Source organism: Leptopilina heterotoma, unplaced genomic scaffold (genome assembly GCF_015476425.1).
Source record: "Leptopilina heterotoma isolate Lh14 unplaced genomic scaffold, ASM1547642v1 Lhet_11, whole genome shotgun sequence".
In the NCBI taxonomy this organism is placed as follows: domain Eukaryota; kingdom Metazoa; phylum Arthropoda; class Insecta; order Hymenoptera; family Figitidae; genus Leptopilina; species Leptopilina heterotoma.
The window spans coordinates 434,622-565,812 of NW_025110829.1; the positions used below are offsets into that span (position 1 = coordinate 434,622).

The 131,191-nt window shown below is 24.6% G+C and overlaps 1 protein-coding gene across 1 annotated transcript; it reads left to right on the forward strand.

Moving 5' to 3' along the window:
• Nucleotides 1-7,366: 7,366 nt before the first annotated feature.
• LOC122503965 (homeobox protein dve-1) lies at nucleotides 7,367-115,035 on the forward strand. The gene is made up of 7 exons (XM_043614771.1): nucleotides 7,367-7,873; nucleotides 30,716-30,986; nucleotides 98,735-98,874; nucleotides 99,404-99,700; nucleotides 109,105-109,647; nucleotides 111,576-111,947; nucleotides 114,407-115,035. The coding sequence occupies exons 1-7, from the start codon at nucleotides 7,802-7,804 to the stop codon at nucleotides 114,581-114,583; spliced, it is 1,872 nt and encodes a 623-aa protein (XP_043470706.1). The 5' UTR covers nucleotides 7,367-7,801; the 3' UTR covers nucleotides 114,584-115,035.
• Nucleotides 115,036-131,191: the final 16,156 nt, after the last annotated feature.

A 131,191-nucleotide genomic window follows, 5' to 3' on the forward strand; every position in this document is an offset into this window, starting at 1 on the left:
TTTTTAGGCTACATAGAGAACTAAAATTTGAAATTCGATTGATTTTAATCTAATGAACAAAAAACTACAAATACAGTACCTAAAAAATATTTGCTTTCGAGAAAAATTAAAAAGTCCGTTATATGAAGTATATAAATATTTATACATACTGTCAATATTCTGATCGCGTACAATGTTGCATCATTTTTTACTGTCTCGATCGTGTTGGGCTTTTATATACGTATAAAGTATATACCATACTCGAAGATCCGTAACGCAACCCTCCAACCCTCGTAAACCTGAATTTATTAACACTTTCGAACGACACGGGGAGATTTGCCGAATGGTTTTCAATTTGTACCTTAACGCTTCGAACACACATGTCGCGCAGATAGAGTACAAGAACATAAAATTCACGATTTACAAATGTACAAGCTTTAAAAGAGCAATCTTTTTGACATAAGATAACAATTTTTCTCTCTCTTTAAAATATTCAACTCGCAGTTACTTTCTTTTTCCCCCTTGATACAAATTTTCTTAAATAAATTAAACAAAAAGGATTCTCTAAAATTAATCGCAAAATTTTTTTCGTTTTGCAACTTTATTAAAAAATAAGTTGCTGTCCTTAGGTATCTATTGACTTCAATGTCTCAAATTGCAACGAATTGATACCAAAAATGATAAAATAAAAAATTGATCCAGATTTGTTTGAGATAAAATTAATAAGACCGAATGATGGTATCTTTTAAATTATAAAAGACGTTCCTTATCTTCATCAGGTAATAACGTATAGTTTAAGGCTACGAATAGCTGTTTCTTCCTTCCGTACAGCCAAGTAGATTGTGTAACAGTTTGTTAGGAGTTAAGAAAGCGAGAAGCAGTAAAATTATTGTCAAATCTTTGCTACTTTAGTCTTTAAGAATAAAAAATTAGGATACATTTCTCAATGTTATGTTCTATAATTTCCAATAGTTCCCAAAAAGCTCATATATAGCATACGTTAACCCAATTAAGTATTAAATAACTTTTTGTCACTTTTTGTGAAAAAAAGAATTTTTCCATCCTCCATGAGGATTTTTCCATCTACAGGTATGGATATCTCTAGGCAAGGATGCTACAGCTCTATATATATAGAGGAAACGTGGTGGTTGAACGATAATGCGTGATTAGAAAAAGAGCCACGGGGAAAAATGTCTCTCTATATATATATAAAAAAAAGAGGGAAAAAGTGTGCGGGGGAAAAAATAAAACTACGACAAAAGTCGTTCTCGAGGTGGTGGAGATTTTTTTGTAATCTACCTTTACAATTTCTGGAAAGCTCAAGCGAAGGCGTTGCTTTAAAGCTCCGCCTGCAAGCTCAACGTGGAACGCCTAGATGACACGCCCCACAGTTCGTCTTTCCCTAAAACGCATACATGCAACAAATACATTCAACTTTCATCTATATACACAGAGATGCATTCATCTATTTACGAATACTTGGGAAAAATATTTGTACTCTATATACAGAAATGTTGCACAACCAATCTGGTAAACTTCCCTCCCTCACTCATCGTTTTCTCCCCCCTTTTATATTCCATGCACGAGAAATCTTCTGCATTTACTTAGCTCAACATTTATAGAGATGGGGGGGTGGGGTGTGGAAATTTATAGAAGCCAAACATATATTCGAAATGTTCAAGATATACCCCATCGATGATGCATCTTTGAAAATCTCGGGCACTATCAACTTGATGCTTTTCACTTTACAGTTCGCGTAGCATCCGATCCGTAAGTCAGATGAAATAGTTACTTGTGTCTGTTGTATTAATACCGTACTCTTGTATGCTGTACTATCTAATCAATAAAATTTGTTTATCAATGACTGATCTTGATGATGAATATAACAGACTATAGGGATTACCCATTTTCAAAAAAAGTTTCTGGATGTAGAAAAATTGTTCTATAATATCATCATTTATGTATCAAAATCAAGATCATCCGTATATAGATATATGCTATACGGATGATATTGATTTTTATACATTTTCGAATTTCTTCTATTAAATAAATGTTCTGCTATTTACATGAGGATCATTAAAAAAAGAACTTTGAAAACGATCTTTTAAATTCAGTGGCAGAATTTTTGAGTTTTACGGAAACGGAATAATTTTCAATTACAGAAGAATTATCAGTGGAGCAGATTTTGTTTTGATTTGGCAACATTAACGCAACATTTCCACTGCAGGGAAAATCTGCAACTTAGGTAACTGATCATGATGATGAACATAAAAGACTAAAGGCATTAAAAAAAATTTTTTTTTCAAAAAAAGTTGCTAGTCACTCCTTAGAGTCACTCCTTAGTAGTAATCACCAAATAATGATTAACCCAGTAATCAGTCATTCGGTTAATCATCCAGTCCAATCACAATTTTTTCTGAACATAGTAAATTGAAACGAAAAATGTACCAAAATAGTTGCGAAGCAACATTTTTCTAAGCATATCAAATTGAAGCAAAAAATGCACCAAAAATAGTTGCGAAGGAACATTTTTTTCGAAAACAAATTGAGACACAAAAATGTGGGATCAAAATAGTTGGGAAGTAAAGTTTTTCTAAGTATATCAAATTGAGACAAAAAATGGATCAAAATAGTTGCATGGCAACTATTTTGATCCATTTTTTGTCTCAATTTGATATTCTAAGAAAAACTGTGATAAGAAAATAAACAATCAAAATTAGGAAATAAGAAAATAAAGATTTAGAATTAGGAACGAAAATTTTGTGCCAATAAATCATTATTGTTTCGTAAGAAAGGAAATTCCTTACGAAACAATAATAAGAATCAAAACACATTTTTTTATAGATAAAAGTAGAAAAATTTTAATTTTCGGATTTTTAATACGCAAGCACTGAAAAAATTAAAGTTGCTAAAGAAAAAGAAGATACAATCGTTTAAATATAGGAAAAAATTGTAAAATGCATTGTATGTGGTTGCATATAGAAGGTAAATGCAAGTATATCATTCGAGAATTTGTGAGAATTGTGTACAGGTGCTGGTGCGCCTTATCTCGAAACTTGAGACACACCCTCAGTTATTTTGTACACGATCTAGACTTGCGCAAAATCATGGGAAGCTGCTAGTAGTAAAGGATGAAGTGAGCCGCGTGGGAGGAGATGGGAGAACTGAATCATGAGCACACTAGTAGGAGAAATCAAGTGTGTTAGAGAGAGGGAAAAGAGTATATGATAAACTGGTTCTCGGCTATATAGAGTAAAAAGGGGAAAAATATTAATGATTTACAAACGTAAATTTTGAACAATTATTTCTGTACTTGAAGGTCATGGAAATTTTCGCCTCTTTAATGAAAGACACCTAAAAGTGATTGAAATTTGTCTTTCTTAATTTTTTCAACATTTGGAATTCTCTCCTAATTTTAAAGGTTCGAAATGTTAAAAAGTTTGGTTGCATCAAAAAGTCTATTAATAAAAACAGATACTTTTGTATTTGTTATTACTTCTTTTACTTTTGTTATTTGCTTCTTTTACTTTTATTATTTACTTCTTTTACTTTTGTTTTTAGAAAACAATATTTAATTCCATATCAATCATCTATTTTCTGAACCAATGTTTTTTGTTTTAGGAATCAAAAACTTTGGGCCAGCCGTGAATGTTTGATTTACACAAATATTTGAATTCCATACTAATATAGGTACCACCGGAATGTTTAATTTTTTTAACCAAACACTTTGGTTCTTTGTGGTCTGGTTATCCTATAACTTTTATTAGTTGACCGAAAGAACTTTATTAGTCATCCCAAAAAAGTTTATTGTTCATTCAAAAGAAGTTTATTTTTTATCCCAAAGAAAATTATTGATTATCCAAAAGAAATTTATTGGTTATCACAAAGAAGAAATTTTATGTCTATCCCAAAGATTAAGCCGGTTATCGCAAAAAAGTGTAATAGCTGTCCCAAAAAAGTTTATTGATTATCACAAAGAAGTTTACTAGTCATTTCAAAGACGTTTATTTTTATCCCAAAAAATTTTACTAGTTGTCCCAAAAAAATTTATTACTCACCCCAAAAAAGTCGATTGTCTAAAAAATTTTTACTAGTTGTCCCTAGAAAGTTTATTGATTACCCCAAAGAAGTTTACTGTTTATCACAAAGACTAGTTTATTGATTATCCCGAAAAAGTGTAACAGATATGTCCCAAAAAAGATTATCGATTATTCCAAAAAACTTATGTTTATTCCAAAGAAGTTTAATGATTATTCCCAAGAAGTTTATTGATTACACCAAAAAATTTTATTGATTATCCCAAAGAAGTCTATTAGCTGTCCCAAAGAAATTTAATGATTATCCCAAAGAAGTTTATTAATTACCCCAAAGAAGTCAGTCGATTATCTCAAAAAACTTTACTAGTTGTCCCAAAAAAGTTTAGTGATTACCCCAAAGAAGTTTATTGTTTATCACAAAAAATGTTAATTGTTTATCTAAAAGAAATTTATTGATTATCACAAAGACGTTTATTAGTTGTCCCAAAAAAGTTTATTGATTATCCCAAAGAAATTTTATGTCTGTCTCAAAAAAGTAAGTCGGTTATTTCAAAAAGTTTAGTACAGTTGTCCTAAAGAAGTTTATTAGTTATATCCGAAAGAAGAAAGTTAGTTATTCCAAAGAAGTTTAAAGTCTATCCCGAAGAAGTGGATCGGCTATTCCAAAAAAGTTTATTAGATATCCAAATGAATGTTTATTGATTATTTCAAAGAAGATTATTAAATGTCCCAAAAAAGTATATTTCATTATTATTCTTGGTTATCGAAAATAAGTTTACTGGTTATTACAAAGACGTTTATTGTTCATCCCAATAAAGAAAGTTGATTAACCCAAAGAAATTTTATGTCTGTCCTAAAAAATAAGTCGGTTATTGCAAAAAAGTTTAATAGTTGTCCCAAAGAACTTTATTAGCCATCCCAGAGAAGAAAGTTGGTTTTCTAGAAGAAATTTTATGTCTATCCCAAAAAAAGTAACTAAGTTATAACAAAAAATTTTAATAGTTGTCCCAAAGCTGTAAGTTGGTTATCAAAAAGAACTTCATTATTTGTCCTAAGGGAGTTTATTTTTTATCCCAAAGAAATTTTATGTCTATCCCAAAGAAGTAAGTCGATTATGTCAAAAAAGTGAAATAGTTGTCCCAAAGAAGTTTATGGATTATCTCATAGAAGTTTATTAGTTGTCCCAAAGAAGTAAGTTGTTTATCAAAAAGAACTTCATTATTTTTCCTAAAGAAATTTATTGTTTATCCCAAAGATATTTATTGTCTATCCCAAAGAAGTAAGTCGGTTATGTCAAAGAAGTGTAATAGTTGTCCCAAAGAAGTTTATTGATTATCTCATGGAAGTTTATTAGTTGTCCCAAATAAGTAAGTTGGTTATCAAAAAGAAGTTTATTATTTGACCTAAAGAAGTTTATTGTTTATCCCAAACATATTTAATGTATATTCCAAAAAAGTAAGTCGGTTGTCACAAAAAATTCCAATAGTTGTCCCAAAGAAGTTTATTGATTATCTCAAAGAAGTTTATTTTTTACCCCAATAGAGTTTATTGGTTATCTCACAGAAGAATGTTGTTTATCCCAAAGAAATTTTATGTCTATCCAAAAGAAGTAAGTTATCACAAAAAACTGTAATAGTTGTCCCAAAAAAGTAAGTCGGTTGTCACAAAAAATTCCAATAGTTGTCCCAAAGAAGTTTATTGATTATCTCATAGAAGTTTATTAGTTGTCCCAAATAAGTAAGTTGGCTATCAAGAGAAGTTTATTATTTGTTCTAAAACAGTTTTTTTGTTTATCGCAAAGAAATTGAATATCTATTTTAAAGAAGTAAGTCGGTTATCCCAAAGAAGTAAATTGATTTTCTCAAAGAAGTAAATTGGTTTTCCCAAAAAAGTTTATTAGTTGTCCCAATAAAGTTTATTGGTTATCGAAAAGAAGTTTATTGGTTATTCCAAAGACGCGTAATACATTCTTCATTCCAATAAAGTAGTTTATTGATTGTCCCAAAGAAGGAAGTCGGTTATCCCATAAAAGTGTAATTTTGTCCCAAAGAAGTTTATTTAAAATTTTAAAGAAGTTTAATAGTTGTCCCAAAAAAAATGTAATGTCCATTCCAAAGAAGCAGTAAATCGATTGTCCCAAAAAAGTTTATTAATTGTCCCAATGAAGTTTATTGCTTATTCCAAAGTAATTTATTGATTGTCCCAAAAAAGTAAGTCGGTTATAGCAAAAAAGTTTCATAGTTGTTCCAATAAAGTTTATTGATTATCTCAAAGATGGTTAATGTCTGTCCCAAAATATTAAATCGGTTATCCCAAAAAAGTTTATTGGTTATCCCAAAAGCGTTTTTTTGGTTATCCAAAAAAAGTTTACTGCTTTCTCCAAAGACTTTTATTTTCTATTAAAAAGAAGTTTATTGGTTACGACCATAATTGCAGTTTTTTGCTGTCCCAAACAATTTTTTCTGCTATCCCAGCCAAAATTCAAATACCACTGGTTAAGTTAACCTTTTTAATTTCTAAAAACTTTCTGTACTATTTTAAATCATACTATGCAATGAAATTAAAAAAAAAAAAAATTCCACAACAATATCCCCTCTTCTGCCTTGAGAGAGCACATTCCCCTCTCCTGATGTTTGAAAGGATCTCGCGGAACCGCCCCAGCGAGGAAGTGAGACGGAACTGGAGATCTGGGGATGATGAGGATACCTCCTTAAGACTGAGGGTGAGCCATCCGTGGACCAGGATGCTGGAACGATGGTGAGGGAATCGCGTATGAAGCAGGAATAAAGGAGAGGGGTAGTCGAGAATGTGAACGTGGGTAGGGTATCGGTGGGGCAAAACGTGCGCCGCGACGCTTCAACATACTAAACACGCACAGTCGCGGTTCGGATGCCGTTCTCAACGAATCTGTTTTCTATCATTCCGCTTTTTTTTTAATCACACCACGTGGTACACGACGAAGAAAAAAAAATTCTTTTTTTTCTCCAAAAAAAATCAGTGATTTTTATAATTAAAAAAAAAAGTGTTTCTTTTAACTCAAAAATTTTTATTGTGACATTTTGTTTTTTTTAAACAAAAAAAAAATGTTTTAATGTGATTAAAAAAAATTGTTAATTCCCGAACGATTCTGTAATGAAAAAAAAACATTTTTAAAAAATGTTACAGAAGAAAATAATTTACCAAAGTCTGGAATTTTAATAATTCCCTCTCTTGTGCTAACTCATGGGCAAACAACAACAACAAAATATTGTAAATAATACAATTTGTAATTTACAAAAAAAAATTAACTGTCGAAATAATTGAAATTAAGGAAAAATAATTAATAATAATTGATTAACAATAATTAACAATTATTAACAATTATTAACAATTATTAACAATTATTAACAATAATTAACAATAATTTAACAATAATTTATTGTTAAACAAGAATAGGAACAAAAAAATAAAATCGTAGTGAAACAAGTGTACAAAATTAATACAATGAAAGTGAAGTGATAATTTCGAGGATAAAAAAATGGCTATAAACTTGGAGATGATTTTTAAAATTCATCGATTTCCCGCTAATTTGGGAGGTCGTCGATTGAAATTGAGACGGTTTATAGGATTGCATTTAAATAAGTGACGCAAGTTGTTTTGCGTTTAATTTAAATTGAAGAAAATAAAATTCTTAAATTTTTGTCAAGCAAATTAAAAATTGAAAAAAGAAGGAAAATAATCTCACTTACACGAATGGCGTCTTCATTCGACACGGGGGATTATTGAGAGGTTTTTGTTTGAAGGGAATGGATTTTCAAAGCGTGATGGAAACGATGGCAGAGGCATGGGTGGCTGCTAACACCAAAAATGAAGTGCAGGTACTAATTATCGAAAATTAATAATAATTTATAATTAATAATTAATTTTTAATTTCTTTTTCTTATAATTATATTCAGGCTGATAACTGAATTATTTATACAAGTATAAAACTCTTTCTTAGGTTCTTATTTTTAATTTATGAAAAGAAAAAAATTGCATTTGAAGCCCATTTGCACTATAATTAATAATATTAAATTATTATCACTAATTTTATTATTATAATTGTAATTATTGTTACTATTTTTGGTAAATAATAATAATAATAATCTTTAATGTCCGAGATTTTTTTTTATAAAACATGGTAAATAAAACGAAAACATTCGGACAATGATTACTATTTTTATTATTAACATTATTATTCTTATTGTTAATATTATTATAAATATTATAATTATTGTCATTATTAATATTATAATTATAATTATTATTATAATTATAATTAATATTATAATTAGTATTATAATTAATACCGAATGATAAATTCCTTTCCTATAATTATAATTATTATAAATAACAATAATTATAATATTAAATTTGAAAGAAGTTAAAATAATAATAATAATAATAATAATAATAATAATAATAATAATAATAATAATAATTATCTTTATTATTATTACCTATTATTATTATTATTGTTATTGTTATATTACAATCTTTTATTTATTTATTTAATTATAACAATTTACTTATTCTAATCACCATAATTTATAATTTAAAATTTAAAATTTCACCTTCGATGAGGAGAATCGAACCCTGATCGTTAGGTTAGCAATCGCGTAACTATTCCCCTAGACCAACGCAAACTATAAATTTCTATAAAAAATTATTTTCTTTTTACCATTAGATTTTTATTATTATTATTAAATATTTTTTTTATTTATATTCACCTGTTAATAATGTATTAAAAATGACGTTAATTTAGTCATAAAACAAAATATTTAAATGATATTTAAATATAAGTGATAATAATTTTCGACAGAAATAATTTTGCTGGCGAAAAAAAAGAAGAAATATAAAATCTGACCTACGAGAAGAATGGGTCGAAATTAAATCCAATTTTATTGTTTTTCACATTGTATTATATATATTAATTGGATTATGAATTTGCAAATCCTCTTATAATTTTCGTTTTCATTTTCATTAAAGTATATTAATTGGATTATGAATTTGCAAATCCTCTTATAATTTTCGTTTTCATTTTCATAAAAGTATAAAATAGTTTTTAGAAATTTATTTTAAAAATTGGTATTACATTTTTTTAATGTGAGTGATGAAAAAGGTGGTAATTCGATAAAATCTCTCCCTTTTAGTCGATTGAAAAAAAAGGTTTTTTTTATTAATATTTATTATAATTATAAAATTTCTGTAATTTTCTCCGCAGGGACATAAAAAATTCAAATTATAGAATGTTTCATTTATCGAATATTTTTGGTGGAAAAATTTTTTCCATGGGCCAAAAATCATCTCCAATTTAGAGAAAAATTTAATATTTTATTTATTTATTTAGTTATTAGTTATTTTATTATTTATTTCATTATTTATTTTATTATTTATTTAGTTAATAGTTATTTTATTATTTATTTCATTATTTATTTATTATTTATTTTAACCTTCTATTTTTATTATTTATTTAATTTTTTTTATTATTTATCTAAATGAACGAAATATTTTTCATCAAGTGTATTTTAATTAAATTATATTTTTGGACTTAGGAAGAGCAGAATTTTTCTAATATCAAATAGAGACAAAAAACGAATCAAAAGTGTTGCGAAGCAACATTTTGATTCTTTTTTTGTCTCAATTTGAAATCCTTAGAAAAAAACTGTGAGAGAATAAATACAAAAAAATAGAAATAGTAGTTAAAAACAATTTAAGAAGATAACGAATTCCAATGAAAGGGAAGATTATTGAATTTTGTTTTTGGAACTTTGTGTTATTGTGTTTGATTTTGTAAGGAATTAGTGGATTAGTAAATCGTTGGGTAACAGTGAATGGGAGAATCATAAGGATGGTGTGTAATGCCCATTCAAGTGTCTTTGGCGATGAATGCACGTATATATATATGCTTTTGAATCGCAGGTCTACAGAGAGCGATAGCCATGAATATGATTGCAATATACATATATATAGATATATATATAAATACGTATTGCTATAAGCGACTCGAGGGGTGCCTCGAGGTCGAGAGGCACAACCCCTTCTAACATTACACAGCCAATTGGACACCCTTCTGATTTCTGCGCTCCCTTAAACATTTCATACAAAACCGTTGCCGTCTCTAATTCACTGCAATTCACTTCCTGGACACCTTTTTTTCCCCCAACTTTTGTTTATACATTCACACTGATGACCCAGAAAATTCCACGAAAAAAATTTAATTTTTCGCCATAAAATTATGAACTTTATTTATCATTAAGACTACCGAGTGATAAAGTCAGAAAATTACATTTTTTTTTGTTAATTTTTATAGTAAAGAAGAATAAAACGAAAACATTCGGACAAATAGTTTTTAAAAATTTAATTTAATTAATTAATTAATTAATTTAATTTAATTTTTATTATTAAGAATAAATTATTAAATTATTTTTTATTAGAGAAAATTAGTCGACTGAAAATATTATTTTTAAAACGAAGTCGCGCTCCCAAGAATTAATATGGTACCTAAGAATCAAACAATAATTATGTTTGTATTAGAATTGTCCTTTTTTGTCCAATACAAACGATTTTTAATAAAATATGTTTTATAAAAAAACTTTTTCTAAGAAATTTTGATTTCTAAAAAAAGTTTTTCTAAAAAGTTATGATTTCTAATATTTATTTCATTTATTTTCATGAAATTTGTAAAATTCCATAATTTTGATAAAAGTTAGAAAATTTTTTAAAAATTAAGATTAGGAAATAGAAACTATTTTGCATATTTTCAGCTTTTCAATCACAATTCTGTTAACAAAATTATGTTTCTTTTTGAAACAGAAGAAAAAATTTTATGAAATTCCTTTCTTCTTATTACAATTTTTTAACAAAATTTTGTTCTTCTTTGAAAAAAAAGAAATAATAATTTGCAGCATTTTTATACCAAAATTTCAAAAATGAATATTTTTTTAGAGAATTTTAAATATCTTTAGGAAAAAAAATCTCTATAATTTCTATTTATTAATTACAATTTTTAACTAGATTATTTAATATTTTTTATACGAAGTTGAAGTCTACAACGTTTATCAACGAAAAAAATTTATTTAATACTTTCAAGTATTATTTTTAATTTAATATTTAATTGTAAAATAATTATTATCAAAATATAAGCATCAATATTTTTTTCTAAATATTTTTGTGTCAATATTGCTGCGCATTTTTAATTAATTTACAAACTAAACAATTTTTTTCGTTGATCAACGTTGTGGACTTCAACTTGGTTTTTTATTAAAACTTTTTAACGAAATCTTAATTATCTTTTTAAAGAATTAAGAATTTTTCATAAATTTTATTTTTTAATCATATACCTATTGCTCGTCAATAGAAAAATTGTATATTGTTAAAAAAAGAAATTTGAAAATTATCTTTATTAGAAAAAGAAATTTTTGGAAAATTACAGTGAAACCTGTCGGAATGCAACTTTAATTAAAACAAATTTTTTCTATTCAAAAATGTTCAACAAGAACTATTTTCATTTAATTGCAGAATATTGTAAAAATAAAACAAAAATTAAATTATAAAACAATTTTGCATGCATTATAAAATTGATTTACTGTAATAAAATTTAAAAAATCGATTTGCACTCTGACAGGTTTCACTGTACTGTAAAAAAATTAAAAATTGTTCAAAATTATTTTCATATATATCATATAAAATCAATTATTATTCTTCTCTAGAATTTTTAACTACAATTCTCCATTAAATCATTTATTTTTTAATAATATTCCTCAAAAATAAATTATTTTTCAATAATTAAATAATTAATAATTAAATTTATTTTTAAAAATTTCAACTACTTAATTTTTCAAAGAATTGAAATTAAAAATTTTCAAAAAAAATTGTTCTGTAGAATTCTTAATTAAAAGTATATATTGAAAATTCAGATTTTCAAAGATTTTAATTTGAAACTTTTTCAAAATTCAATTATTTTCTGAAATTTTGAACTAAAATTCTTCTCTAAATCAATTGAATCGTGAATTTCGAAAATTATTTTCGACAATTATTCTATTATTTTTTCATATATCATAGCATCTAGTTCTTACAAAAAAGCTGGCCTCTTGTAAAATTTCAAAAAATTCAATTGAGCCTTTTCGAAATTCACGATATAATTATTTTTTATAATTAAATTCAATCTTTTGAAAATTTCAAATTGAAACCTTTTGAAATTCAATTATTTTTCATCGAAATTTTTTACTACAATTGTTTTATGTTGCCTAGTAGTCTAATTTATTCATGTTACGATAAATTTTTCATTTGTTTAAACAATTTATTATTGATTATTTATATAACATTTTCAAATAAAACTAGAAATCAACAAATTTGTGTAAAGCAATTAATTTGTTTCGTACTGCATAGTAATAAATTAATATTTTAAATAAGGCATTTAAACTACTTACAAATATTGCATAAAATTGTTTAAATAAACAATTGTTGTTATTTATTAACTTTTCACCCATTGCGCCTAGAAAGACGCAGTTTTTTTCTAATTTTACAATTTATGGAGCTACTTATCATAACCGATAAATATTAAATGTCAAATCGATATTTTAGAGATTGTTTAAACAAATAATTGATTGTTATTTATTAACTTTTTTCCTGTTGCCCCTAAAAAGATGCAGTTTTTTTCTAATTTTGCAATTTTCGGACCTATTTATAAAAACTGATGAATGTTAAATGTCAAATCGCTATTTTAGAAATTGTTTAAACAAATAATTGTTATTTATTAACTTTTTTTCTAATGCACTAAAAAAGGTGCAGTTATTTTCGAAATTTTGCAATATAATATTTATCAGTTATTATAAAAAGGTCCAAAAATTTGCAAAATTATAAAAAAAAATTGCGTCTTTCTAGGTGCAATAGAAAAAAAGTTACTAAATAACAATTATTTGTTTAAACAATTGCTAAAATAGCGATTTGACATTTAACATTTATCGGTTATTATTAGGTTCAAAAATTGCAATATTAGAAAAAAACTGCATCTTTCTATGTGCGTGGGTATAAAGTTAACATATATCAACAATTAATTGTTTAAACAATGCTAAATAATAACTAATCGCAAATTTAATATAGCATTTTATTTAGTTTATTGATTTAACATTAAATAATATCAATAAAAGCTGACAAATTTTTAGAATTTTGCATTTCTCTATTTTTTTATGGAATTGTTATAAATAAACAATAATAAATTGTTTAAACAAATGAAAAGTTCATTGTAATAATAGTAAAAAATGATATTTATTCTTAGTAACCAAGTGAAGTACATTCATGATTCCAACTTTTTTTTACATTATACTAATTTTTTAATAGATCTTCAAGAATTATATTATTTGAAATAAATTATTGTCAAAAATAGAAAAGTTAAAAAATTTTTTTTATTAAAATTATTGATAATTTCCAAGTTTCAAGGCAAAATGAAAATATTTAAATCTTAAGAATAAAAAATATTCAAAAATATTCAAAACAAAATTTAGAATTTTGTTATATGAATTCTGAGAGAAATTTAATTTTTGTTCAGTACTTTTAATAACATTCCCTGCGGCATTTCCCCAAATTCCCTGACCTGTAGCAACCATTAAAATTTGAATTTTTTTTCTGCCCCTTGAATAAAATTAATAAAATTATTATTAAATAAATAAAATTGAATCGAAAATATTTTAATTCATGATCAATTTCTTTTCTCTGTAAAAGTAATAAATATATGAAGAAATAATTGAAATATGGAATAGTATGGAAAAAAATGACATTTGCAAATTCACTGTGGAGGGGAAAATATGAGATTATATTCATCCTTTATTCTTCTTTTTTTTTTTTTTTTTGTTTTAGTCGTAAAGACGAGAGATTTCCGTTTCGACAGTAGAGAGTGGCTTTATAACGACATGAAAATAGGCGGATAACCACTGGGTGGACTGAAATATCATGTTGAAAAGACTAGAGGAGGGTTTTGAAGGGAAGGGGGGAGGGGGATAATCCTCGGTAAAACCACGGGCAGCTTTATATACGTTTTGTATCATATTGTGAGTGTGTGTGTGTGTATGTGCGGGGGGTCACGGGTTTCTGACCACGATACGGATGTGCCCCTGCCTTCTTCCTGTGCCACGACCACGTTTATGGCTTGGCATTTGGTGCAATAAGACCACATCATCATCATCATCATCATCGTCATCGTCATTCGACAAAAATACCAAATCTTGAAATAATTGACGAAATTTTTTTTTCTATCTTCCATCTACTAAAAAAAATTTGATAATGGATGGAAATTTATTATCAATTTTTTTTTTTCATTATTGTGAATTGAAAACTGACGAAAATTATTTAGTTTGTGATGAATATTGTTCAGGAAAATGAGATTAGGTATTTTTACTTTTATGGTCAAATTATTAATCAACTATTAAAAAATAGTTGATGAAACATATTGCCAAGAAAAGTTGACACAGTATTAATATATGATAATTAAAAAAGTATTTTCCAAAAATTTTTTTTTTTTTGATGTATTGCCGGGAAAATTTGAGACAGACTTAAAATTTATACGCAGTGAGTCGAAAAATTGAAAATAATAGGTAAATTTCTGAGCATATTGCCAGGAAAATTTGCAGCAGTGACTTAAAATATATATTTAAGAGACGAAAAATTGATAATAATATATTAACAGCTGAATTTTTAAGCATATTGCCAGGAAAATTTGAGGCATTAATGTAAAATTTATATATTTATATAAAGGAAATTGAAAAAAATGAAAATAATATTTATTAGCTGCTAAATTTTGAAGCATATTGCCAGGAAAATTTGAGGCATTTACTTGGGAATTATACACTACGTCGAAAAATAGAAAATAATAGGTGAATTTTGATGCATATTGCCAGGAAAACTTGAGGCATTAATTTAAAATTTATACAGAAAGTCGAAAAATTGTGAATAGAAACATTGTCAGGTGAATTTATAATCGTATTGCCAGGAAAATTTGCAGCAGTGACTTAAAAATTTATATAGTGAGTTGAAGAACTGAAAATATTCATTTGAATTTCAAGGTATTTTGCCTGGAAAATTAGTTAAATTTTATTTATAAATTTATAATATTTATAATTAATAAAAAAAATAAAATAGTAACGAATCAATTTCTTTTAATCTTGAAATAACAATGAAAGATAATTCTGCCATAGATAATCAAACATTTTCAACAATATTGCCAGGAAAACTTAGAATGAGAAGATATTGAAGTTTTTTCCTGGAAAACTATACTGAAATTTGTACTGTGAGTGGAAAAATAGTAAATAAGTGAATTTCTAAGCATATTGCCGGGAAAATTTGAGGCATTGACTTAAAATTTATACAATGAAATCGAAAAATTGAGCAAAAAATTTCCAAGTATATTGCCAGGAAAACTTGGGATGAGGAGATATTAAAGTATTTTTCTAAAAAAAGGAAAAATCAGGAAGGAAAATTTTCTTTGAAAAAGAAGGAGGCAATTCTTAGGAAAACTGTCAAGTATTTTGCCATGAAAATTTGAGACACTAGTGACTTTTTCTTTCATGGAAAAATTATAGATAATTATAAGATTTTTTATTACCAGGGAAAATTAAACTATATTACCAGGGGAATCATAGAAAATTGATCTTTTTTTCAGACAGATAATTTTTTAATAATATTGCCAGGGAAAATTAAACTATATTACCAGGGAAATCATAGAAAATTTATCTCTTTTTTCAGACAGATAATTTTTTAATAATATTGCCAGGAAAACTATTGAAACAATATCGATTCAAGATAAATATTGAAAGTTAATTTCATATTGCCGCGGAAAATTTCGAAAAATATTACCCAGAAAAACCAGTGATGCAGTATTAGCTGAACTTTCAGATATGTATTTGATAAATAATTTTAAGAAATAGCTAGGAAAATATTTTCAGGAAGAAAAATTAATTTTTTTCGCAGTATTAATAGGAAGTTTTCAAATTAGTTGCAGAGAAATATTTAAGTATTTTTACACAGTAATTTGTAGTTTATTTCTGGGGAAAATTGAAGCAAATTCCTATAGGAAATATTAATGGACATTGTCAGGAAAAATTGATGTAAATTGACAGAAAATATTGAAGGGTATTGGCCAAAAATATTATGTGGAGTATTTCAGTTTATTTCTTGGTAAAATAGAAGTAAATTGCCAAAGAATATTTATTTAAAATTCCCCCCAATATTCAAATTTTTTTGCCAGGAAAAATTGATGCAAATTTACAGAAAATATTTACTTGTATTGCTAAGAAATATTGTAGAATTTTTTCTGGGAATATTTCAATTTATTTACTGGGAAAACTGAAGTAAATTACCAAAGAATATTTATTTAAAATTTCCCCAATTTTCAAATTTTTTTGACAGGAAAAATTTATTCAAATTTCCAGAAAATATTCAATTGCATATTGCCAAGAAATAGTGTAACATTTTTTCAGGGGATATTTCAATTTATTTACTGGGAAAACTGATGTGATTTGCCAAAGAATATTTATTTATTTATTTACTTATATATTTCTCTCAATATTAAAATTTTTGCCAGGAAAATTGATGTAAATTCTCAGAGAATATTAAAGTACAAAAATAAAAATGTTGAAATATGTTTCTATTTAAAATTGTAATTTCTTTGTTGAAAAAATTAAAGTAAAATCCTGGGTAACATTGCAGTGTATTGCCAGGAAAAATTTATTTAAAATTGCCATAGGAATTATTTAAGTGTATCGCCAAGTCTATTTTTCCAAGGAATATTTCAGTTTATTTTGTTAGTAAAATTAAATTGAATTGCCAGGGAATATTAAAGTGTATTGCCAGGAAAAATTTATTTAAATTTGTCATGGAAATTATTTAAATATTTTGCCAAGTCTATTTTTCCAAGGGATATTTCCGTTTATTTTGATAATAAAATTGAATTTAATTACCAGGAAATATTAAAGTGTATTGCCAGGAAAAATTAAATTGAATTTCCAGGAATAGCAATATTCCAAGGAATATTGAAGAGTATTGACAAGAAATATTCAAATATTTTCTAATTGCTTCTTGCTTATTTCAAAATTGCTAAATTGAAGTAAACTGCAAGGGAATGCTGACGTATATTGCTAGGAAAATTGAAATAATTTTCCGGGAAATATTGAAATGTAATATCAAGAAAAATTAATTTCAATAGATAGGAAATTTTAAAGAGCACTGACAGGAAAAATTATTTGTATAGATTGACAGGAAAAATTAAAATGTATTGACAGGAAAAAATAAAGTGTATTGCAATAAAAAATTAAAATATATTTCCAGAAAAAATTGAAGAGAATTGCCAAGAAAAATTAAAGTGAATTGCCAGAGAATATTGTAGTGTATTGATAAAAAAAATTTTGAAGTACAATAAGATAGAAATTTGTTAAAATTTCTGTTTTATTGTACTTTAAAATTTTTTACATCTTATAATAATTTTTCCCAAACAAGTTTCTAAGCATTTTGCCAGGAAAATTTCCGGCAATATTGACTACTAACATAATTAAATACTTAGATATCGGGAGAAAATTTTGACATATCGCAAAAAAAATGGAAAATAATTCTATCCTCATTTTTCAGGACAACTTTTTTACTTATTGTCTGATATCAACAGAAAATGTTTTCTCTGAATAAAAAAATAATTTTGTCAAGAAAAACTGAAGACAAATTATTGTCCGAAAAAAAAAATTTGTTCCCTTTTATCCACCATCTGAAAAATTGTAAGTAACTTTTTTTTCAAAACATAAATTCGAGAATAAAAAAAATAACTATCGTTTGAATTCGTTTACATGAAGCATTGCACATTTTGTGATACAAACACCAGTACGTTGTTATTTGTCTACTGCTGGGATTAAGCTTCCATAGTCTGACGCATCGGTACATGCTTAATTTCAGTTTCCTGCGGAAAAGAGTGAGTGAGAGAGAATAGGACCCGTGAAGAGTGAGGGACGTAAACAACCGGAAAGAGAGAGATAATCCTCCCTGGTATCGGTGACATATCATTTTTAATGAGAAAATTCATTTACAACACTGTTGATGACTATATAAAAAATTAATGAGAAGAAAAAGAAAAATAAAAGTACAAAAGTTCGTAATATACAAAAACAGTGAAAGAAATGCGCCTGAAATAACAAAATAAAATTAAAACTTCGTCAAAATTGACAGAAAAAATAAATTAGGAATAAATAAATAAATTTTTTGTTGAGAAAATTTATTTATTTTTTAATAAATTTATACATTTTTTTTTTATTGGTAATTTAAGTATTAGGAAAGTTTGACGAGAGAGACTGTTGATGGCTATTCGTAGAATTGCTACCCACGTGCGTATTTACAATATTCACGTAGTGTACAATCAGGTACTCTTGAAACTATATCTGTGTGTATATGGTCACGGTATTTGACCACCCCTTTTGCCCGGAATGATTGTAATCCATCTATCCGGCCTGATGCCGATACATCAAAACCCAGGAACTCGCGTCTCTCTTCGCGTTGATTTCATTTCGCTCCAGTTCCTCTATTTCTCTTTCTCTCTCATTCTCCACCAATTCAAAATCATTTTTCATTCTTCTCTATGTATGTTTATTTACCAGATTTCTCAATTAATCTTGTTGAATTCAAGAAATTTTTTTACACAATTTTTATTTCATCAATAAAATATAAAAAAATATAAACTTTTCACTGTTTGCAAATTTTTATTTTATTCTATATATACATTTTGCGAAATTTGTTTTCAAAACGTTTTTTTCTACTCCAAAAGGTAGAAAAATAACCTAAAATTTTTTGCTTCTTATGTACCTTATTCTTGGGAGCGGGTAACAAATGTTAATTTAAATTAATAACACTGTCCGACAAAAACAAAGTTGCCACAAAAATTTAATTCTGACTTTTGCCTGACTTCCAGACAGAATTTTTATTATTTTCCTGACCCTAAAAAATTTAAAATTGAAACCTTTTGAAATTTAGTAACTTTCAGGAATAATATTACAGTGAAACCTGACGGAATGCAACTCTATTTAAAAAAAAAATTTTCTATTCGAAAATGTTCAACAAGAACTATTTTCACTTAGCTGCAGAATATTGTAAAAATATAACAAAAATTAAATTATAAAACAATTTTTTAAGCATTGTAAAATTGATTTACTGTGATAAAATTTAAACAATCGAGTGTTGCATTCCGACAGGTTTCACTGTAGTACTGTAAAAAAAATTTTAAATTGTTCAAAATTATTTTCATATATCATTTAAAATTAATTATTATTTTTCTAGAATTTTTAACTAAAATTCTCCAAAAATCAATTATTTTTAATAATGTTCCTCGAAATTAATTATTTTTCAATAATTAAATAATTATTTTATATTCAAACTTAAACGCAGGTCAAAAATATAAACTTTTATTTTTCGTTTGCAAATTTTTATTTTATTTTATATATTTCGCGAAATTTGTTTCCAAACCATTTTTTTTATAGATATGGTTGATAATAATAATAATAATAATAATAATTTATTAAAGTAATAAAAAATAATTAAAATAATGATTATAAGTAATAATGATAACAATTAATATTAGGCCTCGGATATTATGACTTTTTCTACTTTTTTCTACTATTTTCAAAAAATGATATTTTTTTTTACTTATTTTAAAAAATTGAGACTTTCTCACCTTTTCTTCCGAATATTGCAACAAAATACCACATTTTTAGTATAAATTGCAAATTATTTCGATTTTTCTAGTGTGAAAAATAACTGCAATCAAATCTTTCAAAAATTATTTTTGAATAATTTTTCTAATTAAATTTTCGAAATATACAATTATAAAAAGGTTTGAAACAATTGAAATTTTGTAAAATTTAATTGAAAAGAATTAATTTTTTTCAAGAATCATTAAAATTTTTGAAAATCAACTTTTGAAGAAATTTAATTGCAAAGTAAAAATAATTAAATTCTTAAAAAAATTTAATGATAAACCTTCAAGTGTAAATTTACGAAAATGGAAATTCATGAAAATTAGCTTCTAAAAAATTATATTAAATTTTTTTTTTTAAAAGTAAAGCTTAAAATTTTTTTTATTCGAAATTTTTAAAATTTTATTATTTTCAATATTTTCAAATAACATATATTTCCGAAAATTTAAAATGCATAGGTACAAAAAATAATTCAAACATTGGAATTTTTAAGAATTATTTTTAACATACTGGAGAACGGAGAAGACAATCATGTTGAAAATTTTTAATTAAAATTCTTCAAAAAATGACTTAGTTTTTTTTAAATTATACAAAAATTCTTTAAAGAAATTCAATGATTTTAGAAAAATTACATTAGAATATTTTTAAAAAACTAATTTTTAGAATTATTTTATAATAATTTTTCAAGATTTACTTATTTTCGAACAAAGTAAATTAACTTTTTTTTAAATTTACTTTTTTAGATTCTTATTAAATTTTCGGAGAAATCGTGTTTAAATATTTATAATTAAAATTCTTTAAAAATTTGATTAGTATTTATTTTACATTTTTTAAATTTCAATTAATTTTAAAAGGTTTTATCAAATTTCAATTATTTTAAAAAGATTTTACCAAAATTCAATTGTTTTAAAAAGATTTTTTATAATTTCCATTGTTTTAAAAAGATTCTTTAAAATTTTAATTATTTTAAAAAAATTTTACCAAAATTCAATTATTTTAAAAAGATTTTACCAAAATCCAATTGTTTTAAAAAGATTTTATCAAATTTCAATTATTCTAAAAAGATTTTACCAAAATCCAATTGTTTTAAAAAGATTTTATCAAATTTCAATTATTATTCTAAAAAGATTTTACCAAAATTCAATAGTTTGCTAATTTTTTAATTGTAGATATAATTGAAAAATTATTTATTATTTAAAAAAAATTAATTTTAATAATTTCTTGATTATAATTTTTTAAAAATATTATACCTTAATAACTTTAAAGAAAACATGGACAATAATTAATTACAGTTACAATTATTGTAAAAAATTGAATTTTTCTTTTTAAATAATTGAATTCTAGAAGAACTTTTGGAAAATTGTTAGACATAATAAATTGATTTAGAGGTAAAGTTTAGTTAAAAATTGTAGAAAAAAATTGGATTTTGGCATAATTGTATAATTTTTAGAAATTATTGAATTTCAGGCGGTTTTATTAAATACAAATTTTTTCGACTTTTTGTATTTTTAATCGCCCAAAACGACTTATTTTTGTGTCTTGAAGCCGATTGACAATTGAATAGAGCGCATGCGCGCGCATCCATTCCAAGAAAAATGTTCACAACGCATGCGTGCGCATGAGTTCCGAGAAAATCGCCTAGCGACGTGTGGCGTAACTAAATCACAACTAAAGATTAGAGAATACATTAAAATAAAAATAATAGTGGTAATAACAAAAACTGTTTTACTAAAAATTGTAATAATAATAATAATAATAAGAATAATAACAGCATTAAACCAAGTAACCGGTTTGTTACAAATTATTTGCTTATTATTAATTATTATTATCTTTTTAAATTAGTATCAGTCAATAAAATTTTAGACAGTAATTTAAAATAAATAAAAGAGAAAATAATAAAAATTATTAGAGGATTTTCAGATAAAATATATATTATAATAAAAGAGAAACAAATGTTGTTTCATTAAATTGATAATTTAAAATTGATAAATAGAATATCGCTTATTATAATAAGCCGAAAATCGTGGGGATAAACCTTTGAAGTGAAACGTGATTTTTGTGGAGCGTAATCGTACGTACTGTATGTATACAGAATATGCATTATCCGCATACAGAGGATTATCTTCAACGAGAATTTTGAATTATCTATAAATTTCGACAATTTTTTTTATTTTGATCACAATTTGAGATATATATATATATGTATAGACGAGAGATTAGAATATTTGCCTTCTAAACAATTATTTTGTTATTTATTTTAAGTATTTTCTTACTCTACTTTTATTTGCTTATTATTTCCTATAAATTGAAAATAATCAACTCGAATGTAAAAACAAAGCACGCAATTTTCTTGAAAGTATGAAATTGATACTGAAAGTGTATCAATTTGATACGAAAATGTGAATCAAATAAAAAATTTATCTAAATTTTGGTATCAAATTGATACTCTGAATTTAGTGAATTTTACAGTATTTATGTAGATCAAAACTGTTTTTGCTTAATTAATTAAATAAATAAATTAATTAAAAAAAATTTAATTTAATTTAATTTTATTTTATTTAATTTTTAAATTAAAATTAATTAAATTTAATTAATTTTTGGACTTTAAAGAAAAACAAGATAATTTTAAGTCTTAAAATAAGTTTTCTAATTAGAAATTTAATCAAATATTTCGATTACTGTAAATTGTTTTAATCAAAATCAGGCTTAAAAAAAAGATTTATTTCGTATTTCGCATACTTTTTCGAAAGAAGCAAAAAAATTGGTTTCATACATTATTTATTAGTCTAAATGGCGATATAGGAATTAATTACTATAATAATCGTTTTATTCATTCTTTCATTCTGTCCACACCTGAAGTTAGTTTTTGTGTATTCTTTTGTTTTTTTTCTGTAAAAAAAATTTATTTTGACAAATCGAAAAAAGCAGGTATTTTTTCATAATTTATAATAAAATAATATTAGAAATTAGAAATTATGATTAAGAAATAGTAAATAAATACCCATTTTATGCATAATTTTTATTTCTCAATAACAATATTGTTCACAAACTCATTCTTTTATTTTGGGAAAAAAAACATTACATATTCCCGTTTCTTTTTTTTTCAATTTTTCAAATTTTCAATTTTCATAAGGGAATAATTTACATTATTTCAATTTTTTAATTACAATTGTTTTAAGAAAATTCAGTTTTCTCAAAAATAAGCGAAACAAATGTTTATAAATTCTATTTGTCAATTATTACAAATTTAAAATTTTCCTTGAAAATGAAAATTTTTGAATTTTTAGAAAATAAAGGAAAAAATTTTACTCAAAAAAAAATGTTCCGTTACATTTTTAAAAATTTCTTTAATTGTAAAATTATTCAAAAACATCAATAATTTCTTTTTTAAATAAACATTTAATTATTATTATTTTTCCACAGGAATTAAGACATTCAAAAATACCAAATTCAAACCTTTTTGAAATTAAACAACTTATAAAAGTATTTTGCTATAAAACATGAAGATATTGATTGCTCTGAGTCGAAGACTCGGAGTGATCGATTTCTTTATGTTTTATAAATAATTTATAATAATTAACAATTTATGAAAATAATTGAATTATTGCGAAGAAATTTATAAAAAAAAATTGTAAATAATTGAATTCCTGGTGGAATTTTTAATATTTTTGACAATAATTAAATGTTTGTGTACGATTTTATTAAATTTTTTTTAAATAATTGAATTTTTCTCCCAAAATTTTATTAAAATATGTAGATATTGAAAATAATTGAAATTAGGACAAGAATTTTATTGTCATTTTTTAAAATAATTGAACTTTGGGGAAAATTTTGTTATTTACAAAGATAATTGTGATTTTGACGCGAGAATTTTTTTTTAATTTTAAACATAATTGAATTTTGTGAAAAGAATTTTATTACTTTTGAAAATAATTGAATTTCTGCAATAAATTATTTGTAATTTCTCAAAAATTGAATTTTCGTAGTTTTTTCAACAAAAATTTGAATTTAAAAATTTTAAATTCTATTATTTTTAAAATTGGTTATTTTATTTAAGAAATGAAGTAAAAAGTTAGCCGAATTATTGCTAGTAATTATAATAATTAACAACAGTGTTACGAGAAACGAATAAAGTAATAATTACCATACTTTCAAAAAAGCTAAACTTCATATTTTTGAAGAAAAAAGTGATAATAAAAAATCTCCATTTTTATTAAAGAGTAAAAAAAAAAGTAAACGAAAAAAGTGTGAAAGTGAGAATATCATGAAACGTGATTTCATTTGGCTTCTTCATCCCTTTTGGTGGCAGCGTTAACAACGGTATCACTTTGGGCGTTAGCTGGATAAGCCTCCTAACCCCATCCACCTGTTGCCCCTTCTTACGTCCCTCTCCTGTTCGTTTCTCGTCTCTTTCACGTCTGATGCTTATATATCTCCTTTCGATTTCTCTTCTCTCTGAAAACGGGACGAATAAACTTGCATCTAAAACCAGTAACCAAAAATTCTTTTCTTATATTAATTTGAAAAAAACAAATAAACAATTCGACGTATTATCGCAGACAAGAATTCACTTTAATTTTTCTCACTCCTTAAAGATTTTTTTTTTTTCATCATAATATATTTATTTCTTATTCTCATTTCTATATAAAGTTTGATCCTTATTTTACCTTCTCCTTTTAATCTCCTGTATAAATTTCATCATCTTTGTTTTTTTCTCTCTTGCTCTCTCTCTCTCTCTTCCTTCGGGGCGATTCTCTTCTCTCTTCTTCTTCTTCTTTCGCTCGTACGTCATTTCTATGTGTTTCTCTCTTTATTTTACTACACAGGACCTGGTCTCTTTGGTTGTTGGACGTGTTTTTTTGCGTGTGCATACCACAGAGGAGTAGCTCCCGAAACAGTAGCTCGTATACCGGTACAGTCCTTGCAAGAGAAAAAATTTGACTCTCAAAAATTTCGCTCTTACTGCATTCAATTTTTATATTATCTTCTCACTAAAAGAAGTGAATTTTTCATTTTGTTAATTATTATTTCGTATTTTTTTGCTCTTTCGTAAAATCTTCGAAATTTGGATTTATTTTTTCAGGTTAACACGTAATATTACTGCAATGTTGCTGTAATATTATTATTATTAGTATTATTATAGTATAATTAGTATAACTAATAATACTAATATTATTAGTATTATTTAGTAATAATAATAATAATAATTTAGTAATAATAATATTAATAATAATTACTAGTAATACTAATATTATTAGTAATATTTAGTAATACTAGTAATATTAGTATTATAGTAAAATTAGTGCTACTAGTAATACTAATATTATTAGTAACATTTAGTATTACTAGTACTATTATAATTATTAATAAAATTAGTATTTCTAGTAATACTAATATTTTTAGTAATATTTAGTATAACTAGTAATATTAGTACTATTAGTAAAATTAGTATCACTAGTAATATTAGTACTATTAGTAAAATTAGTATTACTAGTATTACAAATATTATTAGTAAAATTAGTATTACTAGTAATACTAATATTATAAGTAACATTTAGTAATACTAGTAATATTAGTATCATTAGTAAAATTAGTATTACTCGTAAAACTAATATTACTAGTAACATTTAGTATTACTAGTATTACTAATTTTGCTAATAGTACTAATATTACTAGTAATACTAAATATTACTAAAAATATTAGTATTACTAGAAATACTAATTTTATTAATAATTCTAATGGTACTAGTAATACTAAATGTTACTAATAATATTAGTATTACTAGTAGTATTACTAGTAGTATTACTAGTAGTATTACTAGTAGTATTACTAGTAGTATTACTAGTAGTATTACTAGTAGTATTACTAGTAGACTGAAATGTTATTCAAACATTTTTGAAATTAAACAACTTATTATAAAAAATTGTTATAAAACAAAAAGATATCGATCACTTCGAATTCAACTCGGAGCAATCACTATCTTCCTGTTTTATAATAATTAAAGATGATAGAAAAAAAAATTTTTAATATTATTTTCTTACTGTAACTTCTTCAAAATTATATTTAACATTTTAATATTCAATTATTATTTTCCAAAATTTTTAACTAAAAATCTTCCCTAAATCAACTATTTTTAATAATTTTTTAAAAAGTTCTTTTTTAGAATTTTCAAATCCATTTGTCTACAATTGAGTTTTACTAAATTTCGATAAAGTTCATTCAAACTTTTTAAAGAAATTAGAATTAGAATTAGAATTAGAAAAGAAATACAGAATTGTTATATAGTTAAATGTATGAAAAATTTAAGTTTTCAAATATTTAAATTTGAAAACTTTTTAAAATTCAATTATTTCTTCAAATTCACGCTGTAATGCTTTTAATATTAAATTATTTTCTAAAATTTAAACTAAAATTCATTTTTAAAACAATTTTTATTAAAAAATTCTGCGAAAATTCCAATATTTAAATACAAAAATAAATAATTGAATGGAGAAAAATTTTTGAAAATAATTGAAATTTTGCCAAGAATTTTATTAAAATTCTTGAAAATAATTGAATTTCAGCAATTATTTGTAACTTCTCCAAAATTAAAATTTCTTTTCGTGTTTTTAACTAAAATTCTTCTATAAATAACATTATTTTTAATTATTAATTAAATATTATTACAAAATTTAACTAATTTTAGAAGAATTTGAATTATTAAAATTTTTTTTTATATTTAAGATTTTTAAAATTTGTAACTAAACTAATTCAAAATTGAAATTTTAGAAAATTTTAAATTAGAACCTGTTGAAGTTAATCTATTATATTTATAACATAACTTTTTTAAAATTCAAATAATTTTAAATAATTTATAGGTTATGTATAACAATTTTATGACAGTTCTTTAAGAATTAAGTTATTGAAAAATAAATTATTGTCAGAAATATAAAATAAGAGAAAGGTTTTGTATTAGAATTCGTGGTGATTTCATAGTTTATGAGGCAAACAAATAATACAAGAAAATTGAGAATTTTCTTATGAATTCTAAAAATAAAATTTTTTCCATTACATTTAGTAAAAATCCCCGACTTTTCCCTTAATTCCCTGTGTCAGAATATATGATTACTATAATTATAATAATATTAAAACTATATTCCAATTCATATTTTATTTTTATAAAAAAAATTTAAATTTAAAATTTGCACATTCTATTATTTTTCAAATTGCTAATATTATTTTTAAAAGTGAGTAAGAAGTAAGCCGCGTGAACTGTTGCTAGTTTAATTAATAGGTATTTAGTAATTAGTAGTATTAAAAATAATATTAGTAATATTTAATAATATTTATAATATTAGTAATATTTATAATATTAGTAATATTTATAATATTAGTAATATTTAGTAATATTTATAATATTTAGTAATATTTATAATATTAGTAATTTTACATCAACATTACCTTTGATATTACGGCAATATTACCCAAACTTGAATGCAACGCATGCTACTCAATAAATGCGGTATTGAGATTTTAACTCTTGCATTCAATTTATTATTGCGGTAGATGATAATCCTTTTGCGAATGGAGTGAGAAAATTAATAAATTTGATGGGAGGAAAAATAAAACTTTTCGAACACAATGAAAAACGATAATGAAGCGAGAAAAAAAGGAACATTTATCATTCGATACAAAATTAATTAAATATAATTTTACTTTTTAAAAATAATAAAAATAATAATAATAAATACATGTAAAAGAGAATATAATATTTTTTGTCTTTTTTTTCAAAAATTGTATCCATCCAGATTCGTGATGATGCATATTGGTAACTTCGGGAGTGGGTATAAGAGAGGATTGTCGCATTCTGGGTCTAGTTAACCTTCATTGACACCGTGGATGGCTTAGCCGTTAGTGTTAAATTCACTCATACATAAATCTAAGTCCGCTTATGCCTTTAGCAGCTTGTGCGGAATTGTGAGCACGTGCTCAGATTTCATCGTTCATAGGCACGACGACGTCGACGGTTAGATCATCCGGTTTTATTCGGTCAAACCGGCAGTCACTGTCTCTCTATAATACAATATTACTCAAATGTTCGAGGTCGTTTCTTTTTATTGATTTATGATTTTATATTAATCAAATTCTATTATCGATATTGCAAATTCATTCCTTTGTTAATAATTTGATTACTTGATTTGTTGAAATTAGAAATTAGAGAAAATTAGTCACTAGAATCTAGGCCTGCATGCGCGCGCATCTATTCTGAGAAAAATGGCAAGAAATCATGCGCGCGCATGATTTCTAGCCATTTTTCTCGGAATAGAATGCGAACAGTTGTCTACAACGCATGCGTGCGCATCAGTTCCGAGAACAACGCCTAGTGGCGTGTGGCGCAACTATATCAAAATTACAGATTCCTAGAATACTTTAACAGACTTCGCACTCGATAATTAATTTTAAAAAAGTAGCAAAAAGTAGCTTTTAAACTAAAAAAAAAAAATAGTAAAAAAGTATCCATCGAAAAATTAAACTTGACGATCAAAAAAATTCGTTTTAGACACTTCACAAAACTGACAAGAATTCCATTCTATATTTTATTTCCTGACTTTTTCCTAATTTTCATCAAAAAATATTTACTTCTTTCTTATCCTGCTAATAAATTCAATTCCTGCAACGAATTTTATTGGTCATGAAAGAATTTAAATATTTATAAAAATAATTTAATTCTTGCGAAGAATTTTATAAAAATTTTCAAATAATTCTTTTCTTTTGACTAATTTTATGAAAATTCTAATTTAAAGAATTGAATTCCTGAGAAATTTGAATTATTCATGAAAAGAATTGAATTCTTATGAAGATTTGTACAAACCATTTTTTAAATAATTGAACTTTGCAAAGAATTTTATTAAAATGCCTCAAAATAATTGAATTTTCGCAAATAATTTTGTTATTTTCGACATAATTGAATTCTTTCGTATAGCATTATTAATCTAAATAACTTAATTCTTGGGAAGAATTTTATTAAAATCTAAAAGAATAATTGAATTATTTAAAAAAAAAAAAAAATTAATTAAAATTGCGTTTAAAAAAATTGATATCTTTTAAACAATTTCATTGAAATATTTGAAAATAATTGAATTCCTGTAAAAAATTTTAATATTTTTGTAAATAATTAAATTTTTCCAAAGAATTTGAAAAGCATATTTTTTTAAATAATTAATTTTTATCGAAGCATCGGAATTTAATTTTTATTAATAATTACAATTTTTGAGCTATTCCTGTGAAATTATGTATTAAAAATAATTGAAATCCTGTTTTGAATTTTATTATTTATGAAAATAATTGAATAATTGAAATGAATTTTATTAAGTTTTCAAAAATAATTGAATTCTTTCTAGGAATTATTTATGTAAATAATTAATTTCATGGGAAAATTTTTTTTAAAATCTAAAAAAATAATTGAATTATTTCAAAAAAATTTAATTAAAATTGTATTTAAAACAATTGATTTCTTTCGAACAAGTTTATTAAAATATTTCAAAATAATTGAATTCCTGTTAAAAATTCTAATATTTTTGTAAATAATTGAATTCTTCCAAAGAATTTTAAACAAACATTTTTTCAAATAATTGATTTTTTCGAGGAATCGAAATTAAGTTTTTAAGAATAATCACATTTTTTTGAACAATTCCGGTAAAATTTTATTAAAATTAAAAATAATTGAAATCCTGTTATGAATTTTATTATTTATGAAAGTAATTGAATACTTGCAAAGAATTTTATTAAAATTTTCCAGAATAATTGAATTCCTGAAAAGAATTTTATCATTTATGAAAATAATTGAATTATTGCGAAAAATTTTATTGAAATGTTTAAAAATAATTGAATTCCTTTGAAAAATTTTGTTATTTTTCAAAATAATTGAATTTCGTTGAAAAATTTTGTTACTTTTCAAAATAATTGAATTTCTTTGAAAAATTTTGTTATTTTTGGAAAAAATTGATTTCTTTATAAGGATTTTATAAACATTGTTTTAAATAATTAATTTTTTCGAATTTTAATAAATATTATGAAAATTTTATTTTAAATAATTGAATTCTTGTGGAAAACTTTATTTGTGAAATTGAAAATAATTGAATTTTTAAAATTAATTAATTAAAAATAGTATTAAAAATAATTGAAATTTTTCGATGAGTTTTATTATTTATGAAAATAATTGAATTCTCGTTTGGAATTTTATCAAAAATGTTTTTAAATAATTGAATTTCCATGAAATATGTTATTATTTCTGAAAGTAATTGAATTATTGTAAAGAATTGTATAAAAATTTTATAATTGACTTTTTCGAAATTTTTTGTTAAATGCTATTCTAAATTAACTGAATTCGTTTGGAAATTTTATTATTAATGAAATTAATTGAATTTTGAATTAATTTTATCAATTTTTTTTTCAATAATTGAATTCTTTCGCGAAATTTTATGAAAATGCTGGATATTTAAAATAATTGAATTTTAAATATTTTCATAAACAAATTGAATCGTTTTAAAGAATTTGATTATAATTTTTGAGAAAAGTTTTTTGATTTCTAGTATTAGCGAATTTTTATTATTTTTATTATTATTACTTCATTTATTTATTTTATTATTTATGAAAATAATTGAATTCTTGCAAAAGATTTTAATAACAAATTTTTAAAATAATTAAATTCTTGTGATGAATATTGTTATTTATGAAAATAATTGAATTTTAATTTTGGTTTTAGTGGCTGAAATCTAAAAATGTATCCAAATAGTAGCATAGCGTGAAAAAAGTAGTAAATAGTAGGTTTTAGTAGATGAGTGCGAAGCCTGCTTTAATTCAGTATTTTTTATAGAATGACGAATGTAAGGAATTGTTTAATAGGAATAAATATAGTTACGAAATAAACTTGAAGACTAAATTAAAAAGTTAGTAATTATTTTTTTGCAATTCTGTTTCAGAGTCAGGCTTTGGCACTGACGTACAAGGCTTCATCACCTACGAGACCAAATAGTGTACCCTCCTTAACAAGAAGTCCGCAATCCCAACAATCTCATCAGTCACAAACTCAGACTGCCCCTCAACCTTCGACTGTTCAGTCACATCAGCAACAAACACCAGTGAGTTCAACCCAACCAACATTTTCAACTCACAATGATCACCCTAAGCAGGAGGTCACCAGTAGTCCAAAACAGGAAGGTTTTGATCTCAGCAAATCCACTTCCGGAACCGGTAAGTGAAATCAAATTTTTTTTTTCCTCTAAATTAATTCAATTCAAAGCATAACTAAAGTGATAATATGAAATAGTGCGATTGAAAAATTGAATCAAAAAAAGAGGATTTTTTTGAAGTATGAAAAAAATGGGGAGTTTTTTTTCTTTATAATATCATGAGAGGAGAAGAAAATTGTCTATTCGGATAAAAAGAGGAGAGAAACAAAAGATTTAGAATTCACATCCCATTACGTATCACCCTTCTTATATCTCATAGGGTGCCTTCTCATGCTCGTAAATCTTGGGTGCAAACGAATTAAGTCACCTTTATATGGCGAGAGAAAGAGAGAGGGACGTGTGTGAAAACGACTTTAGCCCATTTAGACGCATTAAGGATTACTTTTCTGGGAAACGAAAAATCTCAGATGACATACCAACACACGCGTCTCTTTTGCTTCTTTCTTCTTTCTTTCACAATTTCTCGCAGGTATATTTAATATTGACTTTTAACACCGTAAAAAAAAGTTTATAATTTAGGGGCAAAGAATTTTTACATTTCTTCGATATTAGGACAAAATTATTTTTTTTAATGCAGGAAAACAAACATTTACTTGGAATAGCGATAAATTTCTCTAAACTAGCGAATGTTCCGACTCAATTTTTTTTGCATGTCAATGAAAAGCTGAGGAAGTAAATTATTTTCTCAAAATTATTCGACACTCACTAAATTTGAATTAGTAAAAATGTCTACTAATTTTAATTAGTGACTGACTTTTTGCTAAGAATTTTAATTATTACTAATAAATTGCTCACAAAATTACTAATAAATACTCAAAAAAAAATGTTCTGTTACTCTCTAAATTTGAATTAGTAAAAATGTTTACTAATTTTAATTAGTGACTGACTTTTTGCTTTTTATTTAGTAAATTTAACTAATAAATACATAAATAGATTCTACTAAATTATTAGTAAAATTTACTAAATAAAAAGCAAAAACTCAGTCACTAATTCAAATTAGTAAACATTTTTACTAATTCAAATTTAGAGAGTACATTTATTTATGAATTTCTTTAATTGTAAAATTATTAAAAAAAACATCAAGAACTCCTTTTTAAAATAAATATTTAATATCTATTAATTCTATTGATACTCTAACTTCTTCAAAAATATTATTTTTAATTATTATATTATTTTTCATCATTTCAATTCAATTTTTATTTTCTAAAATTTTTAACTAAAATTCTTCTTTAAACCAATTACTTTTACTACCTAATTTTCGAAAAAGTTTTTTAAGAATTTTCAAATCCATTTGTTTACAATTCAATTTTACAAAAATTTAGATTCTTCGGAAGTTCATCAATGAAATATAAAATAGAAAATAAAAATTTCAAATTATTTAAAAAAAAGTCAATTAAAATTGTTTAAATTTATTCTACAGAATTGTCAGTTAAAAGTATGAAAAATTCAAATTTTCAAAGATTTTAATTTGAAATCTCTACAAAATTCAAATATTTCATAAAAATTTATGCTATGATGCTTTTAATATTTAGGTAATGTAAAATTTTAATTGAAATTTATTTTTAAATCAACTTTTATTAAAAAATTCTACGAGAATTTAATTATTTAAATAAGAAAATAAATAATTTTTTTGAAATAATTGAATTTTTCTTAAAATTGAATTATTATAAAGAGCTTTATTTAAATTTTTGAGAATAATTAAATTTATTCAAGAAATTTAATTAAAAATGTATTGAAAATTTATTGCTTCTAATATTCAATTATTATAAAAAAAATTTTAACTAAAATTCAATTTTAAATTAATTATTCTTATTAGAAAGTTCCCTGAGAATTCAATGATTAAGAAGAAGTAAATAATTTTTTGAAATATTTGAATATTTCTTAAAATTGAATTTTCATAAAGAATTTTATAAATAAATTTTTAAATAATTAAATTCTTTTGAAGAATTTTAACAACATTTTTAAGAATAGTTACATTTTTCGAGGAATTCGATTAAAATTCTACGATGAGTTTTATTATTTATGAAAAGAATTGAATTCCTAAGAAGAATTTTATTATTTACGAAAATAATTGAATTCCTGTTAAAAATTTTATTATTTATGAAAATAATTGAATCCCTGTAAAAAATTTTATTATTTAAGAAAATAATTGAATTATGGCCAAGAAATTTTTAAAAAATTTGTTATTTGAATTCCTGTGGAAATTTTTTTTATTTTTGAAAATAATTGAATTTTTGCGAAGAATTTTATCAAAATATTTTTTTTTTTAATAATTAAATTCTTTTGAAAAATTTTATTCAAATACAGATATTGAAAATCATTGAACTACGAAAAATTTTTGTAAATAATTGAATTTTGCCTGGAATTTTATTAAAATTTTTGAAAATAATTGAATTTTGCCTATAATTTTATTATTTATAAAGATAATTGAAATTTTGACGAGAAGTTCCTTTAATTTTTGTACATAATTGAATTTCTGCGAAAAATTTTTTACTTTTGAAAATAATTGAATTTCTGCAATCATTTGGAACTTTTCCAAAATTCAATTTTTTTTTAGTGTTTTTGATTAAAAACTCTTCTATAAATCCATTATTTTCAATAATTAGTTAAATATATATTAAAAAATGTAATTCATTTCAGAAGAATTTAAATTATTAAAATTTTTCAAAAATGTAAGTTGTTTAAAATTTCTAATGAATTTCATTCAAAAATTGAAATTTAACAAAATTTCTAATTAAAACCTTTTGAAATTCATCTATTTATGAAAATTGAAAACGCAACTTTTTTAAAATTGAATTAATTTTGAAATGTTTAAGTAAAATTATTCATTAAATAATTCCCAAGTAATAATTTTAGGATAATTCTTCAGGAATGAAGTTATTTGAAATTTTGAAAAGAAATTATTGTGAGAAATACTTTCTCTGACTTCCCTGACCTGTGGTAACCCAGAAAAACTTAAAATTAATTATTTATTAATTATTATTATTACTTATTCAATATTTATTTTTCAATAAATGTAAATAAATAATAAATTTATTTCGTAAATAGTAATACACATTTTTACCTCTGGAGTTTAATATTAATTTATTTAGCAAACAAATTAATTCCAAAATAATAATAAACCTAAAAATTTGGAGATCTTATAAATTTAGCAAATTGAAGTGTATTTAAAATTCATATCCAATTAATTAACAAATTCTCTAAATTCAATGTCTATGACATTATTCTATTCTATTATCATATGAACAATTACAGAATTACTAACATTGACGAACATATTAAAATTCAATATGGAGTTACTACTCTCCACCTGCGAACGTCAAGGTCACCGCTAGATGGCGGTTCAGTTGATAGTAATCCTTTAGAGAGTTGGTAAAAAAATCTATTCAGAAATAAAAAAAGGAATAACCAAATTTAAATTTCAAGGGCCAAAAAATTATTTCCAATTCAAGCAAATACACAAATTTCAAAATTCAATGAATCAAAAAGGAAATGATCCAAGAAATAAATTACAGGGAATTTTTCGAACACTGATTAAAGAAAAAGAAATATGGGAAGGGGGCAGAAAATCTAAACAAAGCAAGTCACCCGTTACATTTGAGGTCTTCTTTCACGAAAATTTTCTCTGCAAAAAGGGAAGGGAGAGAATGGAGATTATACGATTACGACGACTTATCGTTAGAAGAAGATAGTGTGCGTGTGTATCATGGTATCGTTCGGATTTAGTTTATCGTCATAGGTTCTGGATTCATGCCGGTTGAATTTGTATATATATGTGTGTGAGTGTGTATTCGCTCGCGCGCGCTTAATCGCGCATAATGTATACATACACGCACGTGGGATTGACATTGAGTTTGTGTGCATGGGATTTGAGAAAGGGAGAAAGAGAGAGTGAGAGAGAGAGAGAGAGGAGAAACCTACATACGTATCTCGCAAAACGAAGGGGAGGATATTGTGACCCTTACGAACTAATCCGGATTAAATCCCAATCCCCGGCTATGCGGCTAGGCGACCTGTGAACATGTAGTATTCTCTCTACATACTATAACCTTCCGTTGTGTACCATACCATACCATATACGCATACAATATCGACCTCGACTTTAATGCTTAAAAACTTAAATCCACTAATCATTCATCGACCAAAAAAATCTAATTCGATTTTTCATTTTTTGAATGAATGAAATTTGAATTAGTCTTAATATAATCTTGCTATAAAGAGAATTATCCGCTATTTAGTTTCTTTTATTTATTATATTTTATTTATTAGCCATTACTTATTATTTTTTATATTTTATTTATAAGTCTCTACTTATTATTTATTACATATTCCATTTTATTTATTTATTTATTTATTCATTCATTCAGTATAAACGGGTTTATTAGCGATTACTTATATATTTATTATATTTTATTTACTACAAGTTATACCTATAAATTCTAATTGCTTGGATATAAAATTTAGGATTATAAAATTGATGTCAAAATTGATACCGAATTTTGAGGAATTGAAGCAAAATTGAAATTAATTGATAGCAAATTGCAAAGCAACGATTCTAAAGTAAATCCAATTGATAGCAAATTGCAAAAAGTAGTACATAACAAATTACAACGATTTGATTCCAATTTAGATGAAATAGACAATTTTGGAACGAAATGATATCTAATTAGATTTAATTGATACTAAATTACGAAAAATTAGTAAACAATTGCAACGAATTAATATCTAATTAAAAATTGGTAAGAAAAATGGCAACGAATTGGTACCAAATGGCAACGAATTGATAGAAATTAGATAAAACTGATATCAGATAGGATCAAATTGACACCATATTTCAACAAATTATTAAAAAATTCAATCAAATTGCAACGAATTGACACCAAATAACAACGAATTTATAATAAATAGGAACCAAATATTCAATACAATACTTATTCAACGTATCAATACCAAATTGCAATGAATTAGTATCAAATGAAAACGTATTGGTACCAAATTTGGTCAAATTGATACCGAATTGAAACGAATTGATATCTAATTAGATCAAATAGATATTGAATTGCAAAGAATTAGTACCAAATGGTAACGTTTTGATACCAAATTAATGCAAATTACATAAAATTGATATCAAATTGACACTACATTTCAACGAATTGTAACGAATTAGTACCAAATGGTAACGTCTTGATACGAAATTGATGCAAATTATATAAAATTAATTTCAAATTTTGTCAAATTTACACTAAATTTCAACGAATTGCAACGAATTGTAACGAATTAGTACCAAATGGTAACGTTTTGATATCAAATTGATGCAAATTAGATAAAATTGAAATCAAATTTTCTCAAATTGACACTGCATTTCAACGAATTGCAACGAATTGTAACGAATTGTAACGAATTAGTACCAAATGGTAACGTTTTGATACCAAATTGATGCAAATTAGATAAAATTGAAATCAAATTTCATCAAATTGACACTACATTTCAACGAATTGCAACGAATTGTAACGAATTAGTACCAAATGGTAACGTTTTGATACCAAATTGATGCAAATTAGATAAAATTGAAATCAAATTTCATCAAATTGACACAACATTTCAACGAATTGCAACGAATTGTAACGAATTGTAACGAATTAGTACCAAATGGTAACGTTTTGATACCAAATTGATGCAAATTATATATAAAATTGATTTTAAATTTTATTAAATTTACACTACATTTCATCAAATTAATAAAAAAATGGATAACATTGATAACAAATTTTAACTATAGTAGATGTCAAATTACAACGAACTGATATTTAATGACAAAGAGTTGAGAACAAATGGCAACGAATTTATAATAAATAGGAAACAAATTAAGACAAAATTTGAACGTATTAACATCAAATTGAAATTAATTGATACAAAATTGCAACAAATTAATACTGAATTATTACGAGTTTATTAACAAATTTCAAGGAAGTACTTCTAATTTGCAACGAATTGATATCTAATTAAATCAATTCAATATTTAATTGCAGTGAATTAGTACCAAGTGCAAAAGTTATAATACCAAATTTGATCAAATTGATACCGAATGGCAAAACTTTGATACTAAACTGGTACAAATTGATACCGAATTGCAAAGAATTGATAACTTATTAGATGAAATAGATATTCAATTTTCATCACCAATTTGCTCCAAATTGTGACGTATTTAAAATCCAATTGATAGTTAATTGCAAAAAGTACATAACAAATTGCAATTGATTCCAAATTAGATGAAATTGAAAGCTTTTGGAACAAAATGATATCTAATTAAATCTAACTGGTACCAAATTTGGAACAATTGGTAACAAATTGCAATGAATTAATATCTAATTAAATCAAACAAATATCGAATTATAAAGTATTACACTGGAGCTTCATACTTATTTTCACTAAGTCCAAACAAACTGAAAGGAAAAGTCGCACTTATTTTCACTCTGAAACGTAACATTCGAGTTGATTTGATTGGTGGATTCTTTAACATCAACCAATGAGAACGCACGGAGAACCTTTTAACTGAAAATAAGTGAGACTGGAAATGGTGAAAATAAGTGCGACTACAAATAAGTGAGACTGAAAATAAGTGAAGCTCCAGTGTAATAACAAATGGCAATAAACTGATATTAGAATGAAAATGATTTTGTAACAAATTCCAACGAATTGATACCAAATTGCAACGTATTGATACCAAATTGATGCAAATTACATAACATTGATATAAGATTTTATCAAATTGACACTACATAATGAATTAAAAAAATTTGAATCAAATGGATACTAAATTGCAACCACTAGATGTCAAATTGCAACGAATTGATACCTAATTGCAACGAATTTATAATAAATAGGAACCAAATTCATACTAAATTTCAACGTATTTTCATTTCATTTCATTTATTTGACGGGACGTATTTTAAAATAACCAAATTGAAATGAATTTATATCAAATTGGTCCAAGTTAATTCTGAATTATTATGAGTTAATTTCAAATTACAACGAATTGATACCGATTTTCAACGAAATAATTTCGAATTAGATGAAATAGATATTAAATTGCAACGAATTGTCAACAAATAGCAACTAATTGGTACCAAATGGAAACGTAATGATACGAAATTTACTGAACTTGATACCGAATTGGAAAACTTTGATACCAAATTGGAGCAAATTGATATCGAATTACAACGAATTGGTACCAAATGGAAAAGTATTGATAGCAAATTGAAATAATGAACTGATTCCAAATAAGATGAAATTCATACCCCATTGGAACGAAATGATTTTTAATTAGATGTAATTGATACCGAATTGCAACTAATTGATATCTAATTAGATCTAATAGATATTGAATTGCAATGGATTAGTACCAAACGGAAACATATTGATACCAAATTTGGTCAAATTGATACTGAATTTTTTCAAAGTAATTGATATATAATTAAATTAAATAAATATTTAATTGCAACGAATTGGTACCAAATGGAAACGTAATGATACCAAAATTACTCAAATTGATATCGAATGGCAAAACTTTGATAACAAATCGGAACAAATTGATACCAAATTACAACGAATTGGTACCAAATGGACAAAATTGATATAAAATTGATAGGGAATTGAAATAATGAACTGATTCCAAATTAGATGAAATTAATACCGAATTGGAACGAAATGATTTTTAATTAGATCTTATTATTTATATTCCAAATTGCGACGAATTGATATCAAAGTACAATGAATTAATTGTAATGATGTAATTATAATAATAATAATAATAATAATGTATAATGAATTGTAATGATTTGTAATGATTTGATACCAAATTAGATTATATTTATACTGAATTGTAATGATTTGATACCAAATCACAGTGAATTGAAACCGATTTAGAAAGACTTGATAATCGATTGCAATGTATTAATACAAGAGGGAAAACCATTGATACATAATTTGATTGAATGGATATTGAATTATATCGTGTTGAAAACAATTTGCAATAAAATTTTACTGAATTTCAATTAATTAATATCTTGTTGGATCAAAATATAGTCATCGAATTGCAAAGAATTGCTAATAAATTCCAACCAATTGGCAACCAATTTCAAGGAGTTGATACCAAATTGTATCAAATTTATTATGAAGTGCAACACATTGATAGCAAATTGCATCTTATTGATACCAAATGCAGTCATATTGGTAACAAATTGCACAGAGTTGATACCAAATTGGATCAAATTATTTTTAATTTGGATCAAATTGGAAAAGTTGATTTTATATCGGATCAAGTGGACACCAAATTGCTACCAATTGCAATTCGAAATTGTTACCAAATTGGAACAAATTGACTCTTAATTTCCACGATTTGATGCTGAATTGAGTTTTTTTAACACTTTGTTAGTTTTGTTAATTGCATAGCCAAGAACATCATAAGCAACAACAGATACAATATTTTGTAACTTTAGGAACCTATAAAATTAAATATTACAGTACTTTCAATACATTTTTGCTCTTAATATTGCTCCAATTTTTCCAGTATTGTGCAAATTGTTTCAATATTGTGCCATTTGCTTCAAAACTTAATTTGCTTTATAATATTCTTCCTTTTCAAAATAGCGAAACAAAAAGAAGAAAATAGAACCAAACAAATAAAAAAAAAATGGTTACGAATAATTAAAAATCCCCCCCCCCTCAAGGAAAATAGAGATAAAAAAAATATCTGAAATAAAAATAACGACAGAGTCACCAGCCATATTTATAAGAACTTAAGAAGATTTACTTTTGTTACACCCGATGGATGAATACGCGAGAGAGAATAACCATGTTTGATAAATCATAAAGAGGAAGAGAGAAAGCGAAAAGAGAAGGGGGATTTCACGTATATCGGCTGGTGGGGTTTAGGATTATCTGAATTGTGTGCGTTGGATTTCGGATTTGGACGTAGCGCGGGTAACTCGAAGCGCACATGTACAAACACATACGAACGTTCACATATAAATACACATCTACGAATGCTCACACACACATATATGCAAAATACATCCAAATATACAGGACACACATACACAGGTTCAATAATACTGGATTATTCCTGAAACACACAGAATCCTTTCTACACACACACACATGTGTGTACATGTGCCATACATTTCCAACACATCTTGACAAACATTCCTACTACCAACCATCGCGCGTTAGCTATAAAGGGCCTTGGTCAAATCCAGAGCACACAGAACTTCACACATACAACAAAATTTTCTTCACGTACAAACATCCTTGCGCACAAATACATTTGCAACTTATATACAAAACATTGTTGCACACACTCTCATGTGTATATTTACACATACACAAATGTTCTGTATACTTTATAGCGTGAGCTACTAAAGGATTTGGCAACTACACACTCACAGACACAGATTCCATTTGCTCTCAAAGATAATCCCGGTGAATAGAGAGTTTTGGATAATCCTCGTATAGGGCTTCGCGTACACATACATATATATAGCTGCGTTAAAATATATGAGTTTGAGCTTAAATAGTGAGTGTGTGTGCATTATTTACGATTTGTTATGTATGCATTAATGTATATGCGGTGTGGAGGTAAAGAGGAGGTGAAGAAGAAAGAAAAAGATGCATAAGTATGGACCAATGAGGTTTTTTTTAATACTAAGCGGATCATCGCTTTTCAAAAGTTTATATAGATTCATTGCCAAAGTCATCAAAATATTGCAAAGGCCTTTTGAAAAATGTATTTACCGACGTTTGCGTCATTTTTGTTGTATAGGGATACTGTGGAAAAAAAACCAGTCGACCAAGATTTTTATACCAGGCGCAAGGGATCGTTAGAACTAGGATACTACAAAGCTTCATTGGTAAAATCTACCTAGAAATTTTAAGTTGTTGACAATTAAAAAAATAAATATATTTTGACTATTTCTTTTGGTTATTCTTACCATGAAGGAAACTGATATACAAAACCAATAAAAATTATTTAGTTCCAAATAATATAGTTAATGTTATTGGGCTAATTTCACAAACCTCAATTAAAAGTTAATGATTAAAAGCCAGGTTTAACGGCTCATGATTGGTTGATAGAGGATTTTTAATCATTGATTAACTTTTAATTGGTATTAGTGAAACTGGTCCTTAATCTTACTACCCACACGACATCAAAACTTTTCTAAAAGTTGAAATTAACTTGACTGCAATCTTTGGAATATTTAGTTGCGAAGCTCATTAAAGTTGAAGTAATTCTTTAAATTTCGACTGTTATTATTTGACGCGAAATTTGACTGAGCAATTGCATGGAAGTTTAAAATTTCTTGAACTAATTGCAAATTGCACTCGGGAACTGAAAGCCGATTGAAATTTGCGCTTAGCAACTGTAAGACAATTGCAAATTGTTCTTACCAACTAAAACCTATAATTAAAAATTGTTCTGAACCACTTGAAGCTTATTGATAACAACAATTTGCAATTGGATTTCAATTTGTAAGATGCTAAGAACAATTTGCAACTGTGTTTCAGTTCCTAAGAACAATTTGTTCATGTTGTTTAAAAAAAAGTTCCTATTAAGTTGTTTATTAAGTTTCCTATTAACTTTTTTAATGTGCAATACGGTCTTAACAATTTGTTGTAAATTGTAGTCAATATGATTCAGTTTTGTAACCATTTGTTCCAATTTCGTATCAATTTCATTGAATTTAGTTTGAATTTGTTGCAATTTGGTGTAAACTCGTTACAATTTGGTATTAATATTTATTCTAATTTATTAACACTAATGACTAAATGCATTGCATTTTAGTATTAATCTTATTTAATTTTTGTATCAATTCATTGCAAATTGGTTTCAATTTGTTAAAATTCAATATAAATCTGATATGAATTGGTATTAATTTGTTGCAATCTGGTAACAACTCTTTGTAATTTGGTATCAATTAATTGTAATTCAGTATTAATTCATTGCTATTCGGTATCAATTTATTGCAATTTCGTACCAATTCCTTATTCAATTCGGTACCAATTCGTTCTAATTGTTTTAAAAATGGTCAACTAGTGTTTATTTGTTCATAATAATTCTACTATTAGCTTTTAGTTGTTTACAACAATTTGAAATTAGATGGCAGTTAAAAAGAAAATATGCAATTGGGTTTCATTTCAGAACTTTTAGGTGTTTAGAACAATTTTCAATTAGATTGTAATTTGCTAAAAACAATTTACAAATTTATATTATTTGTTTAGAACAATTTTACCAAATATTTATTTTTAGTTTTGCAAGCACAATTTGCAATAAAATTGTAATTGATAAGAACAATTTGCAAGTAGGTTTCAATTCATTGCAATTGGGTATCAATTCATTGCAGTTTGCTATCAATTAATCAAAATTCGGTATAAATTCATTATAATTTGCTATCAATTCGTTGCAATTTAGTACCAATTCATCCTAATTATTATAAAAAAATTTCAAATACTGTTTAGTTTATAATAATTTTTTTATCTGCTTTAAGATGTTTATAATAATTTGCAATTAGGTGGTAGTTGATTTGAAAAATTTGCAATTTGATTTCATTTAGAACAATTTGCTATTAGCTTTTAAGTATTTAGAACAATTTTGAATTAGATTTTTTAGTTGCTAAAAACAATTTGCCACTGGATTTTATTTGTTTAGAATAATTGCCACATATTTATTATTATAGTTTTTCGAGAACAATTTGCAATAAAATTCTAATTAATAAGAACAATTTGCAATTAGGTTTCAGTTTCTAAAAATAATTATCTTAAATTAGGCTTGTCTTATGCTATGAACAATCCTGCAATAATATAGGTTCAGGTTGTTGTAAATTACAACTTTCTTTTAGTTGATGATTTTACTTTTACTCTGATTTGGAAAATATGTAATTAGGTGTCATTTGATTAGAAAAATTTGCAAGTAGCTTTTATTTGTTTAGAACAATTTGCAATTAGATTTTGCTAAAAACATAATCTGCAACTAGATCTAGTTTGCAAAAAACAATTTGCAGCTAGCAGAGGTTGTGCAGAAGAATTTTCAATTAAGTTCACATTAATTTGAACAATTTGCAAAAAGTTTTTAATTGTTAAGAACAATTTCCAACTAGTTTTAATCTTTTACAACACTTTCTTATAATCTTTCTCTTGTTTAGGACAATTTTTAAGCATACTTTAGTTGTTTACAACAATTTTCAAATACGTTTCAATTGCTAAGACTAATTGTGCAACTATAGATTTCTGTTGGTGAAACAATTTTCTATTAGTTTTTAGTTGGTTTAGAAGAATTTGTAATAAGAGATTCAGCTTGATTTAAGCTGCAGTTTGCAATTAAATTTCAGTTTCTAAGATCAATTTGCAACTAGGTTACGGTTCTTTTTTTGGTTTATTATAGTTCTTAGCAACAAAAACTAAATTGCAAAGTGATCTAAACAACTGAAAGCTAATTGCAAATTATTCTTAGTAACTAGAACCCAATTGCAAATTGTTTTTGAAACTATGACCTTGTTGCAAATTGTGTTTAGTGATTTTAACATGCAGTTGCAAATGTTTCTTATCAATTTGAACCTAATTGCCAATTGTTCAAATCAAGTGAATCCTATTTGCAAATTGTTTTAAACTAACAGAAAATCGTCTTAAATAATTAAAACCTAGTTGAAAATTTCTCCCGGCAACTAAAACCTAATTGCAAATTGTTCTCGAAAACTAAAATCTCCCTAAAAATGATTCTAAATAATTCAAAGCTAATAAGAAATTGTTTTCAATTCAAACAATTAAAAGTTAATAAAATGTTGTTTAAAAACAACTAAGAGCTATTTGAAAATTGTTTATAATAACTGAAACTTAATTAAAAATTATTTAGAACAACTGAAAACTGACTGAAAAAGATATTATTGTGTCAATAATCAATTTGCTGGGAAATATTCTGTTCGAAAACGCTGAAGGATCAAGAGCTTAATTTTGGAAATCCATGAGAACACTGCTGTGTCTAGGAAGACTTTCGTCTCCTTCTGAAATCCTGATTGTACCATCCGCTCCTTATCCCAAGTCTCGTAAGGATAACGTCGGAATTATCTCTATCTACCCCGAGGGATATACACTCCTCCTCTAAAGTAGCAAACTGTCTAAGCTTTTAGTTTGTTTTTCCTATTTTTTTTTATTATCAACTTTTCCACTTGTTCCTTTTCCCTCTCATAGGGCACCAAATGCAACAGGCGACTATACTCCGGAATACACTCCGTCTGCACACACCGAACTTGAATTTACAGAAAATTATTAAAACAGCATTTTTTTCAAGTTTATTTTTCAGAATAAATTCAACAAATCTTGACATATTTTTATGTTTTGTAAATATTTGTTACAATTATTCGTTGTTTATTTAATACTTATTTATTATTTGCACAAACGGGTCAAGAGAGAAAAGAAAATTTATTGTTTGAAACCCGTTCCCAATTTGAAATTGAATTTTAGTTGTAGGGCACAAAAATATTATGATTATATTGTAATTTAGTAATTATTTTAAGCAACAAATCTTGCTCTTTCTGGAATATTTTAGAATATTTCTAAAAGTAAATTTTTAAATTTTTTTAAATTTCTTGAAATTTTAACTCCAATTTGCCTTTATAGCTAAGCGGATCTGAATCAAAGCTTTTAACTATATCGGTAATCCATTGAGAACAATGGTTTAAATCCATAAGCACATGTTTCGACCTGAAGGTTAGAGAGAACATCTGATCGTCTCAAAATCTTTATTGCGTATAATCTATATGTCGAGGGGTATAATGTTAATGTTACATAATAATTTCGATTACTTGCACTTACGGTATAGTTAATAAAAATCGTACAGTCGCCAAAATTTCAGCAATTAGCAATATCAACTATTTTACCAATTGAAATATTTTTGCTAAATATTTTCAATTTAATGCAATTTTCAAGCTAATTTTTTTTTACTGAATATTTTTAAAATTAAAATATTTTTGCTAAATAGTTTCTTAATCAAAATAATCATGCTAAATAATTTTCTGGTCACAATCTGTTCGCTAAATATTTTCCAAATAATTAACATACGTTTTGCTAAACACTTTCCGAAAAAATTAAAATATTTACTAAATATTTTTTTTAATAAAAAAATGTTTGCTGAATATTTTTTCATACTCAAATTATGTTTGCTAAATACTTTTCGAATCAAAATAATTTTTCGAATTAATTTCCTAATCAAAATAAGTTTGCTAGTCATTCCCTTAGTCACAATATATTTGCTAAATAATTCCCTAATCAAAATAATTTTGCTAATTACTTTCCTAATAAAAATAAGTTTTGACAAACATTCTCTTTGTGAAAATTTTTTTGCTAAATATTTCCCTAATGGGAATAATTTTGCTAAATATTATCCTGATTAAAATAGTTTTTTTCTAAAATAGTTTGCTAAATACTATCCTAATAAAAATAATTTTGCTAATTACTTTGTTAATATAAATAAGTTTTGCCAAATATTTTACTAATAACAATGTTTTTTCTAAATATTTTCCTAATATTATCAAAATCAATGAATTCTTGCTTAATAATTTTCTAATCAAAATCTGATTGCTAAATACTTTTTTAGTAAGTAAAATATGTTTGTTAAAATTTTTTTTGATACAAAAAAAATTATTAGTGAATATTTCTCCAATAAAATTTTTTTTGTATAAAAAAATTTTTAGTGAATATTTCTCCAATAAAATTATTTTTGCTAAATACTTGTCTAATCGAAATAATTTTGCTAATTACTCTGTTAATAAAAATAAGTTTTGCTACATATTCTCCTATAGTGATAATAATTTTGTTAAACACTTTTCCTAATCAAAATAAATTTGTTAAATATTTTTCTAATTAAAATAGTTATGCTAAATATTTTCCAGTTTAAAATAATTTTTCTAAAAACTCACTAAAACAACAAATTTTTGCTTAATATTTTTTTAATCAAAATCTGTTTGCTAAATGCCAAGTATTTTCCTAGTGATTATTTTTGCTAAATATTTCCCCAGTAAGAATATTTTTGCTAAATATTTTCTGAGTGAAAATATTTCTGCTAAATATACTTTCATCATCAAAATAATTTTGCAAATTAGTAATTCTTTATTTGTCAATAAAAATAAACTTTGCTAAATATTTTTCTAGTGAGATTATTTTTTCTAAATATATTCCTAGTGAAAATATTTTTGCTAAATATTTTCCTGGTTAAAATATTTTTGCTAAATTTTTTCCTATTGAAAATATTTTTACTTAATATTTTCCTAGTAAAACTATTTTTACCAATAAATTTTCTAGTGAAAATATTTTTCTAACTAATTTCATAGTGTAAATATCTAAATAAAATAATTCTTGCTGAATAATTTTCTAATCAAAATCGGTTTACTAAATACTTTCCTAATCAAAATAAATTTGTTAAATATTTTTCTAATTAAAATAGTTATGCTAAATTTTTTCCGTATTACAATAATTTTGCTAATTACTTTGTTAATATAAATAAGTATTGACAAATATTTTACTAATAAGAATGTTTTTGTTAAATATTTTTCTGATCAAAATAATGTTGCTATATGCTTTTATCATCAAAATAATTTTGCAATTTAGTAATTATTTTTTTTATAAAAATAAACTTTGCAAAATATTTTGCTAGGGAGATTATTTTTGCTAAATATTTTCCTAGTCAGAATATTTTTGTTAATAATTTTCCTGGTTAAAATATTTTTGCTAATAATTTTCCTAGTTAAAATATTTTTGATAAATATTTGCCTAGTGAAAATATTTTTGCTAAATAATTTGAGAGTGTAAATATGTTTTTTTACTCTCTAAATAAAATAATTTTTGATAAATAATTTTCTAATAAAAATAAGTTTTGCTAAATATTCTCCTAGTGAAATTATTTTTGCTAAATATTTCTCTAATAAAATAAAAATAAATTTTGCTAAATATTCTCGCAGTGAAAATATTTTTGGTATAAATATTTCTCTAATAAAAATAGTTTTGCTAATTATTGTCCTAATGAGAATATTTTTGCTAAATATTTTTCTAATCAAAATATGCTTGCTAAATACTTTTATAATAATTAAACTATGTTTGCTAAATTTTTTTTCTAATCAAAAAATTTTAGCTGAGCATTGCTTAGCTATTTATTCTTTAGAGTCTGCTTTAGAGTTGAGTTCAAAAAACAGTTTCGCAAAAATCTCCTCCAAATTTCACGATTGAGACTAATTAAAGCGAGAATGTGAAAGCAAAAGTTAAATGTCCATAAAGGAAGTGGCTCGTGCTGTGAGCGAGAGGAAGGGTGAGAGATCGATCGTTACTTGATAATTTGTAGGCCTACCAGACGTCTCCTGTATCAGGAGACCATACCCTCCTATAGCAGTAGCTTCCTGTGTGAATACATGTACATACCTTCTCCACCCAGACTGACATTCGTCGTCAAGAGAGAATTATGCAAATAAGATCTTTTGTTCAATACCTGCCGGCTTATTTTTACGAACCGGACACTAGAATGATAGTGAAGGTTAAAATGTTATTCCACTCGATTGGTGAGGGGGAAAAAAGAACCTTGAGACAAATGTCTCGTGTCCCAAATAAGGGCTTTTTGTAGGACTCCAACGATTAGGATAGCAGAATATTTTTGGTCCTTATACACGCATCCCCTTTCAAGGAACGCAACACCCGCACTGTGAGTTTGCTCCTGAGGAATGTTTCCTTGTATTTTGCTTCTAACTGTGAGATGAGTATTCCTGCGGGATGCGTATGCTTTCCTGCTAGTTGTTTACGCATGATCTTGTGAAAAAAACGCGTCCACTGAAATTCTGCTGGATAAGTGGGGGATGATGAGTGGATAAACAGTTGAGAATCCTCTGGTGTGGGTGAATCTGCGTTCCGAATACGAATGGGATGCGGGGGAAAGATGCAAATGGAGCTGTGGAAATATTTTTCGTTGCAGGAAAAAAAAATATTTTTTTTTTAAAGTAAATTTATGGAAATGTTTTTTGTGTTGGTGCGTAAAATTTTGTTAACATAACTAAAAACTTATTTTGTATTTATACAATTAGTCTTTAGCTATGTTCAAATCAACTGAAAGCTAATTGCAAATTGACCCAAACAACTGACATTTTATTGCAAACTGTTCCAATCATACAGAATCTTATTACAAATTCTTCTTAACAATACTTAAAAGCAAATAAAAAATTGTTTTTACCAACTGAAATAGGTGCAATTTAGTCTTACAAATTGAAACCTATTTGGAAATTGTTCTAAACTAAAAATCTGCTTAAAAATTGTTCTAAACAAGTAAAAGATTAAAAGAAATTATTGTAAAAGATTAAAACTACTTGGAAATTGTTCTTAACAATTAAAAACTATTTGCAAATTTTTTAAATCCATGTGAACCGAATTGAAAATTCTTCTGTAGTTGCAAATTGTTTTTTTCGAACTAAACCAAGTTGCAGATTGTTTTTAGCTTTTAATTGTTTAAATATAATTTCTTTTTAGCTTTGAATTCTTTGGAATAATTTTGAGGTAGATTTTTGTTTTCGATAACAATTTGCAATTAGGTTTTAGTTGCAAGAAGAAATTTTCAACTATATAGGTGTTAATTATTTAAGACAATTTTCTGTAAGTTTAGAACAATTTGCAAATAGGATTCATTTGATTTGAATAATTAGCAATTAGGTTCAAATTGATAAGAAAAATTTGCATCTGCATGTTCAAATCACTAAACACAATTTGCAACTAGGTTATAGTATCAAAAACCAATTTGTAATTAGGTTCTAGTTACTAAGAATAATTTGCAATTAGCTTTCAGTTGTTTAGATCACTTTGCAATTTAGTTTTTGTTGCTAAGAACTATAATAAACCAAAAAAAACAACCGAAACGTAGTTGCAAATTGATTTTAGAAACTGAAGTTTAATTGCAAACTGCAGCTCAAATCAAGCTGAATCTCTTATTACAAATTCTTCTAAACCAACTAAAAACTAATAGAAAATTGTTTCACCAAATAAAACCTATATAGTTGCACAATTAGTCTTAGCAATTGTAACGTATTTGAAAATTATTGTAAACAACTAAAGTCTGATTAAAAATTGTCGTAAAGAAGTAAAAGATTATTAGAAATTGTTGTAAAGGATTAAAACTAGTTGGAAATTGTTCTTAACAATTAAAAACTATTTGCAAATTGTTCAAATTAGTGTGAACCTGATTGAAAATTCTTCTAAATAACTACTGCTAGTTGCAAATTGTTTTCTGCAAACGAAATCTAGTCGCAGATTATGTTTTTAGCAAAACCTAATTGTAAATTGTTCTAAACAAATAAAAGCTACTTGCAAATTTTTCTAATCAAATGAAACACAATTACATATTTTCCAAATCAGAGTAAACCTAATTGCAAATTCTTTTAAACGCAACTAAAAGCAACTAAAAGCAAATAGAAAATTGATTTTAAAAAATAAAAACCATTTGAAAATCGTTAACTAGTTGCAAGTTTTTGTATCATTTGAAACCTAATTGCAAATTGTTTAAATAAAATTGGATCCAATTGAAAATTCTTCGAAAGTACGAAAAAAAGTTGCAATTTATTCTCAACAACCTAAACCTATATATATATTATTGCAGGATTGTTCATATTTAGCATAAGACAAGCCTTTAAGATAATTATTTTTAGAAATTGAAATCTAATTGCAAATTGTTCTTATTAATTGGAATTTTATTGCAAATTGTTCTTGAAAAAATAGTAATAAATATGTGGCAATTATTCTAAGCAAATAAAATCCAGTTGCAAATTGCTTGTAGCAACTAAAATCTAATTGAAAATTGTTCTAAAGACCTAAAAGCGATTTGCAAATTGTTTTAAAATGAAATCGAATTGCAAATTTTTCAAATCAACTACCACCCTAATTGTAAATTATTATGAACAACTTAAAACTATAATAGCAGAATTATTATAAACTAAACACTATTTAAAATTTTTTTTATAATAATTAGGACGAATTGGTATCAAATTGCAACGTATTGATAGCAAATTTATAATGAATTTTTACCGAATTTTGATTAATTGATAACAAATTGCAATGAATTGATACCCATAGTTGCAATGAATTGAAACCAAATTACAAAGATTTGATACCAGATTGAAATGAATTAATACAAATTCGGATCAAATTGATACTGAATTTAAACGAATTGAAACCAAATTGCAATGAATTTGTACCTAATACAATCCAATTGAAATTCAATTGCAACGAATTATTACCTAATTTCAACAAATTGGTAATAAATTGAAACGAATTGGCACTAAAATCGATTAAATTGATATACAAAATTGCAAGAAATTGATAGCAAATTGCAAGAAATTGGTGGTAAATTACAACGAATTAGTTTATTAAATCGATCAAATTGATATTGTGAATTGCAACAAATTAGTAACAAATTGATTAAATTGATAAGAAATTGTTTGAAATTGATATCACATTGGAACAGATTGATACCGCAAATTAGATCAAATTGAAACTAAAATGCAACAAAGTTGTACCAATTTACAACGAATTGAAACCGTATTACAGTAAATTGATAGTAAATTTTAAACAATTCGTACTAAATTTTATCAAATTGGTACCCAATTGCATCAAATTGGTAGTAAATTACAATGAATTGGTGCTAATTTCGAAAAAATTGATACTTAATTGTAAAGAATTGGTAACAAATTAATTAAATTATTGATACGAAATTGTATCGAATTGACACAACGTTGAAACACAATGTTACCAAATTGGATCAAATTGAAACAAAGTTGGAACCAAGTGGTACCAAATTCGAACAAATTGATATCAAATTGCATCGAATTAATAGCAAGTTCGATCAAATTGTGTCAAATTATAATAATTATATCGATATAAAATATGACCCAAAAATTATGAATAGATACCAATTTGTTCAAATGATGATACCAAATTGTATCAAATTGATACCAAAGATTGAATTAAATTATTTTTCATTCAAATTTACGTATCATTCTGTATAAATATTTTTATAATTGAAGTAATTAGTAATTATTACATATAATTTATAATTCAAATATGGAAATTATTGGAATAATTTATATACACTTGCGATCGAGAATTAAATATTTTATTAAAAATTATTATATTAGCTCAAAAATGAAAAAATTTGGGGAAAACTTTCCAAAATTTTGATTTTCAGATATATTTCTAAAACTCTTCCACATTAGAAGTGGTATCGGGTCATGTGGGGCAGTTATAGAAATAAACTAAAATTCGAGGGAGGGAACTAGAATTATTATTCAATTATTTACTTAATTTAATTTTACTATTTATTTAATTAATTTAATTTATGAGTTACTTAATTTAGTTTATTTTAATTTCTATTATATTTATTTTATGTTTATATTATTTTAATTAAAATTGATTTATTTTTTTTTTTATTTATAATTTTATTTATTTATTTTATTTTATAAGGGACCATTTAAATATAACGAAAGCTTTTAAGGGGGAGGGGGGGTCTAGCTATTGCTTTCTTTCATTAGAAAAAATGGCGCTAATGCATGTAAAAAATTTTACGATAGGAGAGGGGGGGGGTCTAAAAACCTCAAAAATATTATACGTAATACTTGAATGACCCCTAATTATAAATTATAGGTAATTAATTGGAAAATATACAAATTCCTTGAAAGTGAAACAAAATTTAGTACCCTAGTGATCATCAGAAAGTGATGGAAGAGAAAATTAAAAATTTTCGAAGAAAATTGTTTCTAATTGTAATATTACATCAATAAGGGGTTGTGGTGAATTTCCGTAAACAGGACAAGAAGGACTAGACTCGAAAAGAACTTTTTTCCTTGGCTACTATCCTGTTATTTTGTAGCACGCATATCCCCTCTAAATCGCCTAAGGCATTATTCTGTATACGTATATTTATCTGGAAATGGTGTTTCCTTGCCGGATAATCGAAGGTGGATTTTGTTAAGTCGCAGATGTATAATAGTTTTTCTCGCATACAAGCTCGAACATTGTATTTGTGGTGAATAAGGCGCGCGCGGCCGTGTAAGGCAATATTGATGGGGGTTAGTAGACACCCCATGGGAATGTGGGTAAGGTTACTGTGTGACCTCTCCATCCCAGGAGAACAGGATAATCGCAGAAGACGTGGAGAGCTAGTAAAAGAGATGCTTTAAGGGGGAACGAGAGAGTATAAACAGAAAGAAGGATAGAAATATAATCAAATATTTTCTTATAAACAATAAAAAAGAAATTTTTTTTCTTTTCTTTTTTTTTATAAATAATCGTCTCTCCAAAAATTCGAAAATTATCGAAAAATGGTTTGGAATACTTTTCAAACAAGGACAATTTTCAATTCCTGGATTATATTTTGATAATGAAGATTTTTTTTAATAATGCAACTCAGAGATTACAAAACTTCAAAGTTATTTTTTTTTGGTTCAAATAAGTTTTATTTGCTTAAAAATAAATTTTAAAAATAAATCTGGTTCAAATAAATTTAATTTATGGTTCAAATAAAAATTTCGTTTGTGTCGAATAAAATTTTTATTTTAAATAAATAATTTAGTCGAATCTGTGGCAAATATAATTTTATTTATATCTTAAATAAATTATACTTGGTCCAAATAAAATTTTTTTCTGTGTGTAATTTTCTTGAAAAATGATGAAAAAATATCTCAAGGATATTTCCCGAAAAGAAGAAAAAATTTGATTCCCTGTGTCATAATTTGACTCCTCAAAATTAATTGAATAAAAAAGAAACTAAAAACTATTCAATTTTATTTAAAACGAAAATTTGCTTAGGAAAGAAATTTAAATTGAAAGGCAGTAAAAAAATTATTTATTTCAAATAAAGAATTATACTTGTCTGTCAGTAAATCAATATTTACTTGAATCAAAGAATTTTCATTTAAATGAAATAATAATCTATATTTGAATCAACAATAGTTGTATTTGAAAATAAATTTTATTTAATCAAATAAATTTCATTTAATCAAATAAATTGCATATTTGAACCAATATAATTTTAGTCTTTAAAACGAATACCATTTAATTGACTTAAATAAAAATTATCGAATACAAAAAAATAGTCAAATATATAAATATTTACTTAAAATTTTTATTTAAGTTAAATAAATATTTACTTGAATCGTTGAATCAAATAATTTTTATTTAAAATAAATAAATATTTACTTGAATCAAACAATTTTTATTTAAGTCAATTAAATTACCTTTGAATCAATAATTTTAGTATTTAAAGGAAATATGAATTGAAACAACTAATCGACCCAAATAAAAATTATTTAATTCAAATAAATATTTAATTTATAATAGTCAAATAATTTTTGATTAAAATAATTTTTTTTCATAGTACGAAACTATCAATATTTTAAAAAACTAAGAATGAATTTTTCAATAATTAAAAAAAGATAAACACCGAAAACTATACAATACGAACGTTAAAAAAATTAGGACAATGGGGAAAGCACGAAACATTTTTAGATCCTAAATATCCTTGAAGAGAAATTTCATGTTCTCCTGATAGGAGAACCTCTTGAACTCTAGAGAAATCAAGGATCAAAGGATACAAAATAATTTGGTATTCTTCGTTAAAATTTTCAAACGGTTGAAATCAGTGTAAGCGAGTTCTGCAATGTGATGTGAATAATGAATAAAATAAAAATTTAAATTCTCGCAAATAATGGAACGAAAATAGTTACGTAAAATTCTCTAAAAAATGGTCAAGGATCAAATACCCTGTCGATTTTGCTAATCGTGAGAATATCGTCACATGCGACCATACTTTTATACTTTCCTGTTCGCTTAAGGATTCGCGTATCCTTAGAAATTAGGCAAAATCGATCCTAACATTTTTTTTCACCTGAGTAGAGCCTAATTTTTTTTACTACAGTCAAAATAATTTTTTTCTCTCTTATAGTTGAAATATTTGAAAATATATTAAATTTCTTCGGAATAGGAGAAAGAAATTGTCTCATAACTGAGAATTATTACAATTTTTCTATATAAATGAAATTAGAAAGTAAAAGTGTACCTATAGAAATGTAGAAAATTTGGAACTAGAAATATATAGAAATATAGTAAAAGTAGAAAAGTAGAAATAGGAAAAAGAAAATATTGAACACAAAAAAAATCCAAAAATAGAAAAATGAAAAGTAAAACATAAAATTGTAATGAAAAATATTAATAATTAAAATTGGAGAAGCAAAAATAGAAAAATGGAAAATAGAAACAATCAGAAAATGGAAAAATAAAAATAGAAGATTTTTAAAATCAAAAAATATAAAATTGAAACAAATATTAAAATTAAACAAAAAGAAAAGTAAAATTATAAAACATTTATAATAAAAAAAAAGGAAAAGTGAAAGAAGTAAAAATTGAAAAATAGAAAATATTAATTTCTATTTTTCAATTTTCATTTCTTTCACTTTTCATTCAAAAAATGGAAAAGTGAAAATAGAAATTTGCCTTAATTTGAAAATAGAAAATATTAACAATCAAAAAATGGAAAAATAATAATAGAAAATATGTAAAATAAAAAAATATAAAAGTAAAAAAATAAAATTAAAAAAAGAGAGAGTAAATTTAGAAAATATTCACATTCAAAAAATGGAAAAATAAAAATAGAAAATATTAACAATCAAAAAATGGAAAAATAAATATAGAAAATAATTAAAATCAAAGAGTATAGAAATAAAAAAATAAAATTTAAAAAAAGAGAAAAGTAAATTTAGAAAATGTTAATAATCAAGAAATAAATAAAGTAAAAACGGAAAAATAAAAGTAGAAAATATTAAAATTAAAGAAATATGAAATATTAATCATAAAAATGGAAACAAAAATTAAAAAGACAAAAATATAAAAGTGAAAATATTAAAATTTTAAATTAAAAAATATTACCTAATATTCAAAAAATGGAAAAGTTAAAAAAGTAAAAATAGATAATATTCTTATTCAAAAAATGGAAAAGTAAAATTAGAAAATATTAACAATTAAAAAATAGAAAATATTTAAAATCAAAAATTATAAAAGTCAAAATAATATTAAAATTAAAAAGAAAGAAAAGTAAAACTAGAAATTATTAATAATTAAGAAACAGAAAAATGAAAGTAAAAAATATTTAAAAAAATTTTAAAAAGTAAAAATAGAAAATATTAATAATAAAAAATGGAAAAGTAAGAATAGAAAATTTTAATATTCAAAAAATCGAAAAGTAAAAATAAGAAATAAAATTTTAAAAAAAGTATTAAAAACACAAAAATAAAAAAGTAAAAATAGAAAATATAAAAAACAAAAAAATAGAAAATTGAAAAATAGAGTAAAGAATAAAAAAATTAAAATTAAAAAAGATTAAAAAAATGTTTGCCCATGAAACAAAATTCTCCAACGTCGTATAAAAATTGTTGGCCCTGAAAAGGGCCGATTTTTTGTTTGTTTTGGTTTAACGATAAATGTTAAAACCGTATTCAGCAGTGATTGCCCTCTCGAGTGATGATTTTAATAAAACACTTCGCCTGAAGTCACTGTTTTCAGCCTTGGAACTTTTCTTTCTCTTCTTTAAAATTGCGTGGATCCACTGGGTATTAGTTTGAATATTTTGATTTTCCTGTTGCTCCATTTCTATATACTCCTTTTTGCACTGTCGATTCTCACTAGATTTTTCTTTGTCTCCAGTAAAACTACCTTAGACGAACTGGCAGAAAAAATTTGCCAACATTTCTTAAATACTAAATAGTTTTTTGATGGTCATTCCCATTTTTGTCATTTTGACCAATGCAGAAATTGAAAACCCTTCCATTGTAGCAGATGGTAAGGTTTATTAGCCAATCAGGGCCAAGTGGATAATTTTAGGTGCATAACATAGGGGTAAAATTTTCAAAAAGCTAATTAGTAATTCTTAAGAATTCTATGCTCCAAGACGCCAGAGTGTCGCGTCAAGTTTAATTGCTTTTCTCTATACAGGTATGTATGTATATTAGGTGTATGTCTGATGTATAGACACTTCATTGTTGTAGCAAGCAAACTAATTCACTTTCAAAACAAGAAAAATTTTTAATACGCAACCAAAATTACGTTTTTCCTTTAAATTTTCTTTCTTTTTTGAAATTTGATATTAAAAATTGCTTCTATTTTTAAATTCAAATTTATTTATTATTCAGATCAATTATTTAAATTCATTGTAATTTGAAAATATACGAATTTAAATTTCTTCTATTTTTATGAGGAAATATCTTAATTTAAATTTCTTTTGTTTTTTAAAGGAAAAACTAATTATCTTTCAAACCAAGAAAAATTTTTAATACGCAACCAAAATTACTTTTTTTCTTTAAATTTTCTTTCTTTTTTGAAATTTGATATTAAAAATTGCTTCTATTTTTAAATTCAGATTTATTTATTCAGTTAAATTATTTAAATTCCTTGTAATTAAAAAATTTAAAAATATTAAAATTTTTCCTTCTATTTTTATGAAGAAATATCTTAATTTAAATTCCTTTTATTTTTAAAGGAACAATTTAAATTTACATTACTAGAGTAATTTTCAATTATTTTCAAAAATGTTTACTGAAATTCAATTTTATATCAATTCTTATTAGAAAGTTCTACGAGAATTTAATTCTTTACATAGAAAAATAAATAATTTATTGCATACAATAATTGAATATTTCTTAAAATGGAACTTTTATCAAGAGCTTTATCAAAATTTTTAAAAATAATTGAATTATTAAGAAAAATGTCATTAAATTTTTTTGAAAATAATTAAATTCTTTCAAAAAATTTAATTAAAAATGTATTTAGAAAATAATTGAAATACCTATTAAATTTTAATAAATAAATTATAATTTTGAAAATAATTGAATTCCTGTTAAAAATTTTATTATTTATGAAAATAATTGAATTCCTGTAAAAATTTTTATTATTTATGACAATAATTACATTTTTCCGTAGGATTTCATTAAGGGGATTTGAACCTTGATGACGTCACAGTTTGTGCAAAGCATTAGTTTTAAATCTGTGACGTCATCATGGTTCAAATGCCCTTAAAATTTTTTAAATAATTCAATTTTTTTGGAAAATTTTATTAAAATAGTAGATATTGAAAATCATTGAATTTAGGAAAATTGAGAACGTAATTGAAATTTTACAAAGATTTTTATTAAAATTTTTGAAAATAATTGAAAATAATTTAACTTTGATTTTAGATTTTAATTTATTTAGAAAACAAATAATTCCGAAACAAAAATAAACCTAAAAATTTGAAAATCATACAAACATAGCAAATTGAATAATTGAATAATTCTTAAAATATTGAACTCTTATATAAAGAGCTTTATTAGAATTTTTAAAAATAATTTAATTGTTACGAAAAGTTTCATTAAAATTTTTGAAAATCATTAAATTCTTTTAATAAATTGAATTAAAAATTTATTAAGAAATAATTGAATTATTAAATTTTAATAAACAAATTATATTAAAATTTTTTTTAATAATTTAATTCATCTTTTCAAGAATTTTAATAAAATTTTAAAGAATAATTGCATTTTTTGAGGAATTTATTTAAAATTGCATTTAGAAATAATAATTGCAATTCAGCGATTAGTTTTATCATTTATAAAATCAATTAAATTCTTGCAACGAATTCGGAATTTTATTAACAATTTTTAAAATCTATAAATTACTGAGAAGAATTTTATTAAATATTTTTTTAAATATTTGAATTCTTAAGAAGAATTTTATAAAAATATTTTTATAATATAATTGATTTTTTTCGACAATTTTTTTGAAAATTCTGTTTAAAAATGATTATTTATGAAAGTAATTAAATGCTTGAAAATAATTTTATAAACATTTTTTTAAGTAATTGAATTTTCTTCGGAAATTTTTGAATTAAAATAGTAGATATTGAAAATAATTGAATTTGTAAAATATTTTGCAAATAATTGAATCGTTTGAAAGAATTTTATGCGATTTTTACTATAATAATTGAGGTTAATATAAATTTTTACTAAATTCTTAATAGAATTTGTGTTGCTTTTTACTAATTCAAATAAGTAGCAATTTGTACTTAAAAAAAATTTAATTACTAAAACTTTTAAAAATTATTTTTGAATATAATCGTATTTTTGAAGAATTTTAAATTTAAATTTAGAAAATAAAATTGAATTTCGCAAAATGATATAAGATGAAAAAAAATAAAGTAAATATTTTTACTGAAAATTAGGAAATTGTTAGGAAAATAAAATGTAGAATCAAGTTAGTAGAAATTGTTATTAATTCAAATTAGTAAAAATTCTTAATAATTCAAATGAGTAAAAATTGTTAACAATTTAAATTAGTAAAAATTGTCACTAATTCTAATTAGTAGAAATTTTCTAAAACTTTTAATAGAACTTCAATTTTGTAAGAACTTCAAATTAGTAAAAATTCTTAATAATTCAAATTAGTAAAAATGGTTAACAATTTAAATTAGTAAAAATTGTCACTAATTCTAATTAGTAGAAATTTTCTAAAACTTTTAATAGAACTTCAATTTTGTAAGAACTTCAAATTAGTAAAAATTCTTAATAATTCAAATTAGTAAAAATGGTTAACAATTTAAATTAGTAAAAATTGTCACTAATTCTAATTAGTAGAAATTTTCTAAAACTTTTAGTAAAACTTCAATTTTGTAAGAACTTCAAATTAGTAAAAATTCTTAATAATTCAAATTAGTAAAAATTGTTAACAATTTAAATTAGTAAAAATTGTCACTAATTCTAATTAGTAGAAATTTTCTAAAACTTTTAATAGAACTTTTTTAAATTTTTAAACCTTTTACCGAGAGTTTTACAGTGAAAAATTTTTGTGATTTAAAACAAATTGTCACTTATATTTGAATTTTCCCCTAATTAATGAGGACCAGTTTTTACAAATTCACTTCTTCCAAAAAGAAATCGATTTCTGCCTATATTGAAAGCTTCTTATATCTATTTAAAAAAAAAAGAATAAAGAAAATTCGTATGTTTTAAAACTTTCTATTAAAATCTAAAAAAAAGTCACTGAATTGAATTCTCTCAATAAACCGGATACAGGCGTGCCACTACTAAGTATATATCGAGTTGCGCAAAAGAAATCGCGATCTTAATCCTAATCCCCTCGACGTTTCTACTTCACAAGCGAATATATAATCTCAGATTAAAATGCTCTCGGTAAATGGGATTTTTGATGAGGAAGAGGTTATAGGGCTAAGAAAAAAAAATCCCCGAGAAAGAAAGAGTGAGAGGGGGTGAAATAAATAAAGAACAGGAACATGATCTTAATTCTCAAAGTCCCCAGTCAGCTTAAATAATCTCTATCTTTCTACTTATAATACTCTCCTCTTAAGGTATTGCCGAAAATTTTCCACTTTGACAAAAAAAAAAAGTAGAGAAAAAAACGAGGAATCTGGCGATAAAGTTAAGATTCATAATTTACGATCTTGAAAATAATCCCAAATGCAAGTTTGTCCTCCCCCTTTTTTTTAACGAGGTGCGCCTTGGAAAGGAGAAAAAAATAATAAATAAATAATATAAAAAAAAGTCCTTATCCTTTGATCCAGGATTTATTTAACTATGTCCCGGACCGGCTTATCCCGAGGGAGGCTTTAGGCTTTTCTGTACAGGAAGGGGGAAGAGTATTGATTTTTAGTCATTGGGATTAGTGCATAGTTGAAGCGAATGTGCTTTGTGTCGTTTATATATTTTTTTTATAACAAGCGAGAATGGAATAAAAATAAATTTTTTTCTTAAAAAATTCAGGAGAGGAAATAAAAAATTAACTATAATATTAACTATAATAATAATCTTCGTAGTCTTTCATTCTTTCATTTTAATCTCTATCAATGTCTGCGAACTTTGAAAGTTAGTCTTTTTTGTATTCTTTTGATTTTTTTTCTTTAAAAAATATTGTTTAACAAATCGAAAATATGTAGCAATTTTTTTATGATTTATAATAAAATAATAGGTATTAGAAATTAGAAAATTAAAAAAAAATTATTAGCAAATAAAAATTATACCCATTTTGTTTATTATATGCTTTTTTCTACCACAAACTTCAACTGATCTTAATTATGCAAATTTTTCTCCATTCTATTTATAAAAAAAAAAAATTGTTAATTGTTAAAAAATTATGATTAAGAAATAGGAAATATACCCATTTTATGCATAATTTTTATTTCTCAATAACAAAATTGTTCACAAACTCATTCTTTTCTTTTGCAAAAAAAAAACATAATACATATTCCCGTTTCTTAATGTTTTTGTAGAAAATTCTCAATTTTCATAAGGAAATACATAATTTTCATCATTTCTATTTCTTAATTACAATTTTCTTTAAATAAAATTCAAAGTTTTTTAAAAATAAAGGAAGAAAAATTGTTTATAAATTCAATTTGTCAATAATTACAAATTTTAATTGAAAATGAAATTAAAAATTGTTGAATTTCTAGAAAACAGAGTAAAAAATTTTACTCAAAAAATATTCTGTTTTTATTGACGAATTTTTTCAAATTATTCGAAAACATCAATAACTTTTTTTTAAAATAAATTTTTAATTATTATTATTTTTCCATGGGAATTAAGATTTTCAAAAATTTTAAATTTTCAAAATCTAATTATTAATAAAATTTCTCAGAAGAATTCAATTTAACAAAAATGTAATATAATTCATTGCAAGAATTCAATTATTTTCATAAATAATAAAATTCTTCACAGGAATTTCAATTATTTAAAAGAAATGAATAGGTAATATTCGTTGCGAGAATTCAATTATTTTCATAAATAATAATATTCTTTACAGGATTTCAATTATTTAAAAAAAAATGTAATAAAAATTCGTTGCAAGAATTCAATTATTTTGACAAATAATAAAATTCTTCAGAGAATTACAATTATTTTTAATCCAATTTTAAGTAAATTGCTATCGGAAAATGTAATTGTTTTCAAAAATTTTATTAAAATTCTTCAAAAGAAATCAATTATCAATTTATTTATCAATTATATTTAATAATTTTTGCATAAGTTCCTTGAGAATTTTCAAATCCATTTGTTTATAAAACTTTTTTTTTAGTAAATTTCGATTATTTGGAAATTCTTCAATTAATTATTTAGAAAATAAAAACATGAAATAATTTTTAAAAAAATCCAATTAAACTTTTTTAAAAAAATTAATTCTACTGAATTGTCAGTTAAAAGTGTGAAAAATTCAGATTTTCAAAGATTTTAATATGAAACCTTTTCAAAATTCAATTATTTCTTAAAATTCACGCTGTAATGCTTTTAATATTCAATTATTATCTAAAATTTTGAATAAAATTAATTTTTAAATGAATTTTTATTAGAAAATTCTACGAGAATTCAATTATTTATATACAGAAATAAATAATTTATTGAAGAATTGAATGTTTTTTTAAAATTTATTTTTCATAAAGAATTTTGTCAACGCATTTTTAAATAATTGACTTCTTTTGACGAGTTTTAATAAAATTTTTAAGAATGACTACATTTTTCAAGGAATTGTATTAAAATTGTATTAAAAATAATTGAAATTCTGCGATGAGTTTTAATTATTTTTTAAAATAATTAAAGTCCTAAAAAAAATGTTATTATTTAATAAAGCAATTGAATCCCTGTAAAAAATGTTACCTATGATTTATGAAGATAATTAAATCCCGCAGTAAAATATTTTATTACTTATGAAAATAATTGAATTATTGCGAAGAAATTGTTAAAAATTTTGTTAATTGCATTCATGTGAAATTTTTCTTATTTTTGAAAATAATTAAATGTTTGCGTAGAATTTTATCAAAAATTTTTTTTTAAATAATATTAGATTCATTTAGAAAAATTGATTAAAATAGTAGATATTGAAAATCATTGAATTCAGGAAATTCTTTGGAAAATAATTGAAATTTTGACAAGAATTTTATTAAAATTTTTGAAAATAATTTAATTCCAGGGAAGAATTTTATTTTTTTTTTAAATAATTGAAAATTTGACAAGTATTTAAAAAAAAAATTTGAACATAATTCAATTTCTGCAAGGAATTTTATTACTTTTGTAAATAATTACCTAAATTTCTGCAATCATTTGTAACTTTCTCAAAAATTCAATTTTTTGGGGGTTTTTGACTAAAATTCTTCTATAAATATATTATTTTTAATAATTAATAAAATATATATTAAAAAATTTAACTAATTTTAGAAGAATTTGAATTGTTAAAATTTTTCAAAAATTTATAATTAAATTCATTAAAAATTGAAATTTTATAAAATTTCAAATTAAAACCCTTTGAAGTTGATCGCTATTTATGAAAATTGTAAACGCAACTCTTTTAAAATTTAATTAATTTTAAAATATTTAAGTAAAATTTTTCATTAAATAATTTCTAAGTAAATAATTTTATGACAGTTCTTCAAGAATTAAATTATTTGAAAAGAAATTTTTGTCAGAAATAGAAAAATTTGAAAGTTTTGTATTGGTTTTGTATTGCATATATAAATTCAATTATGTTCAAAATATTTTTTTAAATTGGCGTCAAAATTTTAATTAAATTAAATATTATACAATAATTTAAGGATTTTCAATATCTACTATTTTAAAAAATATAAAATATTATTATTAATTAATTATGAAATTACTATGAATTTTTTTATTAAAAAAAATTAATTATGAATTACCATAATTTTCTTTATGAATTCTAAAAATTAAATTTTTTCCATAAACTTTTAACAAAAATCCCTGGCTTTTCCCTGAATTGTCTCAGAATATATGATTATTATTTTTATAATACCTATAGCATTAAAATTATATTTTAATTCATATTTTATTGTTTTGAAAAAAAATTGAATTAAAAATGTTTGAATTCTATAATTTTTAAAATTCCTTTTTTTATAAAAAAGTAATTAAGAAGTTTCTTACTAGTTCATAATTAAATTTTAAATTTTATATTTAAATTTATCTTATATAAATTTTTTTAAGTATAACTTAATCCTAATTTTTCTAATTATACAAAAATTATGCAAAAAGTCCAAATTGATACCTAACGGTTGGAGAAATTTTAAAAAAGACAATTAAAGAAAAAGATATTTTCAAACAATTTGAGTTGGCTTTTTGAGATTTTTTGAGGTTACTCAGTTTTGGATGTGCACTTAGTGTGTATCGACTTTTATGAGCTAAGTAGCTTGACGGTTGGTAGACTGCAGATAAAGATAACGAGAGGGACCCTTCTTATTCTTTTCGATCTTTCTTTTTCTCTCCTTTTTTTGTTCTTTTTTCCTCTTCTTCTTATGCAGCTGAAGATTAAGCTCCGCGAGATCACTGACCCGCGTACAGATAGCCGTCATCCGAAAGCTTTTCATATTCACGCATTTAATACATATTAGCGAATGGCAAAAAGGTTTTTATCAACCCTTGTTTCGGAATTGACTCACACACAATGTTCATTGCACTTTGAACTGATGAACATTTATAAATGTATTTCAATCATTGGCCTGGTCACCGATAACGTGAACGCAATTCATTTATATTTCCAGAGAAAGAGAGAGAGAGAAAAAGATTTTCAAGAGCATTCACAATGAAAGAGCTAAATAAAAGAATATTATAATATCATTCACAAAGACAATCTGTCTGGTGTGTAATAATTATTTATTCTTTTGTTTCCCCCCCCCAAAAAAAGAAGATAACGAATTTTTTAATTGAAGATTGGAACACATATTTAAAAAAAAAAATATTTTCTCTATAATTTTTCTATGAAATAAACAATAAATAAATAATAAACAATTTCCCTATGGAAATTAAAAATTTTTGTTGACGCCTCAGCTGAAAAAATTTTATAGAATTTTACTAGAATCATTCTATAGAATTATTCTATATGAATTCTAGTGAATATTCTATAGAATTTCACTAGATCGATTCTATAGAATTTCTACATAAATTCTACTAAATTTTAATGATTTTTAATTAAAAGGAATATAAATTTCGTTAAATAATTTTTTTAACATTATATTATTATATGGTTACTACAGGACTCGAACTAGGTCCGTAAATCCCGTAAAGGTCCGTAAATTTGATTCAAGTCTGTAAAAGTCAGTCTTTTTGAAAAAAGGTCCGTAAAGTTTGTAATTTGATTAAAAAAGAGGACAAAAAGTTCGTAAATTTTACGATATAATTTGAAAAATTTTAGAGAAATTACAAATGATTGCAAAATTCAGTTATTTTCAAAAGTAATATAATTCTTCTCCGAAATTCAATTATGTTCAAAAAGTTTTAAAAATTCTCGCGGCAAAATTTCAATTATCTTTAGAAATAATAAAATTCTTCTCCGAAATTCAATTTTTTTCGAAAATTTTAATAAAATTCTTGGCAAAATTTCAATTATTTTCAAAAAATTCTCCTCAATTTAATGATTTTCAATATATCTATTATTTTCATAAAATAATAAAAATTTCACAGAAATTCAATTATTTACAAATTTTTTATAAATTTCTTCGCAATGTAATTCAATTATTTTTATAAATAACAAAATTTTTTTTAAATTCTCGTTGAAATTTAAATTATTTTTAAAAATAATAAAATTCTTGGCAAAATTTCAATTATACATTCAAAACTTTTTCTGTATTCAATGATTTTCAATACCCTACTATTTTAATCAAATTTTCCAAAAAAATTTAATTATTTAAAAAAAATTTTATTCTACGCAAACATATAATTATTTTCAAAAATAAGAAAAATTTCACAGGAATCGAATTGGTAACAAATTTTTTATCAATTTCTTTGCAATAATTCAATTATTCTCAAAAATAATAGAATTTTTTTACAGGAATTCAATTATTTTTCATAAATAATATAAATTTTTTAGAAATATTTAATTATTTTTATAAATAGTAAAACTCATCGCAGAATTTCAATTATTTCTAATAAAATTTTAATCAAATTCATGGAAAAATGAAATTATTCTTAAAAAATTTTATTAAAATTCGTCAAAAGAATTCAATTATTTAAACATTTGTTGATAAAATTCTTTATGAGAAATAAATTTTAAGAAACATTTAATTATTCAATAGATTATTTTTTGTGTTATTTAAATAATTGAATTCTAGTAGAATTTTATAATAAAAATTGATTTAAAAATGAATTTCAGTTAAAAACAAGAATTTAAAAATTCTTAAAAAACTTTTTCAAAAATTAATAAAAATAATGGATTTATGAAAAAATTTTAGTTAACACTAGAAAAATTTAATTTTGGAGAAGTTACAAATTATTGCAGAAATTCAATTATTTTCAAGAATAATAAAATCCTTCGCAGATTTGATTATGTTAAAAAATAATAAAATTCTTTTTAAGAATTTAATTATTTTCATTAATAGTAAAAACTCATCGTAGAATTTCAATTATTTTTAATAAAATTTTAATTTAATTTCTCGATAAATGGAATTATTATTAGAAATTTTATTAAAATTCGTCAAACAAATTCAATTATTTAAAAATTTGTTGATAAAATTCTTTATGAAAATTCAATTTTAAGAAACATTCAAATATACAATAAATTATTTACTTTTGTATTTAAATAATTGAATTCTAGTAGAATTTTATTAAAAATATTGATTTAAAACTGAATTTCAGTTAAAAACTAATGAATTTGAAAATTCTTAAAAAACTTTTTCAAAAATTAATAAAAATAATAAATTTATAGAAAAATTCTAGTTAACACTAAACAAAATTTAATTTTGGAGAAGATACAAATTATTACAGAAATTCAATTGATGTTAAAAAATAGTAAAATTTTTCTTAGGAAAAATTTTTATTTTCATAAATAATAAAACTCAATGCAGAATTTCAATTTTTTTTAATACAACTTTAATTGAATTTCTCGAAAAATATGCGTAATTTTATTATTCTTAAAAGTTTTATTAAAAATCATCGAAAGAATTCAATTATTTAAATTTTAAACATAATGTTGATAAAACTCTTTATGAGAATTTTTGAATTTTAAGAAACATTTAACTGTTTAATAAATTATTAAATTTTTAGATAATAATTGAATATTAGAAACTTTATAGAATGAATTTTTAGAAATAATTGAATTTTGAAATTAATTTTTTTGAAAAATTGCAATTGAATTTTTTTATGTTATTTAAAGTTTTTATTTTCTATTTATATTTAATTAAAGAATTTACGAACAATTGAAATTTGTAAAATTGAATATTGTAAATAAATGGATTTTGAAAATTGTAGAACTTTTTTGGAAATTAACGATTTAAAGAAAAATTTTAGTAAAGAATTTTAAAACTAATAATTGTATTGAAATGATGAAAATAATTTTGAAGATGTACAATATTCTTAGAATATAAAATAATGATTTTATCAATTTGACATTTTTAATTATTATAAAATATGAAGATAACGATAACTCCGAGTCTTCGAATTGGAGTGATCGATTTCTTCATGTTTTATAGTTGAAAAAATTTAATTTATACTTTTAAGTAAACTTTTCTCTTATTTGACTCGAACTGGTTATATTTTTGTCTATAATCAGTCCGTAATTTTTCATTTTCGATTGAAAAACTTCATCTTCTCTGTTCCTTTTTTTTTTTTTTTTTTGTTGGTTACATGGCTTGTTGCATAGCAGGTAGCCAAAACACTCTCTGTTCCTTTCTTCTTCTTGTTTCTTGTTCACTTCGTTTACGAGCGAATTTTCATGCCATCTAGGCGGCAATTTGATGAACTTTATTGGCACGAAATTCAAAGAAAGAAAAGTTTTATTCTAATAATATAATAATAATAGATTTAATTTAATTCTAATAATAGATATAATAATAAATAATTACTTTCAACTTTACAATCCAACAGTTACTTGAGGTTTTAGAACAAATTTTTTTTCAGTAAAGTACAAGAAAGTAGAGGGAGCAAATAGAAAAGAAAATGGAAAATAGAGGAAAAAGATAGAAATTATAAATTTTATTTATTTAATTAACATTTTAATTATCAACATTATTATTAATAAAAAAGAAAATAAACTAAAACAGGAAATTTTTTATAAAAATTATTGTTTTAATATTTAATCTCCAGTGAACGAATATAAAGGATTGAAAATTAATCGAATTTTAATAATTAGGTATATATCGAAGAGGTTTTTCACAGATAATAATTTGCTTTTTGTTTTGTATTTTATTATTATTATTATTTTTTTTTCAACGGTCAGAGGAAAATACGTGATTTGGAGAAAATCATATTGCGTATATCGTAAAATTGAAGCATCGGCAATGGATGTTGATGAGAATTGCTGATTGTAAAGAGCAATGTGTGCGCGTTCCTATGAGCACGAGCAGTGTAAATCGTATTAGGGATTATTGCGCGATCAAAAATATCCCCTCGAGGATAATCCCTAAAGGCAGTGTCAATGTGTGCGTGGAATTAACTTTGCCTGTGTGTCGGACAAATTCTCTCTCTCTCTCTCTCTCTCTCTCTGGCTCTCTCATTTCTCTCCATAATTTTATCCCCCTTCTCTTTCATCATTTAATAATTCTTTCTCTCTCTCTCTCATTCTCTCTTTGCTTGGATCGTTAAATCCAAGTACACAAAAGTAACACACGAATATCTCTAATTCTCTATCTGCCTCTGTGTTCAGCTATTAATTTATCTTTCATCTCTCTCAAGGACATTTGCTAAATGTACAGTGTGTATATATCTAACGTGGGATTCGTTGATTGTCACGTGCGTTTTGTGATCGTGAATAATTTTTTTTTTTTTTATAATCTGATCCCACTTTTCTCTTTCTCATATATAATTCTTTAAAAACCTTGATCTATTTTTCTCGAAAAAGAAAATTGATTTTTCAAATTGGGCGAATTTGCTTTTCTTCTATTTGCACCCAGTCTTCTACCTATATGCGGCATTCTCCGTGAAATTTTTACTCAAAATTTTGATTAAAACAATTTTTTTTCGAATTCTATATGAAAAATAAGTAAATACATGTTTATTTATTTTTTTATTTGATCAAAATTACGGAAGTTATAATTTTTTTTAAATTTAACGTCTCCAGAAGCAATAAAGGACTTTTGGAATACTTTTTTTTCTGTATGTATTTCAAATATGTTATAAAAAACGACGTTAATAAAGCGAAAATATTAAATAAATAAAAATTCCGTATAAAAAGTGACTTTTCTCAAAAACGAATTTTTTTATTTCATTACAATTACTTTATAAATAAAGAAATTTTTCCCACTTATTCTAAAGTGGTGTTCTTTGAGGATAAAATGATATTTAAAATTATGTCAGTCGTTGCACAGAGTTTTATTCGACTTTTACACTTGTTTAAAAATTAACCATAAATAACAAAACAAATACCATACTAATTTTTTTTTATATTCATTTTATCCCTAAAGAATACCACTTTGGAACAAGTGGGAAAAATTTCATTATTTATCAGTGATTGTAATGAAAGAAAAAAAATCGAAAATCGATTACTTCGGTTTTGAGAAAAGTCACTTTTTATACGGAATCTTTATTTATTTACTATTTTCGCTTTATTAAGGTCGTTTTTTTATTATACATATTTGAAATATTCAAGAAAAAACCAATTTTTTGCATATATTATATTATTTTTTTTCTTTTGTTAAATAACAGAAAAAAAAGTGTTGGAAAAGTCTTCTGCTTCTGTTGACGTTAAATTTAAAAAAATTATAACTTTTGTAATTTTGATCAAATAAAAAAATTTAAAAAAAACAGGTATTTACTTATTTTTTATATAGAACTCGAAAAAAATTGTTTTAATCAAAAAAAAATTTTTGAGTGAAAATTTCACGGAGAATGCCCCATATTAATAATCGTTGTATTACGGTAATCTGTTCGCAGTTTGAAGTTAGTTGTTGTTTGCTTTTATGTTTCATAACTTTTTAAAAAAATTTTCTTTTTAAATATTTTCATTTTTAAAATTAATGTATTGAAAATCATTGAATTCTTGCAAAGAATTTTATCAAAAAAATTTTAAGAGAATAATATTGAATTCCTTCGAAGAATTTTTTTATTTATGAAATATTCATATGAAATATTCAATTATGAAAATAATTGAATTCTGGTTAAGAATTTTATTAAAATTTTTAAAAATCCTTATTAAATTCTTTTGAAGAATTTCTTTGAATTTTTATTAAAATAATGGATTTTTTTTTAATAATTTTAATTGAAAATTTTGAAAGCAATATTGAATATTATGAAGAAGAATTTTATTAAAATTGTATTGAAAATATAATTGAATTCGTGAGAGGAATTTTAATATTTATAAAAATAATTGAATTCTTGCGAAGAATTTTACTATTATTTATAAAAATAATTGAAATGTTTCAAAGAATTTATTAAAATTTTAGGAAATAAATGAATTTTATGTCTCAAATATTTAAAAATAATTAAATTCTTTCTAGGAATTCTATTAAAATTGTTTCGAAAAGAATTTAATTTTTGCAAAATAATTTTACCATTTATAAAAATAATTGAATTATTGCGAAGAATTTTACTATTATTTATAAAAATAATTAAAATGTTTCAAAGAATTTATTAAAATTTTAGGAAATAATTGAATTGTTATGAAGAATTTTATACAAATGTTTGAAAATAATTAAATTCCTTCGAGAAATTCAATTGAAGTTTTTTCGAAAATAATTAAATTTCTGTAAATAATTTTATTAAAATTAAGTATAATATATTAAAAATAATTGAATTCATCAGAAGAAATTTATTAGTTTCTGAAAATAATTTAATTCTTTCAATTTTTTGGAAGAATATATATTTAAAAATTGCATTGAGAGTAATTTAATTTGCATACAGAATTTTTGTTAAATATTTTAAGAATAATTGAATTATTTTTAAAGAATTTTAAATTCTTGTTGAAATTGAATTTTATGGAAATTTTTGAAAATAATTAAATTATTTTGAAGAATTTATTAAAATTTTTAAAAATAATTGAATACTATGGAAATATTTGAATTCTTCCGAGGAATTCAATTAAAATTATTATGAAAGTAATTGAATTCCCAAAAAGAATTTTACTATACATATTTATAAAAATAATTGAATTTTTGGGAAGAATTCTAGTACTTACAAAAATAATTGAATTGTTTCGAAGGATTAATAAATTATTAATAAATAAATAAATAAATAAATAAATTTTAGAAAGTTTTTCAACGTATTTTAATAGTATGTAAACTCCGGTTCAGTAAAAATTACTGAACTCTTAATGAAGAAAAAATAACTAGATAATAGTTATTTAGTTTAAAATCTCTTTAATAATTTACAAAGATGAATGTAGTAAATTTAGGGGAAAACTGACACTGAATGTGAGAACTCATAAATTTAGGAGATTTTAAATTAATTTAGGTTACCTTCGATGATTTAATGAACAAATTACTGTAAAGTTTGTGGAAAAATGATTGAATGTGAGAATCTGGTCAGTTTAGAGGATTTTCTGCTTCACAATTCACTTGAACTCTTTTTAAAGAAAATTTGAAGTAATCCTCTAAATTGACCAGATTAACACACTCACTCAATTTTCCACAAAATTTACTTTAAATTGGTACTTACAAGCATCGAAATAAACTGAAAATATTTAATTTTGTAGGATTTCAAATGGAATTTTTAAAGAAAATTTGAGAGATTCCCCTAAACTGATCAGATTCTCTTATTAAATCATTTTGACACTTTTACTGTAATTTGTAGTTAAAATCATCTAAACAAACCTAAAGTATTTAGTTTTGTAAGAGTTTATGTGAACTTTTTTAAGAAAATTTGAGGCAATCCTCTAAATTTCTCGAATTTTCTTCAAAAATTTCATTTGAACTTGTAAAAAACTATAAATAATTTTGATTTTATGAACAAATTACAGTAAAAATGGAAAATTGAGTGAATGTGAGAATCTGGTCAATTTAGAGAATTTTCTTAAAATTTTCTTAAAATAATTCACTTAAACTTAAATTTAACTTAGTTTTAATTATATATTAAGTAAGAATTACCGTAAAATTTTTGGAAAATAGGATTGAATTTGAGAAGGATGGTTAAATTTAATTTAAAGGATGGTCTGAAATTTTCTTTTAAAATTCTACTTGAACTCTTACTAAAATAAATTATTTAGAGAGACTGATTGGTCGGTTAAGGATTTAATCATTGATTAACGTTTAATCGGTGTTGGTGAAACTGACCCTTAAATTCACAAGGCAAACTCCCAAGTGCCTTTGTTTGCTTTCCAGTAGTGACTCTTAAAATCGACTTCTTTAAAAGTTTAATTAATATGAGGCACCAAGAATTCATTCGGGGACACTATAGTTGCACTACACTGAGTGTATGACTTTATTTCTTGCTGGGCATAAATGAATGACAAAAGTAAGAATCAATCGGTGAATTCTTACGATCGACGATATATTGCTGTGTCGCGAAAAGGCCGCGGCAATCCTATTTCTTTCTTATGCAAAATCTAAGGCGTATAGAGCGTTAAGGGATTAAAAGTCTACTCTATAGGGTCAGCTGAAGGCTTAGGACGCCTAACAAGATTAGCCTAAGACGTCGAGTTCGCATATACCAAGGATTATATATTATGTATTCACCTGATGTATTCACAAAGATCTAGTTCGCCTAGGAATGGCCAGTGAATTAATATACACACATATATATAATGCACTACAAAAAACTCGCGCTCTTTTAAGTTGCGTCAACATTTTCTTTCCTAAAATAAGAGACTGCAACTTCTGATTTAGAGGTTATGTCTACATTAGGCTCTTTTTCCGTCCATATAGCTGTGCTCGCCGAGCAATTTATAATTTAATTTAATTAATTAATTAATAATCTAATATTAACAATTATAATTATAATTATTATAATAAATATAATTATTACATTAATAATCAGAAACAAAAAACTGTTCCTTAGAAAAGAGTTGAATTATGGAAAAAAACGCTGATCATTATGCTTTCGCGGATAAAAAGATAATAATAAAATTAATTACAGATAACAATTAAAAGAAAAAGAAATGTGTAGAAAAAATTAAGTAGTGTAATTTTATAGAATGCAACTTAGTACGTCATAATAAAGAGTGCGTTCGAAAAGATATAGACGTATATATATATAAATGGAAGAAAGAACGTCAAGGGGAAGCCTTATCTACTCCCTGGTCGACTAGTACTCCATTTCAGAGTTCTGAGATACGAGCAACCACCGTTTTAATGTCTTTTCTCCTGTTTTGATTAAGAGAGGCAAAACCAACTAAACGATGACAAAAGAAGGAAACGGAGAAAAGGTTTCATATCACATCTCTTAGAAGAGAGAGAGAGAGAGAGAGAGAGAGAGAGAGAGAGAAAGAGTGAGAGATACAAAAGATTGTCGAAATATCACAAAATGGGGATAAGGCATTGCGGTATATACACTTTGAGTAATTGTCGACTTACCATTATCAGATCGTCAAAAAAGATGCTGCTTCTCTTCTACTATAAATGACTATATTTTTTTTATGATATGCTATATAGTTCACGTCAAAATTGAAATTTATTTTAAATTTATATACCTTCTTTTTATATTTTTTCGTCTCTATTCCAAATGTTTCCTCTATTCGCAAATTTCTTTTATCTTTTGGTTCATCAACTGACCTGAATAAAGCATCACATCTTTAAATTCGAGTAAATAAATTATTTTAACAGAAAGATTAATAATGATAGGTGTAAAGATTTTTAGCGAAAGCTAATGTACTTTTAGAGAAAGTATTTTTATATTTCGTTTTTTTTAAATAAAAAAGTGGATTGTACAGAAAAAAAATTATAGAGATTTACAGTTAGAGCTGTACCTAGATTTTTATCTTTTAGATGTTTTCTCAATTCAAAATTCAAAAAAGGAAATTTGCTTATAGCAAATTTTAGACAAATTAAGTTGTTTGACTCTTTTTTACAAAAAAAAAAAAAAATGATTTCTATTCAATTTAAATTAGGTTAATTATATATTTGTTCACTGAAAAAAAATTCTTAATTTTAGAGGATTCCTCTTGTTTTGCAGCATTTTTTCCTCCTACATATGGACACTAAAGTTTTCCTTTCTAATTGAGAGGATTTTCCTCTTTCGTATTTATTATTAAACAAACAACAACTAACTTTAATTTCTTATTTTAATTTTTCTACAAAATTAGCAATAATTTTAAAAATAATAGAATTAAAGAAAACGTAATTCAAATTTTCTTTTACAAAAATTAAATATTAATTGGAAATTAATTTTATTACTGTTAATAAATATACATGGAGAGAAAATAAATATTAAATTTTGTAAAAGTATTTTATAATTTGGGGAGAAAATACGACAAAGCGAAATTTTTATATAGAAAATAAAATACTAAACTTTAAAATAAATTATATATTAAATTTAGTAAACTTATATTAAAATTTAATTAATATATCTTGATATTTGATATAACTATACTAAATTTCAATTAAATTTGTTTAAAGTTTAGTATTTTTATATAAAAATTTCTCTATCTCGCATTTTCTCCCCAAATTGTAACATACTTTTACAAAATTTAATATTTATTTTCCCTCCGTATATAATCAATATTGTACAATTAAGAAATTTCAATTTCCATATTATATAGATAGATATGAACGCTCCCATATAGAAAAAATTGAAAATAATTTTTCTTCTACAATTGAATTAGTAATTTTAAAAATAATAAAATTTAGAAATTTGTAATTCATATTTTTGTTGGAAACACTGCTAAAAAAATCTAAACTTGGAAAAATTACAAATAATTGCAGAAATTCAATTATTTTTAAGAGTGATAAGATTCTTCTCATAAAATTCAATTATTATTCAAATTTAAAAAAAATTCTCGTCAAAATCCCAATTATCTTTATAAATAACAAAATTCTTCCCCAAAGTTCAATTATTTTCAAATCAATTTCAAATTCCCAAAAATAGTAAGTGCGCAAACATTTAATTATTTTCGTAAATAATAAAAATTTCTCAGGAATTCAATTATTTACAAATTTTTTATAAATTCCTTCGCAATAATTCAGTTATTTTTATAAATAATAAAATTTTTTTATAAGAAATTCAATTATTTTCATAAAAAACAATTTATTATCTCTTGTTTATTCGTAAAAAATAGAACAAATGTTTATAAATTCTATTTGTCAATTACGAATTTTCATTCAAAATGAAAATTTTTAAAGTTTTAGAAAATAAAGAAAAAAATTTTACTCACAAAAAAAGTTCCGTTACATTTTTACGAATTTCTTTAATTGTAAAATTATTCAAAAACATCAATAATTTCTTTTTTATATAAATAATTTAATTATTATTATTTTTCCACAGGAATTAAGACATTCAAAAATTCTAAATTTAAACTTTTTTGAAATTAAACATCTTATAAAAGTATTTTGCTATAAAACATGAAGACATTGATTGCTCGGAGTCGAAGACTCGGAGTGATCGATTTCTTTATGTTTTATAAATAATTTATAATAATTAAAAATTTATGAAAATAATTGAATTATTGCGAAGAAATTTATAAAAAATTTTAAATAATTGAATTCCTGTGGAATTTTAAATATTTTTGACAATAATTATAAATGTTTGTGTACGATTTTATTAAATTTTTTTTTAAATAATTGAATTTTTCTCGGAAAATTTTATTAAAATAGAAGATATTGATATAATAATTGAAATTAGGACAAGAATTTTATTGACATTTTTTAACCCTCTGCTGATGCTAACTTATCCCCACTCTATCGCCAAGGAACGTAACTCCCATAGTCCCCACCAGGCGTCCAGAATGACGATTTTTGACGATAACGGTCGTTAGCATCAGCAGAGAGTTAAAATAATTGAACTTTGGGGAAAAATTTTGTTATTTACAAAGATAATTGGGATTTTGACGAGAATTTTTTTTAATTTTTAAACATAATTGAATTTTATGAGAAGAATTTTATTACTTTAGAAAATAATTGAATTTCTGCAATAAATTATTTGCAATTTCTCCAAAATTGAATTATTTTAGTGTTTTCAACAAAAATTTAAATTTAAGATTTTTAAAATTTTATTATTTTTAAAATTGATAATTTTATTTAAAAAATGAAGCAAAAAGTTATAGCCGCGCGCTTTAGCGCGCAAAGTATTGCTAGTTCAGCTAGTTGTTAATAATAATGGCACTGTTTGAACAATTTGAAGCAGAAAAACAAAAAAAAAAATTAAAATATCTTTTTTCTAACGTAAATTTCTTTTATTTTTAGAGGATTAATTTCAATCAAAGAAGAAAGATTTAAAGTAATATTTTGGTTAAAAAAATTGTCAAAGAAAAAAAAAATTCCTTTTCTTTCTGGATGAATAAATGAATAATTTGTAAATAAATAAATAAATGAATATTCCTAGTTGTAAATATGTATTATTAATTATTGTGTCGTTATTTTTTGCAAAAATGATTATAACAGGAATTATTATTGCAAGAATTATTATTATGGGCAAAAAAAAAAAAAGAAAAAAATGTGAGTGACAAATTTTTTAATAAAAGAAAGTTTGAAATTCTGTTATTCAGGAAAAGGGGCTAAAGGGTATAATATAGTGGTGGTTTTTGTATATAAGGGGAAGCTCCTGATACGATTTCACGCTGGATTTGCGTAAGATCTCCGCTAAGGAGTTCTGGTAACCCCCTTGTCGTTCGACCCGCCTCCCTCTCTTCTTTAGTTTATACAAAATTGCTCAAGAAGATTAAAGGAACCAATTTTATCCATTGTTTCAAAAACCTATCAAAATTCATTATTATTATTATTATTTTGTACGTAAAAAAAAATAATACCCCAATTTTCAATAATTAAATTTTTTTTCGTAAATTACCAAGTTTTTCCTGAATATTAAATTAAAAATTTTCATTAACAAAAAAAAAGTGATGAATATATTCCTAATATGTTTCCCTATTAGGGGGGGGGGATGTTTTCCTTCATTTGAGGGGGGAATTAGGTTTGATGCGTGGAAATTTTGAAATTACTCGACAAGTTTTGGTGAGTGTAAGAAGGAAGGAAGGAAGGGTTAAAACTTGTACTAAGATGCTTATAGTAGTATAAGCTCTCTTATACAAGACGGAGAATAAGAGAGAGAGGGGGGGGGGAGGAGGGGTCGTTCTCGCCTATTCTTTGGTCCATACACATATGTGAAAACCGTTATATTCTCTCACAATCTTAATGACAGATGAAAATCTATATACATATATATTGTGTATTTGTAAACTCGCAATGTATTTACACCTCTCTCCCTCTCTTCGTTTTCTAGTCGTCTACGCGTACAAGATTAAAATTACTTTGGCAAACTGTTCGGGGAGCAAGAAAGGGGGCAAGAAGAGTCTCGGTAAATTTCTCCCTTAAGAAGCTTAATTTGGATATTCGGTAAAACTATAGTTATTTGTATACATGAGCGTGTCAACTCATTCTGAGTGATTATTTACTAACATTCGAATATATGGCAATTACATATTCTGGTTTCTATACTATCAGAAGAGTAAAAAAAAATAAGAAAGAATACAAGAAAGAAGTAAAAAAAAAAGAAAATACCAAAAAGAGCAAACAAAAAAAAAGCTAGAAAGAAAAATTGGAAAAAAAATTATCAAAAATTTCAAAAGAAAAGTTCTTTCTAACTTTCAATTAGTAAATTTTACTAATTTAGGTTTTAAAATATTTTTTTCGTTGAACACGAATTATTTGGTCATGGTAAAAAACACCGTCCGACAAAATTAAACTTTTTTTTGCACCCATGAACGAACCATGGATTTTCGGAAACTAGAGCTAAAAAAAGCCGTTTTTCGAGATCAAGTCGTTTACGGTTTTTAGGGGTAAAAACAACCCTTAAATAGAAGTTAACCAATTGTATTGCAAAAAATCTAGAAAAATGGGAAATTTTTATTTAAAAATTGTTTAAACGTTATTGGGACTATTAAACATACCCTTACTATAATATTTTAGGTCCAACCGTCAACACCAAAACTACCCCTATTTTGATTTATTTAAAAAAATACCAATAAAACTAAAAAATTTTGAATTTTTTTTAAAATTAATCGTTAATTAATTGTAATATCATTTTACAGACAACTATTTTCAATTTTTCACCCCAACCCTTATCTCAAAACCTACCCCTAAGCTAAATCAATGTATTGAATACTGCCCTATAATTTTTGGAATTTTATAAAACTTCGCATTTGAGGGTTTTTGAGGTCGCTAATTACAAATCTGAAGTCAACTTTTAGAAATTCAAAATGGCGTGTCCAAAATGGCGGACAAATTAAAAAAATCATTCGTATTTTATAAAACACTTATGATAACCACGGTATTTCGGACTTGCAGAATATAAATTTGAAGTTAGTTGTGTAAAATTCAAAATATCTGACAAATGAAAAAAATTTAGTATCCTTTATGAAATTGAAATTTATAATATGCCGAAAATTTTATTATTTTATTTTAAAAATCGTTAACGCTTAAATCTTGTGATAGGGAATTAATTTACTGAAAATTATTTTATGGAAAGAAAACACAACCGTGGTTTGGCATTAAAGATCAGCAAACTTATATTCCGCAAGTCCAAAATACCGGTGGTTATCAAGTTTTATAAAAATCGTATGATTTTTTTAATTTTTCCCCCATTTTGGACACGCCATTTTGAATTTCTAAAAGTTGACTTCAGATTTGTAATTAGCGACCCAAAAAACCCTTAAATACGAAGTTATATAAAATTCAAAAAATTATAGGGCAGTATTCAATATATTGATTTAGCTTAGGGGTAGGTTTTGAGATAAGGGTTGAAGTGAAAAATTGAAAATAGTAAACTGTTAAATAATATTACAATTAATCAACGATTAATTTTAAAAAAATCAAAAATTTTTTAGTCTTATTGGTATTATTTTAAATAAATCAAAATAGGGGTAGTTTTGGTGTTGACGGTTGGACCTGAAATATTAGTAAGAGTATGTTTAATAGTTCCAATAACGTGTAAACAATTTTGAAATAAAAATTTCCCATTTTTCTAGATTTTTTGCAATACAATTGGTTACCTTCTATTTAAGGGTTTTTTTTACCCCTAAAAACAGTAAACGACTTGATCTCGAAAAACGGCCAGACACGGGTTTTTTTTAGCTCTAGTTTCCGAAAAGCCTTGGTTCGTTCATGGGTGCAAAATCGTTTCGGACGGTGAAATATACAAATTTTGAGGGTTTTAAATATTTTTATCATTGGGCATGGTTCGCCAGATTTTGACTACAGTTAAAATAAATAAATTTTCAGGTTTTTAAATATTTTTGTCGTTAGCCATGATTCGCTAGATTTTAACCATATTCAAAATATATAAATATTCGATTTTTAAAATATTTTTGTCGTTCGCCATGATTTCCTAAATTCTGACCATGGTCAGAAATGTACTTAGAAATTTTCAAATTTGAACTAGTTTTCGCATTGGTTGAGGGTTTAAAATATTTTTGTCGTTGGTCATGGTTTTGATAGATTTTAACCATGGACAAAAATAGAGAAATTTTGAGGGTATTAAATTTTTTTGTCATAGACCATTGTTCGCCAATTTTAGACATTTATTTTAAAAAATAAATAAATTGTAGGCTTTTCCGAAAAGGTTAATTACTTTTTTTTCCTATCCTAAAATACTAAATAAACAATTCACCAAAAAAAAAACTTGAATTTTAGCGAAGTCTTCTTGCTTTTTTTTTGGCTTTAAAATTTGCCTAATAAATAGCCTGATTGCACAGTTCTTTTTCAATAAATAAAAGTAAATTGTGGCCATTTCCGACAAAGCAAATTATTTTTTTCCTATTCTAAAATTCTAAATAAACCATTCACTAAAACAAAATTTTAATTTTAGCGTGGTCTTCGTGATTTTTTTTAGGTAAAAAATTTATTGGTAAAAATGTTTACTAATTCCAATTAGTGATTGACTTTTTGCTTTTGATTCAGTAAATTTTACTAAAAAATTAATAGAAATCACTAATTATTAGTAAAATTTACTAATTCGAAAAGAAAAACTCAGTTACCAATTCAAATTAGTAAACATTTTTACTAATTTAAATTTAGAGAGTAGCCTAATTGCATAGATTTGGACGGTTTTTTTTTAAATGGGAGAATTGTAGGTTTCCGAAAAGGCTAATTATTTTTTTCTTATTTTGAAATACTAAATAAACAATTCACCAAATCAAAATTTAAATTTTAGAGCGGTCTTCGTGATTATTTTCAGCTTCAAAGTTAAACTCGAAGAAATAATTAACATAAATGTATTATTTTTATGAATAAATAATAAACTTATTAAAATTTTTTTTTCTGTCGAATTGTGTATAATAATGTAACATGTGTCGAGTGTATAAGATGAAATGTTCAATTTGAATGAGTCACTTCTCGCGTGACAACCTGATTTAGAAGCGGGACAGGGACCAGTTTGAAATCCTCAGAAGGAAGAGAGCTGATCCTTCCGGCGAACCAAAGAGAGTCCTGCAGGATGACGTAGTAATCCCAAGGGGTACCTCGTACTCGGCCTTAGCTTAGCCTTGGCTTAAGCCGTAAGGCTTTGCATATACATTCTTACACAGACATTCACATATACATTGAGGATAATTCACATACGTATATCTAATCCAAGGGGGTTTTAGCGTATAGCTGACCCTTAGACGTCGAGAAATAGGTACTCTAGACTTACAATTAGTTGTTATACACGGATTTATTATTCACCTATAATCCCTCCCACCACACCCCCCCCTCCCTCCCTCTATCTTCTAATCTGGATTTTATTTCAAATTTTCGGCATAAGATGAAAAGAAAAAAAAATAAATAGAAACTAAATTTTTGCGGATAAAAAACAAAATTCTCGTCAATTTTGTTTTTTATCTACATAAATTTAGTTTTTATTTTTTCTTTTTTCTTCTTATGCCGAAAATTTGAAATAAAATCCAGATTAGACGATAGAGGGAAAATCTAGATCTTGAAATTTGTAATAAATTGTACAGTTTATTAAAAAAAATGTAATACACAAAAAAAAATATTTTGAATTTTAGAGAATTCCTCTTCTTTTGCAGCATTTTTTCCTCTTACATATGGACACTAAAGTTTTTCTTTCTAACTGAGAGGATTTTCCTCTTTCATATTTGTTATTAAATGTCACTTTTTAAACAGACGCTATATGCATTCAGAGAAACAAAATGCTCCATCAAAGATTTTTCTTTTAAAAATTTGTTTTATTTTTAGAAGAATAATTTCAATCAAAGAAGGAAGATTTAAAGTAATCTTTTAGTTAAAAAAATGTGTAAGAAAAAAAAATAAATACTACAAAAATTAATAAATATAAATTAACTATATATTAATCTCAGTATTCTTTCCAATTCTTTCGAAATAGTTTTGAAAATTAAACAAATTTCTACGAAGAAATTTATTAAATTTAAAAAAAAAATGATTCAATTGCTACGAAGAATTTCATTAAAACTTTTGTTAAGAATTAAAATCTTCTAAGAAATTTAATTAAAAATCTATTGTTAATAATTATTAAATTCTAATAAACAAATTATTTCAGAGTTTTGAAATTAATTAAATTCTTTCGTCAAATTTTAATAACATTTTTAAGAATAATTACATTTTTTTCAAAAAATTTGATTAAAATTGTATTAAAAATGTGAAATTTTAAGATGAGTTTTATTATTTATGAATAATTAAATTCCTAAAAAAAATTCTATTATTTAGAAAAATAATTGAATACCCTGTAAAAATTTTTATTATTTTTTTGAAAATAATTAAATTATTGCGAAGAAATTTTAAAAAAATTCGTAAATAATTCTGGGAAATTTTTATTATTTATGAAAATAATTAAATACTTTCAAAGAATTTTATTAACATTTTTTTAAATATTTAAATTTCGGAGAAGAATTTTATTATTTATAAAAATAATTAAAATTTTGAAGCGAATTTTAAAAAAAATTTTAACAATTTTTTTAAATAACTGAATTTTTTTGGAAAATTTTATTGAAATAGAAGTTTATTTGAAAGTAATTTAATTAAGGGAAATTTTTGAAAATTTAAATAAATTTCTTCAAAGAATTTTATTAAATTGTTTTTAAAAATGATTCAATTGTTACGAAGAATTACATTAAAACATTTGTTAATCATTTCTAACTTCTCCAAAATTCAATTTTTTTCAGAGTTTTTAACTAAAATTCTTCTATAAATACATTATTTTTAATAGTTAATTAAATGCATATTAAAAAATTTGACTTATTTCAAAATAATTTGAGTTATGAAACAAACAAAAAAGACACTAAAATTGAGAATTTTCTTGGGAATTCTAAAAATTTAATTTTTTCCAGTACTTTTAATAAAAATCCCTGACTTTTTCCTGAATTCCCTTTCTCAGAATACATAATTTTTATAATATATTCCGATTCATATTTTATTTTTATGAACAAAAATTTAAATTAAAGATTTTTAAATTCTATTATTTTTAAAATTGCTTATTTTATTAAAAAAATGAAGCAAGAAATAAGCCACACGAATTTTTGCTAGTTAATAATTAACAATGAAAAATTAAAACATTTTTACATAAAATAAGAAAAATTATGTTTTTTTTTTGTAAAAATAATAAATAAGTTTTTCTTTTAAGTTTTAACAAGAAATGTAGAAGAAATAAAGAAGAAAAAAGAAATAAAGTCTTTTTTAAAAAAAAATAATTTTATATCTGTATTTTTGAAATAAAAAAAAATGAGAATGTGGAAAAAAAAATGATGAAATGTGAGCATGTGTGTAAAAATATTGCGTGTCGGCGCGCAAAGTTCGCGTGCGATTTAAGCTCTATAGCTTAAGTAAGTAAAGCAGTATAACGAGTAGGCGAAAGCACTAGATAAGACATAATGAGATAACCTTCTGAGCTTATAAGATCACTAGCCACGCGACGAAACCCTCCAAATCCTAGCGTTAGCATCACTTTTTTTAGGATTGGATCACGCTATTTTTTCTTGATCCCTATTTTTGCGATTTCTCCTCCAATAAGAAAATGAAAACACAATAATAAGAAAATTATTTTAATCCCTCCATTTTCGAGATAATTTTTCCTCTCATAAAATTATAATTATTTGAATAGATATAATTACTGAATGAAAAACGTTCGTTTCGAAATTATAAAAAATAATCTCAAAATCAATTTAAAAAATATTATTCAAAAATTATTTTAAATTTATTTAAAAAAAGAAATTTAATTATTTGAAACATTATTTGATTATTTAAGAATATTACTTAAAAAGATAAAAGAAATTAATTACTTTTCTTGTTTCGTTTACTTTTATAATAGTAAAAATAAATGAAATAATGAAAAAAATCTATTTTACGAAAAAAATTCAATTTTTCTTTACTAATAAACAATTTCCCTAATAATTCATCAGTCGAAAATATATTTTTCCAAGAAGGAATAAGAAATCCGCAGATAAAAGGCTAGAAATGAGGAAAAAGAGGTGTCTCAGAGATTTATTACGGGTTAATCTTACAATAACAAAGTTGTCTCTCTCTTCTCTAATTCCAAGAAGAAAAAAAATATTTTTCTTTTTTTTTCTTCATTTATATTATACTGATACAAACAGTAGTTTATATCACTTCTAAATATCTACTTTTCTTTTCGAGAGAAAAAAAGTAATAATAAAAGAAAAATAAATGTCCCTCTAATTCAGCTAATTAAATTCCAAATTAAAAAAGAATCTCTGATTCGAAAGAATAATTTTTGTAAAAAAAAATAATTTAATGAAAAAAATTATGATCTTAAAAAAATTATTTTTTGAAAAAAATTATGACCTTAAAAAAATTATTTTTTGAAAAAAATTATAGGGGAATGTAGTCAAGGTTGGTCTACTGTCTAGGTAGGCCACTCGCGTTTTTTTGTCAAGTTCACTAGCGCCACCTACGCGCATATTTGTCGAAGCTTGTCTTAGTGAAACCTAACTTTTTGTTCAATTACATTTTCGGAGGATCGAAAATTGTGTTTTCTGTGACGTCGGTAAAAAAAAAGCTCAAAAAAAGTTTTGTGCATAATGTGAAAAACCATTAATGAAAGATAAAAAACAAATTGAATCGTCAAGGCAAGTATGCAGAAAATTTGTGGGACTCATGGTTGAAAGGAAAACAAAGTAAAAAATCGAATCCCGTAACGTATTTCTTTATGGTTACAACAATTCGGTAATGTTACTTACTGTCAAGGTCGGCCACTATGTGTTTAAAATGCGCAAAGATGAGGACGAGCTACTTCATTTGCAAAAACTGCAATTCTGTATAACTCATAATATAATTGATCATCTTATTAATATTTTTATTTAATTTTATTAATATTTTAGTGCAAAATTTTTTTTTATCTATATTTATTTTTTTATATTGTTTATTTATATTATTTTGTTATTTCATTAAGTTACAAACTGTAAACAATAAAGAATCAATTTTCCGTAACTCCAAACATGTTATTTTATTTTTTAACGATTAATGCCCTTTGAATTTTAAACATGGCCGACCTTGACTGTAATGGCCAACCTGGACTACAAATTTTTTTTTTTTTAAATCTTTATAACTTTTTCATTTTTAAACCTGTCAATTTACTTTGTACAGAAAAAATGTTCCTATTAAACAGGACTTTCCAACCATATACTTCAATTGTCCAAATTCATTTTTAAAAAAAAGTTATAAACAAAAGTCAAAAAGGTGGCCGACCTAGACTATGTTCCCCTAATGATAAAACTATTTTTTGGAAAACAATATTTGAATGCAGAGAATGTTAAAAAATACCCTCTTGACAAATTAAAAATTACATAAAAAAAAATTATTTGTTTGAAAACAATATTTGAGTGAAAAGAAGTTAAAAAAACATCTTCATCTTCACTAATAAATTATAAATTTAAAAAAATGAGAAGAAAAAAATTCTGAATTTTTTTTTAGAACTTCTGAAACTCATTAAGAAGATGAAATTAAAATTTTGGTAAAAGGTGCGGGGTTGGGTATAAGAAATGAAAAAGTGGAATAAAAAGGAGGGAGAAGGAACTGTTGGCTGCGGATGAGAGTGGAGGGTTTCTGAGATAAAGACTTCGAAAGAGTTGGTCCCTTATCTAAAAAGTACGACATCCGCCGGATCAGCCTCAGATAACCGAAACCGCCTACACTTCCTTCATTGGCCGTTTAGAAACTCTAAATTCCAGGATCGAAACAAAGCCTCATTTAACGTCCGGTTAACCGTGAAAGAATATTTGCAAAAATATATACTTATATATATATATACATATAAATGTGCTTACTAATCTTTTTATGCTCCCATATGGTTCTTTATAATTGGCACTGATTTATTGCATATTTGATAACGAAAAAACTTCCGTTTCTCAAGTTCAACGAGCTCAACAAAAATAAGTTTCTCATTTCCAGGAATCACTATTTTCTCTCATTTATTGATCTTCGATTTTTTTTCAATCGTTTTCTATTGTTTTCCTTGCTTTTTACTGGTTTCTATTCTTTTCTACTCTGTTTTCATTTTTTAAATCGTTTTCTTTTATTTTCTACTCGTTTCAAAAATTTTCAAGCATTTTTTATTATTTTCCTTGCTTTTCTTTTATTTTATATACTTTTCGATTTTTTTCTTTTATGTTTTCATTTTTTTTAAGGCTTTCTATTATTTTATTTATTTATTTATCATACATTTCCCGCAGACCATAAGGCCCATAAATGGGTATCTTTACAAAAATATTTAAACGTAGATATAAAATTGATAAAAAATTATTTTCTACTTCTTTTAAATTTTTTTTTATCGTTTTCTATTATTTCCTTGCTTTTCTTCTATTTTCTATACTTTTGAATTTTTTTCTATTCTGTTTTTAATTTTCTTATGATTTTCTATTATTTTCTACTTCTTTTTCAAATTTTTTTCTCGTTTTCTATTATTTTTTATTTCTTTAAAATTTTTTAAATCATTTTCTATTATTTTTCCCTAGCTTTCCACAGTTTTCTATACTTTTTGATTCTTTTCTATTATGTTTTTCATTTTTTTATTGTTTTATATTATTCTCTACTTTTAAAAAATTATTTTAACCACTTTCTATTTTTTCCTTGTTTTTCTTCTATTTTCTATACTTTTAGATTATTTTCTATTCTGTATTTCATTTTCTAATCGTTTTCTACTATTTGTTATTTTTTTGCAAATTTTTTAAATCATTTTCTATTATTTTTTCCTAGCTTTTCACTGTTTTCTACATTTTTCGATTCTTTTCTATTATGTTTTTTAATTTTTTTATCGTTTTTTATTATTTTCTACTTCTTTTAAATTTTTTTATTCTTTTCTATTATTTTCTACTTTTAAAAAAATTATCTATTTTATATTATTTTTTTGCTTTTCTTCTATTTTCTATACTTTTCGATTCTTTTCTATTCTGTTTTTCATTTTCTATTATTTTCTACTTGTTTTAAAATTTGTTACTCGTTTTCTATTATTTTTTATTTCTTTAAAATTTATTAATCGTTTTCTATTATTTTCCTTTTTCCTATCGTTATGTTTTTCTCTATTTTCTATTCTTTTGGATTTTTTTATATTCCGCTTTCATGTTTTTATCGATTTCTATTAATTTCTACTTGTTTAAAAATTTTTTAATCGTTTTCTATAATATTCCACTTTTCTAGTAATAACTCTTAATTATTTTCAACAATTTTCGAATTTTTTTGAATCGTTCTCTATTATTTTACACAGTTTTATACTATTTTCCTAATAAAATTTTTTATTCTTTAAAATAATAATAATAATAATAATAATAATAAAAATAATAAATAATAATAATAAATAATAATAATTTTAAAATAATAATTTGAATTGAAATGATGGAAATAATTTTGAAAAAGTACAATATTCTTAGAACATTAAATAATGATTTTATCAATTTTCTATCTTTAATTATAATAAAACATGAAGAAATCGATTACTCCGAGTCGAAGACTCGGAGTAAACGATATCTTCATGTTTTATAATTATGAAAAAATGTTATTTCTAGTTTTAAGTTTTTTTTAAGTTTTAAATTTTCTTATTTGACTCAAACTGCGGTTATATTTTTGAAATTTGTAATTGATCTGTAATTTTTCATTTTTGGTCTGTATATTGAAATTTTTTGAAAAAAATCAAAACTACATTAAACGAAACAAAATGTTTTGACCCATTAAAAATTAAAATACAGAACGCTAATAAATTATTAATACTTATAGTATAAAATATTAAAAGTTTTTTACAAAACGGAATTTCTGATCAAAGATGAGTATAAAATAGAAAAAAATCGTATCGAGTACAAACTGAGAAATAAGAAGGTTTCTTATATATAAAGGGAGAGATTTTAAGTCCTTTTCGAGGGTGTCCTGGCTTATCTTTCAATGGGTTCTGTCAAAGACGATGAGACTTGACATTTCCGTCACGCGGAACTCGAGAATGATAACGGAAGTCTGATAGTCCATGTCGGACCAACACCAGAAATGAGAAATGTCTTTATTCTGAAGATTAAAAAACAAATGACGAATTATCTTCCTTTTTTCTGTACTCCATTTTGGAGCTTTTTTCAAAAAACCAAAGAAAAGGTACATGAAGAATAGAAAAATAATAATTATCCATTCTTATCAAAAATACCTCTCTCTTTTTCTCTTTCGTCAAATATCTTATCTTGAGGAAAATAAAAATTAGGTTAATTAGTGCAGACGCACGTGTTAAACAAGAAAGATTTATACAACCACAGCGAGTATGAAAGATTATTCAAAAATTCAGGATAAATAAATATTTGATTTAAATTATAAGTTTGGAGAAAAAATTTAATTTTTTTTATAAAAGAAGGATTTTTTTCGAAAAAAAAAATTTGTGTATTTTTTTGACAGAATGAAAAAAAAGGTGTTTTTGTCATCTTATAAAGTTAACAAAGTATATTAAGAAAGTGAAACCTTAGAATGTTAAATCCCTTTTACTTGCCTACATTCTTCCCTACCATTGTCAAAGTTATACGAGCTTGTAAACAAAACTAAGCATTTAAAAGAGTGTTATGCTTAGAGCTAATGTGACTTAACTTTTCGCTTGCTTTTCGTATATAACTCATCAGAATATTGAAGAGATAAAAAAAAGTGAGACAATAAATTTTTTTTTTCTTTCTAAATCGTCTTTGAATGAGAAATATAATCTTTTTCGCACTTAGTAAACTCTGATTTCTTTCTCCCTTTAATTCTCCTTCTCATATCCGTCGAATGAATCCATTATCGTTTTCGGTTTTTGAAGGGTGACTTTCAATAAGGTTCATGAGAAAAATTTATTTTTCTTCTCTTCTCGTTTTATTTTTATTCTGCTGATATTTGAGTTTTCGAATTTAAATTTACTGATTTCTAATTTCATGAAATTACATTATTTTATTTGTAGAAAATAGTAAGCGGAGTATTTCCCACAAACTAGGAAAAAAATTAGAAACGATAGAAAAATTTAAGTAGAGAAGAAAAAAATTGAGAAGAATGGGGAATGCAAAGGAAAGAAGAAAGAGAATAGTAGAATGAAAAGGATTGGAGAGGATATAGAAAATATTAGAAAAAAATGTAAAATAATAGAAAATGATTTGAAAAAGTTAGAAAATAGTAGAAAATAATAGAAAATGATTGAAAATGGTTAAAAATAACTAAAAGAGTAGAAAATTGTAGAACACGATTACAATTTTTTATAAGAAGTAGAAAATAATGGTAAACAATAAAAAATGAAAACGGAATAGAAAAGAATCACAAGAATATAAAATAGAAGAAAAGCATAAGGGAAATAATAAAAAACAATTAAAAATTTGTAAGAGGTGTTGAAAATAATAGAAAACGATAAAAAAATGAAAACGGAATGGAAAATAATCAGAAAGGATAGAAAATAATAGAAAGCAAGGAAAATAATAGAAAACGAAAAAAAATGAAAAACAGGATAGAAAAGAAACAAAAAGGACAGAACTAGAAAACACTGGAAAGCTAGGAAAATAATAGAAAACGATTAAAAAATTTTTTTTTAAATAAAAAATAATAGAGAACGAGTAAAAAATTTTGAAAGAAGTAGAAAATAATAGAAAATGATATAAAAATTAAAAACATAATAGAAAAGAATCGAAAAGTATAGAAAATATATGAAAAGCAAGGAAAATAATAGAAAACGGTTAAGAAGTTTAAATAAAGTAAAAAATAATAAAAAACGATAAAAAAATGAAAATGGAATGGAAAATAATCGGAAAAGAAAAGAAAGTAGAAGAATAGCATAAAAAAAATTATAGAAAACAATTAAAAATTTGCCAGAACAAAAAATTGAGAAGAATGAGGAATAAAGAGAAAGAAGAAAGAGAATAATAGAATAATACAGGATTGGAGAGGGTACAGAAAATAGTATAAAAACCTGTAAAATAATTGAAAACGATTCGAAAAAGTTGGAAAATAGTAGAAAATAATAGAAAAAAATTAGAAAATGATTGAAATTAATTAAGAGTTACTAGAAGAAGAGAAAATTATAGAAAACGATTAAAAAATTGTTGAACAACTACAAAATAATAAAAAAAATCGATAAAAACATGAAAACAGAATAGAAAAAAATCCAAAAGGATAGAAAATACATAGGAAAACATGAGGAAAATAATTAAAAACGATTAAAAATTTGTAAAAGGTGTAGAAATTAATAGAAAACGATAAAAAAAAATTGAAATCGGGATAGAAAAGAATTGAAAAGGACAGAAAAAAGTAGAAAGCAAGGAAAATAATAGAAAACGATTAAACAATTTTTAAAAAAGTGGAAAATAATAGAAAATGATAGAAAAACGAAAACGGAATAAATAAATAGAAAATGATAGAAAATAGAAGATTAACAAATAAAGAAAGTATAGAAAACGATTTAAAATATGGAAGATTTAAGTAGAGAAAAAAAATTTAAGAAGGATGGGGAATAAAAAGAAAGAAGAAAGAGAATAATAGAATAAAACTGTATTTTTGTATTTTATTTTTATTTGAATTCTTGAAATCAATTAATTTACAAAAAAGTTCTTCGACAATTTTAAAAATCCATTTATTTACAATATTCAATTTTACAAATTTCAATTATTCGTAAATTATTCAATTAAATACATATTAGAAAATAAGAACTTCAAATAATAAAAAAAATCAATTACAATTTTCAAGAAAATTAATTTTAAAATTCAGTTAATTCTAAAAATTCATAATATTGCTTTTAATATTCAATTATTATCTAAAATTTTAATCGAAATTCATTTTTAAATCAATCTTTAGTAGAAAATTCTGCTAGAATTCAATTATTTAACAGCATGTGATTGTTACAGAATTCAATGTTAATTTTTTCGACCACTTTTCTCTTAAAATATTAAATAAATTAAGCTAGTTTTTTGTGAATAACTCTAAAATATCATAAAGAAGGGCAGTGATGTGAAAAAGTTTTAATATTTTTAAAATTATTTATTAAAAAATAACTTTAAAATTATCAGTTCTCAAAATCACTTTTAATCAATTTCTCGTCTTTTCGATTTCAAAGTATTTTTTTATAATTTATTTTAGAATTATTAAAACTTTTGCACATCACTGCTCTTCTTTATGATATTTTAGAGTTATTCACAAAAAACTAGCTTAATTTATTTAATATTTTAAGAGAAAAGTGGTCGAAAATATTAACATTGATTTCTGTAACAGTCACATGCTGTTAAATACAAAAATAGGTAGATAATTTTGTGAATAATTAAATGTTTCTTAAAATTGAATTCTTATACATAATGTTATCATAAATTTTTTAAATAATTGAATTCTTTCGGCGAATTTTAATCAAATTTTTAATATTAATTACATTTATCGAGGAATTTGATTAAAATTTGATTAAAAACAATTGAAATTCTGCGATGAGTTTTACTATTTATGAAAATAATTGAATTCCTTAAAAGAATTTTATTATTTACAAAAATAATTGAATTACTATGAAATTTTTATTATTTTATAAAAATAATTAAATTTTTGGATATAATTTTATTAAATTTTTTTTTAATAATTAAATTCTTTTAGAAAATTCTATTAAAATAATAATTATTAAAAATTTTTAAAATAATTAAATTTCGGAGAAGAATTTTATTATTTCTAAAAGTATAATTGAAATTTTGACGAGAATTTAAAAAAAATTTTGAACTTAATTGAATTTCTGCAAAGAATTTTATTTTTTTTTTTTTTAAAATAATTGAATTTCTGCAATTTCTATAGAATTTTACTAGAACGATTCTATTGAATTTGTACATGAATTCTACTGATTAATGAAATTGTACATGAATTGTACTGATTATAAATTTTACTGGTTTTTAATAAAAAATAATTTAAAAACGTAAAATAATATTTTTCAACTTTATACTATTGTGTAATTAAATTTAACATTTGATTTCTATGAGAAATTTTAGGCAAAAATTGTTTTAATCATTTAAATATAATAAATAATTCATTGAACTTATTAACTATATACAATAATAATATAATGTAACAAAAAATTATTTCACAAAATTTATATTCTTTCTAAATTAAAAATCACTAAAATTTAGTAGAATTCATGTATAAATTCTATAGAACCGTTCTAGTGAAATTCTATATAATATTCACTAGAATTTATTTAGAATGATTCTATGGAACCATTACATGCGGGAAATATCTTTCTATTCCGAATGGATGCTGCTACAATTAAAAAAATAATAAATTACAAAAAGTTGTAATATTTAATTTAAACAATAGATTAAGACAAATAAAACGAAAACATTCTGACAATGAATCAAATATTTATTTACTCCAACGTTTCGAAATCTAAATGATTTCCTCTTCAGGGAGTCTATCCAAAAAAATATATATACAAAATTAAAATAATAATTAAAAAATAATTTAACAATAAATAAAATAAAAATTAATGGATAATTATTTTAATTTTTTACGTCAGAATTAGAATCAGCGACCCCAAAAACCTTTATATAATAATTTTTATGAATATCTGCTTGAAATTTAAAAATTTTTACCGCCAAATTAGATCCGCTATTTTGAATTTTTTTTGAGGCCATATTTGAATTAAGCGACTCCAAAAACCCTTTTATACTAATTTCTATAAATATCTGTTTAAATTTGAAAAAATTTGTCCGCCATTTTGAATTTCTTTCTTGATGTCATATTTAAATTTAGCGACCACAAAAACGCTTGTGTACTAAGTTTCATAAAAACTCATCGACCAGATTTTGCTGGACATTTTGAGCCAATCATTTGAATATTTTTCCAAACAGCGAAGGGGTTAAGTGCACTGAAGAAAGGTAGTGGAACATAATCAGGGTTGGATCACCTTCTAAAGTTTGTCTATAATTTTTTTAAAAATAAATTTATAAACATTTACAAATAAAATAGTCAAGGTTAAACCTTTTAGTCAGGGTTGGACCATGTGTGAAAATCGAAGAGCATTATTTGTAAAAAGTAAAGAAGGTAAAATAAAACAAAGATCTATGGACTTCTTCGCGCCCACAGATGACTATTTAAAAAATAGCGGAGGTCCAACCCTGACTATGTTCCCCTACAGAAGAGGAAAATCATTTTAAGGTTATATTTCTGTTACTTTTACCTCAATTAAAAAAAAAACCAAAATCAGTGTTTATTAATTATTTTAGCTATAAAGATGACATGAACCTTAAGTTGATGTATTTTCATTTAAAAAAATAACAAACACAATTGCTTCTTAGATACCTTTCTTCAAAGTGCATTATGATTATTTATTTAAGAAAAAAATAGGAGCCTAAAAAGTCCTGAATTTGGAATTTGATTTTTAGATAAAATAAAAAATATATAATTGGCACAGTCCTCGGCACAGTCTCTGTAGTACGAATTATGATAAGCTTTATTAGGATTGGGGTGTGGGTGAATAAAATATGCATTTTAATCTCAAAGGTAGGATTGAGACATTACTAATAAACGGAGAGAGTTGAAGATATAAAGGGAGTTGAACGAGCAAATCCTTCGATGTAAAAGCCCACCTTAAACCAGCTGATCCTGACACAAAGACGGCGTCAGAGCAAGACCCTTTAATGAAAACTATACGTCCCTGGATTAAAGTGGCCACTGGTCAGCCCATGGAAACCAACTACCCCGATACGAGCTGTCTTATGCAACCTGGAACCAAAACTATGTATGTATATGTATAGATGGACCACTCTATGGTCGTCGAGCGTATTAGATGGAAGTTTGGGCATTAATACCTAATAACATGACCACGTCGGTAAATCCTTTGTTGGCCATCTTCCTTCGGACTTAACACCTTCAGTTTCATGGATACTGCGAAGACGGTGATCTGGACCGAGAATTGATTCCCCCTTTCACTTCTAATTAAGAGATTAATTTACATCGTCCACGTCCGATTTAGTGACGACGAAAAATGCTTTTATTTTACAGGGTTGCCACAAGTCAGGGAACTCAGGGAAAAGTCAGGAAAAGAAGAATTGGTCAGGAATAAGTCAGGGAATGTTTATTAAACTACTGGAAAAAATTTTGCAGAAGTTACAAATGATTGCAGATATTCAATTATTTTCAAAAGTAATAAAATACTTCGCAAAAATTCAATAATTAGTTCAATAAAAAAAATTTAATAAAATTCTCGTCAAAATTTAAATTATCTTTAAAAAATAAAAATAATAAAATTCTTCTCCAAAATTCAGTTAAATTTAAAAAAAATTAAATAAAATTCTAGGCAAAATTCCAATTACTTTCAAAATTCAATTCAATTATTTTCAATATCTACTATTTTAATAAAATTTTTCAAAAGAATTCAATTATTTAAAAAAAAGTTTTTTGATAAAATTCTATGCAAACATTAAATTATTTTGATGAATAATAAAAATTTCACAGGAATTCAATTATTTACAATTTTTTATAAATTTCTTCTCAATATTCAATTATTTTCATAAATAGTAAAACTCATCATAGAATTTCAATTATTTTTAATACAATTTTAAACGAATACCTCGAAAAAAGTAATTATTTTTGAAAATTTTATAAAAATATATATATTCAAAACATATATATGTTGATAAATTTTTTTATGAGAATTAAATTTTGAGAAGCATAATACAATTTTAATCGATTTCTTCAAAAAATACATATGTATCAAAGAATAATAATTACTATTCTTAAAATTTTTATTAAAATTCGTGAAAAGAATTCAATTATTTAAAATTTTTTTGATAAAATTCTTTATGACAATTAAATATTAAAAAACATTCAATTACTTAATAAATTATTTCTCTTTGTAGGGGAGACTGGGGCGAAAAGTTGAACTGACAAAACCGTTAAAATTCATTATCTTTTGAATGGGAATAGTTAGAGCATTGCAATTTTAATTCTAGAAGGGTGTTATCACCCTAAACAAATGTCCGGAGTTGTGTGCAATTCTGTTTATTTTTGTGGTGTCGATATTGAAAGTTTTTTTTCAACCTACTTTTGAAAATTTTTTCGAAAAAGAAAATATCAACTTTTAAGTATATTTTTTGCATTTATTCTCACCGCGATTTTTTTCTTCATTATTTGGGTCCCCTGAAGAGATACCTCAAGGTATTTGCTAAATATCTTAAGTCAGATTTTTTATATTTGTTGCTAAAGACAAAAACGCACCCTGGGGCGAAAAGTTAAATTTATTTTTACATGTTGTTAAAACTTTTTTTTTTATTTTTCGTTTTTTTGGGTTTATTTGTTTAAACATTATTTATTTGACATTGAGCAAGTACTCTGTCAAAAAAATAAGCCGGTTAACGTAAAATAAACTAAAAAAATTTTTTTTTTTTTGAAATTTAAATTTTTTAATTTTACAACTATTCTAAAGCTTTTGTCAAATAAACAAAGATCTTTTATTTACTAAATTACTTGTTTACGTGTGCTTTAACTTATCTACTACTTATCACCTATCAGAAAATAATTTTAGTAGGCTAAAAATAGAATTTAACTTTTCGCCCCAGCATGGGGCGAAAAGTTAAAAAAAACAAAATTTTCAAAAAAGGACAAAACGTGATTTTTTTGCGAAAATATCAGGAACTTTTTTATTGAAAGTTGTAGAGGACAAGTTGCCCTACAATATTGATGTATAAATATTTGCATCTAAGTGGATTATATTGTCTAAAAAAAATCATTTATGCAAAATTTAACTTTTCGCCCCAGTCTCCCCTATTTATTTTAAATAATATAATTATCATAGACTTTTCTAATTAAAATTAATTTAAAAATGAATTTTAGTTAAAATTTTGAGATAATAATTGAATATCAATAGAATTATATAAAAAAAATTCGATAAAATTCTACACAAACTTATTTTAAAAAATATTAAAAATTTCACAGGAATCCAATTAAAATTTTTTTTATAAATTTCTTTGAAATAATTCAATTATTTTCCAAAAATAATTTTTTTTTTGGAATTTAATTATTTTCATAAATAATAAAACTCGTTGCAGAATTTAAATTATTTTTAATACAATTTTAATTGAATTCTTTGAAAATTTTATTGAAATTCGTCAAAAGAAGGTAAATATTTAAAAATTTGTTGATAAAATTCTTTATGAGAATTAAGTTTTAAAAAACATTTAATTGTTCAATAAATTATTTATCTCTGTATATTTAAATAATTGAACTCTTGTAGAATTTTCTTAATAACTGAATATTAAAAGCCTTACAGCATGAATTTTTAAAAATAATTGAATTTTTAAAAGGTTTCAAATTAAAATTTTTGAAAATTTGAATTTTTCATACATTTTTGACTGACAATTATGTAGAATTAATTTTTTTTGAAAAAGTTTAATTAAATTTTTTTAAAATTACTTCAAGTTTTTATTTTCTAAATAATTAATTGAAGTATTTCCAAATAATTGAAATCTTGTAAAATTATATTGTAAACAAATTAATTTAAAAATTCTAAAGGAACTTTTGCAAAAATTATTAAAAATAATTGATAATTGAATTCTTTCGAAGAATTTTAATAAAATTTTTGAAAACAATATATTACATTTTTCGAAGAATTTACTTAAAATTGTATATTAAAAATAATTGAAATTCTGTGAAAAATATGTTATTATTTAGAAGAATAATTGAATTCTTGCAACGAATTTTTATTACATTTTTTTCAAATAATTGAAATCCTATAAAGATTTTTATTATCTAGGATAATAATTGAATTCATGCAATGAATTTTATTACATTTTTTTAAATAATTGAATTCTTTTGAGAGATTTTATTAAAATAGTAGATTTTGGAAATATTTGAATTTCAGCGAAGAATTTCGTTATTTATGAAATGTAATTGAATTCTTGTCGAAAATTTTTGAAAATAATTACATTTTTCGAGGAATTTATTTTAAAATATTGAAAATAATTTAAATGATAAGAAAAATTTTATAATTTATGAAAATAATTGAATTCTTACAACGAATTGAATTTCATTTTTTTATATAATTGAATTCATGTAAAAAATTAAATATAATTTGTAAAAATAATTGAGTTCTTAATTAAAACTTTTATTAAAACTTTAATAAAAAATTTTATTAAAACTTTTGTAAATAATTTAATTTTTTTTTAATTTTTTGAAAATGTAAATTATTACAAAACATAAAGATATTAATCACTCCGAGTCTTCGACTCGGAGTTATTGATATCTTCAAGTTTTATAATAATATTTTTATAAATTGTTAAATTTCATTAAGATTTGAATTTGAAATTTTTAAAAAATCTTAATATCTATGGAGTAATAATAATTAGATATTAAATATTTATTTATAAAAGAATTTACTGATGTTTTCGAATAATTTTACAATTAAAGAAATTCATAAATAAATGTAATAGAACATTTTTTTGATTATCTAATAATTTTTATTGTGAATCAGAATATTCTTTAGGGTCAGGGAAGAAGTTAAAATTTTGTCTGGAAATCAAGGAAAAACAAAATTAATTTTTTGTTGCAACCCTGTTTTAGTCAAGAATCGCTGAATAGTCAGTTAGGAAAAAAGTGGTACTGTAAATTACTTCTCATTTATCTCTTCTTGTAATTTTGCATAATTTTTAGAATAAATAATTACTAAGAAAAAACTAATTTTAAACATTCGGCAAAAGGAGTTGCAGAAATTACTTCTCATCTTCAGAATTGTAGTCATTAAATTTAAAAGTCATGCACAAAATAACCTCAGTTGATTGTATTATTATTATTATCAAATGTCTCCAAACTGAATTTATTTTCAATTCGATTTTAGCTTGTAAACCCAAGGGAAATGCAACCTTAAATGCCAGTCACTTATAGACTTTTTTCTACATTTTGATTTTTCCTCACGTGGTTGGATTAAAATTGAAATCTCTAGGCACACAGAATGAGAAAGACGCTTTTAGATTGGCTTTTGAGTGGAGAAATGTCCTTTGATAGATGAGTACTATAGTGGTAGATTTTCCATTTCTCTCTCTCTCTCTATTTCTCTCGTTTACTCTTTCACCACGTGTCTTCCTCTCCGGGTTTTAGAGATGTCTGGGATTACACGCTGAAGTGGGATAGAATCAGAGACTTAAGTCAGGGTTAAACAAGGATCGTCGCTATTGTACCGCGAACCGAGTTTCCATTGTCTCTGGGATAGACGAGTGGATCTGCATATGCTTAGCGGGAGGGTAACACTTGGGTACAATCTTCAACCCTCTACTATTTCCTCCCCTTCTCCCCCTCTCCACAATCGCCTTTCACATTTAGATTCCGTACTTTTTAACAAAAAAAAGTCCATTTTGCATTTGTTTCAATACTTTTTTATTTCTTATTTCGGTTATTTGTTTTAATATTCTTATATTTTTGTATTTGCGAATCTTAGTTTCTACTTAATAAATTTTTCTTTATTTAATCTTTATTTAGCATTAGCCTGTCTTTAGCCTTTCTTAAAGAAACTTTAACTTTTGTAAAGAAAGGTTAAAGAAAGGCTAAAAAATAAAGACAAATCTTTATTTCAATATTTGTAGAGAAAAATATTTTCCGATTCAGGATAAACTGATATACATGAGTATAATAGTCCAGGGTTGCCACGCAACCTGGAAACCCTGAAAAAGTCAGGGAATTTTTATAAACCTTGAAAAAACATGGAAAAGTCAGGGAATTTTGATTGGAATCCTGGCAAATTACTGTTTTCTAAAGTTATTCTTGAAATCTAATTTTTCTTTAATTCAATTTTCTTAATTCAATTTTAAAAGAGTTGCCTTTACAATTTTTCTTCGCAATAATTCAATTATTTTCATAAATAATAAAAAAATTTATAGATTTACAATTATTTTCATAAATAATAAAACTCATCGCAAAATTTCAATTATTTTTAATACAATTTTAATGGAATTTCTCGAAAAATGTTTAACTATTCTTAAAATTTTTTTTTAAATTCATCAAAGAAATTCAATTATTTTCAAAAAAAATAAAATTCTTCGCAAAAATTTAATTATGGTCAAAAGTTTAAAAAACTTATCGTCAAAATTTCAATTATCTTTATAAATATTAAAATTTTTCTCCAAAATTCAATTATTTTCAAAAATTTTAATGAAATTCTTTTTAACAAATTCAATTATTTTTCAAAAATTCTCCTCCAGTCAATGATTTTCAATATCTACTATTTCAATAAAATTTTCCATAAGAAATTAATTATTTTAAAATTTTTTTATAAATTTCTTTGCAATAATTCTATTATTTTCAAAAATATTCAATTTATGTTTACATAGATTCAATTATTTTTATAAATATGTAATACAATTTTTTACAGGAATTCAATTATTCTTTTTAATAGATAATAAAACTCATTGCAGAATTTCAATTATTTTTGATACAATTTTTTAATCGAATTCATCGAAAAATGTAATTAGGTATACTTAAAATTTTATTAAAATTCGTCAAAAGAATTAAATTATTTAAAAATTTGTTGATAAAATTCTTTAAATGAGAGTTGAATTTTAAAAAATATTCAATTCTTTATTTTTTTTTTGTATTTAAATAATTGAATTGTCGTAGATTTTTCTAATAATAATTGATTCAAATATGAATTTCAGTTAAAACTTTAGATAATAATTGAGTTTTGAAAAGCAGGTCTCAAATTATAATCTTTGAATGTTTGAATTGAAATGATGAAAGTAAGTTTGAATAAGTTACAGTAACAATATTCTTATAATAGGTATAAAATGATGATTTTATCAGTCCAACATTTTCAATTATTATAACAATTTTTTATAAGTTGTTTAATTTCAAAAAGGTTAGAATTAAAAATTTTGTAAAATATAAATGTAGTTTTAAAAACCTGGAAAAATTCCGTTTTTTAACCTGGAAAACCTGGAAAAGTCAGGGAATTTGAAATGAGCAAAAGCGTGGCAACCCTGACAATTAGAAGAATTTTTAGTGAAAAATGTGTGAATTCCAAATCTTTTTTTTCATTTTGGTGATCAATTAATCTGTATAGAGCCCGTACCATGCGGGCGGTTTATCATCCCTCTTTTTCTCTTTTGATTTAAATAATCCGGTATTTTTTTAAAATCTTGGTGATGAGTTCACATTTTGTTTGTCTTTGTTGATAATTGTTTGAATTTTTTTGATTTCAGTTAAAAGTCTTCCAGTTCATTGTGTCGTTGAAGCGATTCATAGTATTGTGGAGAGTCGCTCGACTACTCGTGACAACTGGAGGAGGCCTCATGTTGAAAAAGACACTTATGTTTTCATTCCAGCTGTGATGCCATTTCAGGTGAGTTTCTAGAAATTAATATTTTTCTATTCTTTCATTTCTTACGGTTGTAAAAATCTTGAAATAAATGATTTTGATTATTGAAATTGATTTTGATAATTAATGATTTTGAATGGTACAAAAATTATTCCCTCTATCGATTCTACATATCAAGTTCAAAACTGGTCCTGAACTGTAGTTGAACCTAATTTTTAAACTAGAAACTGTTCCTAAAACTATTCCTAAATTCTGCAGAATTTAATAATTTATTAGAAATTTTCAATTAGTCCTAAAGATGCTGCACTTATATAAAGTAGATATAAAGTGAATGTGGAATTGATACTAAATCCAAAAATGCTGCCATAAACCGAACTAATTAAATTAAAAATTCCTTCTTCTTTGTCAAATAAAAGAATTCTTGTTGTTTTACCTCTCATCTCATGAACAGAACAAATTGTCAACTAAATAGTTTACAGTTGCTAATACTGCTAATATTGTTGTAATGTAATGTGTGAAATAAAATCAAATTTCTTTCTCTTCTTATTTTTAGGATCTAGTTGGAGAAACATTGGTGCGATTAGGTTACTCAAATGATCTCATTCTTAGCGCTCGAGGGAGTATTGTGATAAGAAACTGGAAGCCATTACCAACTGAGAAAGTGGCCGAAGGTCCACTATTAACAGTTGGTGATATTTTGGCAGAATTAATTCACCTGACAACACTGAAAATTCAAGTCTATAGATCAAGACCACCGCCACCTAGTCCAGCAACCGAGGTCAGAGACAAACTTCTAAGGTTTCTGCTGCTTCACAGTCATGCATTTCTAGTCGGATGTCCTCTCGATGAGGTAATTTTTTTCCTTAATAATAATTTTATATGTTATTTATACGCAAATAGCAAAGGATATTATAGGATATCCCATTCATATCTGGAAGTTAGAATATCCCAGGGTGCTTTTAAGAATCCCTGGGCCATCCTAAGGCAGGGTTGCCTTAGGATCGGAATCCTAGAAAATTATTGCTTTCTAAAGTTATCAATTATTTTCATAAATAATAAAACTCATCCCAGAATTTCATTTTAATGATTGGTGGACATTTTTTCCAATCCCTTCTTCCCACTCCAATTTTCCCAAAGTATTTTTTTCCCAATAGTTATTTTTACCAAAATAAAGAAATTATCAAAAATTCGAAATTTAATTAAAGTATATTTATTGTGAAATCAATTTAATGAATTAAGAAATTTAGAAATGTACGTAGTAACCAATAGTTTTTAGATATTGTAGCGTTTCATTATATTCAACATATTCCGGGTATTTTTGAACTATTGTAAGCAATTGTTTTTCGATTTTGACGCATAAATGACTTGTGCTTTTTTTGAACATTTATCTTACGTTTTACCGAACTGTAAGTGAAGAGCTAATACATGTATCGTAATGTTTATGCTTTTTACATTATTACTTCCACAGAAAAAAATATGTGTTAAATTTGTTGCGTGTAGTTTTCAGGTGATGTTGTTTTAACATAATTTTGGTGTTATTTTAACCCCATTTAAAATGTATATTAATTTAACACCCTGTAGTGTTAATTTAACACATTCCAGTGTTATTTTAACACCAATGAAGTGTTAAAATCACACACTGTCTGTTAAAAATGTTGCGTGTAGTTTTAACACTACTTTTAGTGTTATAATAACACTTCTTTTTTCCATCCTCATAGAGGAAGTATTTTTCAATGTAATTGCTTTTACATTTTAGTTCTTTGAAAATTACTGTTTTAAAAGTTCATCACAGTTTTACCGAACTAAATTCAGTAAAATTTCAGGAATAAATTTTCTCCGTGTGTTTCGAGCCCTGTAATATAACCATATAATAATATAATGTTACAAAAATTATTTCACAAAATTTATAATATTTCTAATTAAAAACTTCCTCTATGAGGAAGTAAAATCATTAAAATTTAGTAGAATTCATGTAGAAATTCTATAGAATCGTTCTAGTGAAATTCTATTCAACTTTTTCAGAAATGAAGATGAATGAATGAAAAAAAGACAGAGTTATCAGATTATTTTTCCAGTGTGCAGTTTTTTTTTTGTATACATAGTTAAATTGTGGTCAGAAATTCTCGATCTAAGAATTACAATTCCCAGTAGCAAATAATGGAAGTGAAAAATCCATCTTTTCAGCTCGTGTATTTTGATTGACGTCAATCATTCGCCATTAGTTTTGAAGTCATCTGAGATAAATTTGGATGGGTAACGTCTATCAAGAGAAAATTGGTAATCATAGACCAACGTGAACGGCATTAAAGTTCGCTGGGTGGAGACGTAGGATCTTCAAAGAGAGTGCACTTAGATAATGCCTGGCCCGGGGTGGCTCTCTCCCTTTCACCCCCCCCCTCCTCTCCCCACCCCTTTTCCTCCACAATATCGAAAGGGGGCTTTTGATGAAGGCTGCGAATTCGGTTGAGTAAAGGGTAATCCTATCACACGCTACGGCTATGAGATCTTCGTTTTGACTATAGATAGTCTCGAAGAAGGAGTACAAGCTCCTAGAATGCTTTCTGTATTCACATTACCTACATGGATTCAAATGCTCTTATGCATACATATATAAGCAATCTCTCTCTTCATTTGCCTCATCACTCTCAATCCACTTTTCGAAAATAAGTTCATTTAGTCTTATGTAAATCCCTCTCTCTCTCTCTCTCTCTCTCTCTATACTCAACGACCTCGGGGAAAATTTAATCTCCCCCCCCCTCTCCTTGTTATCATTAACTAAATTTTGTCAGACGTTTATATTTCACACGGTATATCATTTTAATTCAAAATTAAAATGTGAATTGTAATTGAATAAACAATATTTTATTGGCACACTATCTAAGTGGAACAACATTTAATTATTTAGATTTTAGTGTTGAAATTTTTTCTTGATTTTTTTTTTTGATAGGAAAGGTTTTTGTTTTAGATGTATAGGAAAATGAATGAGAGCGAGACTTTTTGACTCGTTGAGAGAGTGAGTCAAAACCGAGAAAGCATTTATTTAAGGTGGGGATCAAGAGACCGCAGAGCGAGCTTCCGCTTGCAGATTACCACAGGGCGGCTCTTGGAGAAGTAGAAGAGGCAAACAGAGACCAGCCGGAGGACTTCTTAATGAGATTAGGTGTCCTGGCGACAAACACTCTCTGGCTAGATTTACATTTTATACATTTTTAAGCGTTTGTCTAACCGCAACATTCTACTTCCGTTTTCACTCTCTTGACAAGCTCTTCCACCAATTTATTCATCATCATCAGGAATTAAAAATGAGTAAAAGAAAATACTTAATGCTCCAATCTGCATTTTTATCATCGATTATTTTAATTGCAAAATAGAATAGAATCGAAATCGGAAAATATAATTATTACTTTTGTAGATTAATTAATATTCTAACAGCATCCTAGAGCCTATAAAGAAACCGCAAAAATTATTGTTTTCTTAAAGTCCACACTCTCGTGAAAATCTTTTGCTTCACTACATAATCTGTTTATTACTGAATTTGACAAATAGTTAGTTTATTATTTAATTGTAATAAAATTATTTAAAAGGGACGCATATGATTATATACCCAAAATCGTATTCGACAGAAAAACATTTAACATAAATTTTTATTTGACCTAAAATTCATTTGATCTAAATTATTCATTAGACAATGAATTCGTCTGTCATAAATTTGATTTCATGTAAAATTCATTTAACAAAAAATTTCATTTGACATAAAACTCATTTAAAAATTGAAATTTGAAATAAAATTGAAATTTGAAATCTAATTGACATGAAAATCATTTGACGTAAAGCCCAGCTGAAAAAGTTCTATAGAATTTCACTAGAATCATTCTACATGAATTCTAGTAAATATTCTACAGAATTTCTACATGAATCTACTAAAATTTAGTTATAATTAGACAGAATTTAAATTCGTGAAATAATATTTTTCAACTTTATATTATTGTGTATTTGAATTTTACATTTGATTTATTTGACAAATCATTTATTTTATATTACAATAATATTTTACATCTTCAAAATTATTTTCATCATTTCAATTCAATTATTATTTTTAAGAATTTTTCACTAAAATTTTTCTTTAAAAATCAATTAATTTTCTAAAAAGTTCTTCTACAATTTTCAAAATCCATTTATTTACAATATTCAATTTTACAAATTTCAATTGTTCGTAAATTCTTCAGTTAAATATATATTAGAAAATAAAATCTTCAAATAATAATAGAAAAAAAAATTCAATTACACTTTTTCAAAAAAATCAATTTCAAAATTCAATATAATTTCTAAAAATTCACTGTATATTTGCTTTTAATATTCAATTATTATCTAAAATTTAACTGAAAATAATTTTTAAATTCATTTTTATTAGAAAATTCTACTAGAATTCAATTATTTAAAAACAAAAATAAATAATTTATTAAACAATTGAATTTTTCTTAAAATTCAAATTCTCGTGAAAAATTTTATCAACATATTTTTAAATAATTGAATTCTTTCGACGATTTTTAATAAAATTTTTAAAAATAATTACAATTTCCGAGAAATTCCGAGAAATTTCCGAGAAATTCGATTAAAATTGTATTTAAAATAATTGAAATTCCGCATTGAGTTTTATTATTTATGAAAAAAATTGAATTCCTAAGAAGAATTTTACTATTTTTTAGCATAATTAAATTTCTGCGAAGGATTTTATTACTCATGAAAACAATTGAATTTCTGCAATAATTTCTAACTACTCTAAAATTAAATTTTTTTTAGTGTTAACTAAAATTTTTCTACAAATCAATTTATTTTCAAAAAATTTTTTCTTTAATTTTCAAAATCCATTTATTTACAAATTTCAATTGTTCGTAAATTCTTCATTTAAATATATATGAGAAAATAAAAACTTCAAATAAAACATAAAAAAATTCAATTATACTTTTTCAAAAAAATTAATTATTATCAATTATTATCTAAAATTTTAACCAAAATTCATGAAAAAATATGTTTACCTACTATTCCAATTAACTGAAATTCATTTGTAAATCAACTTTTATTAGAAAATTCTACTAGAATTATTTAAATACAAAAATAAATAATTTATTGAACAGTTGAATGTTTCTTAAAATTGAATTCTCATAAAGAATTTTATCAACATTTGTTTAAATAATTGAATTCGTTTGACCAATTTTAATAAAATTTTTAATAATAATTACATTTATCGACAAATTCGATTAAAGTTGTATTAAAAATAATAATTGAAATTCTGCATTGAGTTTTATTATTTAGAAAAATAATTTAATTATATTGCTAAGAAATTTATAAAAAATTTGTAAATAATTGAATTTCTGTGAAATTTTTATTATTTTATGAAAATAATAGATATTGAAAATCATTAGATTGAGGAAATTTTTTTGAAAATAATTGAAATTTTGCCAAGAATTTTATTAAAATTTTTGAAAATAATTGAATTTCGGAGAAAAATTTTATTATTTCTAAAAAATAATTGAAATTTTGACGAGAATTTAAAAAATTTTTTGAACATAATTGAATTTTTGCTAAGAATTTTATTACTTTTGAAAATAATTGAATTTTGCAATCATTTGTAATTTCTTTACAATTTTCCAAATTTTATCGTACAATTTACAAACTTCTTGTCCTTCTTTAATCAAATTACGGACTCTACGGGCATTTTTGAAAAAATTTATATTCTTTCTAATTGAAAATCATTAAAATTTTGTAGAATTCATGTCGAAATTCTATAGAATCGTTCTTGTGAAATTCTATAGAATATTCACTAGAATTCATATAGAATGATTCTAGTGAAATTCTATAAAAAAATTTTTAGCTGGGAGTTCATTTGACATAAATAATATTTAACGTAAAATTGATTTAATATATAAAAATTTTATTTTTACACAAAATTCATTTTACATGAATGAAATTCACATGAAATTCGATTTGTAATTTATTTGACATAAAAGTAATTTCACATAATTCTCGTTTGACATTAATCTTCGCTTGATGTTAATTTTATTTCACATAAAAATCACTTGACATAAATTTCATTTGACATAAAATTTATTTAAAATAAAATTCATTTGACATTATAATATAGGCGTGAATTTTGAATTAATAAGTATCAGATATTATTAAGAAAATTGTGATTAGTCATTTTTAAAAATCGGATTTATTTTTTTAGGACATATTATCTTTAAGTCAATTGATATTTATGTCAAGTGAATTTTTTGTCAAATGAAAATTATAATGAATAACTTTTAATCAAATAAATTTTTTGTCAAATGAAAATTATAATGAATGACTTTTAGTAAAATCAATTTTATATTAAACTAAAATTATGTCTAATTAATTTTATGTTAAATGAAATTTATGTCAAATAAACTTTAAATTAATCGAATGTTATGTCAAATAAAATTCATGTCAATTAAAATATGTGTCAATATTTTTGTCAGAAATGAAGTCTCCTTTTGACAAGTAATTTTTATGTAAAATGCAATTTATGTCAAGTGATTCCTTACAAATATTTTTTATCGGAGTCCGATGCACCTGGGAAAAAAGCTATGATATTTTTCTCAAGGTAAATATATTTTTTTCCCAAGGAAACAACCTGCTTTCAGTTTAAAAGAAAAAAGTTACATCAGTTTATTTTCATTCCTCGGTGCAATAAAACCCTTCGAGATTAGAATATTATTTTTGTTTTTTAAAACATTTTTTTTTTGTAAAGTTTGCTTTTCCAAAAAAAAGTCATTCTTTGATAAATAAAAATAATGTTACTGGTTGCTGGCAATGTATCTTAATATTTTTTTATATAAAACGAGAAAAAGAAACCAGTTTAAATTAGATTTTAATGAGAATGATTTATAAGTTCATGGGAGATCTGTCGACAAGCTACGTCACGGCAATCTTTAAAGAATAAATATCAGTGTAAATCAGGCTTAAGCAGTCTTTCAGATAAGCTGGTTTGTTAGAATACATTTTGACGCGTGTTTGCTAAATGATTTCTAAAATCTAGCTGATGATTTGTCTGTCAACCTGCTTTGAGTGAGTGATTAAGGAGAGGGTTGTAAAACTTGTCTGAGATTTTTTCTTTTTCTCTTTTTTTTTTACTTTTAAATTCAAGGGTCTAACGTATAATGGCTCATTAAGATCCGTACTGATTAATTCATTATTTGACGTCACTCTTGATCCTTCTTTAGATGTTTGTTTCTTATAAATCATAACGATAAGACACTCCTATTTTCTTTCATTTCAAACATTTCCATAATCTGAAAATTCTCTTGATTTTGCGCTTTGTAATAATTGATTCTTTTTTTTTTACAATTTTCTGAGTTTCTTTTCTGTATTTTTTTAACCTTTCGATATCAGAATCTGGATGTTTTATAGAGGTCTTAGTGATATTCGGGAATTACAGGCTTCGCACTTATCTACTAAAACCTACTATTTACTACTTTTTTTAAGTTGTGTTACTATTTGGGCACTTTTCTTAGATTTCAGCTACTATAAAAGCTTCTATTTCTGTTTTTTTTAGAATTTTCACTACTTTAAATTTGCTAATACAAGAAATAAAAAAACTATTCTCAAAAATGATAATCAAATTCTTTAAAACGATTCAATTATTTTCAAAAAATATTGAAAATTCAATTATATTAAAAAAAAATTAAAAATTCAATTATTTTCAAAAAATATTGAAAATTCCATTATTTTCAAAAACTATTAAAAATTCAATTATTTTCAAAAAATATTAGAACTTCAATTATTTTCAATATTTAGAATTTTCATAAAATTTCGCAAAAGAAATCAATTTAAAAAAAACATTAATTATTAACATTAATTAAATTTATACAAAATTCAATTATTTTCATAAATATTAAAATTTCCACAAGAATTCAATTAATTTAGAATAGCATGTTCAAAAAAATTTTTTTTAAAATTAATTATTTAACAAAATTTTTATACAATTCTTCACAATGATTCAATTACTTTCACTAATAATAACATATTTCATGGAAATTCAATTTTTTAAAAAAGTTTTTAATAAAACTCTAAGCAAGAATTCAATTATTTTCATAAATAATTAAACTAATCAAAGAATTTCAATTATTTTTAATACAAGTTTAAATTAATTAATTGTAAAATTCAATTATTTTAAAAAGTAAAGTTTTTCAAAAGAATTCAATTACTTGAAATAAAATTTTCAAAATATTTATTACATTTCGAAAATATTAAATATTTAAAACAATGTTAATAAAATTCTTACGAAAAATTCAATTATTTTCAAAAATAACAAAATTGAATTAATCGAAAAATTCAATTATTTTCAAAAATAACAAAATTGAATTAATCAAAGAATTCAATTATTTTCACAAATAATTTTTTCCACGAGAATTAAATTATTTGAAATAAAATTGTCATATTTTTTATTATATTTCAAAGAATTTAATTATTTAAAACAATGTTTATAAAATTCTTTTGAAAAATTCAATTATTTTTAAACATAACAAAATTGAATAAATCGAAAAATTCAATTATTTCTACGAATAAATTTTTTCACAAGAATTCAATTATTTGAAATAAAATTTTCATAATATTTATTATATTTCGAAAAAATTAAATATTTAAAACAATGTTTATAAAAATCTTATAAAAAATTCAATTATTTTTAAAAATAACAAAATTTTTTAAAAGAAATTCAATTCTTTTTAAATATTTTAATAAATTTTTCGCAATAATTCAATTATTTTCATAAATAATAAAATTCTTCTCAAAAATTCAATTATTTTTGAAAATTTTAATAAAATTCCTCACAAGAATTAAATTATTTACATAAATAATTCTTCGAAAGAATTTAATTATGACGTAGATAGATAACAAAATTATTTTCGAAAATTCAAGTATTTTGAGGCATTTTAATAAAATTCTTAGCAAATTTCAATTATTTTCATATATAACAATTTTTCATCACAAGAATTCAATTATTTTTAAAAATAATGAATTTTTTCTTTGAAATTCAATTATTTAAAAAATTCTAATAAAATCGTTCGCAAGAATTCAATTATTTTCATAAATAATAAAATGCTTTTTAGGAATTCAATTATTTTCAAAAAAAGTTAAGAAAACATCACACAGACTTTCAATTATTGTCAAAAGTTTTAATTTAATTATTTAAAAAATTTTTTGTAAATATCTTCGTAAGAATTCAATTGTTTTCATGAATAATAAAAATTTCTAAGGAATTTAATTATTTAAAACTAGTCGATTGAAATCAATTATTTAAAAATTGTTATAAAATTCTTCGCAAGAATTAAATTATTTTTACAAATATTTATTAATATTTTTGATGAATAATAAAGTTCGTTGCAGGAATTCAATTTATTAGCAGGATAAGGAAGAAGTAAATATTTTTGATAAAAATTAGGATAAAGTCAAGAAAATAAAAAATATGGGATGGAACTTTTGTCAGTTTTGTGAAGTGTCTAAAACTATTTTTTTGGTCAAGTTTAATTTTTCGATAGCTAATTATTTACTAATTTTTTTTAGTTTAAAAGCTACTATTTTCTACTTTTTTAAAATTAATTATCGAATGCGAAGTCTGAAATTATGATATCCGTCGGATGGCCTAGGGATGCCTAAAGACACCCAAAGACACCCAGAGATATCCGAAACTAATTATATTTGTAGGATCACTCAGGTATACCAAAAGACACCCAAGGATACCAGAAACTATTATATTTTAAGGATCACTCAGGGATACCCGAAACTATTATTTTTGTAGGATCACCTAGGGATACAAAAAGACACCCAGAGACACCTGAAACTATTATTTTTGTAGCATCACCCAGAGATACCTAAAGACTCCCAGAGACACCCAGGAATACCCGAAACTATTATATTTAAAGGATCACCCAGGGATATCTGAAACTATTATATTTGTAGGATTACCCAGGGATACCAAAAGACACCCAGAGGTACCCGAAACTATTATATTTGTAGCATCACCCAGAGATACCAAAAGACGCCCAGAGACACTCAGTGATACCCGAAACTATAATATTTGTAGGATGGCCCAGGAATGCCCAAAGACACCCAGAGGCACTCAGGAATATTCGTTATCCTACTAGGGACTCTGGTCACCTATGACCAAAATTTTACTTAACATAAAAATTATATTTTTACACCCTAGTAAAATTTCTTGTTTTCTTCTGTTTTTAGTTAACTCTAGCGTCGCTCTGCAGAGGTGGGAATGATATTTCAGAGGAGACGAGAAGAAATTTTGAGAATTGGTTGCATCAGCAGCATTTGTCCTTTGGAATGAATCATCTGATCCCGCAGACGAATCATCAGACCCAAAGTCCACAGCCTGATGGTACGAGTGGTCCATTGGGTCAGACAAGTCACATTGGTCATCCTCCTCATCCTGGTCTTCTTCCATATTCCCATAAAACAAGAATGCGAACCAGTTTTGATCCAGAACTCGAATTACCAAGACTGCAACGTTGGTTCGGTGAAAATCAACATCCAACGCGTTCACAAATTCAGCACTACGTTACGGAATTGAATTCCCTTGAATCTAGACGTGGACGAAAACCATTGGATGTTCATAATGTTGTTTACTGGTTTAAAAATGCGAGAGCCGCCCAAAAGAGAGCGGAGACGAGGGGTGTGAATGGTTACAGTCCTCCTGGACTAAGTCCCAGAGGTGCTAGCATGATCAGCGAGGATTGCTCGGATGATGAGGAGGATTCAAGGCATCAGGTAGGAATTGTTTTTTATTTCGAAGCAAACAAACTTCGGTAGGGATTTATTAACACTAGACTTTCTAATTGGGGTATTTTGGTACCACAGATGATTTCTTTTTCTTTCTAACTAGGGTACCAAAATATCTGGGTGACGAGTATTTTGGTACCCTAGTTAGCTGGTTCATATGTTTCTTCCTAACTGGGGTATCAAAGTATCTGAATCTGGGGTATTTTGGTACCCCAGTTAGCTGGTACCTACGCTATTCTTTAAAATACTCCTGGGGGTCGATTCTGTAACTTTCCCAATTCCCACTCTCACTTCCCACTCCCACCTGCCATTTCCCACCTTCCACTCCCACTCTCAATTCCTACTCCCACTTTTCACTTCCACTCTCACTTTCCACCATCACTTCCCACCTTTTACTTTCCACTCTCACTTCTCACCTTCCACTCCCACTTCCCACTTTCACTCTCCACTTTCAGTTCCCACCTTCCACTTTTCACTCTCACTTTCAGTTCCCACCTTCCACTTTTCACTCTCACTTTCCACTCCCACTTTTATTTTCCACTCTCACTTCCCACCTTCCACTTTTCACTCCCACTTCCCACTCCTACCTTCCACTTTCCACTCTCGATACCCACTTCCACCTTCGCCTTTTCACTCTCACTTTTTACTCCCATTTTACACTTTCACTTCCCACTAATACGTGATTAACGATTAAGAGTGCAATGTTGAAATTGAGAGAAGTAAGTGTGAGTGTAAAGAAGGTGTGAAAAATGGAAAATAGAGTGAAAAAGGGAAAAGAAAATGTAAAAAATAAAATTTTGGAAGTGAAAGTAGAAGATAATAAGTGAAAGTGGGAAAATCAAAAATACACAATGAAGGAAGTAGGAGTAGGAAGTGGAAGGTAGGAGTAGAAAGTGGGTGTGAAAAGTGGAAGGTGGGAAGTAAAAGTGGGAAATAGAAATGAGAGTGAGAAATAGGAGTTTGAAGTGAGAGTGGAAAGTGGGAGTGGGAAATGAGAGTGTAAGATTGGAGGTGAGAGTGTAAAGTGAGAGTGGGAAGTGGGTAGTAAGAGTAGGAAGTGAGGGTGGAAGGTTGGTGGTGAGAGTGTAAAGTGAGAGTGGGAAGTGAGGGTGGGTAGTAAGAGTAAGAAGTGAAAGGTGAAAGGTGGGAATGGGAAGTGAGGGTGAAAGATTGGAGGTGAGAGTGGGAAGTGAAAGGTGTAAGGTGGGAGTAGGAAGTGAGGGTAGATGGTTGGAGGTGAGAGTGTAAAGTGAGAGTGGGAGTGTGTACTTAGAGTGGAAAGTAGAAGGTGGGTAGTAGGAGTGGGAAGTGAAAGGTGAAAGGTCGGAAGTGAGGGTGGGAAGTTAAAAGTAGGAAGTGGGAGTAGGTAGTAAGTGTGGAAAATGAAAAGTGGGAGTGGATAGTGAGAGTGAAAAGTGGAAGATGGGAAGTGAGAGTGGGAAGTGGAAGGTGGGAAGTTGAGAGTGGAAAGTTGAGAGTAGAAAGTGGAAGGTGGATAGTAGGAGTGTGAAGTTGAAGGTGGTAAGTGGGAGTAGGTAGTAAGAGTGGAAAGTAAAAGGTCGGAAGTGAAAGTGGGAGTGGGTAGTGAGAGTGGAAAGTGAAAGGTGTGAAGTGAGAGCGAAAAGTGGAAATTGAAAGTAGAAAGTGGGAGTGTGAAGTGAGAGCGAAAAGTGGAAGGTGGGAAGTTAAGAGTGGAAAGTGGGAGTGTGAAAGTTACAGAATCGACCGAGTTTGGGGTATTTTGGTACCCCAGTTAGCTGACTAACTGGGTGACTCACTAACTGTGGCTTGGTTGTAGTCTCTAACTGGGGTGTCAACCCCAGTTAGAGACTACGACCAAGTCCCAATTAAGGACTCTAGAACCAAATGAATTTATTAAACAGATTTTTGAAATGAACTGTTTTGTTTGTCCTCAGACGTCTTCACCGTATCCTCCAGGAAGTCCTCCGGTTGGACCGTTGTCATTGACAACGCGTCCCGAAGATCAGCAACCCTCTTTGACACCGTCGTCAGTGAAGCAGGAAGATGGCAGAGTGTCTTCCGGCTCTGAAGACGACGAAACCAGTCCAACTGATCCATTACCACCAGGATTTCCTCTATTACCGAGTCCAATGTTCAGTCAGAGTGTCATGTACATGTCGCATTATCTCACTCCACGTGGACCACCCGGATGTCCAACGAATTTGTTAGACGAGAGGAGAAAACGGAATCGGACATTCATTGATCCTGTTACGGAAGTTCCCAAACTCGAGACGTGGTTCACTCATAATACTCATCCCAGTCATGCGGTAATTTTTCATTCTAATTAATATCCTCCATTTTGAACAATATTTTTCATCCAATTTTTGTCTATTTTCTAAATTCCAATTACCTGTTAATAAATGAAGTAAATTCCGTATTCAAAAAGAAACTAAATTAAAAAAGCAAACTAAATAAAAAAAAAATTATTTTTAATTTACTTCAAAATAGGGAAAATAATTTTAACTCAATATGTTCGTTACTTTTTTCAAACAATTCTCAGATAGCGAGTAAACTTGCAGCAATCTTGCTAGAATTTTGCTGCAAGATTACGTGTTATCTGTGTTGGAAATATGCGGAAAAAATTTTTAATTGCATTTCCATATTTAATCCTAATTCTAATTTTAAAAAAATTCTTTTCATTTTTTGGATAATTCAAAAATATTCAAAATGGTGAATTTAAAATGTTAACGAACTGTCATGAATCGTTTGTATTCGCTGACTTTTTTAAAACCGAATTTAACGAATCTTGATCCAATACCTAAAAATGCTGCAATATTACCAAAATTACCGGAATTTTGCTGTAATTTTTGCAATGTTGCCCAAATTAGAAATAAAAATAAAAGTACAGGAATATATATATATAAAATTTAATGATTAGGTACTTAGAATAAAAATATAATTCGATTTTTTAAAATTCCTCCGCCATCTTTGTTCCGCCATTTTGAATTTTTAAAAATCGATCTTCACAATACGAAATGAAATCAACAGGAATAATTATTACTTTTTTTATTATTTTGTCAATTATTTATTTTTTTATCTGAATAATTGAATTCTCGTAATTGAATTTCAATCAAAATTTATTTGAAAATGATTTTTGGATGAAACTTTAAAAAATAAGTAAAAGTGTTAAAGTAGGATTCTTCAGAAATAATTTAATTTCAAAAAGTTTATAAATTGAAATTCTAATTGTTGTAAAAGTATAATACTGTTGAAATATAAAAAATTTTTTTGTTAACTTCCCCAAAAAAATTTTTAATACCTACCTAATATAATTCAAAAATTCTAAAAAATAATTTAATTTTGAAAGACTTGTAGTTCAAATTTTCATAAAAAAATTTTTAAAATGGTTTTACATTGAAATTATTTTGAAATTTTAAGCAAATAAAGGACAATAGGTATTTAAATATTTATTTTACAAAAGTAATTGAAATTTGAAAGATTTAATTTAGAAATTCGTAAAAAATTAGGTTTTTGAAAAATAGTAATTAAAATTTTTGAAGATATACTTGAATTCCCGAAAATAATTTTTAAAAAATTGAAACAATTTGAAATTTTGTAAAATTTTATTAAAATAAATTTAATGTTTTAAAGAATTTTATTTTTTTCACCTTTAAAAATTATTTATAAATATTTTTGAAAAGTAAAAGTAAAAGTATTTTTAAAAATATATTATTTTATGAATTTACACTAAAATTATTCTATTTAAATAATTAAATTCTCGTACTTGAATTCTGATAGGAATTGATTTAAAAAAAATTTAAATTAAAATTTTAAAAAATAATTGAATACTTAAAGTGTTATAACAGAAATTTTAGGAATTAATTAAGTTTTAAAAGATTTTAAAATTAAATTCTTTGAAAATATAAGGGAAGCAAAAGTACAAAAATATTTAAATTTTCCTTTTTAGAAATTTACTAATTATATTATTTTTCTTTAAAAATTCTTAGTTTTAAATAATTTTATTTAAAAATTCAAAAAAAAAAAATATTTGAATTTTGGAAGAATTACAGTTGCAATTTTTATAAATAATTAAATTTAAAAATGTTTTTCATTGGAATTATTTGACATTTTAATTCCTGTGGAAAAATAATAAAGAATAAGTTTAAAAAAATTTTACCAGAATTCCAGTGGTACTCGAAAGTTCAATTATTTAATAAAAAATATTTTACATTTAAATTATTAGAAATATTTTAGCAATTTCTACACAATTTGTTCAAATAATTCTTAATTTTTTTTTAATGTGAAGAGAAACTGTTAGAAAAATTATATTTTTTAAAAAAGGAGGAATTTTTATTAAATTTGGAAAAGAAAATATTTCAAAGCACCAATGGAAATTAAAATTTCACTTGCGCTTGCGTAATAAATAAATTAAATTAAATTAAAAGCAAAATAGTTAATAAATAAAATTAAAACAAAGTAGTTAATAAACAAAATAAGAATTATAAAATAAAGACAAAATTTATTTATTTGAATATTAACAAAACAGGCCCTTTCGTGAAAGAGTATTTAAAATTAGAATAATTAAAAATAAAATAATAAAAATAAAAGAATAAGAAGTAGAAAAATAAGAAAATATGTAAAATCGATTGATTGCATTTTTCAGTGACAGAAATTTATTGATTACTCAGTCAGTGGAAATAAAAAAACAATTTCTTGTAATTTTTTCACCTCTATGATAAAATTAACGAAAAATAATAAAAATAAATTTCTTTTTCTCTGATTACAGTTAATTCTGAAGTACACGGAGGAACTAAATAGAATGCCATATCGGCAAAAGTTTCCCCGATTGGAAACAAAAAATGTGCAATTTTGGTTTAAAAATCGTCGAGCCAAATGTAAGCGTTTAAAAATGGCACTTTTCGATGGAGAATCACCACAGCCTCATCCCTATCATGCAGAGTAGATTGCTCATATCCTGTGTAAATAATACACGTCAAAAAAAAAAAAAAAAAAAAAATGCTACACACATTCGTATAGTATAATAATTTTTTTCCCCTCCCCAATCTCAGACCAAAAAAAATTACACGCGCACTTGATTATAAATAAGAAAAAAAGAAAATAAATTTAACAATTAGAAAATATGTATTATGATATACATATACGTGATTACACTCAGCATTATATATATAAAATATATATTATATAGACAAGCGAAAAAAAAATTATACACCAGTAAAATTATAAAAACGCTTGTTAATTCGTATTCCTTCCCCGACCCCCCCCCCCCTCCCAACCACGTTGATTATTCATAAAAGTCTGTGTAATTATTTCGTAAGTAGTAATATATTTACTTTTATGTTTTACAATAAATGTAAATACGAAAATGATGTCCAATAAACTGTACGCCACTATAAAGATGACTATTATTATTATTATATTTAATACCTTCATCTACATTAAGGATTCAATAAATTATGTGCTTTCAAATTCAAATTATGTGCGTTTTTGATTATTCTATTGAGTTACGTGTAGATAAAATTTTCCTCTTTGGAAAATTGATTTTAGTTCATTGTAAATTTCTCTCTTCTCTTAATATAATTTTCTTTTACTATAATAGTAAAAATTATATTATGTCATTTGAATCCAAAAAATTCGTTTCCTTTATTTTTCCTAAATTTTCCCTTGTATAGTTTCTCATTTAAAAATTTTCCTTTTAAATTTTTAAGTGTTCTGAATTCAATTCAAATTTTTAATTCGAATTCCATATAATTCAAGTTCTCATTTTAATACAGAAAAAAAGTTCTCCTCGAACTGCTATGAGAATTTTTTACTTATTTCTGTTAAAACTTTCGCTATTCTTAAAAAAGTAAAATCATTAATGAAGGTAAACTTTTTTTTCGTGATGTAAAATTAAAATTTTGATTTATCGTATCGATTAGGGGTGTCAATTCTGTAATTTTACTTTCACTTTTATTTTATTAAAAGTAACTTTTACTATATGCTTGCAGCAAAATCTAACATTTTAAATATTTTTTCGCATTTCTAGTTTCATTTCTATTATTTTTGAACTCAAAGTTAGGAAAAGTAACTTTATCTATAGGTAAATTAAAAGTAAAATTGGAATGATGGTCGATTATGTAATTTCCTTTCTACTTTGACTTTGATTTTCACTTTCACCTTAAAAGATTTTTATTTTCACTTTCATTTTCACTTTTGAATTAAACGTTATAAAAAGTAAAATTAACTCTTATTTGAAATTGAAAATGGAATTGGTGGTCGCAATTATATAATTTTATTTGTACTTTGACTTTCATTTTCACCTTCACTCTGAAAGATTTTTTTTTTACTTTCATTTTCACTTTCGAACTAAGTAAATTTAACTTTAATTTAAACGTAAACTTGGAAGAGGGTCAATTATGTAATTTAATTTCTGCTTTGACATTCACTTTGAAAGATTTTTATTTTTACCTTTGATCTAAAAGTTAAGAAATATAAATTTAACTCTATTTTAAAAGTAAAATTGCAACGCAAGGCGATTATTTAATTTAATTTTTTCACTTTGAAAGATTTTTATTTTCACTTTCATTTTCACTTTTCATCTAAACGTTAATAAAAGGAAATTTAATTCTAATTAAAAAGTAAAATTGGAACAGGGGGTCAATATAATAATTTTATTTCTAACTTTAACTTTAATCTTGACTTTCACTTTGAAAGATTTTTATATTTTCACTTGCCTTTTTACAGATTTTTTTTCACTTTCATTTCAGTTTTTACAGAAACTGCATATTTTTAAAATTTTTTATCACTTTCATTTGAAAGCAGAAATTTTCTCCAGTAAATTATGTAAAGTTAAAGAATGGAACAACAATAGGTTTTCAATAAAATCAAAAAAAAGTGTTTAAAAAGTTGATTTTTTTTATTTTTTTTAAAACTAGCTCTTTTTTAAATCTTTTTATGAATTTCATTCTAAAGCTGAGATTTTCCCCTTAAATTAGAGTAAATTTAAAAAATGGGACAACAATTGGTGTCCCATTTTTTAAATTGTTTAATTTACCCAAAATTACGGGAAAAAATCTCAGCTTTTCAATTAAAATAATAAAAAATTTTTTAAAAGAACTAGTTTTCTCATAAATTTAATTAAATTTTAAAAATTGGACAAACATTGTTGTCCCGTATTTAAAGTTTTTTGAATTATTCTAATTTGGGGTTAAAAATCTGTTTACCAACTAAAATGTTAAACGAAATTTTTTAAAGAGCTATTATTCCCATAGATTAGAGTAAATTTAAAAAATGGGACAGCTATTGTTGTCCCTTTTTAACATTTTTTGAAGTACCTTAGTTGATGGGATGAAATCTCGTCTTTTCGATAAAAATGGTAAAAAAAAATTTTGAAAGAGCTAGTGTTCCCATACATTAGAGTGAATTTAAAAAATGGGACAGCTATTGTTGTCCCGTATTTAAAATTTTTTGAATTATTCTAATTTGGGGTTAAAAATCTGTTTACCAACTAAAATGTTAAACGAAATTTTTTAAAGAGCTATTATTCCCATAGATTAGAGTAAATTTAAAAAATGGGACAGCTATTGTTGTCCCTTTTTAACATTTTTTGAAGTACCTTAGTTGATGGGATGAAATCTCGTCTTTTCGATAAAAATGGTAAAAAAAAATTTTGAAAGAGCTAGTGTTCCCATACATTAGAGTGAATTTAAAAAATGGGACAGCTATTGTTGTCCCTTTTTAACATTTTTTGAAGTACCTTAGTTGATGGGAAAAAATCTCGTCTTTTCAATAAAAATGGTAAAAAAAAAATTTGAAAGAGCTAGTGTTCCCATACATTAGAGTGAATTTAAAAAATGGGGCAGCTATTGTTGTCCCTTTTTAACATTTTTTGAAGTACCTTAGTTGATGGGAAAAAATTCTCGTCTTTTCAATAAAAATGGTAAAAAAAAATTTTGAAAGAGCTAGTGTTCCCATACATTAGAGTGAATTTAAAAAATGGGACAGCCATTGTTGTCCCTTTTTAAAATTTTTTTACTTACCCAAAACTATAGAAAAAAAATCTCAGCTTTTCAATTAAAATAATAACAATTTTTTTAAAAGAACTAAGTTTCGCATAAATTAGGGGTCGTCCATAAATTACGTAAGACATTTTGGGGGGAGGGGAGGGTCTGCTAAATCTTACGAACCGTAGAAAAAATGGCGCTAATGCATGTAAAAAATCTTACAAAGGGGGGTGGGTGGTCAAATTTTTCAAAAAAGTGACTTACGTAATTTATGGACGGCCCCTTAGGGTTAATTAATAAATAAGACAACCATTTTCCCATTGTTCCTTTAAACATTTTTTCAATTACCCTAATTTATGGGAAAAATTCTCAGCTTTTCAATGAAAATGATAACAAGAATGTTTAAAAACAGCTAGTTTTCCCATAAATTTGACTAAATTAAAAAAATTAGACAAACATTGTTGTCCTATTTAAAAAACTTTTTGAATTACCCTAATTTGGGGGTAAAAATCTGTTTATCAACTAAAATTTTAAACAAAATTTTTAAAAGAGCTATTATTCCCATAGATTAGAGTCAATTTAAAAGTGGGACAGCCATTGTTGTCCCTTTTTAATATTTTTTTAAGTACACTAATTTATGGGGAAAAATCTTATATTTTCAATTATAATGTTAAAAAAAATTTTAAAAGAGCTATTATTCCCATAGATTAGAGTGAATTTAAAAAATAGGACAGCTATTGTTGTCCCTTTTTAAAATTTTTTGATTTGCCCAAATTTATGGAGAAAAATCGCAGCTTTTCAATTAAAATAACAAAAAAATTTTTTAAAAACTAAGTTTCCCATAAATTAGGGTTAATTAATAAATGGGACAACCATTTTCCCATTGTTCCTTTAATCATTTTTTCAATTACCTTAATTTATGGGAAAAATTCTCAGCTTTCCAATGAAAATGATGACAAGAATGTTTAAAAAGAGCTAGTTTTCCCATAAATTTGACTAAATTTTAAAAATGGGACAACAATTGATGTCCCATTTTTAAAATATTGTTTGATTTACCCTTATTTAGGGGTAAAAATGTGTTTTTTTTAACTAAAATGTTTAAAAAAAATGTTAAAGAGCTATTATTCCCATAGATTAGAGTAAATTTAAAAAATGGGACAGCCATTGTTGTTCCTTTTTAAAATTTTTTTATTTACCCTAATTTTTGGGATCACAGGAAATGAAAATGATAAAAAAAATTTTAAAAGAGACAGTTTTTATAAAAAATAAGGTTTATTTTTTAAAAAAGAGGGATTAAAAAACTTTTTTTTGAAAAAGGAGTTTTTGAATTAAAAAGTACATAAAAAATGCGCTTTAGAATGCACTTTAAAAAATTGAAATTTTTACTTGATTGTCTCACGTGGAATTGCTTTAAAGTAAAATTAAAAATAAAAATAAAAATCTTTGAGGGTCAAAATAAAAATTTATGAAATTAAAAATAAAAATCTGTTAAAGTGGAAATGCAGATAAAAATCTATCAAAGTGAGATTTTAAGTGAAATTAAAAATTCAGCGAAAGTTAAAATTAAAATGAACGTCAAAGTAATAATTAAAATTCTATAACCAACCCCGTCATTAATATTTTAAAATAAATATATTTTAAAATAAAAATAATTTTTGATAATCGATTAATACGTGTAAGAGTAGAAAAAAATTGCTTTTACGTTTGCGATATGAAATTTCACAGGGAATATTGAGGAAGTTACAATAAAGAGACAAGAGGATGGTATCTCGATGTATAGTGTTGAAAGAGTATATATAAGGGTAGGTATATGTGGAAACTGTTAAACAATGAATCAAACGTATACGTTTTGAACCTCTAGAATGTGATTTCTAAACATTGCTCTCCTCTCTATTTACCGTGTAACGTTATGAGAAAGCGTATATAGATATGAAGCGTTTCTCTCTCTCTCGTCCCGCTCCTAAAATCTATCTACTAAGATAAGGCCATTTGAACTGTCACACAAAGCAAAACCCAGCTCAAATTCCTACAATGGTCATTGGATTTCTAAACACTCAATATTTTCCCACACAAGTTCACTGTAAATTGTCACTATATTTGAAGAAAAGTAAAATCATCTTTAAAAAATTAAATTAAAATTAAATTCAACAAAAAATGAAGTTAAAATAAAATTTTCAAATTTTTTTGTATATACGAAAATAAAAGGGGACAAGCCTTTTCGTACACTTATCGTACGCAATTTATTATGAATTAAAATTTATTTATTATAATAAAATAAAAACAAAATAAAAATAATGTAAAATAAAAAATCAGTTATAAAAATAGAAAAAAATTATTTCTTGAATAAAGATTATGCGAGAATTTACTCTCAAAGACGAAAGTTTATTGTTACTTTGTTATAAATATTTATGTAGTGAAATGTTTCTTCTTCATTCAATTTAAAAAAAAAGTTTTTTATTTCGAAAAAATGAATAATGTAACTTTTTTTGTACTTTAAACTAATCAACTTTTAAGTATTTTGAATTTATTTATATTTTAAATAAAAATTTTTAATGCTTTTTCGATGTTTTCGAAGTAAACTTTCGTCAAAGTAACTTGTACTACACCTTTACAGTAAAAACTAACATTTTTAGTATTTTTTCGCATTTCTAGTTTCATTTTTATTATTTTTCAACTAAACGTTAGGAAAAGTGACTTTATCACTAATTTAAAAGTAAAATTAGGTCTGAAAGTCGATTATATAATTTCATTTCTAACTTTAACTTTTATTTTCACTTTCACTTTGAAAAATTTTTTTATTTTCACTTTCGTTTTCACTTTTGAACTAAACGTTAAGAAAAGTGAAGTTAAATATAATTTAAAAGTAAAATTAAAACTGAGGGTCAAATTTAAAAATCTCATTTTTATTTTGACTTTCATTTCTACTTTCACTTTGAAAGATTTTTATTTTAACTTTCATTTTCACTTTCACTTTAAAAGATTTTTATTTTCACTTTCATTTTCACTTTTTATCTACACGTTTAGAAAAGTAAATTTAACTCTATTTTAAAAGTAAAATTGGAACGGAAGTCGATAATGTAATTTCATTTCTACTTTGACTTTCACTTTAAAAGATTTTTATTTTCACTTTTATTTTGACGGATTTTTATTTTTACTTTCTATCAGACTAAAAGGGAAAAAAATGTTTAAAGTGAAGAATTGAAAATAAAAGCGAGAGTAAAAATAAAAAATCTATGAAAGTGACAGTTAAAATAAAAATGTATTAAAGTGAAAATGAAGATGGAAAAAAATCGAAGTGGAAGTAAAACACATTTTTTCTGCGGATATCAAATTAAGACAAAGAACGTATCAACAAAAAGTGTTTAAAAAGTTCGTTTTTTTATTTTTTTGAAAACTAGCTCTTTTTTAAAAATCTTTTTATCATTTTCATTGGAAAGCTAAAATTTTTTCCCATAAAAAAGTGGAAATCTAAAAAATGGGACAACCATTGTTGTCTCTTATTTAAAATTTTTTGAATTACCCTCATTTATGGGACAAAATGTCAGCTTACTAATTAAAATGATAAAAAAAAATTCTTTTACAAGAACTAGTTTTTCCATGAATTAGGGTAAATTAAAAAAATTAGATAACAATTATTGTCCCATTTTAAAAATTTTTTGAATTAAACCACTTTATGGTAAAAAATCTCAGCTTTCCAATGAAAATGATTAAAAAAATTTTTAAAAGAGCTAGTTTTCTCATAAATTTGACTAAATTTTTAAAATGGAACAAATATTGTTGTCTTATTTTTAAAATTTTGTGAATTACCCTAATTTGTAAGAAAAAAGTCTGTTTTCCAATTAAAATGAAAAAATTTTTTTAAAGAACAATTTTTTTTATAAATTATGGTAAATTTAAAAAAAGGGACAATCATTATTGTCCCAGTAAAATTTTTTTTTAATTACCCTATACTTTATGGGAAAAAATCTCAGCTTTCCAAGGAAAATGATCAAAAAAACTTTTAAAAAAGCTAGTTTTCTCATAAATTTTGCTAAATTTTAAAAATGGTAAAATTTTGTTGTCCCATTTTAAAAATTTTGTAAATTACCCTAATTGATGGAAAAAAAATCTGTTTTCCAATTAAAATAAACAATTTTTTTTTAAAGAACTATAGTTTTTTCATAAATTATGGTAAATTTAAAAAAAGGGACAACCATTATTGTCGCATTAAATTTTTTTTTAATTACCCTATACTTTATGGGAAAAAATTTCAGATTTCCAATGAAAATGATCAAAAAAACTTTTTAAAAAGCTATTTTTCTCATAAATTAGGCTAAATTTGACAACAATATTTGTCCCATTTTTTAATTTTGTGAATTATCCTAATTTATGAGAAAAAATCTCATTTTTCCAATAAAAATGTTAGAACAATTTTTTAATAAGAGCTAGTTTTCCCATAAATTTTTTTGAAGTACCCTAATTTATGGAAAAAAAAACTCAGCTTTCCAATGAAAAATCAATCAAAATTTTGCGAAGCAACGTTTTGATTTGTTTTTTGTCTCAATTTGATATCCGCAGAAAAACTGTGAAATTAAAAAGGAAAAGAAAATTAATTTAAGGTATAATATAATAAATAAATAAATAAATAAATAATTTTCTTCTACTTTGCAAATTAATTTTCCAACATGAAAAGTGGAAAATTGAAAATACTTCTTTTGGGAGGAAAAAAAAATTTTTTTCTTGAAGAAAGACATTATTTGTATAGTGTATATGGCATTTTCATCATCTTGAGCAAGTAGATTATGGAAAAGAAGCTCTAATTGGGTAAAAAAGTAAGAAAGTAAAAGGAGAAGAAGAAGAAGAAGAAGAAGAAGAAAGGAGGATTTACAATTCCGGGACAAGTAGGAATAACACGAAGATGAAAGGTGATACGGCATAGTTCGCATACAGAGAAAAGCGGAACAGGAGTTTCTGGATTTAATGAGGATAGGCGGATTTGTCCAATTAAAACGTCTTACAAGGATCCATTCTGCAGTCAGTTCATTCGCAAAACATTGAATCTGAATTCACTTAATACTGCGCCACAGCCCCTTCTTATCCTCTACCTCCCACTCACTCGCTCACTCACTCTCCTCCTCTCTTCCCCTCTTCCAAAATGCTTTATCCTTTCCTGTTATCGCTTCTCAATAACATATCCTCAAACATATCATCAAATTCATCTATTAAACTTTTGGTTCTTGCTATTCCACTTATAATTTATAATAGAGTAAAAAAAGAATTTAAAATTAGTTAAAATTTATTGAATAGGAATTAAATATAAAGAAAAAGTGAATAATTGATGCAAGCTTCAAATAATAAAATGTTTATGATAAATTATTTTATGTAATTTGCTATTTTTTACAACAATGTCGATTCTGTAACTTCACTTCACTTTCACTTCATTCTCACTTTCACTCTCACTTCACTCTCACTTCACTCTCACTTCACTTTACTTTCATTTCACTCTCAGTTTGACTTGATTTTCAGTTCACTTTAATTTCACTCACAGTTCACTTTCACTTTTTCCCTTCACTCTCACTTCACTTTCACTTCCCTTCGCATTCACTTCACTGTCACTTTACTTTCACTTCATTTTTACTTCGTTCTCAGTTCGCATTCACTTTACTTTCACTTCACCATCAGTGCACATTCACTTTATATTCACTTCACTGTCACTTTACTTTCACTTCATTCTCACTTTCACTCTCACTCTCACTTTACTTTCATTTCACTTTCACTTGATTTTCACTTCACTTTAATTTTACTCACAGTTCACTTTCAATTTAATTTCTTTTTTCATTCACTTCACTTTTTTCCTTCACTCTCACTTCACTTTCACTTCACTGTCACTTTTACTTCACTTTCTATTCACTTCACTGTCACTTTACTTTCACTTCATTTTTACTTTGTTCTCAGTTCGCATTCACTTTACTTTCACTTCACTAACAGTGCACATTCACTTTATATTCACTTCACTGTCACTTTACTTTCACTTCACTCTTACTTCGCTTTCCTTTCATTCTCACTTCACTTTTACTTTACTATCAGTTCAAATTCACTTTATATTCACTTTACTTTCACTTCACTCTCAGTTCCCATTCACTTCACTGTCACTTTTAGTTTTACTTCACTTTTACTATACTCTCAGTTCACATTCTTACTTTCACATTACTTATACTATACTTTTAATTTATATTCACTTCACTCTCAGTTCTCAATCACTTCACTGTCATTTTACTTTCTCTTCACTCTCAGTTCACATTCACTTCAGATTCACTTTACTTTCACTTCACTCTCACTTCACTCTTAGTTCAATTTTATTTTACCCTCACTTTACAATCACTGTCACTTCATTTTTATTGAATTTAACTTATCATCAAAATTTTAAGATATTTTGGAATGTAAATTTAAATTTAACGCAAATAAAGTGACAGTGAAAGTGAAGTAAGAATGAGGTGAAAGTGAAGTGAGGGTGAAGTTCAAGTCATATGTAAGTGAATTTAGAGTGATGTGAGAATGAGGTGAAAGTGAAGTGAGAGTGAAGTGAAAGTAATGCGAGAGTGCAGTGAAAATGAAGTGAGATTGAAGTGAAGTTACAGATTCTACCTCCTAGGAAATATATAACTTAAAAAAATTTGTTAATTTTAAATAACGGTAAATAAAAATGAAAATTGTTATAAACATTAAATAAATGAAAATGAAAGATTAAAAATAATGAAATGCAAAATTAAAGAAAGGAAAATTAAATATTAAAAATTAAATAAATGTAAAGTAATTAAATAAAAAGGAAAGAAATATAAGAATGAAACAAATAAATAAAAGTAAAAAATCTTAAAAAAATGGAATTTTAGAAAAAAATAATTTTAAAAAGTTTTTTCATTTTGAAAAATGTCGCCCATTATTTTAAATAGTGCGGAATATATAATTAATTTTCCTCTTGTTATATCTTGAGGAAAAATAAATTTTTTTTTGTTGCCGAAAATGATTGAAATTATTCATAAAAAGAAAGAGAAAGGTCGATGAGAAAAAAGAGACAAAAATGTGGAGGGTCGGATAAGAAAATTGAACTCTGAAGCCGACAGCGAAATGGGCGAGAGATGATAGGGGGTGCTTTATATATATATACATATAAAAATCTAGAAGTCAGCAAACCACAAGGATGATCCTTTTATCTGATCTTAATTTGTCAGAAGACATCGGCTTAATTTAGCCAAAGAAAGTTTCCCGTAAATCGACGTGAAATACCAACTTGAAAATTCGCGAATGAAATAAGAGAAAGAGAGAGAGAGGGAGAGAATGAAAGGGGAGAACAAAGATAACGAAAAATTAATCTCTGTCATCGTGATAATTTTTTTATTTTCATTTCACTACTTGTGGCACAAATTTAAATTTCTCTCTTATTAACTACTTTATTCTCTAACAAATTTGTTTTTTTATAATATTTTGTGCTGTTTGCACTCAGAAAGAAACATATATTTGACTCAGAGCCTACTAAACTTTTATTTTCAAATTAATTTTATTTGGTTAAAACAAATTTTGTTTGGTTCAACCAAATTATTTTTTATTCAAACAAATTTTATTTTGTTTAAAAAACTTTAGTTCGTTCGATTTAAATTTTCTTCGGTTCAAACAACAAATTTTTTTTTATTAGACATGGTTCAACCTTAACTACATTTTTAAAAGATGTTTATAACTTTTTTCATTTTTTGTACAGTTGCAATTTTTAAAAATAATTAATTATTTTATGATTTATTTATTTTTGTATTTAAATAATTGAATTCTCGTAGTTAAATTCTGATAAGAATTCTTTGAATTTTTTGATTTAAAAAAGAATTTTAGTTAAAACTTTAAAAAATAATTAGAAGTTTGAAAGTAGAATTCATTAGAAATAATTAAATTTTAAAAAGTTGATCAATTCAAATCTTTAAAATTCTAATTGCTGTTAAAGTATACTAATATTTCAATATAAAAAATTATTAATTTGTTAGCTTTCTTAAGGGCATTTGAACCTTGATGACGTTACAATTTGTGCAAAGCATGTGTGACGTCATCAAGGTTCAAATGCCCTTAAAAAATAAAAATTTTGAAGAATATTACTCAAAAATTTAAAAAAATACAAATTTTGAAGAATGTTATTCAAAAATTCTAAAAAATAATTGAATTTTGAAGAATATTATTCAAAAATTCTAAAAAATAGTTGAATTTTGAAAGACATGCAGTTCAAATTTTCATGGAAAATTTTGCTAAAGGTTTTACATTGAAAATATTTAGAAATTTGAAGCAAATAAATAAAGAACAATAAGTATCTAATTAAATATATTTATTTTACAAAAATGACTGAAATCTAAAAGATTTAATTTAAAAATTCAGAAAAATATTAGGTTTTTGAAAAATAGTAAAAAAAATTATTTTAAGATATACTTGAATTCCCGAAAATAATATTTAAAAAATCAAAACAATTGGAAATTTTGCAAAATTTTATTAAAATAAATTTTATATTTTCAAAAATTTTATTTTTTTTTATCTTTAAAAATTATCCGTATAAATATAATTGTATTTTTGAAAATAAATAAATAAATTCATAAAATAATGATTTTATGAATTTCATTAAAATAAATAAATAATAAATAATAATTTTATATTTTAATGAATTTTATTTGTTTACTTTAAAAAATTATTTTGAAATTATAACAATATAATCGGGGTCATTTTGTATTAAACAGACTATACGTGTGGAAATGTTTAATATACAGTTGTTGAATTAAGAGAAGAGAGCTTGCGGAGTGTTATGTTTGTCTATTCCTTGATTGAAACTAACCTAGGAAATGTAGGTATATAAACAAACTCTAAAGGAGTATTGTATGCGCTTTGGCATTCAGAGGACGTTCTTATCTTCCTATCCGGAGAGCTGTCAGCAAAGTTCCTGAATAACAGTCGTCGCGCGCGCGGAAAGCCGCACCACCGATGCTCTCCTATCTCTTTGGCTAGGATATGCCTAACTATTCTCTTTCCATGCACGACTACCGGACGTTTCGCAATAGATAATAAATTCCAACGTAAACAATTCGAAGGTTCATTTTCATACAATTATTATTGCCATTTTAGTTTATGTAGTTTAAACAAAAAAGGAAATGAATTTTACGTTATCAACACTGAATTAAAGAAGCAACATTTTTTTTTACAATTTCTTCAAAATCTTCTTTAAATTCTTTAAATTCATTTTCAAATTCCTTTTCATATGCTTTGTCTCCTTTTCCTTTAAAATTTGCTTCAAATCTTTCTCCTTTTATCTCAAAAGAACAGAACATAGGAATTTAAAAATTTTTCGAAGATGCGAAGGAACAATAGAAAAAGAAGAAGAAGATTAAGAAGAAGGAAAAGGAAATGAAGAAGAATAAGGAGGTGAAGAGGAGGAATAAGAAGAGGAGGGAAAAAAAGATGAAGAGGAAGAAGAAGGAGAAGAAGGAAGAGGAGAAAAGGATGAAGAAGAAGAAAAAGAAGGAATGGAAAAAGAAGACGAAGGTAAAAAATATGAACAAGAAGAAGAATAAGAGAAAAATAAACAAAGATGAGAAGAAGAAGAAAAATAAGAATAAGAAAAAAACAAACAAGAAGGAGAAAAAGAATAAAAAGATGAAGTAAAAGAAAAAAATGAAGAAGAAGGAAAAGAATAAGAATAGAGCAAACAAGGAGGAGAAGAAGAAGAAAAAGATGAACAAGACGAAGAAAAAGAATAAAAAGAATAAGAAAAAAATATTCGAGAAGGAGAAGAAGAAAAAGATGAAGAAAAATATAAAAAAACAAGGAAAAGATGATGGAGAAGGAGAAGAAAAAAAGGAAATGAAAAGAGTGAGAAGAAAAAATAGGAAAAAGATGAATAAAAGAAAAATATGAATAAGAAGAAGAATAAGAAAAAGATAAAAAGAAGGAGCAAAAGAAAAAGACAAAGATAAAAAAAGAAGAAAAAAAAAGAGAAGGATAAGAAGAAGAAAAAGATGAAGAAGTATAAGAAAAATATTAAGAATAAGAAAAAGAAGGAAAAGAAGAAGAAAAAGATGAAGAAGAAGTAGAAAAAAAGATGAAGAAAAAGAAGGAAAACAAGAAGAAACAGAAGGAAAAGATGAAGGAGATGAAAAAGACAAAGAAGAAGGAGAAGAAAAGATGAACGAGAAGGAGAAGAATAAGAAAAAGATAAACAAGGAGGAAAATATGAAGAAAAAGATAAGTATAAAAGAAGAAGGACAAGATGAACGAGAAGGATAAAAAAATAAGTAAAAAGTAAATAAAGAAGAATAAGAAGTAAAATATGAATAAGAAGAATAAGTAAAAGATAAAGAAGAAGGATAACAAGAAAAAGAAGTAGGAAAAGAAGAAGAAAAAGATGAACGAGAAATAGAAGAATAAGAAAAAGATAAACAAGAAGAAAAAAAAGAATAAGGAAAAAGCGAAAAAAAAGATGAACAAGAAGGAGAAGAAGAAGGAAAAGAAGAAGAATAAGAAGAAGAAAAATATAAATAAGAGGAAGAATAAGAAAAAGATAAACAAGAAGGAGAAAAAGAAGAATAAGGAGAAGAAGAAGAAAAACATAAAGAGGAAGAAGAAAAAGATAAACATGAAGGAGAAGAAGAAGGAAAAGAAGAAAGAAAATATAAATAAGAAGAAGAAGGAGAAGAAGAAAAGAAGAAAATTGTGAACAAGAAGAAAAATAAGATAATGATAAACAAGAAGGTGAAGAAGAAAAAGAAGATGAAAAAGAAAAGAAAGAAGAATAAGAAGACGGAAAAGATGAACATGAAGGAGAAAAAGAAGAATAAGGAAAAGAAGAGGAAGAAGATGTACAAGAAAATAAAGAGAAGAATGTACAAGAAAATAAAAAGAAGAATAAGGATAAGAAGAAGAAAAAGATGAACAAGAAGAAGAAGAAAAAAAAGTTAAGCAAGAAGGTGAAAAAGAAGAAAAAGATGAAGAGGAAGAAGAAAGAAAAGAAGAAAAAGGAAGAAAAAGAAGAAAGAGGAGAAAAAGATGATGAAAAAGAAGAGGTTACAGTAAGGAGAGCAAAAAATAAAAAAAAGTACGGTTGGAGAGACTTAGGATGAGGGGCGAAAGGGGAATTGGAGACCTTCGCAAATTAGCCGCAGGATTGGCCTCTTGATCCTTGAGGGACGCGAATCGTCAGTGATGTTGAAGGGGGGTAGTAGATGAGGTCGTATAAATGAACTCTGACCCCGCCTTCTTATTCTTTAATCCTACCCTGCTTGGCTGGCTATAAAAAGCTATACTAAAAATTACGAGTCAGTAAAGCCCCGAGCTTCTAAGCATTGGCCGGACGATTGAAAGTAATGAGACGCGATGTTGCGGATTTCAGAAAGATCTCAGTGGAGCATCATCTGGGGGAATTTGTAGCATCCTCGATGGAAAGATAAAAAAAAATCCCTTTTTTACAAAAAGCCTATATATATATATTTTAATCACAATTACCCACTTTATCCTTATAAGTTATATTAACATCCATAAGTCATTAAATTTTCTCCTATAAAAAACTAATTGTTCTAATTATTGAGATAATGTTCAAAATATTATTATTATAATAGTAGTTAAGAAATACAAAAATAGTAGGCAAGATTTTTACTATATTTAAAATGTATAAAGTTTCAAGTTTTTAAGTACTTTCCCGTACTTTAAATGGTTTCTTTAATTGTGACCGTATTGAAAATGCAGAAATATTCAGATTTAAACAAAATTTCTATTATTTTCAAAAAATTGCCTCAATTCAATGATTTTCAATATTTACTATTTTCATAAAATTTTCTAAAAGAATTCAATAATTTAAAAAAAAATTAATAAAATGCAATATTTAATTATTTGCAAAAACAATAAATATTTAGCAGAAATTCAATCATATACAAATTCTTCATAAATTTCTTCGCAGAAATTCAATTATGTTCAAGATTTTTTAAAATTTTTCGTCAAAAATTTAATTATCTTTATAAATTATGAAATTCAATTAATTTCAAAAATTTTAATTACATTTTTGGCAAAATTTCAATACTATTCAAAACATTGCTTCAATTCTATAATTTTCAATATTTCCTAAATTTTAATTAAAATTTTCTAAAAAAATTCAATTATTTTAAAAAAAATAATAAAATTATTTCACAGAAATGAAATTATGTTAAAAAGCTTTTAAACATTTTCTTCAAAAATTCCAATTATTTTTATAAATAATAAAATTCAATATTTTCAAAAATTTGAATAACATTCTTAGAAAAAAATTACTTTCAGAAAATTGCCTCAATTAAATGATTAAATATTTACTATTTTAGTAAAAGTTTAAAAAGAAACTCAATTATTTAAAAAATTTATAAAATTCGACACACATATTTTATTATTTTCAAAAATAACAAAAAAATTCCCAGTTTACAAATTTTTTTCGCAGCAAAAAAAAAAAATTAATAAAATTCTACAGAAAAATTTTAATATTTGCAAAAATAATAAAAATTTCATAGGAATTCTATTATTTATAAATTTTTCATAAATTTCTCCACAGAAATTCAATTATGTTCAAAAACTTTTAAACATTCTCTTCAAAATTTCAATTATCTTTATAATTAATGAATTAATAACATTCTTGGCAAAATTTCAATTATTTTTAGAAAATTTGCCTTAATTTAATGATTTAATTTTTTTAATAAAATTTTCAAAAAAAATTCCATTATTAAAAAAAGTTTATAAAATTCTACACACACATTTTATTATTTTCAAAAATAATAAAAATTTCCCAAGAATTCAATAACAGACAAATTTTTTATAAATTTCTTCATAATAATTTAATAAATTAACACCCAAAAACAATAAATAATAAAAATAATAACAAATAATTGTATAATTATTCTTAAAAATTTTATTAAAATTCGTCAGGAGAATTCAATTATTTAAAAATTTGTTGATGAAATTTTTTATGAGAATTCAATTTTAAGAAACATTCAATTATTCCCATTGTCCATGGTTTGCTAGGTTTTCGGACATGGTCAAAATATGTTTTGAGAGTTTTAAAATTTTTTGTCGTTTACTAGTTATTGGCTATAGCCAAAATATAGAAATTTTGTTGGTTTAAAATATTTATGCAATTGACCATTGTACGCTAGATTTTGCCAATTTAGTTAAAATATATATATAAATCTTGTGGTTATTAAATATTTTTGTTAGTCTTGCTACGCTAGTTTCTTACTATATTTAAAGTATATAAATTTTTTTTAGTCGTTTGCCATAGTTTATTAAATTGTGACCATAGTGAAAATACAGAAATTTTTAGAAACAGAAATTTTCAGAATAATTATACAAATTAAATAATAAATAATAAAAAATACTCAATAAATATTGATAGTAATTACCTATACTCATTATAATTATCCAACTAAGGAACATAAATATCAATACTTCCCGAATTACCCCCAAAGACTAATCCCCTAATGGCCTAATCACACCAATCATTCGACAAATCATCCGAAAATCTAAGCAATCCATACAGAAACGAAATGAGCTCTCCTAAT

What these genes read in the sequence shown, in the direction of transcription:
- LOC122503965 (XM_043614771.1), top strand. Translation starts at nt 7,802, where the DNA reads ATGGATTTTCAAAGCGTGATGGAAACGATGGCAGAGGCATGGGTGGCT. An exon ending in ACACCAAAAATGAAGTGCAG is followed by an intron (nt 7,874 to 30,715) that starts GTACTAATTATC and finishes ATTCTGTTTCAG; the next exon opens with AGTCAGGCTTTGGCACTGAC. An exon ending in CAGCTGTGATGCCATTTCAG is followed by an intron (nt 98,875 to 99,403) that starts GTGAGTTTCTAG and finishes TCTTATTTTTAG; the next exon opens with GATCTAGTTGGAGAAACATT.